This window comes from Gopherus evgoodei, chromosome 9, assembly GCF_007399415.2.
Source record: "Gopherus evgoodei ecotype Sinaloan lineage chromosome 9, rGopEvg1_v1.p, whole genome shotgun sequence".
Classification (NCBI taxonomy): domain Eukaryota; kingdom Metazoa; phylum Chordata; order Testudines; family Testudinidae; genus Gopherus; species Gopherus evgoodei.
This window is the reverse complement of record NC_044330.1, coordinates 28,434,423-28,578,601: the sequence shown is the minus strand read 5'-3', so window position 1 is coordinate 28,578,601 and position 144,179 is coordinate 28,434,423. Positions and strand designations below refer to the sequence as shown.

Genomic DNA, 144,179 nt, shown 5'->3' with positions numbered 1-144,179 from the left:
GGAAGTGTTTATTTCTACCCAGTACACTGTAAAAATTGTAAAAGAACAATCCTGGTCTGTTAAACAAATACTGTATGTATTTTAAGTTTGTGTTTACACAAAGAATACGAATTACTCCTAAAAAGTTGTCATGGACAAATTATATTGTTTCCTCTCAGATGCAGACCTTCTCAGGGTCATCCAGTAAGCTAGCTAGCTGCAACACACTTCACTTGGGGCTAAACATTGAGGTCCATGCAGAAACTTTGGCTAAGGGATGGGCCACTTTCTGAGTGGGGGCAGATCATTGAGACACTACTGGGACAGAATCTGTTCCCCACTGCAGCCCTTATGCTCCACTCTGGAAGCATATACAGCTGTCAATATGCTGCAGTGGGCTGTGGGAGAATTCCTTTGACACAAACACAGTTTAGAGCTACCATAACAAACCTCATGCCTCCCTCTTCACAAGTCCCAGTGGAGGGGTTTGCTGGGGAGAGGACTTGCAACAGGTAGGGGCATAGCTGTAGTACTGAGCACTACAGAGATTTTGGGTGCACTACAACCCTTAGGCAGCCTAGGATAGGCTGCTGCAAGTCAGAGCAGACAGGAGCTCCTCTAGCGTATGCCTAGGGCTACTTTTGCCCTTAGCAGCTCAGAATCCAAAGGGTGATGTAAAGTCACCTTTGCCCCCACCACTTGGGCTGTGCCTTCTGTGCTTTGCCTCCCAGAGGTGCATCACAGAATCTGACTCATTACACCTTTTGATTCATACCCTCTACTGGCTGCTCCTCCATTTCCAAGTGAAATTCAAAGCACTGGTCAATGTTTACAAAGCTCTGAAAGACCTTGACCAGAGTTTATGTAAAATACAGGAAATGTATATAATGTACCTCTCTCACTCTGAGTTACTAAATCAACTGCAAATTATCAGAGGGATAGCCGTGTTAGTCTGGATCTGTAAAAAGCGACAAAGAGTCCTGTGGCACCTTACAGACTAACAGAGGTATTGGAGCATAATATTCCCCCAGCAATACTTCCAAGTATTATGCTCCAGATTAGAACTCATCTCCTGATTCTCAGCCCAATGCTTCACCCACTAGACCACTTTGCCAAAGAAATATTCTCAGGAATTTTTCAGAGATTATTTGTATAATAATAAAGTTATGATGCTTCATGGTATAGTTATAATGCCACCATGACCAGAGATTCAGTAGCCATTCAGTTGCACAACTTCTGTTTAGAAAAAGTGATGTCTTATATCTCTTTTATTTTGAACATCATGTGAAACAAATAATAAATAAATCAGCCTGGTACTGGCTGCTGTCAAGCCGTACCACCATTTGAACTCCAAGTGGTTGGGGGAAATCTTTTAAAGAGAGCATATTTCATTGTTGTGCCCTTAGCTAGAAATGCTAATTTGGTTGTTTCTTTTTCCAAGACTCATTTTCACATAAAGAGTCAGTGATTGCCAGAAAACCTCCTTGTTTGAGGAACAAGCACCAGCAGAAAATGTGCTCCAACTACATTCCCGTAAGGTCTGCAAATATCAGGTACTTCAGACATGTGAGTGTGTGTCACATTTATATCCTTGCTGCAACAGCTTCTGCTGCTTTATCTTAGGGCTGATCACCCAGATTTTGTACCGATCTAACTATATCACTTTAGAAACCAATGTAGTTAAATCAGTGTAAACCCTTATTGTGTATGCAGATACACTGGAAGAAGGGTGCTTATACTGGTATAGATTATTTCAATACATTTACAGAAATAAGCTACACTGATATAAGCACCCACTTTATACTGGTATATCTACCCTAGGGGGTTGTACTACTTTGTGTAACTGGGATATAGTTATACTGGTACAACAACTGTGCGTAGACCACTTCTTAGATTTGTCTGAATAACAATTCTTTTCTTTCACTTCTTGCTAACGGTCTTTCTAACATAAGAGTTCTAAATGCCTAGTAACTTCTATTTTTTGTCAGGAGTGGGGTGTGAACACAGGAAATGCAATACTGGATCAGACCAACATTCCATCCAGTTCAATATCTAGTCTCTGACATTAGTCAGCTCTGGATGTTTGACTGAAAGGCATTAGAAAATCCTTTAATGCATCTAACTGTGTAAGAGAAATTCCTTCTGACCCTAGCTCAGAGGTGGGCAAACTATGGCCCGAGGGATCCTCCTACCCAAACCCTGAGCTCCTGCCCCAGCAGGCTAGCCCCCGGCCCTGCCCCTGCTGTTCCCCCTCCCTTGCAGCCTCAGCTCACCCCGCCATTGGCACAGCGCTCTGGCTGGTGGGGCTGCGACCTCCTGGGGCAGTGCAGCTGCAGAGACCGGCTTGTCCTGCTGCTCTTGGCAGTGCAGCTGTAGCACCACCAGCCACTTGTGCTCCAGGCAGGGGGTGGGGATTGGTGGGGCGGATAGAGGGCAAGGGAGTTCGGGGTGGTGGTCAGGTGGCGAGGGTGTGGATAGGGGTTGGGGCAGAGAGAGGGCGGGGAACAGGGGGGCTGAATGGGGGAAAGAGTCCCAGGGGGGTGGTTAGGAAGGAGGGGGGGGTTGGATGGGGCAGTGGAGGCAGTCAAGGGTTCCAGGAGTGGTCAGGGGGACAATGAGAAGGGGTGGTTGGATGGGGCAGGAGTCCTGGGGGGACTGTCAGGAATGAGAAGAGGGGTTGGATGGGGTGATGGGGAACAGTCAGGGGCAGGGGCGGTCAGGGGACAGGGAGCAGGAGAGGTGGAGGGGGAAGGGTTCCAGAAGGAGAGGAGGCTGTCAGAGAAAGGGAGGGTTGGATAGGGCAGGAGTCTTGGGGTGGGTGTCAAGGGGCGAGAAAAAGGGGGGGAATAGGGGCCGGGCCATGCCTTCCCTAACCAGCCCTCCATAGACTTTCCAAAACCCGATGTGGCCCTCAGGCCAAAAAGTTTGCCTACCCCTCCCCTAACTGATGATCAGTTGATGCACTGAAGTAAGTGGATTGATAACTTTATAATGTTATTCTTCCTGATGTAAATACTGCAGACCTTATTCATAATGGGGGCAAATTCTGATGTCTTTATTCAGAGAAATTCCCAGTGGCTTCAATGGAAGTTTTGTCTAAGTAAGGCCTTCAGGATTTGAGCCACTGACTCTAACCAATTTTTAATTTTTTCTAATTTTAATAATCTCCGTCTCTGCTTTGAAAGGCAATGTGGTGTAGTGGCTAATGTGCTATACTGATTAAGCATTTATTCACAAGTAGTCCCATTGAAGTCACTGGGGATAGCATGAATGAGAAACCAGGACTGGGTACTAAATCCTCCTTATCCTTACCTTTCTTTTGATTGTAAGCTGATGAAGTTAACATCCCGAAGAAGGGAGAATTCAGCAACTGTAGATAAATGACTATGATGTGGAGCCTCTTCTTAACATCCCGGAAAGTTGCCTGGGAATGAAGTTCTCTGAGTATACATAAATATGCATTTAATTAAAGCTGTTCTTTTATTTCCCTATAGGTGCATGCATGGTGAGAGCAAGGAGTGGCTAGGATTATTTAGCCCTTTTTCTGATTCATACCACAAGGGCACAGAAATTAAAAACATGTGTTTGATTCTAGTGGTACAAAATATGAGTATCATCTGAGATGTACAAATGAGAAGGCTGACATTATTTGCAGCAAATGAGAGGATAATTAGACACCTACCAATGCGGCAGTCACATTTCCTGTCACATGGAGAGGATGACACACCAAGAACGGATTTGGAAAAACTGTGCTGACAGTGAAAGTGGAAAAAATGTAGCATGAACCTTCCTTGATAAAAACATTCTACAGCATTCAGCAAATGGTCCAAAAACATTATTGCTTACAATAGCATTACTGCAGGTACAAATCTTGAGTCTTTTTTCAATGGAAGCTTTGCCTAAATAAGGACTGTCAGACTTGACCTACACTCCCTAACAGTATTTTCAGACTGTATTAAGCTTTTATTAGGGCTGTGAATTCAGATTCAGAAGCATGACTAAAGCCAAAAATAGCAGTATAGTATTTGAGTAAAGCTGAGTATCTTGGTATATGGTTTATTTTTTGGCAGACCTTTTTAAAAGTGTCAGGCAGCCATTGATGTGGACAAAATATGAGTTTTGGTAGAACTGAGGGTATTTTCATAATATTTTCTTTGATGTTGAAAAGATCAGTGACTAGGTTTTCAGCTGATGTAAGTCAGTGTAGCTTCATTGGCTTCAATGGAGCTATGCTGATCTGCATTTGATGAGGATATGGCTTCAAATCTCATTAAATTTACTGGGATGTAGTAAAAAAGCAAGTGGAAAAATGTAAATACAAAAAAACCCAGAACAGTAGGTATGCAAATCAAATAGCCCTCATATACACCATTGAGGACTACTAGTAATTTCCTAAAGTCTATTCTTGTAGCAATTAATTATATTGTTACACAGATGTAAATCAGCACAAACTCTCTGAAGACAGTATAGCTGCTCCAGATTATGCCCATGTAACTAAGAACAGAATTTGAGCTGTATTATATTTATGAACTTGGAACCAAACTCTTGTTTCTGGAAAAAACTATAGCAGGTGTTTTTTTTTTAAAAGGGCTGTACAATGTACTGGTACTAATCATTTAAAACAAAACAGAGAACAATCACAAAGCAGATGGAGGGAAAAATATTATTTGGTTCCTTTTTCCAGTTTAACATCAGTGAAAATTAGTATCTGAAAAACTGTTTTACCTGCCTTTAAACTCAGTGGCCTCAAGGGTGTTACTGAAGCTCTTTCCCTCAAGGATAAAAGGGAGGAGGACAAAGACAAGTTCTTTCAAGATTACTCATTTGTCAGAGCTGTGATACCTGAGCTTGTAAAACAGGATCTCTCTCACCTGTGGAAAAATGACACAAGATTTTTCAAGCTATTATCACTGTCTCCTATACCTGCCCATATGTGGTGTCAAATCCTGCTCTCCTTAATCATGGGAGTATTCCTAATGAGGCTCATAGGATTAACTGCAGGAGTAAAGCAAGCACAATTTGGCCTGCAATCAGGATCCCACCATCGAATGCTTTGTCACAGGGTTTATTTAGTTTATAAATCAATGGACTAGTGCCAGTAACTCTTGCAGAGTGGAACTAATCCAATTGGGGCTTCAGTCAATATTAATTATGGGTTGTGCTGGTGTGATTTTCATTTCAATATTTCCTTTAACAAAGACAAATCTGAAAGGTATTAAGTTTGACATTTAAAAAAAGCAAAAACAGTTATAGGGTTCTCATCTATTTGTAACTCTATATAAATTATGGAAGGAACTACTTCACACAGGGCTGTGCATTCTATGAGGTAAAGGATCATATATATCCATCCCTTTGAATTTTTCAGAAGAAATTATAAGCCACATTCCTGCAGGTTCCTATGTTGCTTAGCTAATTTTCATTGCATTCAGCTTGGCTTTGTGAATATTAGCAAAAGTAAAACCCCAGATCCAAATAATACTTTCAGTAACATCAATACAACCCCACTGACTTCTTTGGAGTTGCAGCAGCATAAGTGAGAGCAGAGTTTGGCCTAACCTTTGAAGTCCTCTGCACAAGAGGCTAAAGTCCAGATCTTCAGCTGGTGTAAAATGGTGCAGTTCCACTGAAATCAATGGTGAAACATTGATCATAGAGTTGCCAACTTTCTGACTGCAGAAAACCAAACACCCTTGCCTTGCCCTGAGGCCCCACCCCTTCTTTGAGACCCCCTCCCTCCATCGCTCACTCTCCCACACCCTTGGCTCACTCACTTATTTTCACAGGGCTGGAGCAGTGGGTTGAGCTGTGGGAGGGGGGGAGGGCTTAAACTGGGGGTATGGGCTCTAGGGTGGGGCCAGGGATGAGAGGTTTGGGATGCAGGAGGGGGCTCTGGGTTGTGGCCAAGGGATTCGGAATGTGGGAGGGGCTCTGAGCTGGGGCAGGGGGTTGTGGTGTGGGAAGGAGTGAGGGCTCTGCTGAAAAGCAAAGGTGAAGTGGAAAGGTATGATACAAGGAGAGGTCCAGAAGGAAATTAGAACAAGGAGGGAAGCATCTCCCCTTTTTTTGTAGGAGGTCATTACTCCTCCCCAACCTTCTGCAGCATTCCTTCCATGATCTCTCTGACAAACTCTCAAGAACCATTTAGCAACTCTGTGCCAAAAGTCTCCTTTTACCCATATCCTGTACAGTATGGAAGTGCCTGTACATTTTATATATGCCTTTTGACAGATGCATTAAATTTGGCCAGCATGCATTATATAACCCACATACACTGTACATGCTATATGTACTTATGTAATAAACATTACAAAATGCATTATCTAGTGGTTAGAGTAGCAGACAGGGGACCAGGAATTCCAATGTTCTAACTCTGGGTATGTTTACACTTAAAACACTGCAGTGGTGTAACACTGCACTGCTGTAATGCTTCAGTGTAGATTCTACCTAAGACAATGGGAGGGGTTCTCCTGTTGGCATAGATAACCCACCTCCCCCAGAGGTGGTAGCAAGGTTGATGGGAGAATTTTTCCATCGACCTAGCGCTAGGGTTGCCAGCTTTGGTTGAACGAATTCCTGGAGTTTTCATCACATGACATAATCTTTAATTAAAGATTAATCTTTAATTCCTAGAGACTCCAGGTTGTCCTGGCAACCCTACCTAGCGCTGGCGTACACTGAGGCTTAAGTTGGTATAGGTACATCTCTCAGTGGTATGGATTTTTCACATCCATGGGAGACACAGCTATATCAAAACAAATTCCTAGTGTAGACCAGGCCTTTGTTTTAGCCAGTGATTTGCTGTGTGACTTTGAGCAAATAATTCGAAATTTGTGTCTCTGTTTTCACACTTGTAAAATTTAAATATTCACTTACCAGCATTGCAGCCCAGCAGATATTCCAGTAGGCTCCAATAGAATCCTTCAGCTAGATATGGAGGCTAGCTATTCCACAGCTTGATGGTTCCAAATCATCTGAAAAGTTTTATTAAACAAATCAGATATTCCGGACTCTCATAAAACTTAGTCACCATTGGCAGACTGACTTCCTGTAGATGTCATAGAAGAAACGTCTCAAATGTCATTCACACTTTCACTCATGAAGGCCCTTATGATTGTAACAACTTCCCACTTAGGACCAGATTTTGGCACTTAATTACTGTCTCATCCTAGGAACAGGGCAGAGTTGTACCAGCAGGATCTCTGGAAAGCAGGATGATTTGGTAAGGCGTGATATCACCTTTAGCTCTCTAGTATGGATGGGGAGTATGTCCAGTATGCCACCCCTTAGAGGGAAATTCATGCTGTGCCTTCTGCAGCTAGGGAGGTTAGCAAGACCATGGCCCCCTCATCTTCTTGGCTAGCACCCTAGGATGAAGGCAGAACAGGGATTGTAAATGTATCTCCTATACATTGCAGCTGCAAAAGGGCCATCCACATTCTGGCTATTGATGTCCTCCAAAGAACCTTCACTCATTCCTTCAGAAAAAATCAGCTATGACCACACTTCATTCTGCATTTGTTTTGCACTGTATTGTATCCACATGTATCTTTAGACTGCAAGATCTGTGGGCTAGAGGATGCTATCTCTTGCTGGACAAAGTCTCAAAGTTCAGAACTGGATCCAAACTTTACCAGAGTTTAATGGTGTTTAGGCCTGGGGATTTGTTCAGGCCCACATTCAGTGACTTTGTTTGATCCATTTTACAGGGCTGTACAAATTTACAATGCTGCATAAATAATGGATAACAATATCATTAATCTAATCACCTCTGTCTTTAACTACTGGCACGATGTCGAAAGAAAAACTTCAGCCATGAATGAATTAGATGGCTAAACATCCTAAATAATTAAAGTGGTCAGAGCACCTTTGACCTAGACAGTGTCCGACTCAGACTCAGATGTCTTGAGATCCTCATTGCCAGACCTAGAGAAAAAAATCAACAGAAATTGTATTGCTTTTCTACAGTCGTAATAATTCAGGTAGTAAGTTCCAATGCTGAAAGAACAGGCAGTTCAGGAAATACTTCTTTTTCTTATTTCAGCCAATCTCCTCTTAGTATGATTATGTCATCTAAAAATTATGCAATATGACAATGTTGAAAACAAGCCAAAATTCCTGTCCCAGTGAGATCACAATGAAACTGCTTATGAGCTAAATTAGTCATAACGTACATTACAGATAAGTCACTTTAACAGTGTATATTAGTGCATGAGTAACTGCCAATAAAAATAAATACCCTTGTCTGAGTAGGGAACTCCACAACACTCAGACTTTTAAATAATTAAACCCAGTCTACTCATTACCTGAATAATGTAGAAGATATGTTTTTTTCAATTTGCTAATATTATATGAAAAGTGAAAAAGAAAACCAATAAAAAAAGAGAGGCCACATCTGTGCTGACCACTAATAGGTTCATACAAGGCATACATCTGCACAAAAAGTACTTTGTATCCATTTTCAGAAAAATTTATTCTGAAACTTTCTTTTTCTTTACGTTTTAACTTAATGTGATTTAAATTTTGTATTGAATTTTAAAAAGATGGAAAGAGGGGAGACAAAAAATGGAGGGGAATAAACAGCTATGAGATACAATCATCCAGAGAGAAATAATCCACATATACAGATAGCAAGTTTTCCTGATGTTTAACGCTACATGTCAAGAAAGTGAAGATAGTTTTAAAATCCCTAACTTTATCATTAACACAGTAACTGACCCACTCAAAATTTGCAGGACCTTCCAAACTAGTGTACCTTACCTTTAAATGTCTGATACATTCACTTCAACTGGAATATGGATCTAAATTTTTCCTGGCATTTCCCCAACAGTTAGCCCTCAATCATGTAGCAATCCTTACTAGATTTTAATATGAACATTTCCTGTGCTTTGTCTAATATCAGGAAGACTATTCAAATCACAACTATTTTGAGTCCACAACCTAAGTCAGTGTTCAGAATGATATTTAATCTCTGTATCATCTCCTTCCAAAAAGAAAACACAATAGAACAATGCCATAGTATGCAGTATGCAACAAGTATCCATTGTCTTAATTGAAATTCCAACATCTGTTATTACACGTTATGTTTAAGTATTTTGGCAGGGATCCAGTTTGTTCTAAACAGGATTTTCATTGATGTATTTGTCTCAATTTGAGATTAAATGAAAAATCTCTTAATATTTCCACACGTTCTAATCAAGACTTGTCAAAGAATCACATTTAAATCAAATCCCCAACAGATCCTTCACTTGACCAGCATTTTAATGAAAGAAGATAATAACCTATACTTCATGGACACAAGACACTGTAAAACAATTGTAGAGAGATATAAATGTATGGTATTGGGGGGGGGCAGCAGGAAGGGCCAAAAACTGCTTGCAATCTCTCATTTTCAGAAGAGATTTATGTGGGAATTTTGCCTGAGTAAGGACTTCACGATTGGGTCTTCTAATTGCACTGACACCTTTTAGTAGCTATTTAAATGGTTTCCAACTGTTCTATACAGTTTTAGTGAGGCTAATACAGGGTTGAGGCTTAAATTTATAAGGTTTTTATGATTATTTTGTATCTTTATCAACATATGTTGCTTCTGACTCCCTGACTGACCATGTAAAGATTGCACTTTCTTATTCAGCAGATCTGCACCCTGTGTGTGTATTCAGAATTATACCTGCTTTTTCTGACTAAGCTGGGCTTTATTTAAAAATTGCCTTTTATGTCTTTTGTCATTCTAATTCAATACAGAACTGTTAAAGCGCACAGGATTATTTTCTGACTCATTCATCACAAACAGAATTGTTAATAATAATGTGATGTATAAACCTTTATTATTGCTTATTAGAGTGGCACAAACAGTGAAAAAACATATTCACAAAGATTTGACAAATTAAAAGATAAATCTTGAATTGCTGTGTTCCCAACACATTTCTACATGCTTTTTGCAAATATTCATGTAAGATATGTTCATATAACTGTTAATGGAAAATGCATTTCACATTGTACCTGAAATTATTTCATGAAGAAACAAAACTCCTTTCAAGCAGAAGGGGAAGTGGTAGATTTCTTGCTTTTCCTATTCAATTTGTCTAAGCCTGCTGTTTCTTTGCAATAGTATAATGTGGTCTGTCACTGCAGAGGGGTAAGTTCTGAAGATGAAGCCATCCTATGTTAATTGTATCTATGTTATGACTATTCTCATGTATGGGACTCAAATGTGTATTTCTGACAGATCATTTCTCCCTCCAGTGCTACCACTCTTGGTTAATGTGTGTGTGCTGATGACCGGTGAAGACAATTTCAAATTGAATAATTCTTCATAGTGAAATTGAGGTACAAACTTACAGAAATGCTCCTCAGAGCCCTGTTTACAGAGATCCAGTCACAGCTTTCCCAACAAACAGTTCACAGAAATAACTATGCCACAACTACTGTATGTAAATGATCATGGAGGAGAGAAATCATAGAATATCAGTGTTGGAAGGGACCTCAGGAGGTCATCTAATCCAACCCTGACAGATTTTTGCCCTTGATCCCTAAATAGCCCCCTTAAGGATTGAACTCACAACCCTCAGTTTAGCAAGTCAATGTGCAAACCACTGAGCTATCCCCCCTTCCTGAAAACTAGAGACCAGAAAACTAAGACAATGCCCTCAGATTATATGTGAAATATTGTGGTATGTGGAATACTGCTTGACAATGCAGCACCAAAAAGACTATTGCTCCCTGCCCTGACCCATTTCCCTGACACAAAGGCTATTAAAAGATCTGCCTGTGGATTTCTCAACTAGGACTGTGCACATATACCCACACCACAATTACCATTTTGTCTGAGACAATGACTGTAGCGAGTGGTGGTATGTAACAGAAAATTGGAGTCCAGTAAATTCAATATAAGCACTTTATACTGGGGATAGCCCAGTGGTTTGATCATTGGCCTATTAAACCCAGGATTGTGAGCTCAGTCCTTGAGAGGACCACTTAGGGATCTGGGGCAAAATCAGTACTTGGTCCTGCTAGTGAAGGCAGGGGGGGCTGGACTCAGTGACCTTTCAGGGTCCCTTCTAGCTCTATGAGATAGGTATATCTCCATATGAAATATTGCAATCCAGTAAACAACATAGCACAATGGGGACTGGATTGTGTTCCCAAAACAACAGGCCAGAGCCCTATTACAGAGACAATTAATTAATGTGACTGAAAGGCTTTGGTGTGAATTAATCGGCAATGTCTGCTGGTGATGATGCACAAGTGGCCTTTTTACCTGTGAACTGATCAGATTGGGTCTGAAATAATTGAGAAACAATAAACCTGGACCCCCACAATGCCATTCTTGATCGAAAGCCCACTGAAGTGAATAGAAAGGCTCTCATTGACTTTAGAGGGCTTTGGATCAAGCTAGTCAAGAGTCACCTTGTAATGTACAGAATTTCACTGTAAGAATTCTGTTGTGGTATCAAAGGCATTTCTCACAAGATGAAGAGGGTTAAGATCACTAGCAGTGGCAGCAGCAGGGTTGGTATTATCATGAAAGAAGAGAAAAGACATTTCTCCCAAAAAGTGCAAATTATCTGGCCTTATAAGTGCAAGAAGTCTTGCCAACGGGCCATAGCATCATATCCTCAGAGTTGGCACCAACCCAAACTTGTGCTTCTGATGCAGCTGTTGCTCTTCACTTTCTGGCTGTCTTCACTGACATTATGATGCCATTTGGTCCAGTTGTAGCATGGGGAGATGAGATATGCCCATCTAGTGTTCTGTAACTGTGCATTGCTAATGACATTACAGTAGGGTCCTCCTTCAGGACGAAGCTGAGGGTCTAACTATGATGCTTTTGTATCTGCAGCTGTGTATATTTTCACATCTACACTACACCCGCTTTTTTGATTCTGCTCCTGCTGGTGTCTGGTGCAAAGTGATACTGTTATTCTGTATCCTATCTACTAGCCTGGTGCAGGTTTAATCAGATTCATGTCGAACACCAGGAGAGGAAGACTGAGGTACTTCTGTCTAAAATAAAATTGGTATCTCTTTGTAGGAGAGGGAGTGTTATGACTTCTCTTTACAATTGTCTTCTGCCTAATGGGGCCCCAGCTCCTCCTCTGGATGACAGCTCTGTGTATGTGACCTACAATTATTTTCAAAAGCTTGGGGACTGAAGAATAATATCTTTATGCTATAAACTAACAAAACTCATGAAGCTAGTACTTAACCATAAAGGACTTGTTTATAATTGAGAAAATCATTACCCACTTACACATTAAAATGTTGCTTGATATGCCATCACCTTTGTAAAGTATACCTACTGGCTTTTAAACATCATTTAAGAACTTCAAGACAATCCCATTAACTAAATACCCAGTTTCTCTGCTGAGTGTTAGAAGTTTGGAGGCCCATGGGTATGCTTGCGTTGAGATAGGTAATTATTCTGGAAATATCAGTAGTGGTCTTAAAAATGATGTGATATTCTTCATTTCATTCAGAACTAAATTTCAAACTGTTTCATCAGTTTGCTCTGAGAAGCAAGAAAATTTCCACTGTTTATCTCTGCATTCTTACACATATTAAATCCCTCAAACTGCTGCACCCTAGTTTAGATAAAGGTAACCTTGACCAGACAGCCCTCTGAAATCAGTAGTCCAGCTCACAATTTGCTTTATGTTATTAGCCTGGCACAGAAACCTGAACTATGCATCCACAGATTTATAGCTCGATTGGCTTAGAATACATCTATACTGGAAATTAGATTTTTAAATGTTTTTGTAAATCCTAACTTAATAGTGCTGGTGGCCCGCAAATCTTACCCATCCTTTGAAAAATGTCTTTAAGAAATCAAATACCATGGAAACCATTCTATTGTTTAAAAAATTAAGAGTACCATAAACATCTATTATAGGACTAATTCTACTATTCTTAGTCTTGTTCAATAGTCTCCCAATCCCACTGATGTATTTGATTTTATTGACTCCAGTGGGACTACTTACACAAGTACTACATGAGTAAGAGTGGAAAAATTGGGCCCTATGTGATCAGGAATCTAGGTTTATATTTTTCCAATTCTATCTAGTGCCTCTTAGTACAGAAACCCCAATAAAAGGAAATTCCCTCACTTCTGTAATATCTGAATGGTATCTTGAGAGGTATAGATATTAACTATGTCAAAAGCTCACAGGAAGGCAGGTACTAGAAGCTTTTCTGTTTATAGGCATCAGACTGGAACAAAAATATACACCAAATTCTCTATCAGATGTGCTTGTAAAAATGTACCAGATACTGCAAATAAATATTATGCCACATATTTCCCCATGAAAAAGCAAAGAGATCAATGACAGTCTGACTAACCTGTATCCTACAGGAGATAGTAGCAGTAGAATTGCCAGAAAAATACCCAGTACCTAAATATATAGCAGTTCCCACAAAACGCTGTTTATCTAGTTGTAATTCTTACATGCTTATCAAGTAAAAAGAGGAAGAAAACGTATTGTGTGTACAAGTAAAATATTAGAGAAACACATACATGGCTACCTTTGAACCTGGATATCTCACATTTGTGACCAAGTGGATTTTCTGCAAGCCACAGTTGTACAGCAAACACATCCCCACCAAATGATTAGGTCAGTTCCTTCAGAAGAACAATTAAAGGCAATTTCTAAAGAGTCTTTAAAAATTATAATTATGCCACCACTATCCTACTATCCTCTGACATTTAAAGACACAACACTTATCTTCCACATGCCATCTAAACTTGTTATTATGCTCCAAAAGTTATGCAAGGACCTAGAATCTAGGAACTCAGTTGCACAAACCATTGACTTCAATGATTTACTCAGGTATATGTAAAGGTTTGCAAGATCAGGCTCTAGGTTATTTAAAGTACCTGACTAGTTAACAGAGACTAGTCAAAATTTTCTTTTTGCTCTGATGACATCCTATATTAATTAAAAAAAAAACAAACTACACTGACCATTATTTTTACTTACAAACTCTGAGGAATGAAAGTAAACAAATCAACTTGTGGAAAATATTAATAATAACTGATAACAATTCATAGAACAGAATGAAGTTAGTACTTATGGTGCAAAGAAATGAAAAGAATAATTAGAATCAGGGAGTAACACACAGAATCAGAAATTACCTTGCAGTGAATCGGTGAGATCTTCCATCATAATACATTGCTCTCAAACTGAGGACTTTGTAAAATCTACAAAATCTACTAGAAAGAATTGATTTTCCTAGCTCATCAGTATAGCTTCAATATACTTTAAATCAATATTAACTTGGAATATTTACATGTGAAAATGAATATGTTACTGATCTCTATGAAAAATATCTGAAACTGTTCGTATTGTTCTTTTAACGCCAGTTAAACAAAATTTGATCTGGATTCCATTTGATCACAAGACCAGAATGCCAAATATGCTGTAAGCTGAGATATTTATTCATCAAAATGAAAAAACCCTTATAATTCATTAATCTTTAGCTGTGTCCTTAAAATTTTACTGCTTTCCAATTTTTTAAATAAATATTCTGATCTTAAAAGCTGTTAGATGTTCTGACAAACAGACCCAACAGAAAAGACAGATAACACTGTTTTATTTGCTGATGTTTAAATACTTTAGACTGAAACTAACTCTATTCCATGAATAACATTCAAAATTAAATTTGAAGACTCAAATAGGAACTCCACTGTGCGCATCAGTACACATAGTAGCAGAAATGTGAGATTTTGATGCAATGTGACCAAGAGACCCCATGTTGGTATAACTTAATCTGGTTAATCAGAACAGGTTCCCAAATTCCAAGACAGATTTTGACGTTTACAACCCCTGCACCCACAGAATGCTGTGCTAGAATGGCTGCGCTAGTGGAGCCATTCACCTCAGGGATAGGTATAGTACCACTGTCCCCATTCCCAAGAGGATCTGGTAGGGAAACACAGTTCTATTTCACTTCCAGACTTTAAATCTGAAGCAGAGGCTTCTTAGAGATGTGCTGAGACAATAAATCTCCTGGTCACCTGATACAGTATATACAGGTAGCTAATTAACAAAGGATCTCATCCTGCTCCCGCTGAAGTCAACTGGAATTTTGCCACTGACCTCAACTGGAGCCAGGGTACAGTATTATGGGAATTATTAGATGATGTATTCCCAAAACTTGTTGCTCCTGCAACAATGGTTCATTTTGTAATTCTAAATATAGTAGCTGCCTTACAATCTCCTCCTAAGTAAAAATCTGCCCAGCATCATTAACGTACGGCAAAATCATACTGGACTTCTGCTCAGATTTGACTTTTCATCTGTACTAATTTAGGTTCTGCCTCTAAAATTGCATATGGTTCAAGATGAAGTGGAAAACAAAACATTTATTCACATTGTCTGAATTCTGGCAGACTCTGAAGTGTACGCCCTAATGAGACAATTATGTAAATGAGAGCAGCCAAAGCAAACATAAAAAACAGATGGGCTCATACAGCCCAAAAATAATTTAAAATTACTAGACTATTACAAAACATACCACTGAAACATCAGTATTTATGAAATTGGTACACATCATGCTACTATTTGTCTTAATCATTTATATAGTACCCTAGATGCGTACAATGCTTTCCAACAGAGTGTGCTGAACAGAGAAAAAAATCCTGCCCCAGAGAGCTTACAGTCAAACAGCTGGAACAGAAGCAACACAAAATAATATGTGATAAGTATAAAAAAAAACAAGCATACAGAAGAGCATATTAAACTAAAGACTTGTTCACTTACCTGTACAAATGTTCCATGATAGAGGTTGACATGCCTTGTTTGAGAAAAACATGGCTCCCATTGAAATTTAATGAGTTTTGCTACTGACTTTAGTTGAGTCAGAATCAGAACAGTAGATGAGACTTCATAACTTTTACTCTTTCCCATTTGCACTTTAAGTATACATTTCCGTATGCATGAATGTTTCCATCTGTTGTTTTCAGTTGTTGAGCATAATTCTTTTCACACTGTTTGGGAGTTTCTTATTTAATGCCTATTTCTACAAAGAAAACAAGAATACCATAAAGACAATTAGAACAAATTTTCAGGGTCATGAAAAGGGAAAGTGTCACACTTAAGTCACATGAGACTTTCAGCAAAACCTGAAAATCAACACACCAGCTGCTATTGGCTGGTTCTCTTTATACTAGTGTGGTCTTTATAAATGCAAAAATCCCAACTAGCCATTCAAGTACGTAATTCCATTTTTTAAAATTGCTTTGTTCTGCTTTGCCCCCACCTCTAAGCAATCTTTAGCCTGGAATTCATTTTCTTCTCCTATATATTCTAGTCCATTATTTTGCTGTTTAAAATTCAAGCTGACTCGTACAATATGATATTTAGACCATCACAGCATCTCACCTTGTGTGAACTTTTACTCAAACTCTGAATTACAGGCTCTACAACAAATATCTGTTGTATTGTCAATCAAGGAAAATACAACAGGAAATTGGCAAGAATTTTCACATTTCTTGCACCCTTAGTTTAATAAACTGGAAGATGTATATTTGTCCATTGGAAGGAGAGAGATTCTGCTATAGCTGCTTGATTTTAATTTTCAGCTCTTTGCTTAAGATCTTGATACAGAACTCATCTGTAAGAAAGGACACCCTCAAAATATCACAGTGATATAGCTAAATTCACATATATGGAAGCTGCCTTTTAGTAACTCCCAACAGTATGCTCAAATGTAATAAAGATAAGTTGCTTATCAATTTTCTGTTATTTTGCCTAACTGAAATTGCAGGTCCATTGTTCTATCCTGTTCAAACAAGTAGTAAAAGATAGTCCTTGCCCTGAAGAGTTACTGTCTGAAGAGACCAGACAAATGGTGGTAAGAATAAGAGACATATAAGGGGAAGTGATTTGTCCAAGGTCACACTGCCAATTAATAGCAGAGCTGGGCCTAGACACCGAGGTGAAATCCTACTCCCACTGAGTCTCAGTCCAGTAGCCTACAGACCATGCTGCCTTCCCACACTATTGATCTTCCTTAATTATCATCCTAAAGCCACAAAAATGAACCTTGTAGTCCTATGTATCAATCAGTCCGTTACATTTTGGGGAAAAAATGTGACAGCCTGATTCCCTTTGATATGTTGTAAAACACTCTCTTGAAAACCACTAGCTAGTCATAAATGTTACTATTAGGCATCTTAGTATTAATTAATATTAATATATTAACATATTAGTAAACAAACAATACTTTAGCACTGTATTAATTAACTGAAACGTTTACTAGTCCTCAATAGAGGGAAGCAGGCTGTTTTTATGGTATATTACTGGTGAATTGCTTCACTGTAGTCTTGCTACATTGATGGTGGCGCTTTTGCTATCTCAGCCTCCTCAGTTGTTAGATATACTTGTCTGCATGAGAGCTATGAATGAGATCTGCACATGTTAAAATACAGAAAAGTACTTTCAGTACTCAAGAGGAAGAAGAACTGGTGCAGAAAGTCACTAATAATTCACTGATACTGAAGCCTTGTAGAGGGATTCCACAAAAACATACCTGGGCATATGCAGCATAGGCAGAGGGTTCTGTACTACATCGATATGTTGGGTACACATAAGAACTCAAACATGAGTTATGTGGGATGTTCTTTTCACTGACCCTGGCAGATATTTTTGTTCAAAACAAAAAAGGAATACATATTTGCTTGACATTGAATAAAAGTACCAGTATGCTTGTGCCCAATATACTAGAACATTGTTCAGTAATAGTTCAACCTTGCAAAAATATTATCCCTGTAACACTGCCAAGGCCATTGTATGGGTTATTTGTGTATGTTTCAGCCAACCTACCCTGGGGCTGAAGCAACTTTTATACTTGACTTTTTAGAAACGTTTCTGTTTTGTTAATTAATCAGTGTGTCTCGTTCATTCTGGTTCCTCATCCTTCCCCTATTTTTCCATCCCTTATCAAGTTCCCCTCCCCCTCCCTTGGGCCACACAAAATTTCAGTCAAATAACCCATGCTGATGAACACTTATTAACTATAGCTTGCTTGAAAGTGGCTCATTACACAGTAGTTTCAAGTTACATCAAAATCCCTCTGTAAACACTGTTCATGAATGAAGTGGTTAGTGATTAACTCTTTCAATCCAGGATTTGGGATTTCCTAACACTAAATGCCAATATATTTTACACAGTGCCAGTGAGAAATGAGTTGGATGTTCTGGTATGTAAGAATGACTGGGTACAAAAGCAGGAATACATTTTTGATACTTTAAATTTCAAGTCTATATAAACCAAAAGCCTGCTCTACTCTGCAAACAAGTACTCACATATGTTAAACTATGCTCCATATCAGTGCTATAATAATGACATCAAAATTACAAGAAAGAAAAAAAGAATTTTCTAATCTGAAATAATGTATTGGGGGAAAAAAAATCTGTTCTCCCAATCTGGAAGACTACTGTGCAATAGTTAATGTTGAACAATGCTGTCCCATACGGTAACCGTGAACTCCAACTAACTTATAAATGTATAGATTCCTTTTCTCCTTCCAATCATTTCTAAGAGCCTGCCTATTCATTGGACTCATCAGCATTAATTTCCACACCACACTTTGCTAGCTATAACTGTATCCTTTTGTGCCTTTAGATTGTTAGCTTTTTGGGGCAGGGACTTTGGTTTTTTGTTTAGCATGTTATTATCTGTGAAGTAACAAGTACAAATACCATATTATGTTAATAATGATAACAATGAACAAATGTAGTTAACTGAGAAATTTTATACTGTTTTAGAATAGAGACAACTTCAAAGATACCAATTTTTGATAGATTTAAATAACTTATTTAAAGCCAGATCATGCCATCCTGACCCACGATGAATATAGAACCTTACTTTGCAAGTGGGTAGCATGGATCAGAGTTCACTTTGCACTCCTGCTTAGTACCGGTCCAAATTAGGGAAGCTAATGATCGAACCAACAGACCAAATTTGGTGATGCATCCTGGTCATGTGCCACCTGCATACACTAAGGAAAAGACACTGCAAGCAGTCTAACTGATTTCAGAGCATTTGTTATATTATCTCATTCTTGTGTTCTGGTATCCATCTGTAAATGTAATACTTATCTGTCTTGTGGATGAGGACGTAGTTCTTATGAAAGCAGCAAAGAATCCTGTGGCACCTTATAGACTAACAGACATTTTGGAGCATGAGCTTTCGTGGGTGAATACCCACTTCATCAGATGCAGCAGTAGTTCTTATGAGCACTATTACCCCATAAGATTTATTGTTAATCAGAATGGTTTTACCATAACTGGCCAGGGTTATATACGAGAAAAATGCTCAAAAGGTCGCAATCTGAATATTTTTTAAATGTGCTGCAGTGTACCAAAGTGATTTCAGGTCTGTACAACTACCTATCCTTGATCACTGACATATTGGCCACTACATGCCCCCTACCTGAAACTTCCCTCAAAGGTCACCATCGTTCATAGATATCCTGTGCCAGATAAAGTAGGGAGATCAGAAAACACACCAGTTGGCACAAGCCACACTCAAAGCCCAGCTAACAGTGACATAAGAAGCTCTGTGAGCCTATTTCACTTCTATGACTAAAAGGCTTTTACTTTGCCTTAGGATCTGCTAAATAAAGATGTGAAGAATTATTCCAAACTGTAAACTATTCCAAACAGCTCATTACCCTGACTGCCTATAAACAACCTCAAACCCTAATACCTTTCATTGAGGACAGCTCTCAAGCTAACCTGAAAAAAAAATCAACAGATTTCCTGCTGACTTCCCTGGTATCCATGTTATAAACTGCAGAGCCATATGATAAATAACGTTATCAAACATGTTTAGCCATGTGACTTTCCCTCTGCTTTCTAATCCAACACTTTTGTGACTACGTCTAATATTCAAAACAGTAGTTTCAAATAGCTGCCATTAAAAAAAAAAATCTAACTTGTCAAATAAATGTTCCCTTCTTCATCCATTCCCCATCAAATAACGAATTTCATCCTCTTCCCCAAATAACACTGAGCCAACTTGCAGGACAAGCAGTAATTAATGCTGGATCAGTGACAGCTTCAAAGTTCAGTGTCTCATGGCTCACCAGGACTTGAAGTGGGCACTTTGTCGCATTAGAAAGTCAAGAATCCATTTTGGCAGTGGTATAATGTTTTTGTTTCTATACCTCTTAGAACATGAAATATCAAGCTTTAATACTGCCACTGATGTGTCAAGAAGATGATACTGATCATTTTAGAAGATCCTGAATTATATACATTAAACATAATGTAGTCTCTTCCTGAGATTTTTGCATTTGGACCCACAATCAACTGGCTTTACAGGTAAAGCAATATGAAAAAGTAGCATCAATAAATTTTTTACACTCAAATAAATATTTTTATGCATAATATTTGGCATATACAAAATCCATGATGGAGTGCTGCAGTATAAATGTTTTTTTTATAATTTATTCTACCTAATTTACTCATCACTTTGCTACTTCTAAAGCCAACTGAAAATACATGCCAATAAAACCTTGTAGCACACTTCCATGTATTCCATCTATATAAATTTACCTTACTGCCATAAAAAGCAGTACATCCCATTCCTACAGCTTTTCTACTCATGAAGATATTCAGGAATAGTTATTCTGCTTTAAATTCACACCCTACCCTACCAGAATAACATTCATATGTAGTCAGGCCTAGTACTTAGGTTGCAAAGTTTTGAGTAATTAACGCCTTGTCTACACTGCCACTTCACAGTGTTGTAACTTTCTCGCTCAGGGGTGTGAAAAAACACCTTGTGGTGCTGCACCTGCACAGACATGTCCTTGGCAGTGCTTTAATGTTGCTAGTGAAGACCCTAAATCTTTACCTTCAGAGGGATTCCCTGAGAGCAGTTCTTTTAATCAATTAGGAGTGCTGACCACACCCAAACTCTCTTTTCTAAATGTTAAGGAACATTTTGATTCTACCAGTTCAAACCTTGTCCTTCTAATGAAGCATCACCTAAACTATTCTACTCATTTTCTGAATGATAGTAGAAAGAAGAAGAATATCACCCCATCATGTTGCTTTTGACTTATGAAGCCCCAAATGACCTGTAACCAGCCTAGGAAATTGCCTCTCTCCACATGCCACTATACCGCAATTGAGATCTGCAATGTGATCAAGCTGGTTCTCCCTCAGATGAAAATGGAAACTTTTTTTGGACTGATAACCCCTTTTCCTTGCATTACTCTCCCCAGATCAAATTTGTTGATGGGCATGTTGCAAAGCCCATTTATTGAAAGGCCCGAGACATCGTAAGTTCTGACTGACCCGAAAATGTGGTACACATGACGATTAGTCATTCTGGTCTGCTGACAGTGATTAGGTGAAATTTTTGGCTGGGTGGGGGAAAGCAGAAGTGCTGATGCCTTAATCTGTCTAGATATTGTAAAATCCTACTATATATGAGGCTTTTAAACTATGTCAAGGGCCCGCAGAGCCTGGGATGGGAGCCCTACGGTGTGTTTCTGACAGCGGGGATTTGATTTAAATCACTAGTCAGGAAGACTCGATTTAATCAGGGATATCTACATAAAAGGGCATTCTTGTTGGTTGTTATAACCTTAATACATATTCTTAACAAGTCAGAGAAAGATGTAGGCTTCATTTTTAGAAGGTACACACTATACATTTTAAAAGTAATTTATTTTGAAAACTTTTCAGATTAGCTTTACAGCTATATCAGAAAATGAATGATTGTTTGGTTATTTCGTTTACCACAGGTAACTGAAGCAGATATTTATGAAGTCATAGGGAGGTGAACTATCTCCAATTCAACAGGTTAATCAATACTATTTGGAGGATTTTCTTGTCATGCTGTATTAATAGGAGAACATCACCAGACAGACATTTAAATTGCTTTATTTAACTAAAACAACAATGTTATGTATTCTGGATGTTTTTCTTCAATGGCAAACATAGAATATTTTAAGAAAACAAGCATATCAATTTTTTAATTTAGTTAAACATTCAAGTTATTAAAATCAGGTTTGTTTTTGTTAAAAAATGTAAACTAAAATAGTTAAATAAAATATTTTAAAAAAACCCAAAAATTAAATCGACTATGTCAGACAAATCAACATGAGAAACTTAAAATATTGGCTTCTGCAGCTAACTTAGTCATTTTCAACTTCATTTTCCTGTTTGTTCATAATCTGGAAAAGAAAAACAAGCTTTCCTACTTTTTCAGGTCCCAAATGATTTCTCAGTTTGGAACGGATTAGTCCAAAGGAAGAAAATATTATTTCCACACTGGGAGAAGAAGCTACTGCTGTTAAAAGTGAGACTATCACTTCAACAGTCTCTGAATCCAAGTGCCTAAGTGACTTCCACCAGTTCACAGGTGTGACTTTCTTTAAAACATTATCAGCAAACATATATTTCTTGAATGGTTCACCTGTACCTCTGAAAGTTTATTATAGTTGGCATTATGGAGGGATGATTGATGAATGTCCATGTCATAGCCAACTCCTTTTCTTCAGCAGTTCAGGTTTGACTCTGATACCAAGTATTGAGAATATTTGCAAAAAAATGAGCTGGAGATAGTGCTTGTCCCATTTTTTTTTGAATGCTTGTAATTTAACTCTTTCATTGCATACTTCTCTTTTTAAGATCTCACTCAGTTCCTTCCAAATTTCAACAGCATCAGCAATAAAACAGCTATTTCCCTGCATTTTGTTCAAGGCTACAGACATAGGCTTCAGGATACTCAGCATGAGTTCAACATTTCTCTTAAGCACAATGTTGAGAACTTTGGCTGTGACAGTGCCATCTATTTTTTCACGATTTTGTTCACAAACTGTCATCAGATTAGGCCAGTTCTTGATATAGTCCTCAAAACAATCCACTACTGAGTTCCATTGCACATCTTGTGGGAGAGTTAGCTTGGTTCCTCCCAATTTTTTCAGAGCAGCTGCTGCAAAGTGGTTGTTATAGAAGTATTTTGCAATTTCAACATTAGCCTTTTTTCTGGAACACCGAAGTCTTTGGCTAGGAGGTACATCAAATGAGCACTGCAACCATACGTTATTAGCTTGGGACTCTCTTCACTCTCATCTAAATAATTTCTTCTCATCTTGGATACATTTGCAGCATTGTCTATGACCAAAAAATTTGAATATTTTTTCACAGTTTGTTATAGCTTTTACTGCTACTTCTTGTAAGTATTCTGCTGTGTGTGCATTTCCTGATGGATCAATTGTTTCTGTAAGGAAGACATTCCCTTCTTCTGTTGTCACACAAGCATATACAACAGGCTCATTGTGGACACTACTCCACCCATCAAGACTCAGGTTAACAATTTCACCCTCTAGACCTTTTGTACACTGTTCAATTTCTCTTTCATACACTTTATCCAGCAATTTGCCAGTGACATCTGCTCTGTTGGGTGGACTGTACCCTGGTCTTAATGATTGAACCATGTTAATGAAGTGTGGGTTCTCAATCATAGAGAAAGGAGAGTTTGTTGCATAAACAAACCAGGCAATTTTTTCATCAATTACCTCTTTTTGTAATCTGCTGGTTCTTATCACAATTTATCTCTGGCAGTTTCTGGATGATGAAGATTTTTTTTTCTTTTTGCTACAGGTAATATACTGAGGCTATGTGAAATACATGATGTGACTGAAACACTATCATTGGCAGATATCTCTGAAACTATAGAGAATGATGGTGATCTTGAAGGTGGATAGTCTTCAGAATCCTGTATGTTGAGGATGGATTCTCCTCTAAGTGAAATAAGCCAATGCAGTTATTAATTATTACCATTCTGCTCATTTAGTATTATTCATTGCATTCACTGACACTCAGTACTACTTTAAACCTGAAATTGTAAAAGGAAGATCTGCCTATTTCAGCTATTTATTTTTATCACAGCTGTATCTCAAACGATAGTACCATAGAATAACAACTATATTTTTTGCTCAAATATAAGAATTCAATAATAGTTCAAATGGAAGACAGGCAGTCCTTAAGAAAGAAGTATGAATAAAAAAGTTTACCAACCTGAAGATCCTGCATGCTCAAACATGTTCCTTTCATACCACTTCTCATGATGTAGTTTCATTCGGCCAACCAGGCCTTGCATTTCTTTGCTGCACTGTTTGCATTTTGCACGCATGCCTGTCTTATCCACAGGTAGAGGAACTTCCTTAAAATATTCCCAAACTGGGTCACTTTTATGACCTGCTGCCATTATACATTCTCCCTTCTAGTGAGAGAATAGTATGGTAGATCTCAAATCAAGGTAGGCTACACTCAGAAATACCTCAAGACTTCTGAAATGTGCTGCTCAAAGAGTTTCACTTTTGTTTCTGCTGTCTGTCCCTTCCTTCTCACATTTATCTCCAGACTTCTCCTTGTCCAGCTCTATGCCGCCCTCAACAATCTTCTATTCATTGAACCTTTTGAAACTTTGCACTTTTAGAGAAAGGTAAGGGAATGACTGTGTACACAAATTTGCAGAGGGACAATAGGGTTGAGGTCTGTTATTTCTCCCCCTATATATTATTTATTTATTTATTTTAAAACATTTTTGCTGTTAACAAGCATATTATCTCTGGGAACACAAATTCACAGTCTGAGAACTGCAAAACTAAGCATCTCTGATGGTATTTTCTAGACTGAGTCCCATTGGGTTGATGTTGGGTAGAAAGATTAACCTAAATCAGTGGATCTCAAAGCTGGTCTGCCGCATGTTCAGGGAAAGCCCCTGCTGGGCCAGGCTGGTTTGTTCACTTACTGCGTCTGCAGGTCGACCGACCGCAGCTCCCACTGGCTGCAGTTCGCCGCTCCAGGCAAATAGGGGCTGCGGGAAGCAGCACAGGCCGAGGAACATGCTGGCCGTCCTTCCCGCAGCTCCCATTGGCCTGGTGCGGGGAACCATGGCCAGTAGGAGCCACGATCAGCTGAACCTGTGGACGCAGCACTTAAACAAACCGGCCCAGCCCGGCAGGGGCTTTCCTTGAACAAGCGGCAGACCGGCTTTGAGAACCACTGACCTAAATAATTGATACAGAAATTGATGGAACCCCATAAAACTGGATCCCTAATCCATGAACTATTGGAATTTATTTATAAAACTTTTCTTAAACATTACATGAATATATTGTCTCATACTATAGAATTAGAATTTATAATCCCTATTCCATGATGAGATATTTTTGAGCTATAATGTATCTTAATTTAAAATGTCTCTTAATTAAAAAGAAAAAGAAAAGGTTCAGAGAAGGGCAACTAAAATTATTAGAGGTTTGGAACGGGTCCCATATGCGGAGATATTAAAGAGGCTAGGACTTTTCAGCTTGGAAAAGAGGAGACTAAGAGGGGATATGATAGAGGTATATAAAATCATGAGTGATGTGGAGAAAGTAGATAAAGAAAAGTTATTTGCTTGTTCCCATAATATAAAAATTAGAGGCCACCAAATGAAATTAATGGGCAGCAGGTTTAAATAAAAACAAATAAAAGGAAGTTCTTCACACCGTGCACAGTCAACTTGTGGAACTCCTTGCCTGAGGAGGCTGTGAAGGCTAGGACTATGAGAGGGTTTAAAAGAGAATTGGATAAATTCATGGAGGTTAAGTCCATTAATGGCTATTAGCCAGGATGGGTAAGGAATGGTCTCCCTAGCCTCTGTTTGTCAGAGGATGGAGATGGATGGCAGGAGAGAGATCACTTGATCATTACCTGTTAGGTTCACTCCCTCTGGGGCACCTGGCATTGGCCACTGTCAATAGACAGGATACTGGGCTGGATGGACCTTTGGTCTCACCCAGTATGGCCATTCTTATATTCTTATCTTTAGATAGGTTTTTTCCTCAAAAAGCATTTTATAAAAAAAAATCCGATTTAAATAAAAAAATCCAATTTATTTTATTTTATTTTTTTAAATAATTGATTTTTATCCACCCTGGTTTCTGACACCAAAATATAATTAAATATATAAATAAATCTGTACCACCTTTTCTACTCCAAGGCCCCAGTGCCACCGTGGCATGAGAGTGCACTTTTGGCAGCATCTCACTCCTGATTCTACAAATATAGTGAAAACACTGGTGATCAGTCACTGGACTAGGCCAGCCACTGTGAGCTGGAATTCTGTCCCAATCGGTGGCCTTCTGAAGCAATGCCATGCCTACAGAAGGAGGGAAGACGTGGCTGTGTCCAATAGTGGAGCATTTCAGTAAGTTATGCAGACCAATATTAAGCCAATTTGAGAGTGACAGACATCAGTTCAGATAACATAAGTAACTACTTAACCAGGGTGGATAAAAATAAATAATTTTAGATAAAAGATAATTAGATTGTAATTAAATATTAAGCAATAATTTAATTTAAATTATTTTACATTAAATTAATTAAATGTATTTTTTAGAGATAAACCTACTTAAAACCTACTTAAAATTGACAATCTATGTTTAGGCCTAAACTTATTATAATCTATTAAATCTTTTAAATTAAATACAACAAAACTAATATTAAATAAGTTCATGTTTGTTACCAAGTTTTAAAGAAAGGCAAACTACAGAACTGGTAGAAATGACTGGCTAAGTGCCTAGAACCAGGGTTTGGGAAAGTGCTAAACCTGCTTCTGATGCCAATAACCTTTCTTCTGCAGGTGTAGAGAGAATATTCTCTTAATTTCAGCTTATTCCACTAGTTTAATTCAATGCCTAGTTCATTCAAAGCTAAGAAACCAATTGGGAGTTGAAAAAACAGGAGAGCTTGTTTTCCTCTTCCAATCTAAGAATAAAAATTAGACATAAGAGGGTGAAATCTACTAGTTCTAAAATCTTGAAGGATATGGTGAATAGAAAGAATCAATTCAATTTATTAACTACAGATACTAATTCCTTTAATAAATCAGTTAACTTTAAATGCAAAACATGTTTTGATAAACTTTTTTTATTTATCCATCATGTTTAAGGCAGTTTTATTTAATAAAAAAAACAGCATGCTGTTTTGTACATTTTGCATTGAATTCTAATTGCATCAAAGTAGAGTTCACAAGTTAAAAAAAAAAGTCATCATCTAGAAATATGTTATTCATAGTTTTCTAACATAATAAAAAATGTAAAAATATAAGAATTAGGAAACTTAACTTACGCTACAGCAGAACCTCAGAGTTACTAACACCAGACTTATGAACTGACCAGTGAACCACACACCTCATTTGGAACTGGAAGTACGCAATCATGCAGAGACAAAAAAAAAAAAGGCAAATACGGTACAGTACCGTGTTAAATGTAAACTACTAAAAAAATAAAGGGAAAGCAGCATTTTTCTTCTGCATAGTAAGGTTTCAAAGCTACATTAAGTCAATGTTCAGCTGCCCACTTTTGAAAGAACAACCATAATGTTTTGTTCAGAGTTGTGAACAACCTCCATTCCCAAAATATTCGTAACTCTGAGGTTCTACTGTATATAATTTCTCAAATAACTGTTTTTGATTTACTGTATCCTCCTGGTTATCAAAAAGAAGTATGAGACAGCGCAGAATTGCAAATCCAGATATTGTAATTGTTACTAAATACCAAAATCAAACCTTTTTTAGAAAAAGAATTAAAAACTCCAAATGCAAAATATGATTAAAATTGATTATTTAAATCAAGGTTTCTTGCTTGCTTTTTTAAATCATGATTAAAATTGATTATGTAAATCATGTTAATTTAAATCAGTCTACCCTATACTTAAACCTTTGTAAAAAATTCAAACTGAATTTTTAACAATTTCAGAAAAGTTCAGCTAAATATTTTGTTTTCTGTGGTTTCTTTTGTACTTCTTGATTTAATCTTGAAGCAAGAGCACCAAAATAGCACAAATGCTCCAGCTGTTGGAATTATGACACCTATGCACAGATTTCACAATGCATGACAGAAAGGCGCAATGACCAGGACGCACTGCAGGGTCAAAGTGAAGGAATTGCAGAATGCCTACCACAAGGCACGGGAGGCAAACCACCACTCCGATGCTGTACCCTAGAGCTGCCAGTTTTACAAAGAGCTGGACTCGATACTTCGTGGCAACCCCACCTCCACTGCGAAGACCACTGTGAATACTTTGGTGGCTCGCGTGCTAGTCGAAAGTGGACTGAGCCAGGAGGAGGAAATCTTGGACGATGATGTGGAGTGGGAGGGCAACCCAGAGGCAGAGAATGACTCAGAGGTCAGAGATCCATGCAGCTAGGAACTCTTTTCTACCTCGGAGGTTTGCCAGTCACAACTGTCAGATCTTGGCGAAGCACAAACAGGAAGGAGGCACTGGTAAGTAGCTTTGATTCTGGGAACTGCTGAAGTGAGTTGCTGGGGGCAGGAGGGTTGCAGATTTGTCTCGCACCACATGCCTAGTCTGAGCAGCAGAACAGGCTGTTGATTGACTCCCTCTCCAGGAAACTCTTGTGGAAACACTGGGCAATCCACTGCTGCAGGTTCTTCAGTAGAGCTGCTTTGTTTCTTGCCCCATTAATGGTAACCTTCCTATGCCACTGTGAGGTCATGCTGGAGGGACGACCATTGCTGCACACCGGTAAGCCGCATAGGGGCCAGGATGGAAGATGCAGGCTTGGAGAAGACCCTTGATTCCCTGCTCACCCTCAGCAGCAAGATAGCTTCCATAATGATCACGTCCTGTGGAAAGTGTGGGGACAGGAATGATTATCAGGCCCACCCTACAGTGCTGGCTCTCTCCAAAAGCCATATGCCCAATGTACAGCAGAGTCCAGTAAGAGTGATTTACCCTGCCCCTGTGGCTACTCACCATTTTGGGGGTCTTGCAGCTCATGTGTGCTTGCCTGGGGTCAGCCAGTTAGTGTCAGGTGTGCGAGTACTGGCTGTGTTTTAAATCACTGAATCAGTGTTCACTGTGCTGCAAACAATCCTGCTTCTGCAAAATGTTGCATTTAAACTTCGCAGAGATGACCCTGGGAGCCCAGCCTCCCTCTTTGTTATCAGCACCTGAATGGCTGCGCAGAATTAGAAAGCGGCCAAGAACTAAAGAGGACTTCTTGCGTGATGTTATGATGCACTCCGCCACCGAGAAACAAATTGAAGGAGTGGCAGGACAGCAAGAAGAGGTAGCGAAAGGAGAATGAGGTACGCCAGAATGAATCCACAGAGTGGCTCTTAAAGGTTATGGAGTGCCAAGCAGATACGCCCCAAGCGATACTAGCTCTTCAAACTGAGCAGCTCCAAGCCCATCCTTTCCTGCAGCCGCTTTCGCAAAACTCTTTCCCATGCACCCCAACACACTCTTATCAACCTCCTGGCTCCAGGCTATATCCGTGGCATTTCACTCCTCCACTCTCACAGTCCAGCACTTCAGACTCCCACTACATTCAACACCCATCCCTCTGCAGTTTGGCCCTGCTGAAATACCACACCTGCTGCCTTGTACTCCAAAGGAGAAGGTTGGATATGATCCCTGGACATACACAAATCTTTAGCCATCCTGGGACCCCTCCTCCTCCTGGGACCTTCCCTTCCCCCACCCCCTCATAGCTGATGTGTTCGGTTTTTTTGACTCTCTCCTTTGGCTGTTGTCTTTTAATAAAAGAACTGTGTTTGAAAGCAATCTTTATTCTATTAATTGAAAGCAAAAAGAGCACTGCAAAGCAACATACAATTATGTTAAACCCACATATTGCATCATCTGCACCAATCACCTCCTAGCATTACAAGCACTGCACTCCCAAGCATATCTACAAATATTAGTGGCTTTCAGTTTCAAATTGCTGCCTCAAGGCATCCCTGATCCTTATGGCCCCACGCTGTGCCCCGCTGATAGCCCTGGTCTCTGACTGTTCGAACTCAGCCTCCAGGCGCTGAGCCTCTGTGGTCCAGCCCTGAGTGAAGCTTTCACCCTTCCCTTCACAAATATTATGGAGTGTATATCATGTCACTATAAGCATAGGAATATTGTCATCGGCCCGGTCCAGCTTCCTGTAGAGACAGCACCAGCAGGCTTTTAAACAGCCAAAAACACACTCAACAGTCATTCTGCACTTGCTCAGCCTATTGTTGAAGCATTCCTTGCTGCTGTCAAGTTGCCCTATGTATGGCTTCAGAAGTCACGGCATTACGGGGTAGGCAGGGTCTCCCAGGATCACAATGGGCATTTCAACTTCCCCTACGATAATCTTCTAGTCTGGAAAGAAAGTCCCTGCTTGCAGCTTCCTGAATGGTCCAGTGTTCCAAAAGATGCGTGTGTCATACATCTTTCCAGACCAGCCTGCGTTAATGTCTGTGAAACTCCCACGGTGATCCACAAGTGCCTGGAGAAACATTGGGAAATATTCCTTGCAATTAATGTACTCAGTGGCTAGGTGATCTGGTGCCAGAACTGGAATATGCATGCATCTATCACCCCTCCGCAGTTAGGGAAGCCCATTTCTGCAGAGCCATCTACAGTGTCGTGCACGTTGCCCCGAGTCATGGTCTTTCGGAGCAGGATATGATTAATGGCCCTGCACAATTCTGTCAACATAAGACCAACGGTAGACTTTCACACTCCGAACTGCTTAGCAACCCATCGGTAGCAGCATGGAGTAGTCAGCTTCCACAATGCAATCACCATGTGCGTCTCCACATGCAGGTCAGTTCTCATTCTCATGTCCTTGCACCACAGGGCTGAGGCAAGCTCATCACACAGTCCCATGAATGTAGCTTTCCTCATCAGAAAGCTCTGCAGCCAGGGCTTGTTTCCCAAGCCCAAAAGCGGCATTCCACTGTGGTCAGCACTTCCATGAATGCCACAAGCAATCTCGTGTCATAGCTACTATGTGTGGTGAGATCAATGTCAGACTCCTCTTGTCTTTGTAGTTTAAGGAATAACGCCACTGCCACTCGCGAATGGTTGGTCAAAGTGAGTAGCATACTGGTCAACAGTTCGGGATCCATTCCTGCAGCCCAAAGAGGCTGGGGGCACAGTACACAAACTGTGGCGCCAAATGCGGACGGAAGCACAGAGATTTCTGGGATTCGAAACAATGCATCATGGGTCATTGGAATAAGACCCAGGATGCCCTGCAACCCTCTATGCCTTCCCACAAGTCTTAGCAGCAGAAGAGAAAGAGGTGCTCTATGGGATAGCTGTCCAGAGTGCACCCCTCCAAATACCGCTGCAAGTGCCACAAGTGTGAACACGCTATTGTGCAGGCAGTGAACACACAACAGTGGTTTCCCTTCAGCACTCTCTAAGCGGCGCTGTAACTGCCGGCGTTGTAACTCTGCCAGAGTAGACATGCCCTCATTCTGAGCACCACTTAAGTGTCTCAGATTTCTAGCATTCAGCTGCAGCAGAGCTGCTAGTCAGTATGAAGCACTGCATGTTGTGACTTGTAGTTTCTTCAGGCTGCATTTCTGTATTAAGGATCCAGCCCCAGAAATTTACTTAATTAATTAATCTCATGAAAGACCCCCCAACTGTCAAAACTTATACACAATTTTGAAACCATAAAAACAGAGTTCGGAGTTGAGCCCTTACATCCATATTTAGGCACCCAAACATAAGTGACCTGATTTGTAAAAGTGCTGAGAACATGGAGCTTCCATGGACTTCTACAGAATTTGTGGGTACTCTGAAGTCAACACCTCAGAAAGTAATTCTGCTTATCTTCAGATGCCTAAATATGGTGCCTGTGAAGGGGGGTATATCTCTGTATCAATCATGAAGGAGTAGATGGGGGGGCAAATCAGCTTATTGAACTGGGGGTTGCTTTGGGGGCACACATCCCAATATTCAACACAAGGACCTGCCAGGAATAGTGGATGTCTCCCTAGATTGTACACAGAGCCCTGTGGGAAACAGACCATATCCCTCAACTTTACATAGGGTAATGGGGGGACAGAGTCCCACAGTGAACAGGAGGTCTTGCAGAACAATGGTGTCCCCATACTGAAGATGGGGCCCTGCGGAGAAAGGGAGCATACCCCCACACTAAATGCGGGCTCCCAGCACCATAATGAAATGGGGGGAGGGGCTGTGGGCAGGAGAAGCCGGTGTTTCCGCCACTGCCCCGTGGCGGTAAGCTGCGTATCTCCGTACTCAACCCAGCGTACCGGGGGCGGGGGCGCGTATCCCTGTACCGCTCCAGAGGCCCCGTATGGGGAGAGGGAAGGCGGTGGCGTAACTCCATACCGCTCCTTGCCGAGGCCCGGGGGGGCGAGGAGAAAGGGGGAAAAGGGGGTGTGTCGCCGAACTGCACCCGGGACCTCGTGGGGGAAAGGGGCGTATCCCCATACTTCTGCCCGGGTCCCGGAGGGGGAGGGGGAGTATCTCCGTACTGAACACTGGACCCCGCGGGGGGAGAGGGCGTAGCGCAGTACTGAACACTGGGACCCGGGGGAGGGGGACGTAGCCCCGTACTGAACACTGGGCCCCGTGGGGGGGAAGGGGGCAGACCCGTACTGAACACTGGGACCCGGGGGAGGGGGACGTAGCCCCGTACTGAACACTGGGTCCCGTGGGGGGGGAGGGGGCAGACCCGTACTGAACACTGGGCCCCGTAGGGGGGGGAAGGGGCAGACCCGTACTGAACACTGGGCCCCGTGGGGGGGAAGGGGGGACCTAGCCCCCTACTGAACACTGGGCCCCGTGGGGGGGAAGGGGGCAGACCCGTACTGAACACTGGGACCCGGGGGAGGGGGACGTAGCCCCGTACTGAACACTGGGACTCGTGGGGAGAAGGGGGCGTAGCTCCGTACTGAACACTGGGCCCCGTGAGGGGGGTGGAAGGGGTGCAGACCCGTACTGAACACTGGGCCTCCGGGGGGGGGGACAGATCCCCTGTACTGAACCCGGGCCCGTTGGGGACGGGGAAGGGACGTCATCCCCCGGAACACACAGCCCTGAACATGCAAGCGGGCGCTCACCGCTTTCACCTCAGGGCGATACCACACCCGGGCGGGCGGGGAACTCCAGCCGATGGAACATTCCAAACGGTTAACACGACGCTCTGAGGTGGAGCTTTCACCCCTACGTGGTGTGGTAGCCCAACCCAGTCTCCACCCGCGCTCTGCCTGGGAACGAATGTCCGTCAGAGCGTGAGCAGGGGGCGGGTCTAACGTGTCTATGTCAGCACGGTGTTGGACTGGGAGACGGGAGTGAGTGTCGTCGCTCTTCCCACAATGCATTGCGTACGATTTGAGCCCCATCTTGAGAGAGGGGAGTGAGCAGTTTGAATTTGAGCTTCCTCAGTGCCTGAGTGCGGAGCGCACCGAGCGGGGGCTGGGCCCAACGCTGCTCGATACCCCGCCCCGCCTGCGGGCCGGGGGTTGCTCCCTTGCCGCTCCCGTTGCTTTGCAGAGCCTCGGAGAGGGTGTCTCGGCTGTCGCCTCTGGGACTATCGGGGGTCGCTGCCAGCGGGCTTATTTCCACTAAGATGCGCCTGGTGCTGATCTCCAGGTAGAAACTACAAGAGACGGGGCGGGCGGGAGAGCCAGGGGGCCTGGCCTCACCCGGCCGCCACTGCCGCGGTTCCTCTTCGCTCGGGGACTGACTGGCTCTCGCACGAGCGGCCTGCTCGCCCGCCCAGGAGCCCCGGGGCTGCCGGACGCCGCCCCCCCCCGGCCGCGCTGCGAGGAGCAGGAAGCCTGCTGAAGAGCTTCACCTGGTACTACCGCTGCGGCCGCACTGCGAGGTGCAGGAGGCCTCTTGGCTTCAAGAGGGAAAGAGAAGGCCCGGAGCCCGGTAACCACATTCCTCTGTCCGGCGAGAGGGAAGAGGCTTGCTGAGGGGCCCGAAGCTCTGCTGAAGGGGGAGAAAGAGGAGGAGCCCAGCCGACCACCAGCCCGGTGTGGTGCCCGATGAGCTTGGGGCTCTGTGGCTGATCCAGACGCTTGAGGAGGAAGCCAGAGGATGTACAATAACGTCCGGGTCTCGGCTAATTGATCGTGACAACCTTCGCCTCTCCCTCGGACGGGCTCGGACTCTGCCTTCGCCCCGGGGTGCAGACAGCTTCACCCTTGCTGGCAGAGCTCCCTCCCCAAGGAGGCACCATGTCCAAGATGCCGGCCAAGAAGAAGAGCTGTTTCCAGATCACCAGCGTGACCACGGCCCAGGTGGCCAGCAGCATCACCGAGGACACTGAGAGCCTGGACGACCCAGACGAGTCCCGCACCGAGGATGTCTCCTCCGAGATCTTCGATGTGTCACGGGCCACGGACTACGGGCCAGAGGATGTCTGCGAAAGGAGTTCCTCCGAGGAGACTCTCAACAACGTGGGTGACGCCGAAACTCCCGGTGCTGTCTCCCCTAACCTTCTCCTGGATGGGCAGCTGGCGGCTGCGGCAGCGGGGGCTGCTGCTGCGCCTCCGCTGGCTGCAGCTAACGGGGGGGCCATGCCCAAAAGCGCCGCTGTGCCTCAAGTAACTGCTGCCCAAATCCCCTCCGCGGCGGCAGGAGGCAGCAGTGCGCAGGCTTCCGCTCCCGGGACCATGTCTCAGACGACTGCGGCAGCATGCAGTTCACGCTTCAGGGTGATCAAGCTGGACCACGGTACGGGGGAGCCCTATAGGCGTGGACGATGGACGTGTATGGAATTTTATGACCGGGACTCGGACAGTAGTGGCGTCCTGGCCAGGACTGGGGATTGCATTAGACATAGCAGCACCTTTGAGCAGGCTGCTCAGGAAAGAGACAGTGGCTTGGGTGCCACGGGGGGCTCCATGGTAATGTCGGTGGTGCCAGCATCGGCACAGGGCCCGGAGTCCCTAGCTGACAGCTCCCTTACTGCTGTGTCACAGCTGCTCCAGACGGAGAAAATGAACCAGCCCTCTTTACAGCAACCTAATTTTGTCATTGGGCAGCAACAGCAGCTGCAGCAGCCCATAGGCGGGGCCATTCCTCAGAGTACTGCTCAGCCAATGTATTCTGGGGCTACAGTAACGAGTCAGCAGACTATGGTGCTGTCGCAGCAAACCCAGTCACAGGTAAATGCACAAAGTGTACAGGGGGCACCTAATGGGAAGGGTATGCCACCTCCGAATGTAACAGTAGCCCAACCGAGCATGCCCATGTCACAGCAGCAGGTACAGCAAGCAAATGTACCAGTGACTCAACCTCAGCAATTTGCTTATCCTCAGCCCCAAATTCCACCAGTGCATCTACTGCCAACACAAGCTTCTGGCCAGACAGAATACATGCAACACATGACAGTTATGCAGAGTCAAGGAACTATTCAACAACCTACTACAAGCTCTGTTCCAAGTACTGGAGCTTCCAGCCTTTCTGTGGGCCAGGTGGCTGGCCAGAATCCTTCACCTGTTGGAGCACCGATGATGGGAGTTTCACCACAGCCTAGTGAAGCAGTGGGACAGGGATCAGGATTGATGCAGAGTGGCCAGACTCCACCTAGTCAGTCTGTCATACCGCAACCAGGAGGTGTGGTGCAGCAAAGCATTGGACATACAGGGGTTGTGCAACAGAAATCCATTACTCAGCATCAAATGGGTGGAAGTAGTCAAGTGTCTGGAATGCCTAGTGCTCCTCATGCTATAGTCTCTGGAGTTCAGAATGTGCCTGCAGTTGTGCCTGGTACAAGTGTGCCTAGTGTGTCTACCACTTCTGTTACTATGCCAAATGTCCCTGTTACTTTAGTTCAGTCACAGATGACCAGCCATACATCTGTTAGTAGGAGTACCAGTGTTGTCCAACAACATGTTGGGCTTTCTCTAATGCAAGGCACAACTACTGTAGTTACAAGTCTGCCACAATCTAACCTTGGACAGTTTCAGAGTCAGACTCAAACTTTAGTAGGCCAGATTGATGATACTAGAAGAAAATCAGAACCCCTACCTCAGCCACCACTTTCTCTCATTGCTGAAAGTAAGCCTCTTGTGAAGCCTCCCATTCCAGACACTCTAACAAATCCTCTTCACTTACCTGCAACTACTCCTATGAACAGTCTTGCCAGCTCTGTATTTGGCATATCTATTCCTGTTGATGGTGATGAAGACAGGTATGAACCATTTTATTATAACTGTTTAAAAATTCATGTATCTACTTGCTCTCCTACATGTAGTTAGCAGGTAACAAATACATACTATATGAGAAAATAGTCTTCCCTTCCACCCATCTCTTTCTGAATGAATTTCAAAGCTGTCAACTGCTAATAGGTTGCTATATTGTAGTAGTTTAAAAAAAAAAGAAAAGAAAACAGTGCTCCAGAGACCAACCAATTCGTGTTGTCTTGGTTAATTTGAAGAGAACTAGCATTAACCAAATTCCTTGATTGCAAGATCATAAAAATCAAGTTCAATAGCAGTATAAATTAGGAAAATACTTGTATGTATTAGCATAATTTAAGCTTTTTGAATTTATTTTATATAGTTGTCCAGTGAGTTGAACAAAAGTGACCCTCAGTCTACTTTTAGCATAGCCATTCTTAGGGAATCTCTGATCCTCTCAATACACATATAATTTAATTATTAATGGAGAATCATTTTGTTAGGCAATATTGACTGGAACGGTCAGATTTTATCAACTTTAGTAAAGGGTACAGTGAGCACGTACTATCAATTGATTTGTATGAGTTGCAAAGTGTTTTGGTTTTTTCCCCTTATTTTTCCTCTGATGTAGATGGACATTGAAGATTCCTTAAAGTACACATTTAAAAAAAACAACAAACATATATATCCTGTAGGTTTTGCTGGATGGGTAAAGTTCTGTGGCTTAAGTTAATCAAATATGCCTGAATTTTGAAGGAGGCTTTCAAGGAAAGGAGTGTGTTAAGGGTTGAAAATGATCTTGGTGAGGCAACCTTGTGTTGTAGAGGGAGCTAAATACATTGTTACAGTTCAGATTATTATTAACAAGTAGACAGAAATGTGTGGTGAAATGTGCCTATCATTCTTTAGGGAAAAATATTCTCATTCAAATACATGTCATGTAACAGTTCACACATCTAGAAAGAAGTATCAAGCTTTGAAATGTGTAAATTTGGCTTGTGCATAGTAGCAGTAAAAATTTGCTCTCATGTGGGCCACGGTAGAGCATAATTTCAGTAGCTCTCTTACAAGGTATAACTTTAAAACCCAGAAGAGCTTAATGCAAAACACTGATTTCCAGTTGGTTTTTTTTTAAGGGGAGGAGATTCAGTGAAATATTCTGGTATAAAATAGTTATTGAATCCTCCTCATGTGCACAATCTGATATACTGTGTAAATCACAGTATAATAGGATTGGGGGTTTGGTGACAACTAAACAAATTCTTATAGTCATTATCAAAACTATAAACTGCTGATTGTTTGTTTATAAGCACTAAAATATATTAGGTCTTTGGGAGTCTGTTACCTTAAAATATTAACTTTATTATAGGTCACTGCAGTGACTATCATAAAGCTCAAAATAGCTTCCAGACTTCCAAAAGACATCACATTTGTTGTGGATATTCCCACTCTTGCTATAGTGAAACCTTAGAGGATGCCTTTTCTGCTTCATCAGCTTCCTTGCCCTCATGTCCTAACTTCTTTGGGAATGTCGGTAGGAATGCTTGACTGTCTTCATTGCAATAGTACCATCTTGTTATCAGTACCTTTTTCAAAAGGTTTTGTTTTTAAGGGAGAAATGCATTATGTTCAGAAACTTTCTTAATTATTCCCATCTAGAAGTAAATCTGCAAATAAGAACTAGGAGGTGACAGTTATATTCTAAACAGCCTCTTTTCCTGTGTTGTTAGTTTCTATGCTGAGTACCCCAATTTGTATGTTTCTCTTAAGGTACCTATACTTCTCAGTCATGTGTTTCTGCTTGGTGTTACAAGAAAGTATAGTCAGTGTCTATGACATTGCACTAACCAAGGAAAACTATAGAACATGAGGCTAGCTTTTAGTGAGGGTAAAGTACTCGATGTACTTCATTGCGTGGGTGTTTAAAGCTCTAAGCCTTTTTGAACCTTATAAACAAAGACCCCATTCCTTCAAGCTGTTCTACACAGGTGGAAATTTTGGTGGGGCTCTGTGCAGGAGTCAGTCCATATGGGACAGTTTGTGTGATTGAGGCCTAAGAAATTAAATAACTTGCAGAATCTTGTACAGTTCACTGCAGAAAGCACCTAAAGATACAGTCAACTTAGATCACATTTGTCTTTGTGTGCAAATAACATAACTGAAAATGATTTGTTTGCTCTTTGTTTCACAGCGCTCTTTGTACAGATAATGTTACTATTTCTCCTGTGCATATGCTTTCCCTATTTGTGTGAGTCTTTCATGCAGCAACACAGAAAAGATTTTTTATTTTTAAATTAGGAAAATATTAATGGGAGGATGGGAAGGAAGAAGTTGCTGAGGGAGTGGGGAGTGGAAGTCACATAATACCTGGAATTACTTCCATTTTTGTAGTTGAGAAGATTTGAAGTTGACAGGGTGCCTTTAACTGAATACAGTTCACTCTTGTCCCAAGTAGGCCAGTTCCATGCTTCAGTGGGCTTCCATGAATGTACATTCACAAGCATTGTGTATGTTGGGGGAATATTAACAGGAGAAGACTGAATTCAGGGGACCTAAAAGAGGTAAACTATATCTTGAATGCCTTTATCCTTGCCAGTGAAGCATTCCTTGTGACTTTTAACCCCTATTTGCAGGTCACCTAGAACAGTCAGCAATCTAGACACAGATGGACCCCCCCTTTTTTTTCCTAGCAGCCTTTTTGTAACAACTCAAACTTTTTTAAATGTAAAGTTTAAATCTTGGAGGGCCAAAATCTGCCTTCAGTTAGCGATGTGTATATATAGTACAATGGACTACAGTGGAGACTGCATAGCAGAGAGAATTAGGCTTGAGGAGATACATAGTCTAACACTGGTGTCATCATTCAGTGGAGGGGGCCAAATTTCCATTTAAATCATGGTACATGGGCTAGACTATAAATTTAGGATAGCCTGCTTCCCTCACACTACAGGAAAAAGTCCAGGGGAAAATATGAATGGCCCTTGTGTATTAAACCAATGCTTAGCTATTTGTTCAGTACCTTATTGTTGCATTCATTATCACTTGGTAGGAAAACCATGTTCACTTTCAGGACTACTACTATTTTTCTTCTTCCTTTCTGTTTCTTTCCAGTTTTACTGTTTTCCTCCATGTTCTTGGTTCAGTTTTTTCCTTTTCAACAACTTAAATTCCAACCTCTTGTGGGCTCACTTGCACCCATTTTACTGCTAAAACAATAAGTAGTGGAATAGTTTGACCTTGAAATGTCATCACTGGGCTTAGAGTTGACTGTGTGATTGAAATTAAAAGGGATTTTAGAGTTTACACCATGAATCATTGTTTTAGGTTGCCTGCAGACTCAGGAAGCTAACACTGTTAGTTTACATTTGGCATGTATTTGAAGGATATTTCTTTGCAACCGTAAGGGCTAGAAAGGTCTAAAAATGAACATTTAATTTTCATATCTGATTATTATGATTTATGTAAATACATCAAATGGTTGGATGTTTGATACGTCTGATTAAATTACTGCACTTATAGTTTGACAAAAGAATGAACTCATTATATAGGTAACTTTTTAAAAAAGAATCTAATGTTGGTCTTTCAACAGTTCATACGTAGCTCTGCATATACATGGTTTCTATTTATTTTGTAAGCTGTTACATATTTAAATATAGTAACTGTTTTTAAAGTTAAAATGGGAAGGCTAGGATTCATACAGACTTCAATTTGCATAAGATGTATGCAGAGTTAGGTAGCATCTGTGCAGTCAGTATGAAACTCTTGTCTTAAGGTGTATTGTGTATATAGTTCATCAGTAACCAGATCTAAAACGTTTTCTTGTAAGGTAGCAAGCAGACTGTGGTTTGGATCTGATTTTTGGTAACCCTTACTTAAGTTGTTCTCATCTTTACAAGATTTGAATAAAACTATTGAATCTAGTCCTATTGTTGACCCAGTGAATAATGAGGAAATGATTAGGAAATGATTAGTCAGTAAATCTCAAATGACAGGAGCAAGGGATAGAAAAATGTTGGTATGCAACAAAGATTTAAAAAAAAACTTACTGTACTGATTATAGCAGATGCTTTTACAAAGAGGGGGAAATGCTTTAGACTGCAGATACTACTTATAACTTGCATAACAAACAGTTTTGGTTCCCTTCTCCAAATTAAGTCATGGACTGAATAAAATACAACAGTATTTGAGGATCAAGGATATAGTACATTTAGTCAGTAGCATAGATCTGTGTTGAAATTACCACATTTTGGGGAAATGAAGAGAAATGGTAAGTGTCAAGCTAAGAAAATTCTATCCAGTCTTTCCTGCTTAATTTTTAAAAATAATACAATTAAAGTTCTTGGTGAAATGGAGTTGCAGATCTTAATAAAATCTAATTAAATTGGAGTATTTCACTACACTTCTGAAATATACGGTCTTGTTTTTGTAGAGGTGTGCAAAGGTGGATACTCAAATATTGAAACTAATCTGTTGGATCCAAACATACATGCTAGCTTAGGACTGTGTTTTGCCACTTGAAAAAATATGTTGCCACTCTTAAAAGAATACATTACTGAGAGAGCTTGTTCAAACCACCTACATGTTTGGCAGACTTCTGGGGCAAAATATTACCAGGCATGTTGGAAAAGAAGCAGAGTACAGATCATTTTCCAGAGATAGCTGACCAATGTGAACTGCACAGGCTATATTCCAGGAACTCTAATGAATGGCTGCAATTGTGAACTGTCAGCTACAGCAGCTAGACTGTTGAAAACCTGATTGTAAGGACCTCTTCATGGAGTATATCTCTCTATTTAGTTAAATGGCTTGTTTGTATAGCATGCTAATTGTTGCCAATAAAGTATTATAATTAGTAAAACTGAGCTCTTGAAGCCTCATTCATAATTAAAGAACAAAACCTTGCATAGGCATTAACATAACTTTGATAAGGGTCTCTTTATGTATTACTGAGGGTGCATATTTTTCTTTTGGAATAGAGCATATAAAAGATTATGCAAATAGATACGAATGACAGTGCTTGAATTGTGCTGTTGTTGAATACTGTCCCTCTTTTCACTTTGTTCTTAAGTCTACTAGGACTTCTCTAACTCCTCTACAGCTGCAGAGCTTAATGTTTTCAGTCTCAAATCAGAAGATCTCACCTAAGTAGAGCTGAAGGAATATCTGCAGGTGTATGCAAAAACCAAATATGGGCAAATCCTGTTTCAAGCCATGAGTGTCTTCAAGTAGATAAGTGTTCTTTCTTCTGTCTCCATGATGAAAACATATTTTGAAAAGCACAGTTAAAATAGAACTAAAACTTGATGAACAAAAATCAGCCATACCAAATGGCATACAGACGCTAACACAGCTTTATTTTAAATTATCTGAGGTCAGCAGCAATGAATAAATTGATTTTTTTTAAAAATAAAATAAGATTTTACAGCCAATTAAAAGTAACTTTCATTAACATTTCCTTCAAAGATGAGATGCAGTCATAATTTACAAATATTTTTAAAAGGAAATTGTGGACCTGAATACTTCCTAAAATTGACTAATGTTAAGTCTTTTTTCCAGGGTATAGTGTTTGAAGTGTCCTGAGAACTCTTTAAAATTCATGTACACTTTTTGTAATGAGTCTCTTTGCTCCCTTGTTTTATGAGGGTCTCTTGAGCCATGGGGAAAGCGGACAAAGATGCTATCAAATTAATAAACAAATCCTATTTTAAACTTTTGCAGAAGTGTTTTAGCTGTAACAGACAGAAAAATAATTTTGTTGTTGATGGTATCCCTAAAAGATGCTCTTCTTATTTCTTTCTGGCTTTCCCTTCTAGATTCTTCTGATCAAATATGGTAGGTTTATCAAGCCTCTTTCATCCCAATAGGTTCTACACTACTCCATAGATAGCTACATTAGCTATTTCTTTCCTTATTCTCTCTAATGTGGCAACTGTTCCACATAATCTGTTTGCAGAAGTAATGCTAAAGTGTTTTTAGAAGAGGAAGTGAAGATATATAATTAAAAAAATGACTGACTGGAGAATGTAGGCAGGCAGGATCCAACTACCAGAATTGGAATTTAACCCAGATGCTGAGTTTCATTTTTATGAAGAGTACTGTAGAATCTTTTCTGACCACAGGTGCCATTGTACTGAAGAGAAACAATTTGATGTTCCCTACTAAATGTGTTGGGTTTTTTCAATCTTTCATTTATGTTCTGAATATATGTAAACTTTCAGTTGGTGATTCAGATAGCAATTTCCAATCTTGGCATTCACAGAACTGAATAACTAGTTTTTGCTATTTGTCAGCATATTAGAATTGTCTGTGCTTATTGTATACGTCAGCAAGCATTAGCTATAAGAAATTTTATGGATCTCTTCCAAATAAATAGAAAACATTTGCATGCACATACAAATTGCAGTAGGCATCATGCAAGCGTGTTAGTGTGAACAGTTTGTAGTCGTGTTGGATAAATCGTGATGACAGACTACTGCAGTTGGCACCCTAGCTGACAGTTATGAGGCAAGGTAACTTCTTTCAGTTATTAAGAGTGAACTGTTCTTACCCCAGAGATGGTGTTCTCAAGTTTAGCGTGATAACTGTTGAGATGCAGTATAAGGCTGTATTTTCACTCCCTGTTCTATAGAAGTTCTTTGTTGTAACGAGCACTTCCACTTCTATCAAATCTGTATGCTTTATGAGCTCAGAAATAGGATAGCTTATTGAAGGAATGGTGCGCTTTGCTGTGTACGTCAACTATGCCAACCTAACAGTAGGCCAATAAGCCTGGCTGTTTGCTCATCTTTCTGTTGCTGTCTGAAAGACAATGTTGAGAACAGCCACCAATCTAATTATTGTTTGTCAAGGGAATTCCATATTTTCCCCTAATAGATGTTGGGAAGGAATTCACCACTCAAGTCTCTGAAGTTACTGTAAACTAATTGTATCCATTCTGTCCTTGCTCCTTGGTGTGAGAACATTTTCATATTGCAAGTATAACTGAGGGGGAAATAAGAGAAATGTTAAACTGATCAATGATAGAGGATTGTACCTCCTAGTTAGCTGCCACCATATACAGTATTGGAGAGAAGCTCACATGCTTCACAGTAATGGCTGTGCATTGAAGCACAGATGCAGTCCAGCAGAAACACAAGTCCTGTCTCTCCAGCCTCAGGAAGAAGTGAGGGGAGAGGGGTGGAATGCAAAAACAGTAATCCACGATCTGATCTTTATCTGCATAAGGTACTGTGTTTTAAGCTCTGGTTGCCTCTTAGAGATGTGGACAACTTCGACAGTAGGTTGAGCACAGTGCTGCTCTTGTTACACTAGCTGTGCTACTATAAGTTGAAATTTGATTTTCTCCGAATAGTCTGTAATGTTAACCCTGTGAATGCCTCTGCAGGTAAACTCATTTTTGCTATAACTCTTGCAAAAAAAATATGCAAAGCTTACATTTTTATTCATGTGCAAAACATTTATTTGAATAAACATAAATTGTTTTCACATAGCTTTGTACAAAAGCAGTTTATACAGCATTTATCAACTACTGCATGAGTTGTTGCATGCTTCTGCACAAGCAAGATAGTAAACAAAATGGAAGCTCCAGAAATCCTGATTTTGTTGTTGTTCCCACTTTTAATGTTAACTGAGGACTAAATCAGTAGAGCAAAAAGAGGAATAACACATTAAATCTGAGTATTTTCCTGTTGCCTTAATATGAACGTCAGCAGAAAACTAACAGTCAGCTTCTTTCAGTGACAATTGTCCAGTAAATTTCCCTCATCCTGTAATTGAAAAAGGATTCCCTTTCAATAGATTAGTTATTTAAACTGCTTTCCATAACTTGCACAATGCACTTATAAATACCTTTTTAGTGCCAGCTCTTCATACCTTGTGTTGATATAAGGTTTTGACTGCGTCAGCCATAATGGCAGAGTATCATTTTAGTATAGGTCAGTGGGTTTGAAGTCCTAAATCGCATATTACTAAAACAAAAATTAAATATTCTAAGAATTGTAGTAAGCAACTTGAAAATTGGTTATTTTTTTTGTACCTCCTGTTACTGATGTAACCTTAGGCTATACTTACTATCCTCTGTTTACAAAGGAGTGGTCTTTTTCATATATTGACATGAGACAACATTGAACCACCAGATGTAGATATTTACAGCAAAATGATGTTTAAATTCTTACCCTTTCAAATTGGCAAACGGAGGTAGCTAGCCAACTGTTGGCTTAAGTAAACCATTTCAAAATGCCTGTCCCTTGGGTTTGATTCTTGGTTGGTTTTTGTTTTCCTTCGGATAGAAAATCAAGTACTTTGCACTACTTACTATCTGCAATATGTTTGACAGGATTCTAAGAGGCAGAAGTGAGAACTCAGTTAAGGATGGTTACAAATGGCAGTTGACTGAAATTTCCTCACTTTGTGAAGTGACAAGACTTCTTCAGGGTTTTCAGACACTTAATAGAATTCAACTAATAACAAATTTGCCTGGTTTTAAAAAATGTTCTTTCGACAGCCAGTTGATAGTCTGAGATCTACATCTATACGTTGTAGCCATAGGAATAAAAGGCAATGAATTTTAACTTGTCTGTTAGTAGACACTATTTCAATCCAGCTCTATCAATCTAGTGATGGTAGGAATTAGCAGAGCTATGTAACTGGGACAGTTTATCTGGTCTTGTTGACTTCCTGCATCCATTCTGTAACCAAAACAAAGCTTCAGGCTTAGATACAATTAAAACGCACATGCAAGCCAGAATATTTGTCCTACTTATCAGTATTGTATGCAGAATTTTTGGGGAGTGGAGGTGAAAGCAATAGGGATAGTTGTCTCCTTTGGCGTGTAATGCACATAAACAGGGTTGTTTCCCCTCCTGAAGGAGAACTTTTGAGATTCTGGTAAACACAGCTCTGCTGCCGTATTTGCCACAAGTGATTTTTAACTTAATATGAGACAGATGGACTTTCCAAGCTTATTCTTCCATAATTATATCCTTGAATGTCCTCCTCCATCTGGAAACGTATCTATGAAATAATAGACAAAGGCTGACATAATTATTTTTAATGGCGATTTAGCCTGTCTTGGTCTCAGAGGGTCCTTTCCCCATTTTCAGAAGCTTCTCCTTAACTCCCTCCCACATTTTCCCCCATTGGAAGTTGATAAATGTTAAGAGTTGAAATCAAGTGATCAACCCCAAAATAGATAAGGGAAATGGAAGAGCTGATGCCAGCATCTCAGAGGGCCAAACTGGAAGGCAGCGAAGCTGGCTTTGACTGAATTTCCTCATGCTGCACACATGAGCCAGATTGTTTGTTTGATTTTAATCCCCTCTTAGTGGCTATGTGATTCCCTTCTCAGGATGGAAACTTGCTTCTTCTCCAGCACCTTGCTTTGAGATCCAGGAGAAAGGTACAAGCTGCTAGTAGGGCAGTACAATTTCCATCAGAAACAGAATGAAATGCTACTAGGAGGTGATTAGAATTGTCTAGGTAGCTCAATTCTGATTGTGGGGTACAATGGGAAGAAACAGGGCCCTTGGGGAACAAGGCCATCTTCCTATTGCATTAAACACCTAGAGCGCCTAGCATCAGAGTTCATCCTGCCCCTTGCCTATTTCCTTCTCCAGTTCTCTGAATGAAGCCCCTTTTATCCAGTCAAGGTGCTTCCATTTCACCTCTTTCTAAGACAGTGGAGAGGAGCATGCAGGCAGCCACTACTGCTCCACTGCCCCTGCTAATGAGGGAGACACTTTGTCCCTAGAAAAATTGGGGTCCTAGGAGGGGTAAGTTACCTTTTTCTTAAATATCAAGCTTTATTGAATTATTTGTGGGGGAGGGTGGGTTGTGGTTTGATTGGTATCAGAACTATCTGAGATTTTTGTCAGTAAATAAGACTTATAAAACAGTTTTTTTTTTCCAGTTGAAACATCTACAAAAACAGTATGATCCTCTTGTGTGGAGAACTTTAAGAGCTCCATTCTGCTCCCAGTAAACTTAGTTGCAAAACTCCTGCTGATCGTGGCCTAGTTTGACCAATGGTCATACTAAAATGGAACACTGATATAAGAATATGAAGTTTGCAAGACTCTGAACTCATGTTGAGTGTTCCAAGGCAAGTACTCTGAGCAGGATGGGTTTAAGGTCCTGGTTTAATAGGATATGTAACTGTGTTTTGGAACTTTATTAAATCTGCATTTGTTCTTTCAGTCCTGTTCAGCTTTCTCATCTAGCCCCTCCCATTTGCCCTCTTTGCAGTCTATTCTACTGTTTAATAAGTTTGGCACTTTCTAAAAAGAGAGGAGGTTTCACATTGCAGTCAGTGAACCAAATAAATGAAGAACGAAATATTGACTTGGAAAAAGAGCTCAGATATTAGTCTAGTAAACTTATTTCTGTCATTCCAAATTTCATTGTAATCTTAGCTGACCCATGATCAAGTGTTTGTATAATATAGTTGGTGTAGGAACTAATCCAGGGGGGGCCCAGTGTGCCACCTGAACACCTTATGTAACAAGAGTGGTCTTCTCAGCCCACGGCTACTCACCTGAATAATTGCAAGCTATTCTTGTGTGTGATGTCAGCTTACTGTTTAAATAATTCATTTCTTTAAGAAGAGGGAGATGTTGGGTGAGGTAATATCTTTTATTGAACAATCTTCTGCTAGTGAGACATGCTTTTGAGCTACACAGAGCTCTTCAGCTGACCTGGGCTCTGAGACTCAGGCCTTGGCTATACTGGCGCTTTACAGCGCTGCAACTTTCTTGCTCGGGGTGTGAAAAAAACACCCCCCGAGCGCTGCAAGATACAGCGCTGTAAAGCACCAGTGTAAACAGTGCCGCAGTGCTGGGAGTGCGGCTCCCAGCGCTGCAAGCTAAACCCCATGAGGATGTGGAGTACATGCGGCGCTGGGACCACACTCACACTTCAAAGTGCTATATAGACGTACCTACCCTAAGACACTCTTACCTTCCAAACTTATTCCCTCCCTCATTTCAGCTTCAACAAGTCCCTCCTAAATCAGCTGCAGTTGTCTTAAATAAGATCAGGATGCATACCCCCAGAGTAATGTGATCTGGGGGCTCGGTATTTCTGTTTGCAGTACATCAGGACCAAAAACCTCTGGGACTTTGTATTTGCTCTTTGTTTGTTTTTTGTTTTTACTTGGGCTATGGTCTCTGGGATGTACTTCACACTGGACACCATCCCAGTATTGCATTTGGCCTCTATAGGGGAAAGGTGGATTTTTAAAAGGGGGACTTGGTATTCTCCAAGTCAAATGTCTTCCTCTTTTCCAGTACCGCACCCCTTAATCTCTCTCCTTCTCTCCCCCCCCCTTTTTATATTGCATGGCTCAACAGTCTAATACACTTGGTGATACTAGTTCAGACCTGTTCATTAAGCACACTTTTTATTACATCAGTTTGTGGGTTAGTTTTTCCTGTGGAGTAGCTCTTCCTGTCAAGTTAGTTCTCTTCTCTTGAACAGACCAAAACTAACCTACCTCAAATATAGCAGAAAGACTGGAAAGTGCTTTCCAATATATTTGCAATTTGTCTAAAATGCCTTTTAAAAAGCCCTGTTCTTTTATAGGTTATCTATTTGAAAATAGATGAAGCTTGTGAAATACATGTGTTGTGGCTACAAACCATAAGTTTCATATTTAATAATAGCAGGTTTTGATATCTGCAAATATATGCATTCAGGATTGGAAGTAGGTGACTGTTTAAAATCACTTCCTGAGGAAGAGGGTTTTTAGCACCTTTTTTTAATGCACTTGAAGCTCTTTTCTGTCTCCCCTATACAAACAAGACTGTCTCAAAACTTAAGTTATAAAAACTTAAGTTATAATAGCTATACGTGCGATGCATTGTTTGTATCTTTGAAGCAGCTATTTAAAACATTAAGCTACCATATCTTCCCAGTTTAGGGTGGTTTTGTCATAACACCTGTGTGTGTGATCCTTTTTAGGATGCATATGTTTGAATATGAGAACATGATACTTGTTGGATGAACAACTTTTCATATAGCATCTTTCAGGCAAAATTCCATAATCCTAGGGGTAATAAGTGACACCTGCTGGCCAGTAATGACCAGGAACTGTAGTATGTATGGGGCTTTTTTAAAAAAGTAAATACTCCGAGTAAATCTTCTAGGTTGCTGTAGGAATCAAATGACAGTTTTACCTTGTGTGCACAAAAGTTGATTTTGCATACAATTGTGATTTGATATCTTCCCCACTTAAGTTAAAGATATTGAATAAATACTTAATCTGTTCTCATGTGGAATCCTGTAGAGACTTTTAGTATGGTAGGAAAGGAGGAAAGGCTATATACTAGGGTAGATTAATTTTTTACAGTGTCCTCCGAATTACTTCAGAAGAGCTTTTGTGCCATATACGTTTAGGGAAAGGCTAAGTAAAATTCATCTCCATGACAACTGCATTGTAGCATCAGTAGAACATGTTTTCAATGCAGTTGCCTGTAACAACTGGTTTACAGAAGGGGTTACGTTTCAGTGCTGTTCTGCAGCCTAATATTGACTTATTGGTGAACCTGTTTTTATAGGTTCCTAGTACCTAAAGAATCTAGACCAGGGGTTGGCAACCTTTCAGAAGTGGCATGCCGAGTCTTCATTTATTCACTCTAATTTAAGGTTACACATTCCAGTAATACATTTTAATGTTTTTTAGAAGGTCTCTTCCTACAATCCATAATATATAACTAAACTATTATTGTATGTAAAGTAAATGTTTAAGAAGCTTCATTTAAAATTAAATTAAAATGCAGAGGCCCCCAGACTGGTGGCTAGGACCCAGGCAGTGTGAGTGCCACTGAAAATCAGCTCGTGTGCCGCCTTCGGCATGCGTGCCATAGGTTGCCTACCCTTGATCTAGACAGATATAATTAAATTAATGAACTCCATATGGAGGTTGTAGTTGTACCACAATCAGGGAGTGCTTCTATTGAATAGCTTATTTCAAGAAATCCATGGAAATTAGCTATACCGACACACAAACCTTTTATGCTGGGGATGAATAGAGATTAATGTCTGTCTGTGTGGTTAAAAAAATATATCTATTGATTAAATGGGTAGACAAGTCTTTGGATAGAACCCTTAAAGGGAACCTACACTGATGTTCCACCAACCCCTGCTCCCATCAGGAAGATTAAGAGTACTGTTTCAAGGAATTCTATGCCTGAGCAGAGAAGAGGTTCATTGTTAAAAGGCACCCTTCCCCGAAGATTCTAAGAGAAGCATATTGCTGATACTTTTCAACTCTATGCAAAGCTGTCATTGAATCGTGAGAAGGGAAGGTGGAGAGAACAGCTTCTAAGTATCTTCCTCAGTGCTCCATGGTCTTGACCATAGCTGTCAGGTGTTGACTAGAAGCAGCTTCCCTCTAGCGTAGGCTTTGTCTACACTTTGCAACTTATAGTGGCACAGTTGTGCCACTATAGAACAACTACTGTAAGGTACACAGTGTAGCCACTTGCTTTGTAACCAATGAACACTGTTCATACCAGGGCGTTTGGTTTTTTGTTTTTTTTTCCCAGTAAAACTTGTCAGTGGGGTGGGGGAGAGATGTTTGTGGTTTTGTTTTGTTTTTTACACATCTCTAACTGACAAAAGTGCAGTGTAGACTTTCAGACACAGCAACCTTATCCAGTGTCTTAGTAAATTTTGCTGCTAAACTGCAACAGAGCATGCTACTAAATCCCCTCTGCCTCTGGTTCCCCACTACCATAGGAGAAACTCCTTGACTTGGTTTTATGTTTAGCGTGTGATTTTTAAAAACCTCTGATTCAGTTAGGCTCCTCAGGAGCTGTAGAAACGTACTTGGATACTCTTCTTTTCTCCAGTCACTGACACTTGGGTCTCTGACTGTATATTCGCTGATAGTGAATGGAGAAGACAGGATGTCTTGTTTAATTAAAAACCTGTTTTATTGTCTAGATAGTTTGTCTTGTCCCTTCACTTTCTTAGTTAGCTTAATTGTTTGCCCCACCCTGGTTCCAATGCCAAGTTTTCCCTGCCAATCTCATCTGACGTTCTGTACAATGTTCTTAATGTCAGGCCTGCTACAGTAGTCCCCTTCTTGCTTCTTGGTGGCTTTTGCAAAACCATGCAGCCCAAAATGTCTCCATATCTAAGATGACCTTTTTTTAAAAGACACTTTTATGTCAACTTTTTTAGGGTCTCAAAATATTCTGTACCTCTGATTACTTTTTTCATCTGCTCTGCTTAGCTTAGAAAAGCTCCATTTGGAAGAATGGAAGATATCTGAGAGGCTGAAGTCTCTCTCTCTCCTGCATGTGCCTCAGAAGAGGGACTAGCTGGCTGCCAGGAGCTATTGTGATGCTGGGCACTAAAACTTGAAAGCAGGGGTAATCTTTGTCCCCACTGCTAGTGCCAAGGCAGCATGGAGGAGGAAATGGCATGATATGCTTAAATGTGCAGGAGGACTAGGGCAGGGGATGAGGGGATAGGAGCAGGGCAACAGGGACAGTCTCTGGAATAGGCAGTGGAGGGAGGATACGAAGCGACAGCTGATAGGAATGTGCTAGTGGAAGGGGCAGGCTAAGGAAGATGAAGTGGCAGGGTCTAACTGCTAGAGCAGGGGTCTCAAACATGCATGCGGCCCTCCCCCTCCCCATGTTTACCTAGAGCGGCTCCAGCACAATGGGCACCAGGGGCAGGGAAGGCTCCCTGCCTGCCTGCCCTGCCCCCGCGCTGCTCCAGGATGCAAAAAGAACATGGGGGAGGAGAGGCACAGGGATGTGTGATGTTGCCTCAGGCACCACCCCCAGCAGCTCCCATTGGCCGCAGTTCCCTGTTCCCGGCCAATGGGAGATTCTGGGAGCCGTGCCTGAAGCAACAGCAAGACACCCCTGTATCCTTGCTCCCCCACATTCCAGCCACTTCCCAGAGCGAAGCAGCACGGGGGCAGGGCAGGCAGGCAGGGAGCCTGCCTTGCCCCCGGTGTGCGTCGGGCCAGAGCCCACCCCTCAAACCGCTCCTGCAGTCAAACCCCCTGCCCTGAGCCCCTTGCCGCACCCTGCACCCAACCTGTTGCCGTGAACCCCCTGCCACACCCCATTCCCCTCCTGCACCCCAACCCACTGCCCTGAGCCCCCTGCTTCACCCCCTGCACCCTGACCTCCTTCCCTGACCCCCTGCCACACCCCTCACCCCTCCTGCACCCCACACCCCAACTCCATGCCCTGAGCCCCCTCATGCACCCCCAACTCTGAAATCTACTGGCAAAGGATGTCTTATTCCCCTTTAGTGGTTGGTCTGCACAGGATAGCACCTTACTATTGCTGTTAACTGGCAGAGCTCTGTGCTGTGGGTCATAAGGTTTTTTTTTGCAGGGGGGGGTGTCAGTCTGATTCCACATAGTGGAGCTTCTTGGTTTTTAGTTTTTTAAAAGCTTAGGAAATGGCCTCCAAAAATCTACGTGTTAAGGGTATATTAAGGCTGCCAAATCAAGCGCTCAGAAGTTAGGAAATGCCAGAATTAAGGGTTCCTATACTCCTTCCTTCATTTTGCATATGAATTATGATCTTCAGTTACATGACCACATACTTTTTTCCCCCCACAGGCCCCATGCCTCATTTAGTGCACAGGACAGGCAATACTCAGGGAATGAGTCAGGGTTGTGTCCTGAATGATACCGTTCCCTGTAAGACTCCTTCCTCGCTTGCTTAGAAGATGGAAAGTATGTAGTCAATGAGGCAGGGGACAGCAGGAGGAGAGGTTGTTTCTCATGGTCCGTTGAATGCCACTCTAGAACATTGGATTCTAGCCCTGCCTCTCCCACAGTGCTTCTATATGTTGGGCAAGTCACTTAAACCAGGCTTTTCGCAAGTAGCCACTAACTTTCTTTTTTCTTCATATTCTGGGTGCTCAGTTGAAAATCTTGGAGTCCAATTTGTAGTAGAGCTAAGCACTCAGAAATGCAGCTGAAGTCAATCATACCTGTGCACTGAATGTATACGATTCAAAATACTCTGAAAAAATCATGCCCTGGACATCTTCAACTGAGCATTCAGAATGAATAGACACTCCCAACTTTGGCCTTAATATTTATGCCTCTTCCCATCTGTTCAAAAACCCCACAACTTTACCTGATAAAGGCTCTGTAAAGATAAATTTATTAATGTTAGTGAAGTACTTGGATACTATGGTGATGAGCATGAGAGAAGCCCATAAAAATGCTGAATATATATTTAGTGCAGGTTTTTAAATGATGTGCTGTAAAATGAGGTTTGGAGTCATTGAGGATTAAAAAAATACATATATTTGTTACCCATTCAGTTATCACCATCCATTCTGCGCACTGAGTCATGAGTCTTGTGAGCGGAAGGGAGAATATATGATTTTAAAGACTATGTTGTACATATTCACAAGAAGGCTAAATTAAGGTTGCACAGGCAACCTGAATTTGAGTGCTTGTTATGTGACTTCAAAATTCTTAACATAGTTCTTTGGTATCTGATACTAATGTTAGGTTTATACACTGATACACCCCTTGCTAACTGAGGCAATTTTTCCCTTTCTGACTGTTAGTTGTGGAATCTAATTCCTTCTGTCACCCTGAAGCCTGCAATTAGAATGGTGTGGCATGCGAAGATGTGGAGATACTGTGTTTTTTGTTTGCTTTTTTAATAAAGACTGAATGTGAGAGGGTTTGTTAGATTTGCTGATGATAAAATTTAAGGAACCAGATGTGAAGTATTTAATCTTCAACTTACCCTTTTCAGCCTATGTATTGCGGCACACTTTAGCCTACAGTTCAGAGGTCCACGTAAAATCCTTGAGTAGCACTTCTATGGAGGGGATTGGGAAGTAGGGATTTTGAATGTTTTAGTGTACTTAAGCTTTTGTAAATATGCACGTCTTTGGCTATAGGTATTCAAAATTATACATATACAAAGCCACCATATTGTTGTGCTATTATCACCATAACATGGGATCTATTTCATGAATGGATTTTTATTGCACTATATATGCTCTGGCAGCAGCAACTCAGAATAGTCTCAATTATATGTTGAGAAATGAAGATTAGTTCTGAATCTGCATCTCCTTCATGGTATTTTGCACTTGACCACTGGGACAAGATAGTGTTTCTTAAAGATTGAACCATGATCATGAGGTTTAGCGAATGAAACTCAAAATTCACACCTTGGACACTTAAGCTATGCCCAGAGGGATGTATTTTAAACTTATGCTCTGTTTAGCATCCAGAACAAGAAAATAAGATGCAAGAGTATGAAAAGCTGAAAGTTTTTCATATCTGAGGCCTGGTCCACACTACAGCATTAAATCGATTTAACGCTGTACCCGTCCACACTACAAGGCACTTAAAATCGATTTTAAGGGGTCTTAAAATCGATTTCTGTACTCCTGCTCAACGAGAGGAGTAACCCTAAAATCGATATTACTATATCGATGTAGGGTTAGTGTGGATGGAAATCGAAGTTATTGGTCCCATTCTTTTACTGAGCTACCCAGAGTGCACTGCTCCAGAAATCGATGGTAGCCTGGGACCATGGACGCACACCACCGAAGTAATGTGCCCTAGTGTGGACGCATAAAATTGATTTTATTTCGATTTTACTCTGTAGTGTGGACGTGGCCTCAGTTGCTGTATCTCTTCTCTGTCCTTTCCATTTGATTCTTGAGTATCATAGGAATCCTTCAGCTGCTTCCTACCAAGCATTCCGTTTGAACAAGTTATGTGAATCAAACTTAAGTATTGAATGTATACATGCATGAACAGCTTTGCACCATGCAGTGTCTCATCATTTACATAATGTGTTCATTTTCTTCATTTAGTGCCTTTGAAATGAAGATACTTTCTGGATAGACTAGTACATCAAAGAAATCCAAAGGCAGTTCAGTCGCTCAGATGTTAATCTTAAACTTTACAGAATTGAAAACATCATTCGAGGTTTTTTCCTCTTCTCCTATGCATATCTGAAATAAACTACCTAAATTGAAAGGATTTAAATGCAGAACAATTGCTGGTAGCTCATCCGTATTAAAAGAACAATATGGATGTCTAAATCTAGTGCAAATACCTAAAATTCCTTTTGTTTTTTAAAGGATGAGATTTTGGCAATGACATTTTAAATGCCCTAATTTTTTGGTAAGTTTATAAAAATGTCCTGTTTAAACATAGGCACTTACACTGAGGAGAAAATGTAAAGATTTTATATTTGGGGAGTTAAAAACAAATGAATCAAGCCAAGTAACTGTTTCACTTTTTCAATTCAAATTAAGTCACCCTGATGGGGAAACAAACTTCATTCCTATAAATGGAGAGATGTTGTACTTGGTCCTCTTTCATATCCAGTCACTGTTGAATCCATGGTGAGAAATCGCAGTAAACTCAAATATGTTTTATGGATATGGCTTGTCAAAGATGTATTACCAGTTGATTAACAGCAGCAAACAGATTTGTTTTCTCACATTATTAATTGACTTTAAGGGTTTGTAGACATTAGATTGAAGTCCTGGTAGGAGAGAGTTGATCGATGTTAATTATATAATTTAAGGCTTGTGGTGCATTGGCCTGTGCCAGGATCTCTGCTTCACCAGGTCTGTGGAGTATAAATTGTGTTCACTTGTTGAATGTTGATGAGCAGTTCATCATTCTGTCTTGTTTGCACTTGACTTATTGAAACAATCTCTTCAAAACTTGCACAAAGCTTCATTGGATTCTTTAAAGTTTGCTTGGCAACACATTTGTACACTATAGAACATAGCACTGAATAACACCAGTGTGCTCATTGCTCTGTTTTTACACAGAGAAACGGTGAAGGTACTACTGCATCTTTTTAAAAAGAGAGCAGAAAATATACTACTGTGATATCGCTTGGTAAATATGAAATGGCACTTAACTAGTGTCATATTGATGAGGGCTTTGAAGTTAGGACTGACTAGTGTGCAGTCTGGCCACACTAAGTGCATGTGTGGCTTCTAGGGCTAAAATCACATTGGCAAAATGCCTGTTACTATTATGTCATTACACAATTTTATTAACATTAATAGTCTTATTTCAAACTTCAGTACTTCTGTACCTTTGTATTTTTTTTAATGTGACACTTTTAGGTACAAATCCCTTTTTTGCATTTGTGAGAAAGTGGCAATGTTTAGGTCCAAAATACTTCCTTTATTTAAACATATTTAAAAAAAAAAAAAAAGGTTTTGGGGCCTGAAAAGATTATCCTTTCCCATACATATTGTGTACAGACCATTAGTCCAGTTGAAGTATTTTTTTTCTAGCTTTCAATTACTTTTATTTATAACTCTTATGAGGAGATAAATATTGGTAGATTATAAATATTATCTATTTTTTATAATCTTCTAGTTTTGGATTTCAGATTTAGTCATTAAGCTAAGTAGTATGGGTATTGCAAATGTCAATGAGCAGAGTCTTACCATGAATGTTCGGAATATGCATCCTGGAAACATAAATGGACTATACCAAGAAAAGGTAAAACTATACTGTTACTACTACTTTAATGCTGAGAAAATGTAAATGGTTTCCTTTATAAATTCCTGTCTTCAGTCCTGAAGAGACAGCTGTGCAAAAAAATTTTTGTAAGGATGTCTTCACTGATTTTGTGTTGCTATTTTCTACTACAAGCTAACAATTTAAAATGAAATGTAGCAAGCATTTTATTTTGATTTGTTACTTTTGGTGTGTAGGTTTTATGTAGGTTTTAGATTTTAATACCATTGCTGAAAGTAATGGCAAGATCACATGCACAATAGCAGCTTGCCAAGCCTGAATGCAAAAAGTCCCTAACCTGTCAGAAGTTCAACTTCCAAACTTATTGGCTTGAATCTCCACTGATTTCCTTTCCTCCCCTCCCGTCACCCCTCCTCTTTAAGGGTCATATTCTTAGATCTGCTTAACATGCAAAGTGGTTGGATTCTGGCCTTAGGTTGGCAACAAAGAATTCCCATAGTGGATGGAGAACTTAGTGCTTGTGTGAAGCCAGTGGCAACAGCTCTTGTGCCCAGTGTTCTCGCTGGTGTAATGTCCCTTAAGCATGTTGTGTTGGAGACATAATTTATTACTCCCGGGGGAATTCTGCTTGTGCGCAGTGGTGCAGAATTCATGTCTGGTGCAGAATATTTTCTCTTTGCGCCCCCTGCAGAGAATACTTTCTGCCCAAGAAGTGCTGCAATTCTACCTTTCGCCCACCAGAGGCTACTGTGACACCAGAACAGCTGGCTGACAGGCAATAACAGCTAGTAGCCTGCTGTGTTCATCACAGCAGCCTGTCCAGGGAGCCAGGCTGGGAGGCAGAGTAGGGCACATGGGGCAGCTGGGGCTGTGTCAGACCGGGTTTAAAAGGGTTAGTGGGGGCGGGGGACAGACAGGCACATACTCAGGAGCTAGTGGGGTGACAGCATTTGAGCCAGGGCCATATGAGGGAGGGGGCAGATATGCCTGATTGAATGGGAAAGGCTTGGGATCAGCCATGGTCTGAATGGGGGAGGCTCATCAACTCTCTAACAGTTTCTCCCCCCCAACCCCAAATAAACTATTCCATACTTCTCCCACTGACACCCAACAAACATCCAGCTTCACTCCCAGGCTCCTTCGTGCTCCCTCAGCTCTTCCATTACCCCTGACTCCCCCAAGCCTTTGCACTGCTGCTTTGGGGTGCAGGAAATACATTTCTGTATTGTAGTTGAAATGAATTACTCAAAAGTTCTGTATTAATATGCCTAGTAAAGAATCTGTTTGTCCCCTCCCCCCAAAAAAATCCTAGGTGTGTGTGTGGGGGGAAGTGAGCGGTGTCTGTATTGTTACAGACATACTTGCTGGCACTGGCAGGTGTTTTGAAATGAATTACCAAAATGAAACTTATGTGATTATATTGTGTTTTTGAAAATATGTAGAATTTTCCAGATTTTTAAAATATTATTCACAGAATTTTTAATTTTTTGGTCCAAAATTCTCCCAGAAGTAAATTATGCTGGGGCTGGCGGGCACAGAATCAGGGATCCCTAATCAGCTCCCTGATGGTACAGCTCCCTTATATAAAGTGGAGCTCTGATGTGGGGGAAATTCAAGTCCTAAATATTTAACTTTATCAGACTTCAGTGATCTGATCTCTGTACAAAAAAATTAAACGTTTCTTGTCCTTTTAAGAAACTTAATTTGTGGAAGAAGAAATCAATTTTTCTACCTTGGTCTAGTCATAATAGGGAGCCACCTGTGGCTTTCTTAACTCTGTCTTTAATGTGAGAATTTCTTCAGTGTTGTCAGAACATTGTTTAATCTTGCCTTACAACTCCCCCCTCCCCACACACACACACACACTCTAATTAATAGGATTAATATTCTCCTGTAGCTAACCATCTTTTGGGAATATTTTGAGTCAACAAAGCTAAACATAAATTGCAGCAAGAGCTAACAAAATACAGTGAGGTGATATTCAGATGTAAAGAGACCAAAATAAAAGATTAGAAGAAACCTAGACTTTCATCACAACCTAACCTTGCATGGCAGGAGGCTATTTGACTTTTTTGTACTTGGTTGCTTGAAAACGATGAGTCATCATTGAGGCTTCCTTGGGGAAGTCTGCAAATGTTGTTTTTCCTGCTTACCATTCAAACAGGTGTTGCTAGGTGTACTGCTGGCCCCATGAGTTTTTCCTCTTTAACACAAGATTCTTTAAAAGATGTAGAGAAGGGGAACAAATGCCCCTGACGTGGATGGTGGCTTTTCTTTAAGTATTAATGGTGATAATGTCATAAGATCCTAGCTGGATTTATTGCTCTGAAACAGTTACTGTTTACGTTGTTGCTACCCTGGCTAAAACTAGCCAGGTTCCCATGTGCATCCTCACCTCCCTTTGTGCCCCACACGTGTAGTGCACGGTAGGGGGATATGTGACTTCTTCAAATTAAATGTTTCACTAAAACAGAGTTGTATATATGTCCAAAGAGGCCTGTTAGCTCCTAAAGAGTGCAAAAAATAAAAATTCAGTAAGCCTTAAAATAGACTGCAGGCCACAAATAACCCACACTTTTCTTATGCGTACAACCCTAGAGCAACATAAAACCACATTTTGGAGGTCCTTCTAAAATAGTTTATAAGCCTTTAAAGAATGTATAGACTATTACTCTTGTGGCTGAATATCTTGTTCTCCTCCTGCAGGTCCTTTCTTAAATTCTCTTTTGCCATGATATCAATTTTAAAACTTGGCAACTGGTAGGCAGCTGGTGTGCTGAGACCACTGTGTCTCATGCTGATCAATATCATGTCACTGTTACCTTGTGCTCTCCGTTTCTGCCTGTATTCCCTTGTTGTCCTGTCCTATACTTTGATTGTCCCTACCACAAAGAGCTTACAATCTTTGTTCATGGTAGTACAGCATCTAGCACAAGTGGCTCTTAGGCAATACCATAAAACAGATAAATAATTGGATGCAAATATTCCATACTTTCACTTGATGTTGTTAATGTAGTGATTAGAGCAGCAAATACCCATTTTGTCCAAAATCACTTTGATTCTAACTGGGTCTTGTTCTTAGAAACAATGTACTGGTCTGGTAATTTGAGCATTACAATGGGAGTCAGGAACTTGGTGTTAAATCTGAGCTCCGCTGTTGATTTGCAGTGTGGTCTCCCTTTTGGGGGCTAAGTCTCAACCTCTTTCTCAGCTTCCCTATCTATAAAATGAAGAGAAGAAATCTTCCCTTGGGTGACCAGATGTCCTGAGTTAATAGTGACAGTCCTGATTTTTGGGTCTTTTTTTCTTATATAGGCTGCTGTTACCCCCCCTCCCCATTTTTCACACTTGCTGTCCGGTCACCCTACTCTCCCATGACTATTGTGAGAATTGCTAGTATGGTGCTTTGAAAATGCTGATTTTCAAAGTGCTTTATGTGAACTAGCTATGACTATGTGAAAGAGGTGGGGAAATTGAAGAAAAGATTCCTGTATCTTCCTGTTGAGCAGGTTGCCCCCACATCCTGTAACAAAGGCTCCTCCTCTGGTGTAATAGAAAGGAGAGCATCTGTATACTAAATGGCAGTTGCCTATTGGGGAAGGTGGGTCTGATATATTGTAAATGATCTTAGAACAAATCAAGAGGTTTTTTTTTTTGTTTAAGCTGCGTCAGGTACTTGTATGGCTTCTTCTGTTGCACACCTCCAAAAGTTAAAGTATTTATCCTAACAACTCCTCTGAGACGAAGTACTGTTATCCCCATTTCACATATGGGAAACTGAGGCACAAAGGGCTAGATTCACAAAATGTCTTAGGGGGCCTAACTGCCACTTTAGAAGCCTAAATTCCTGATTCAGACTCTGCTTAGTCATAAAGCCACTGCTCACCTCCCACCAGCTTCTTGCTAAAACAGCTGAGGTGCCTATGCCAGAACTGAGAATCCCAAACACAGAGAGGTACCTCCCTGCAGCCCAGACTTAAGCACTTAGAATAGAACCTCAGAGTTATGAACTGACCAGTCAACCACACACCTCATTTAGAACCATAAATACGCAATCAGGAAGCAGAAGAGACTGGAGGGGGTTGAGCAAATACAGTACGGTACAGTGTTAAACATAAACTTTTTTTAAAAAAAAAGGAATGCAGAAGAAAAATGCTGTATTAAGTCAATGTTCAGTTGTAAACTTTTGAAGAAAATAACGTTTTGTTCAGAGATACGAACAGCCTCCATTCCCGAGGTGGTCATAACTCTGAGGTTCTACTGTATCTCTGAGAGCGAGAGAGATAAGGCTTAGCACACAGGCCTCAGTTTAGCATCTTCCATTGACTAGCTTAGGCAAGGACTAGTCATGTGTGCTGGCTTTTGTGAATCCCATTCTGAGGTGCTCCTTTATCACCACTTATAGTATAGGGAGTTTAGGTACCTAATTTTGGCTTTGTGAATTCCAATAATTTTCTGGGCACCTAAAAGTTCAGCATGGTGATGCTCAGCATTACCATGCCCAAGTTTCTTTGTAAATCTAAGAACATAATGGCCATATTGGGTCACAATCCCGTCTTCCAACAATGGCCAATGCCAGGGGCCCCAGAGGGAATGAACAGAATAAGTAAGTAATCCATTCCCTGTCACTCATTCACAGCCTCTGGCAAACAGAGGTTAGGGACACCATCCCTGCCCATCCTGACTAATAGCCATTGATCGACCTATACTCCATGAATTTATCTAATTCTTTTTTGAACCCTGTTATAGACTTGGCCTTCACAATATCCTCTGGCAAGGAGTTCCACAGGTTCAATGTGTTGTGTGAAGAAATACTTCCTTTTGTTTTAAACTTGCTGCCTATTAGTTTCATTTGGTGACCCCTAGTTCTTGTGTTATGAGAAGGAGTAAATAACACTATCTTATTTATTTTTTCCATACCAATCATGATTTTATAGACCTCAATCATATCCCCCCTTAGTTGTCTCTTTCCTAAGCCAAAAAGTCCCAGTCTTATTAATCTCTCCTCATATCAAAGCCATTCCATACCCTTAGTCATTTTTGTTCCTTTTTTTGAATCTTTTCCCATTCCTATGTATTTGAGATGGGGCAACCATATCTACAGGCAGTATTCAAGATGTGGGTGTACCATGGGTTTATATAGAGGCAATTCATTTTCTGTCTTGTCTTTATCCATTTTTTAGTGATTCCCAACAATTCTGTTCGCTTCTTTGCTTGCCACTGCACATTGAGTGGATGTTTTCAGAGAACTATCCGCAATGACTCCAGGATCTCTTTCTTGAGTGGTAACTACTAATTTAGACCTTCTCCTTTTATATGTGTAATTGGGATTATGTTTTCCAGTGTGCATTACTTTGCATTTATCAACATTGAATTTCATCTGCCATTTTGTTGCTCAAAGAGACTAATGGACAGATTTGCGTTCACTTATTCTCAGTGGAATTACTGAGTGCTAAAGTCTTCTTAAAATCTTCCCCTAAGTATCTTGCCCTAGGTTACACTGGAAGTCTATAGCAGAACAGGGAATTGAACCTGTGTCTCTTGAGTCCCAGGCTAATACCCTAACCACTGGATCATCCTTCCTCTTATGTTTACCAGAACATAAACAGTTGATTTTCAATGGCTCTAACTGAAACGTACTATTTCCTAGTGAGCTATCAGTACATCTTGTTTAGCTATTAAGATAATTTAAGTATGCTACTCCTCCAAAACAATAACTTTTTGTATTGGGTCTACTGTTGTTGTGGAATGTTACCCCAACAGAAACTTATCTTGATTTCTGTGATTAAATGGCACCACCGAAGTGTCATTAGTGACTAAGGACTTGTCTTCATGGGGAAACTGATAGCCATAGCTATAGTGGAATAATTATTCCACTGTGGCTATGCCAGTCAATTTTCCTGTGTATACAAGACCTTAAATTCAGGATCAGATATAGAATCTATTGTGGATCCCAAAGGAAAGTGCTAAGTAAAATGCTAGACCTATCTGTGTGAACTGTAATCAAAACAGTGATTTGACTTCAGAAGAGCTGAATAATGTAATTATTTTTTTAATTAGGATCTCTCCATGTCATGCAGTGTTGCACAGTTGCCTAAATGCACTGTGTGTTGGGGTGAGGTCAGACAGTGGTTTATCTACACTGTTTTGGTGACAGGTCTCCTCCTTCCTCTGGAGAGATGCTAGCACCTTGACACTGGTTCTAAAGGAACCATTCATTACAGTAAATCCAACAATATTCCCTACTAACCTCAGATCAGCTTTTCTGATCTCCTCTTGTGGGAGGGTTAACAAGCCCAAAGACGTGTGAACATTAGTCTCACTTTTGCAGATATTCCTTCACAAGAAGTACCAAGAAAGGGGTAAGAAAATACTTAAATCCATATGGCAGGTTTTTTTCCCCCTTTAGCTTCTGATTTGCAGTAGTCATGTAGTTCCTGAGGAAATAGACCATACAGCTAATCAATACCTCTTATGTAGGGCATGTCTTCCGTAACTTACTTTTAGAAAGTGAAGCTTGAAGTTGATTTACTTCATCAGATCACTGAGATTTGCAGCCTTATTTAAATGTGAAAGAACTTTGATACATAGCAATATGGCTGAGATTTAAATTCATGAAAGTGAAGCAATTCGTAACTTTCAAGTTGGCACAGTATGTGTACTTTATTGAACACTATGTAATCTTTTAAAACTGAACACACACCTGAATTTCTTAAACCATGAACGATTTTTATGTCCAAACTTGAAAATACTAATAGCTAACAAACTTTCCCAGAGAGTATCACTTTTTACTGAGAACAATAATCATAAAATTCAATCCAGAGGGTAACAAGTTCGGAATATTTGATACTTTTAGAAAGAGTTCATTTATAATTGATTGGTACTTTCATTATGGTGATTTCATCCACTTTGACAAGATTAAATTTAAATAAGCAGGAAGTCTGAGATGATAATGGATATCTAAACATCTTTCAGGATGCTGCTGAAGGTAGAATGCCTTTAACCATCCACTCCAATTCCATTCTCTCAACACCTGCTTTTTTGGCTTTCTTGCTTATCTTCTTTGCTTCAACTTCTTATTCATTTGAACAATATCTTTTAATTATTTAATCTCTCTAGTAAGATATGCTATTTCGTTAACTGTAAATGTGCATTTAAAGAACTCTACTACAAGTAACACTTGCTGGTCATCATTATGCTCTCAAATATGCTAATTCTGTGACTTTTCTTTCTAAATAAAAGCATAGCATGCATTAGGTATAGTACCACTTTGTCCACCAGAGGGTACCTTTTGACAATATTGTAGAAGCTTTTTGATATTTTATGCTGTATTTTAATGTATCTGTCATGCTTCCATCTAGCCCTCCATACTTTTAAAAACACAGAAAACAAATAATTGCAGCAGTGTAACTAGGATTTTTCTAAACATATCAATGATGCATTGTAATGTGGATGGGGGTTTGTGGTTACTAAGGCATTTAATTGTGAACTCCTCCCAGAGGGGGAAAAAATCTAAATAGTACTTAGGTTGGGCAGAGGTACAACTACAGCTTGTGCAGTGTTTGCGCACAAACATACAGTCTTGTCTGCCTAAGAGCTTGGAAACTTCATTTCTGTACGTCCTCCAGTCCCCAGGAAAAAAAAAATAAAAATAAAATATTTACTCTTTGCTATTTTATTTAGCAAAACACTGTAGTGCGCATGCATACCCTACAATGGAATTCATCTAGGGAAGACACCTCAAAGAACTTTCCATTATGGAAGGTAGGTGGCCTTTCTTTTTACCACATCTTCTCACACAGTGAAACACAAGCACATAATTTATGTATCATCTGTATAGCAGCTAACAACATAACTCTCTTTAGTCTTCAGCGAACATTTCTATTTCCTAGTACTATCTACTTGCCTTTTGAAGGTAATTTTGAAGTACAAGATTATTTACTGGACTCTGGTATGAAATGAGTCTTGCTAATGTTATGGTTGTTCGTGAAACACTAAAACCAACTTTTGACTCCTGTGTTCAGCGTAAAACTGACTTTTCGAGCTATACAAAGGTTATGCCAGTATGATAGCTTGTAGCGTTACATTTTTTTAGATAAACTTCAAAACAGTATATTAAACTATTCAGATGACTCTGGTTGTAGGTGCAAGCAGGGCTTGAAAAATTTGACACTCGCAATCCAGAGGACTAATCCTGCTAGCCCAGGTCCTTATTTGGAGGGGTGGGGTAGGGAATGCCCTGATATAAGAAGCCCAGTTCCTCTGCATTAGCTGCTGGAAGGTAAAAAGATACTGAAGTTGCTAGAGGATGCTGTCTGATCTGATTTGGGTAGTAAGTGCCTTGATTACAGACAACTATCTCCTCTCTTTCTATCCATATCCTCCTGGATGCTACAAAAGTGGTCAGAAGAATGGCCTTTGTTACTTTCTCTCAGCTTCCTGCTTGTATTTACTGATGCTTATCTTTTCGTATGCTGCTCTATGAGATGCCATGCACACCTGAGAGAAAATAAAGGCTGAGGCTTTAGTAGAAGCTTTGGCAGTTGGCTTTCCCTCTCCATTAGCGTGAAAGCAAGGCTGCTGAGAAGATCCTGATAAGGAACAGGGTTCATGCGTGTTTGTGCGTGCATTTTATGTGGAGTAGATTCAGGTCTAGAAACTGAGATGGAACTTTGTATAGTGAGGTGGTGCTCCTCACTGTCTTTAGTCCTTTTTTGTATTTGGTATCTGTCTTGATTACGACAGTTGAGGCATTAGGAGATTGCATGAGACCCTCAGCTTTCATTTTTCACCAATGTAAATTTCTAATGGTCATGACAGCAGACAATCCTTGACGGTGTGAAGGAAGTTCACCATTCAGTCTCAAAGCAGAAGGCTTATAAACAGAACCGCAGATGTATTTATTTATTAAACTTTTTAAGCCAGTCTCACTATATTTGTGTGGTGGGGGGTAGATGACTCATGACTTTGAGTGTTTGGAGTTGATAACATCGTAAAACTGCCAAAAAAACTTTTCTTAGAGCCTATATTCCCTAAGCCCTGGTCTACACTATGCGGTTAGGTTGAATTTAGCCACCTTAGATCTATTTAAAAATGACTGCGTCCTCACAACCAACCCCATTCCGTCGACCTAAAGGGCTCTTAAAATCGACTTCTATATGCGCCCCCAAACAAGGGGAGTAGTGCTAAAATTGACATTGCTGGATTGAATTTGGGATAGTGCAGATGCAAATTGATGGTATTGGCCTCCAGGAGCTATCCCACAGTGCTCCATTGTGACCACTCTGGACAGCACTTTGAACTCCCATGCACTAGCCAGGTACACAGGAAAAGCCCCAGGAACTTTTTTGAATTTCATTTCTTATTTGGTCAGCTTGGCGAACTCAGCAGCACAGGTGACCATGCAGTCCCCCCAGAATTGTAGAGCACGTAGAATGTTTCTATGCTTCCTCTATCATCTCCGTCCCTGAGGTTATCGCAGATTAGAAGGCAAAAAAAACACTCGCGATTATATGTTTTCCAAGCTCATGCAGTCCTCCCGCACTGATAGGGCACAGCTTAATGCATGGAGGCGTTCAGTGGTAGAGGCCAGGAAAGAATCAAGTGAGCGTGAAGAGCAGAGGCAGGATGTAATGCTGAGGCTAATGGGGGAGCAAACTGACATGATAAAACATCTTTTGGAGCTGCTTAAAAGTCAACAAGAGCACAGACCCCCGCTGCATCCACTGTATAACCGCCTACCCTCCTCTCCAAGTTCCATAGCCTCCTCACCCAGATGTCCAAGAATGTGGTGGGGGGAGGGCTCTGGGCACCCAGCCACTCGACTCCAGAGGATGGCCCAAACAGCAGAAGGCTGTCATTCAAACAGTTTGCTTAATGTAGCCACGCTAAAAATCAATGTGGCCTTGTCCTTCCCTCCTCCCCCACCCCACCCCACCCAGGCTACCTTGTCTGTTATCTCTATTAATTTTAAAAAAAGAGAGAGAATTGATGGTTTCAAAACAAGTTACTTTATTTCGAAGGGGGGAGGGTGGTTTGCTTACAGGGAATTAAAATCAATAACGGAGGCATGTTTGCATCAAGGAGAAACACACAATTGTCACACCGGAGCCTGGCCAGTCATGAAACTGGTTTTCAAAGCCTCTCTGATGTGCAGTGTGCCTTGCTGTGCTCTTCTAATTGCCCTAAGGGCTCAAAATCAGATGCCAGGCGATTTGCTTCAACCTCCCACCCTGCCATAAACGTCCCCCCCCTTACTCTCAGATATTATGGAGCACACAGCAAGCAATAATAATGGGAATGTTGGATGCGCTGAGGTCTGACCTAGTCAGCAAACAGCGCCAGCGAGCTCTTAAAAGTCCAAAGGCACATTCTAACACCATTCTGCGCTTGCTCAGCCTATAGTTGAACTGTTTCTTACTACAGTCCAGGCGTCATGAGCCATGGGAACAAGCAGTAGGCTGCGGTAGGTGAGACCGCGTGGTGCTGCCGGCTGGGAGAGCAGCCTGAGGCAGAAGCCTCTAGCTTGCATGATATTCCAGGCAGGACTGAACCTCCGTGAGACGAAAGCTAAAGAAGAGAATTACCTGGAGTCTGTGGCTTCCATTCAGTACTCTAAGAGGAGGATGGCCATGTCTGTCCAGGTGCCCCTGATTGACCTCGCTGAGGAGGATTCCGAGGAGTCTTCTCAGAGCATAAGTACGTCTGCCAGCAGCACGCAGGAGGACCAGAACCGATCCCCCAAGCTCGTCACTGGGGAGCAGGAGAGCAGAGTTGCAGGGGAAGTGTTGGTATACCGGGATGGGAAAGATTTTGGAATGGGGGGGGGGGAGAGCTTATGTCGGGGAAGATCAAGGGCTTCTCCTGATGGCTTGCAATCATAGTCTCCTACAGAGTCACGTCCAAATGTCAGGCAATCTTCGGAATGCACTGGGTGCAATGGCTTGGCGATGGGAAGTTCTCTGAGGTTTCATCAGACAAGCTGGTGGCTCTGATGGGTCTTAGGCAGCATTTCAACCACTCTACGTTTAATAAGCTGGTCTCCTATTGACAAACCATACACCATGCCCTGGAGGTTGCTAGGAGCTAGGCAGGGAAGATGTTCCCAGAACCCCCAGCCAAATGGCTAAAGACTAACTTCCACAATAACAGCAAGGAGCAGGTGGAGGAGGACCAGAACAGAGAGCAAGTGGTTTCCGAAGTCACAAACAGGAGCTTTGAACACGGTTGTTGTTCAGGAGAAAAAACCCAGCCACATTCCACTGCTGTTTATGGGGGGCCTTTGCCAGACTTGCAAAGATCGATTCCTGGAGCTGTTCTATATGTGTGACAAGGACAGGTGCCAGTCCTACTGCACCATCTGCTGCAAAGGCAAGGAGCTGCCGCTGTGCAGCAATGCCAGCTGCTGCAGGTGCTTCTGTGTCAAATGCTTGGAGGTCCTGGTAGGGCAAGGTACCTCGGGCAAGGCAAAAGAGCAAGAGCCCTGGAGCTGTTACATGTGTCAACCACAGAAGTGCTATGAGGTGTTACAATAGCGACCGGACTGGAATGTACAGCTGCAGGACGACTTCACTAGCGACAAAGGATAGGAATATGATGCACCTAAAATCTAAAAAGCCCCATGCATTTCCCAGAGTTATTGCTCTTGATAACAGAATGCCAATGATTGCATTGGCTACTCGGATCACAGCAGCCCTCACAGTAGACTTGCCCACAACAGCAGAAGTGACGGTGAGCTGAGCAGGCTCCATGCTTGCTGTGGTATGGCGTCTGCACAGATAACACAGGAAAAAAGGTGCAAAACGATTGTCTGATGTTGTTTTCACGGAGGGAGGGGCGACTGATGACATGTACCCAAAACCACCCGCGACGATGTTTTTTGCCCCATCAGGCATTGGGCGCTTAACGCAGAATTCCAATGGGCAGTGGAGACTGCAGGAACTGTGGGATAGCTACCCACAGTGCATGCTCCATAAGTCATGCTAGCCACAGTAGAGAGGATGCACTCTGCTGACTTAATGTGCTTAGTGGGGACATGCGCAATCGATTCTAAAAATCAACTTCTATAAAATCAACCTTATTTTGTAATGTAGACATATCCTAAGTTTGTCTACACTGAACTTTTGTCGGTGTAACTTTTGTTGTTCGGGGGTGTGAAAAAAACACACCCCAAATGACAAGTTTTACCAATGAAAATTGTTGGTGTAAACCTTGCTTTGTTGGCAGAAGAGCTCTCTCCTACCAACAAAGAGCAGCTACACTGCACGCCTTTTAGTGGCATGGCTGTAGCGGCACAGCTGTGTCACTAAAAGGCACGTAGTGTAGACATAGCCTAAGAATAACTTGAGTGAGGGGAGGAGTGTTGGATTATAATTCTCCCTGTAAATTGACATTAGAAAAATAAGCCAACTCCAGTTACCTTTTTTAAAAATTCCTCTTGTCTGTAATGTGATTCACTTCTGGCTTGTTGTGCTTTAACAGCATCACAGATGGCTGTTAGAATAGCTGTAACTCCTAGCCTCTAAGGGATTCTTAGCTCAATGAGGCAAGGGATAGCTCAGTGGTTTTGAGCATTGGCCTGCTAAACCCAGGATTGTGAGTTCAGTCCTTGAAGGGGCCGCTTATGGAGCTGGGGCAAAATCAGTACTTGGTCCTGCTGGTGAAGGCAAGGGGTTGGACTCAATGACCTTTCAGGGTCTCTTCCAGTTCTGTGAGGATAGGTATCTCCATACATTTGTTGTTTTTCCTCTTTTTCTAGTAACTGACTAAAAATGAGAGGGAACTAAATGTGTAGAAGTGCCTGTCTTGCTGAGGCTTTTTAGAGGCAAGAATGGAGTCCTAGCTAATTACTCGAACTGGAAGCCTTGACATTTTGAAGGGTGGCTCAACAAGGGAGGGTGGAAATATAGGGAAGGAGGTTGTGGGTTGTCAGTTGGTCGTAAAGCATTGGGGGGAGGGGGGGGCAGTCTTGATTCTGTTAAGTCCAGTGAGAATTTTCATATTGGATTCAGTAAGAGTTGGATCAAGTGTCTTTAGTTGTAAAGAATCTACCTGTCTTTCAAAATAAATCTTTTATTTACAGCTTAGAGACTTGACATATTTTTATCAGAATTCTGTTAGCCTCTAAGACAGCTTTATAACTTTTTTAAATATTGCTATGCTTTTAAATATTGCATTCGGTGCTAGAGTCCTATCTAAAATTTGTTTTCTGTAATCTTCTAACCCTGACATTCTTCTGTCCTGCACACTCCCCTCTAAAATACTCTGCTAATCGGATTTGTCACTTCTAAACACTTTAAGCAATGAAATGACATTTAACTGTGTTGCTCAAGTGAGTTCAGTGTACTTCAGGTACCTTCATTCACAGAATCTTCTAACCAGAATGTTGATGTAATTAAAAAAGAAGGCAGATCTACTCATTCTAAATGGTAGACTGCCCACAGTCCAAAATTAATATATTAAAAACTGATAGAAGTCAATATGATGACAGAAAAGGTGGTGCTCTAGTCATCTTTGTCACTTATACTCAGTTTACGTTTGGGGCATTTCTTCTCAGCCATAACATTTAACAGCTTAATCATTTTTAAATGAAAACTGAGGTTTTCATTTCAAGATTGTTGCTTCAGAGATGTGCTGCTGTACTTTACTGCACAGCATACTGGTTCAGTCATAGTCCTGGCTGTTAAGGTTAAATTCTAATTTCAAGGGTCCTAATTCTGCAAATGACTACACAGGCAGACCCTGCACTCTGATAGTTAAAGCTGTTTTTAACTGAAACAGATTAATGCTACAGGACCATTTAAACTTCAAATCCAAAATGAAAATTTCATTCTTACTGTTTAGAATTAACATTTAATATTATGTTCAAAATGCATATAATCATACCATAAACTGTTTCCTCTGCAAAACCAAAACACACACACCAAAAATAAAATAAACTGTTTACTCTCTGCTTCTACTTTCCTTCCCCCTACCCCCCCCCCAAAACCCACCTTTTTTAAAATAAATTCATTGGTTATGTATGGTTTTCTTCTCAAGAAGTTGCACTTTGGATGTATACTAGTTGATTATTTGAGATTAATGATGACACTTGAAGGGCTGTCTTTTTTTTTTTAATTGATTTTTGTGGAAGGCTAACATGTTATCTTAGCTAGTTACAGAATAGGGATATATCTGAATCGTAATGCTAGAAGAAAAAGGAAGCTAGCTTTGGTGGCCATTTTGAGGAAGGACATCTACAGTACCCTTGTAACTCGGGGAAGCTTGAAAGTTAGCAAGACACTGAAACAGTTTTGTTGTTAAATTCATATTAAAATGGATTATTTTTTAATTAGACGGTCTGAAAGCATAAATATTGTCATCTTAAAAGTCTGCAAAACTCTATTCCTAAAATACGTTGAGGCATTTTGCCATCTTGTGCTGATAGTCTGAAACCTGATTTGCTAAAACACTCTGCATTAGCACTCAGCATTGGAGAAACATGTCCTATACCAGTAAACACCTAAATAGGACTTAATTTAATGGCCGACAGTAGGATTCTAACCTTATTGGATGGCGCATCCAGAGTTTCCTGGGAGCAAATGAATACAGCTGTGGGATTCCAGAATTTTGAGTATCTTTTTTTATGCTCTCATTGATTACTGGCACACTACTGCAAAGCCATAAGAAGGCTCCTGATTATATAGCTCCTCTGCTGGCAGCTAATTAGTAAATAAATGCTGAGGACAAATACTACTATAGGGTGGTTGTGTGTGTGTGTGTGTGTCTGTCCGTCTCTCAAAACATTTCATATTGGCGTATGATGTATTACCAAATATGCAAACTTGCTACAATACATAACCTTTTTGTTTCCATAAGTGAGATTGTGGATAATGAGAAGGAAATTAAACAGTAACTGAACTAGATTAAGGTATGTAATGGCTGTTGATTTTAGGTGTCCATAGACATGGATCACGGAGGTTATGTTTTACACAGTAAAAACTTTATCTAGCATATTGGGGGTTTGCTGGTAAAGGAAAAATTCCAGTTAAATAAGAGGGGGGGAGGGAGTTTGGGCATGGGAGGGTATGTGGGGCACAGACTCTGGGAAGAGCTTTGGGTGCAGGAGGGGCAAGGGGTTGGACGTGGGAGGGGTTTAGAGGTGCCGGATCCAGGAGGCACTCGCCTCGGGCAGCTCCCTGCATGCAGCAACCTGTCCCTGCCATTCCCAGGCGGAGGTGCGACTAGGCGACTCTGCACACTGCTCCTGCCCCACCCCAAGCGCTGACTCCACAGCTCCCATTGGCCGGAAACCATGGCCAATGGGAGCTGTGAGGGCAGCACCTGCAGGTGGAGGCAGCATGCAGAGCAGCCTAGCCACGCTGCCCCCTAGGAACACCATGGACAAGCCATTACTTGCGGGGAACTGCCCGAGGTGAGCACTGTCCAGATCTGGCACTCTAAATCCCCTCCCAAGCCCTTGCCCACACCCTGTCCCTCACGCCAAACCCCTTGTGGCAATTCCTCCACCTAGAAGCAGCAGGGACATATTACTGCTTCCAGGGAGCCACACAGAGCCAGATAGGGAGCCTGCCAGCCCCGTGCCACCTGGACTATAAACTGGACTTTCTACAAAGATTAGAAATGCCAGTTTATGGATCTTTTGGGTTGGTATAGGGCCAGTTAACATAGCCATTACTGTAGTTGGTAAACTGAAGAAACTTAAATGGGGAGTGGCTATATATATTTTCAGAGCTCTAATTTTCCCAGGCAGTTAAGGAGAACTTTCACAGAGGTTGTAGTGTGTTATGGAATTCTTAAAGCCTCCTAAGAGTTAGTCTCTCAGCAAAGAGACACATATGTTAAAGGCTGATCTTTAACAACCTATTTCTTGCAAGATTTGTATGTACAAATGGGTTCAATGTTTAGTCAAGTAAGAGGAATCTAATATCCACTGAATTTTTTTTTTTTTAACAGTGCGTCTGGTGCAAGTGTTGTAGCCATTGACAACAAAATAGAACAGGCAATGGTAAGTAGAAAACAAAGATTCCTATTTCTAATAGGACAAGCAGTTAATCAATTAGATGAAATCTTTCAAGCTATGTTCATTTTTATTCAAACATGCTGTCTTCAGGATAATGCAGATTCCTAGAATAAAACTGAGTATCATTAGCCAGAATTGCTGATATAATGTCTGTTCCCCTCCCCTCAATTAGTTCTGATTCTTCCATTCCATCATATGAAGAGTGGATTTTCCTAGATTATGGAATGGCAACAGATCGGGATTAGTTTTATGTTGGATCCAAAGAGCTTCCTACCCATGGGGTTGGTACAGAGTTTTTTTAAAACATTTTGAAAGGATTTAACATAAAAACTTGGAATACATGTAAAACACTGAATATATACCACACTTTTTTTTTAATTTCTTTGGTTACTTAATATTTAATGAAACAAAATTAAAATCCAACTCTGTCACCTCCTCCCAGTCTGAGGTTTTTTTTCTGGTTCTTGTATGCTGTGCTGCAGGATCCCATCATCCACTCAGAACACCATTTTTTCAGTTATTTTCTAATCACATTGTCCCCCTTGTACATATTCCTAGAAATAAGGCCAGTTGTCTCATCACTGAACTACTTGGCTCCCCAGTACATGCCATCCTGCAAAACTAAATGCATGTGTATTTATTGTATTCATGTTCAGACTTAAGTTAAAACAATCTACAAGATGCTAGTTGCAAAAAGCTATATTCTCTGCAGTTAATGTATGCCTCTCATGAGGCCAAAACCTAGAACACAGGCTGCTACCTGTTTTTATTATAAAGTGTTTTTTTCAGCATTAAAATACATATGATGTAACTGGAAAGCCATTCAAAAAGCTCCATTTTTATATTCAGATTTCTGTAAAACTTTCGTAATTCTGTGGAGTAGAAAAGATCTTAGTTTTAATGCATATGGAAGTGCCTATGCCTACTCCATTGTGCAGTAGAAGCCAGTTAGCATGCAGTGGTTTAGGGCCTTTCAGATTGGAAACATTTTGCAGCAACTTCCTGAGGTGCTAGATTATTTGCTCTTAAATATTAACTTGTTCATGTGACTTTTTTTTATTAAGTGATAAATATTTGTCTAGTGTTACTGGAGACCAGATTTACTATAATGGAATAAGTGAAATCATACTAACATTTTAAGACCGAGCAGGATGGAGTTGTATTATAAACTCTGCTGTTTTCAGTTTGTGTAACTACTGACTTACTGTTCACAGGATCTGGTGAAAAGCCATTTGATGTACGCAGTCAGAGAAGAAGTGGAAGTCCTGAAGGAACAAATAAAAGAATTAATCGAAAGAAACTCTTTACTTGAACGAGAAAATGCACTGTTAAAATCTCTCTCAAACAACGATCAGTTATCCCAGCTCTCAACTCAGCAGGCCAATCCTAGTAGCACTTCACAACTGCAAACAGTGATAGCACAGCCTCCTCAGCCAACGCAACCTCCACAGCAGCCGAATGTTTCCTCAGCGTAAAGCTTTTCTTTCCTCATTAAGAAAAAACTGAAAGCAATCTGTCCTTGTGTGCCACTGGTGTTCTTTCCACTTTATATGAAAGCAAGTAGCCATGCTTCAGTTGTGTGTTTTGGCCTTTTCAGTATTAGACAATCATTCTACAAGAGCTTTCCCTCACTTTGAGATGTCATACAGCGCAGTTGGTGTCCAGTTATGTCATCAGTGCACAAGGGAAATGGTAGAAGGAGTTAATGCAAAGCATATGCATTTATTTGGTGCGCATGAGTGGGGTTTTTAAGAGCTTTGATGGCTCTCCAAGGTTTCCATTACCCATGGATTACTTTGAGCCTTGCTATCTCATGTAAGAAGTAACAATTCATCTTAAGAGCCACTGTTCTTTCAGTATAAGTAACATTTGCCTATAATAGTTTCATTTATTTGTTTTATTTATTACAGGGCTGCTATTTTCATAATGTACATGAACAATGTCACAGAACTTTTTTTTTAATTTTTTTAATAAATGTAAGTATCAGTAAAAATTGATAGACGGGATTGCGTTTAATAGATAAAATGTTTAGGCAATAATTGAACAAAAGAATCCTGGCATATTTCTAACACTAATGGCAATTTACTTTTGGTATTTATTGACGGTAGTCAAGACCCAGCTTGAATGTACATTTTTGTATAGAGTGTAAGTATGAAGACCATAGTGCATCTGTACAGGTAGTCACCAGTTATTGTGATATAATAAATAATTGATGGGCTATTTTGATGAAGAAAACTTTGCTCATTTCTGTTTCTACTTTCTAATAGAGAGAAATTGCCATGATTCCTCTGCTTTTTGACATTTCGTATGATTTTTTTTTTTCTTGGGGTGGGAATAAAAAGCTGTGAAATTGTTCAACCTACTTTGTAACCAAAGAAGCAAAGCTGTGTAATTGAGATTTTTTTATTTTATAATGCACATTCTTTATGTATTTTTATTTAGTGTTTTTCTCATTCACAATTTTCTTTGCTGTCTAGCATGATCTGCATGACCTATAGTCTTTGAACCACTTTCGTACCTCATGTTTTTATCCAGCACTCTTATTGTAATATGTAATAGTCTGTGAACAATGTCAAATAAAAGAACGAACAGCTGGTGTTGGTGGAGCTGCGCTAGTGTACTATGCACTAGTTTAAAAAAAAATGAAGTGAGCCATCTTTTGTTCATTTAAAATGGTGTTTTGAATTTCGTATGAGAACGTTTTGTTACATTGCAGATTTTAATGTATTTAATAAATGCAACATGCAGATTAAGTGCAGTGTATATTGAGTATTTAAATTAAAAAAATGTACATTTCATAAATAGTTTCAAGAGAGACCATCATTTGTGTATATGAACACACAGTATCAGAAATTGATGTATAAATATATATTTTAACACATTTTCTGAAATTAAACTACAGTTTTGTTGAACTATTTGACTCTAGATGTGTTCAAAATGTAATCTTAGATTGAATAATGTTTTTCTTAACATAATTGAAGTTATGCCTTGTTAGTGATCAATACTAGTAGTAGACTTAGATGCTATTCTTACTATTTAAATTAAAATAGTAACTTAATATTTGCCCTAAAACTTGATTAACACAGTTACAGTTAACAGTGTGTTGTATCCTTCCAGAAGGTTGAGTGCACCTATAATTAATACACATTTAAATAAGGAAATAGTTATGGTACATGCCAGCCCTGCCTCACAATCTTAATTCGGCCCTCTTTGAGTGATGCCTCCTTCTGACATCCTAGCACTCTGTCCTTTCAGATGGTGTGGTTTTTTTGAGAGAGAGAGAGGGGTAAGGGGCAGCTGTATCTGAGGAACACCTTGACCAAAATGACCCCAGCTTGTATCATTAACTCTACCCCAGCCCATATGTGGCACAGCAATGTTACAATTAGGTGGTAGTGCCGCCATGATTGAAGTTACACCAGGATTTCCATTTTATCAGGGATAAGAGTGTTCTTAATTATATTTTCAGTGCTTGATTCTCTTCTGTAAAAGTTTCGGGGAGGAATACACTGAGGTTTGCATCTTTTTAAAAGGACCATCTGACTAATAATTTTCTATTGTGTGACACTTCATTTGGACTCCCTTTTCGTAGAAGCTTTAGCACTCTGAGAGGTGAAACTAAGTGTACATGGGATGAATTGTAGAAAGTGGTTTTTCATGACAAACAAGTTACTGTATACTAGCACAATATACACCTCTACCTCGATATAACGCTGTCCTTGGGAGTCAAAAAATCTTACCATGTTATAGGTGAAACTGTGTTAAATCGAACTTGATTTGATCTGCCAGAGCGTTCAGCCACACCCCCCCAGAACACTGCTTTACCACGTTATATCCGAATTTGTGTTATATCAGGTGGCATTATAACAGGATAGAGGTGTATAGTCAATGTGGGCCTTAAGCCAGTCCTCAGAATAGGGCTCTCTGTGATGAGTGTATTTTGTTGCTCAGCAACCCTTTTTGATCATGCTGCTAGTGAGAGTTGCAGCAGTTGGCCTTTCTTTTATTGTGCTCATTAAGGAAAAAGGTGACCATGCCATGTGATTAAAACTAAACACATTGCATGCTGCTTACTTGGAGTCTTTCATATTCCCTCTGTTTAATACACTTTCCTTGACAGTACTTCATTAAAATAAAATCTGAATATGCATGTGAATTTTAGAGCACTTTGAAATGTAAACTGTTAAACCAGAAGCTTCCTTGAGGACAAAACTTTCAGGAGCCCCTGAGAATGCCCACATAGAGCAACTAATATGCATAACATACATTTCTTCAGTTGCCAAGGGCAGGGAGGGACTCCTAATTCACAGTACTTAGGTGCAATTCAGATTCAATAACCACTTGTTTTAAGCCACCCACTTGGGCTGCCTGAAAATTTTCTGGCTAGAAAGAGACCTGGTCCTTCTGCGCATGTGCCCATGCCTTTCTCTTTGGCTTAACAAGGTGGGTGAGGTAATACCTTTAACCAACAGAAGTCGGCTCAATAAGAGACATGCTTTTGAAACACACACAAAAGGCTTATGCTGTATGGTAGATCCACCTTGAATAACATTTTTAATGGTTCCCCAAATTGCTGTAGGTGCCAGACACTGGCTGAGACCACTCCCAAGTGGGAGATATGTTTGACTTGGCTCCTCATAGTTTGAGCCCCAGGTGTGTGCATAAAATAGCCATAAAATGTTATGAAACTTTTCTGTTTGAATATGGGAGCCCCCTCCAAGTGTCCTTACATTTTGAGCACTACCCCACCTTGATCCCCTTGAGATACAGCAATTTTCAACACAATTCAAGTGAACTCATGGTTTTTAGGGCACTTACACTCTTTCACACTAGTAAATTCATTTCTTAACCTTATATATATTGGTGCTACTGTAATGCTGACAGATTCTGGTCATCATTGGCCAGGATCAAACCTCAGACTTCTGGAGCTTAATGCACGAGCTGCTGCTGCATGAGCTAAAAGACACATCTGTCTTAACCAAAGCGGTAACAGGCTCATCAATCTCTTGCTGGCCTAGCCACCACTATAGGGGACAAAGTGCTACACCAAACAGGCCTGGGTTACGCTACCACCATACACAAACATTGATTTATTTTTTTATTACTTTTACCCAGAGTAGCAACTTTGTTCACTTTCTAATCCAAACTGAGATTCTGTGGCCTGCATCGTGCAGGAGGTCAGACTAGATGATCATAATGGTCCCTTCTGACCTTAAAGTCTATGAGTCTATAATGTGATGACAATCTTCTCTGTGAAGTGTAATTATATTCTGATAGGGTAAGGGAACACTTCCTGTCCATATATTCAATCTTTCCATTTCCATTTGAGTGACTGGATTGAGCTTTTTAAAGTTTATTGAATGGATGCCCTTACTACTTCTACATATTGATTTGTATATGAAAGCAATTCTGAGAAGGGAGAATAAGTCAGGTCCTGCAGCCTTCAGGGGATGGGGGTTTTTTTCTGGAGATTTTTTTTTTTAATGCTCTCAATGTTGGATTTGGCCTCTTCACCAACATCAGCACTTCCTTGTGCTAGCAGGAACCCAGGAAGTTAGTGAAACAGGAAGACACAGTAGTCATAATTTTCCAAATTTCTGCTGCTTCCTTGAGGAGGCATTAAGCTATGTGGTCACAAACATGGTCCTCTGCTGGTGCTGAAAACAGTCATGGGGGATAGAAGGAAACACAATGAGGGAAAGAATAGGCATGAAACTCTCCCAAGGATGATACCTCACAGGTGATTTTTGAAGATGATTTGATTGGGGGCCTTTTTAAAATAAAATGAGTTCTACTGGTGGATTAACTGATTTTGTCACTGTCAGGTTGTATCTGGGGCTGTTATTCTTTATGTATTCACTATCAGCCAGCTCCCCACTGTTCTAAAGCCTCTTTGATTTATATGCAAAAGCACCAGTTAAGTCAATCAACTACTGCAGACTGTATCACATTATAGTGTAAAACAAAACAAAACCCCTAGAACATCAGGAGTCTGGCTGGCACTGTAAATATGCACAGGACATGTCGCACTGCCAGCTGCTCCCTGCTAGTGGCTAGGTCAGCCAATTTGTTTTTTGACACTGTGTTCAAGAAAAGGGCCAACGCATGGCAGAAAGCATAAGGCTGAACTTTGAGATGAGACTAGAAAAGCATGGGAATTGTAAATGGAACCTTTATGTTCTGGTCATTTTTTTTTTTTTTTGGTCAGCTGAAGTCTTCCAATTATTCTTTTATACAAATAAAATTCTTCCATACCAGTGTGTTTTTTCCAAGAAAAAAAGACTGCTTAAAAGAGAAATATCTTGACTATACAGATATATATGCTTTGGGGTTGGATTTAAATTATATGAGAAAATAAATTGCAAAATATATTGATGGTGAGTATTGAATCTCAGTGCTATACAAAATGTTTGGACATTGGTGAATAAGGAAAAAAAGATCCTCAAGTAGCTGTCCTTGTCTTTTGTTCTGGTCAATGTGCTGAAGAACACTTCTAGTACAACTAAAAATTTTCAAAAACTTCCATGGTCTGAAATTGTGCTAATCCTTGAGTCTAGCAAAAAACAAGCAAACGGTTCTCTGAATTTTACTTTGAGCAGGTTTTATTTGCATGTGTCAAATATTTCATCTAAATAGCAAGACATCTGGATCACCAAGTAGGTACAAGCCATGGAGATTGTAAAATCCCAGTGTACATTGCTCCAACTTGGCCCAAGCAAAGCTACCTCGATCAAAATGAAATATTGTGTGTTGAGGGCAGTAGTCTTCAAAATACAGATTTGGATGAAAGTGAACTTGCTTTAGCTCAATCTGGTGTAGTGGGTGGTTGGCAGATGCTGGCTACTGTGTTGACTGAGAGGGTGTACTCACCCTTTTCCAGTGAAGCTAGCAGTTCATGGATGTCACAGGGTGTAGCTGCCCTATATCCTCTTCTGGCCAAGTGTGGTGCTTCCTGCCTCCATTTGGGTGGTCCCTGTCTTTGAAAACATGCCTTCCAGGTCCCTTGCTCTGGTGAGCTCTCCTGGGACCTTATTTCTGGAGTTTCCTGTCTCTATGAACCACCCTGCTGTGCCAGGCTCATTAGCTAATCAGAAGCTAACTAGCCAGCAAGGGATTTAATTACTTCCAAACGGGTCTGAGTTGGCTTGTTCTCCCTTAAAGGAGCACAGCACAGATAGTCTGCTGCCTGACTCCCCTGAAAGGGCCAGCCCCCAGGACAATGTGTTTTGGGGGATTCCTGATTGGTCTTGGAGAATCAGTTGGGTCAGTAGCCAAAAGTGCCTATTTCCATTGGTTCTTGGCATAATAGTGACCATATCTCTGGGATCCAGAACTCCCTGCAGTTATTTCTGTATCTGAGGCCTCCAGGTTGGATTACTCTAATACATTCAACACTTGAAGACAGCTTGGAAGATTCAGCTGCTGTGGGTAGAGATGGCCCCATCTTAGTAGATTTAGTCACAGAGCAGGCCCTCTTAGAGGGCCAGAGAGGCCCAGGCCACTTCCAGCTCTTGAGGCCCGTAGCCATAATAAAAATTAAAAAATGACAACACATGAAAACAAAACGAGGCACTAAAATGTAACAATTCTCTACCTTTCAACACACACTTGATCCAGCACCAGCCACTAGTAGTGGTTTGTTTTATAATCAGCTGATCTGAGAGGACACATTCATCACAGTCTAACCCCTTGTGCCATCAGGACCGATATATTTTTATTAATGTTTATGAACATTTTTAACTCTTTAATATGACAAAATCTATATCAGTTAACAAAAAAAATTATGTCTTTTACCAAATCACATCTCTTATTTGCTTAAATTTGCAGCTCTAAGCTGAGAGTGTGTGTGTCATATTTTGGTCCAATAGGGATATGCATAAAAACAAGTTGTGAAACTTATCAAATGCCAACAAGTGTCTAAATTTGAGGCCCCCTTTGAGCTTGAGGCCCAGGCCAAATGGCCCTCCTGCCCCATCGATTGGCCCTGTCAGGGAGCACGTTACACTAGTGGCTCCATAGAATATGTGACTTTCATTTGTTTCAGGGTGCAATGTAAGGCATTCATACAGGGTCGCTCGGGGGGGGGGCAAGAGGGGCAATTTGCCCCGGGCTCCACAGGGGCCCCCACGAGAGTTTTTCGGGGGCCCTGGAGCAGGGTCCTTCACTTGCTCCAAGGGGCCCGGATTTTCTTCCACTCCCGGTCTTTGCTGGCAGGGGGGACCTTCAGCTCCGGGGGAAAGGACCTCCCGCCAGTGAATTACCGCCGAAGCGGGATCTGCCACTGAAGTGCAACCCGGTCTTCGGCGGTAATTCAGCGGTGGGGGGCCCTTCCGTTCCGGGACTCGCCGCCGAAGTGCCCCGAAGGCCCGCGGCAGAGGTCCCCCGCCACCGAATTACCGCCGAAGAGCGGGCTGCACTTCGGCGGTGGGTCCCGCTTCGGCGGTAATTCGCCAGCGGAGGGCCCCCTCCACAGGTCTTCGGGGCACTTCGGCGGTGGGTCCCGGAACGGAAGGGCCCCCTGCCGCCGAACAGGGCCGGCTCTAGACATTTCACCACGCGGGCGGCGCCCTGCCACTTGCCGGTCCTGCGGCTCCAGTGGACTTCCCGCAGGCATGCCTGTGGATGCTCCACCGGAGCTGCGGGACCAGCGGACCCTCCGCAGGCACGCCTGCGGGAGGTCCACCGGAGCCGCCTGCCGCCGACGGCCCCAGGCCCCCGGAATCCTCTGGGCGGCCCTGCATTCATACTGATCTTTGAAGTCCTGTGTGATTTGGGTCCTAGCTACCTGAGCTCTCTTTAAGTCAGTACTGTGTGAGTGCAGGTCCACTGATACGCTCTAGCTCATAGTCCTAAGATTTGAATGTCTGGGCATCTTGAATGGAAGGCTTTGGACTGTAGAACTCATTTCCCACTAGTCCAACTAAGCCCAAATTTGTCAGCCGCCCAGGGATAGTGCAGAGCTCATCTATTTTTGTTCGTTAGTTTTGTTTTTGTTTAGGAGTATAGGGCAATGTATTTGTACTCTGACCCACTGTATGAGGAGTCTACTTTGTAGTTAATATTTTTTATACTAATTTTGTACTAAACAAATTAAAATGGTAAGGTGTGGATCTTTTCTGAAAATTTGTTATAAAAATGGCATTATGGAAGCCTATATTTATTGTATTTCAGTAGCTTTGAGTAGTTTTCTAATAAAACATAGGGCGTTTTGTATTTTGTCCCGTAATTGCCAGCCCTGCAATTGGGATCTGAAAGTCAAATAGGGAACTGTCTGGTTCAGGCATCATCACCTGTAAGAAAGATTCTATATGCCAAAGTCAATGGAGCTGCACAGGTGTCACTGAGGGCAGCATTTGGCCCTGCAGTTGGAACTTTGTTAACAATTTTGTTGATGATGCAAGAGCTGGATTAGCTTCTGTTTCTCTATCTCAGCTATATTGATTCTGCTGGGCTAACAGGAGTAGAAAGCTGTGAAAACTTGTTAGTCATTAAAGCCATCAGACCTGACCTTGAAAACACACACAGGAAGCAGATCTGTTCAATAAGAAAGCACCATTTTTGCACAGTTGCTTCTCTGTTTAGAACTGTTATTTAAAATAATGTTAATTTAGTCAGCTTCTCAGTTGTGTTTTTTATGCAGGAGGATTGGGGGGATTCCTTATCCTTGGATAACAAGAAGGCTTTGAAGAGTTTTCTGGTCTGTAATTCCTCCTTTTGGCCATCAGCCCAGCCATTTTTGTTGGCAGACCCATGAGTTTAGCCTGAGTGTTTCAAAGTGATTACTCAGAAAATAATGTTCCAGCTAACGTCCTCGAAGCAAGAGAGACTAGATGGTTCAGGCAAATGCTACTAGGAAAGGGAACCTTACAACACTGGGTCATCTGGCCTAGGTTAGGAGTGACTAAATGCTGTTACTAGTAGTTAGCATTTCATTGACGAATACGAACTTACTCTGGTGGATTTAGTCCAACATTAGAAAACTGACAATAACTGGCAAGCTTCTTGGCGGTGTCAGCTGAAAAACATAGATTTAATGGTCTGGACACGAGACTATCCTAATCAGTTATAGGGTTGCCAACTTTCTAATCACACAAAACCAAACACCCCTGCCCCGCCCCTTCTCTGAGGCCCTACCCCTGCTCACTCCATCCCCTCTCCCTCCCTCACTTTCACTGAGGCAAATGGTTGGGATGTGGGAGGGGGCTGTGGGGGGATAAGGACTCTGGCTGGGCATGAGGGCTCCGGGGTAGGGCAGGGGATGAGGGGGGTGGGGTTTGAGAGAGGGCTCTGGGCTGGGGCTAAGGGGTTCAGAGTGCATGAGGGTGTGTGGGCGCCAGCTGAGGGTGTGGGCTCAGGGGTGCGGCTGAGAATGAGGGGTATGTGGTGCAGGATGGAGCTCTAGGCTGGGGCAGAGGGTTGAGGTGCAGGGGGGACATGACGGCCCCAGCTGGGGGTGCGGGCTCTGGGATGGGGCCGGGGATTAAGGGTTTGGAGTGAAGGAGAGGAGTTCAGAGTGCAGGAGGGGGTGTGGGCTCCAACTGGGGGTATTGGCTCTGGGGTGGGGCTGGGGATGAGGGATTTTGGGTGAAGGAGGGGCCTCCAGGCTGGGGGTTGGAGAGCAGGCTCTGGCTGGGGGTGTAGGCGCTGGGGTGGAGCTGGGGATGAGGGATTTTGGGTGAAGGAGGGGCCTCCAGGCTGGGGGCTAGGGTGTGGGGGGGGCTGGGAGTGAGGGTTTGGGGTGAAAGAGGGGGCTTAGGGCTGGGGCAGGGTGTTATGGGGGTGTGGGCTCTGTGAGGGCTCTGTAAGGGAGTTTGGGTGCAAGAGGGGACTCCGGGCAGGGCAAGGGGTTGGGATGCGGGAGGGGGTTTGGGGTCCCAGCAGTGCTTACTGCGGCTCCTGGGAGGTGGCTGCCAGGTCCCTGCAGCCCCTAGGTGCATGGGCAGCGAGGGAGGCTCCGCATGCTGCTCTCATGGCTGCAGGTGCCGCCCCCACAGCTCCCATTGGTCGCAGTTCTCGGCCAATGGGAGCTGTGGAACCAGCACCAGGGGCGGGTGCAGTGCACCTACAGGCCACATGGATCTGGCAGCTGCTTCCGGGAGCCGTGTGGAGCTAGGGCAGGCAGGGAGCCTGCCTTAGCGCCAGGCCCCTGCTGCGCCACCAACCGCACTTTTAATGGCCCAGTCGGCAGTGCTGACTGGAGCCGCCAGGGTCCCTTTTCGACCGCGTGTTCCAGTTGAAAACCAGATGTGTGGCAAGCCTAATCAGTGAGTGCTTTGATTTAATTATCCACAAGATTCCTCTGCTTCTTGGATACTATTCATAAATGTGAGCATCTTTATGTGTATTACACCCTAACTTTTCACAACCAGGAAATGTATATTTTTGTGGTTTGTCTCATCTCACACACACACATTTGTGGGTAATGCAGAAACTGAGGTATCTGGTGCCCATTTCAAATAAGGTGTTCCGTGATTGTTATTTTCAAAGAGGATATATTATTGAAGCACTGAAACAGAAAGAATACATCAGATAACACAGAGCAAAGTTAGACATGCACAAATGCATACATGCACATACAGAACTAAATTTTGTGAAGTCACCTGATATATGTCTGAAAATCTGTTTATACACACACACACACACACACACACAGGCACCTAAATAGCCATGTGCATGTCACAATGACATATTAGGTATTTGTTCACATCTGCCTAGCAAACACAAATGTGTGCAGGAAATTTTATTAGTCATAGACTGATAGATCTGAAGACCAGAAGAGCCCATTGTGAACATCTAGTCTGATCTCCTGCATAATACAGGCTATAGGACTTCCCTGTATTAATTTCTGCTTCAAGTTCTATAGTTGGGCTTAAACTAGAGAATAGCTTGTAGAAAAACATCCAAACTTGATTTTAAAATGTCTAGTGATGGAGAATCCACCACAACTCTTGGTAGATTGTTCTAATATCCTTTTTTCACCTAATTTCTAGTCTCAAATTGTCCAACTTCATCTTCTGGATCTTGTTATATCTTTGCCTGTTATATTGAAAATCCCTGTATTATCAAATTTTGGTTCTCCATTGAGGTACTTATAATCTGTGATCAAGTCACCCCTTAAGCTTCTTTTTGATAACTAAATTGTTTGACTGGTTCCAGAGAGGTAGCCATGTTAGTCTGTATCAGCAAAAAGAACGAGTACTTGTGGCACCTTAGAGACTAACAGAGCCATCTCCAATTTTTAACATTCTTCTTGAAGGTGAACAGGAATTAATGGTTCCGACACTTTTGGGAGAAATTTAATCATATATCCCAGAGGTAGTTACCCTATCTTCACCATCTCTGCCTGTTGGCCATCCAGATACAGCTTGAAGAGGATCAGGAGCCTTAACATCTTGCATCCCTTGGGTCCCAGGTGAGTGGCCCTCCTGATCAATAAGTCTATTGTGAATCCCGCTACACAGCCAGGCACACTCCTGCTTCTAGTGCCCCCAACGCAAACAGGGCCGAGAAGTTCTAGATTGTTCCATCTAAAGGAGCAGAGTTTCTATTCTCTCACCTACCACCCAACTCTCTGGTGGATCAAGCAGCCACTGAATTACTCCAGTCTTCAGTACCCCAAAACTACACCCTCAGACCTGGGTGCCTTCCTCCTATGGAAGAAGGTCTTCCTCCGCGTCTGTTTACTGATGCCACATGATCCTGCCCTTCAGTTTTTTGAAGGTTACTTTGCCACCACTGGAGGGCTTTAACAACAGACAAATAGGAACTGAAAATTATTCCTTATATCTATCTGATTAAGTTTCTGTCAATCCCTACTCACAAACCCACTTCTCACTTCCTTTTCAGGGGCCAATCTCACAGGGAAATTCTGCATCAAAAAGTGGATTTCCTTCACCACAGAGCCATAGAAAGAGTTCCACAATGGCACCTTCAGGCACCCCAACCAGAGACCACTGCAACTCAAAGCCTGGTGTTTTGATGGGCATCAGGAGTAGAGCATTTATGTTCCAGGGTAGTTCAATCTATTCTCAACCAAAGTAGGAAGAATTCTACTAAGATATGCTATTCAGCCAAGTAGAAGTGTTTCTCCTCTTGGGCATGGCACCGCCAGAGTTCTAGAATATCTAGTTACCCTTAAAACATCTGGTCTCTCTGTTAGTTCCCTATAGATTCACTTAGCAGCAATCAGCATTTTTCATCTCCCTATTGACAACCACACTACCTTCATTCATCCCACAACTGAATTCCCACCCAAAATTCATCCCAAAAGTAATTTCAGAGTTTCACCTGAGTCAAACCATTCACTTACCAATATTTTTCCAAAACCACATGCTTCTGATGAGGAGAGAAGTCTTCATTCTCTAGACGTCCGAAAAGCTCTGGACCTTTATCTGCAAAGAACAAAAGCAATTAGCAAGACACCTAGACTTTTTGCTACCATAGCAGAGAAATCAAGCTGCATCTGAGCAGAGACTTTCTAAATGGGTCTCTGTCTGCATTATCCTTTGTTATCAAATAGCTCACATCCTTTCCACAGAGGGGATGAAGGCCCATTCCACCAGAGCGCAAGCAACCTCTGCTGCATCACTGTGAGACATACCTCTACTGGAGATATGTAGGGCAGCTGCCTGGAGCTCCTTATACACCTTCACAAGATATTACACTTTGGTCCAGTCTTCTACTACTTAAACACCTGTGGAACAGCAGTATTACACACAGCCATCACTTCTGCATCCTTCCACCAACCTCTTGTTTGACTACTGCTTGCTAGTCTCCCATGTATGGAATACACATAAGGACCATCACTCAAAGAAGAAATGGAAGTTACTTACCTGTAGCTGGAAGTTCTCTGAGATGTGTGGTCTCTATCTGTATTCTACAACCTACCCTCTGTCTCCTCTGCTGCTGATCATAACTGGATTTGTGGCAGGAGAAGTAACTGGGGAGGTGCTGGTCTGAGCCGCCCTTTATACCTTCGGTTCAGACCATGAGAACAACTGCAGATGTGCAGACAAATGGACACTGCTTACTAAAAATGTCCAGACTCAGGCACATAGTGCCAGTACCGGATTTACGGCACCATGGCACCAGGACCACGGTCCAAAGGGGCCTCAGACAGGTTTGCTCTTCTCTGCCCCCCACCCACCTCTCTCATCTGCAGGGGCAGTGGGCAGAAACTTGGTCCTGCTGGCTCCTGCTGCAGCAGAGCAGGCTCTGCCAGCAGCCAAGCTCCCCTCTCCCCTGCCTCTTCCCCTGAGCATGCATGTTCCTGCCCCTCCCACTCCCAGGCTTCCCCAGCTGCTGAACAGCTGTTCGTCCACAGGAGGGAGGGGGAGGAGAGGAGCTGCAGTAGCTGCAGTGCTCTCCCTGCTTGGGGGAGGAGGTGGAGAAGAGGTGGGGCAGGACCTTGGGGAAGGGAGTGGAATCAGGGCATGCTGCCTCCAGTCCCATGCTGTGAGCTGCTCAGGGCAGGGGGCTGGGAGCACCCCCAAAACCCCAGCCCACACCCCCAGCCCCTGCCCTGACTCCTGCACCCCACCACACTCCAGCCCCCTACACTCCCCCACATCTCCCCATGACCCCAGCCCTGACTCCTGCACCCCCCCCACATCCAGCCCTGACTCCTGCAGCCCCCCACATCCCCACCCCCACCCCTCGCACCAAACAGGAGCTCCTGCACGCCCCCCATTCCCAACTGCACCCCTCGCACCAAACAGGAGCTACCCCAGGTAAGCGCTCCCCACCCCAACCTCCTGTCCCAACCCTCGACTCCCTCCCTCACTCTAGCTCCCAGCCAGACAACCCTGCATCCCAACCCCCAGCCTGCTCCTGAAATTCTAACTCCCTCCCAGACTCTGCACCCTCAGCCCTGTGCTCAGCGCACCCCAACCCTCAACTCAGTGTAGAGAGATGAAGAGAATGGGCTAGAACCAGGGAGAAGGTAGGTACCCACTCTATGTGGGCAGGGGCGAGGGGGATCCTGTTTACCCCCTCCCCAGCCCTGCTGAGCTTGCAGTTTATCCCTGGTTCCTCCCTTGCTTCAGGGACCAACCCTAGCTCCCGCTGTGCTTTTGCCTCCGGCTCCTGCCTTGCTCCAGTCAGCAGGGACTAATCCTCCTCTCATTTCTCACTGTGCTCATCTTGCCCCTAGCCCCTGCTTCGCTCCAGCTGGGGAACCAATCCTCCCCCACCCTCCCACCATGCCCTGCTACCAGGGTGGATAAAAATCGATGATGTTTAAAAATAATCAAAAAATCAGATTTTTTTATTTAAATCAGATTTTTGAGGAAAAACCCTATCTAAAGACAGCTTCAATTAAGATACATTATATCTCATCATGGAATAGGGATTATAAATTCTAATTCTATAGTATGAGACAATATATTCATGTAATGTTTAAGAAAAGTTTTGTAAATGAGTTCTAATAATTCATAAATTAGGGACCTAATCTTATGGGGTTCCACAGGCTTCTGTATAGATGATTTAGGTCAGGGGTAGGCAACCTATGGCATATGTGCCAAAGGTGGCACACAAGCTGATTTTCAGTAGCACTCACACTGCCTGGGTCCTGGCCACTGGTCTGGGGGACTCTGCATTTTAATTTAATTTTAAATGAAGTTTCTTAAACATTTTTAAAACCTTATTTACTTTACATACAACAATAGTTTAGTTATATATTATAGACCTATAGAAAGAGACCTTCTAAAAATATTAAAATGTATTAAATTAGAGTGAATAAATGAAAACTTGGCACACCACTTCTGAAAGGTTGCTGACCCCTGATTTAGGTTAATCTTTCTGTCTACCCAATGGGACTCAGTGCTCAGTCTAGAGGATACCATCAGAGATGCTTAGTTTTGCAGTTCTCAAACTGTGGATTTGTGTTTCCAGAGGTAACATACTTGTTAACAGCAAAAATGTTTTGAAATAAATAAATAAATAATATATAGAGGTGAGAAATAACAGACATCAACTCTATTGTCTCTCTGCAAATTTGTGTACACCGTCAATCCCTCCCCTCTCTTTAAAAGTGCAAAGTTTCAAAAAGTTCAATGAATAGAAGATTGTTGGGGATGGAATTGATATGGACAAGGTGAAGAAGTCTGGAGATAAATGTGAGATGCGAGGGACATGTACTTTTTTGTTAAAATATGTTTGCTGTCAAAGAAAAAAATCCAGAATACTTAATGTTGTTGTTTTAGTTAAATTAAACAGTTTAAATGTCTGGTGATGTTCTCCTCCTAATACAGCCTGGCAAGAAAATCCTCCAAACGTTAATGACCAACCTGTTGAATTGGAGATAGTTCACCTCCCAATGACTTCATAAATATCTGCTTCAGTTACCTTTGGTAAATGAAATAACTGAACAATCATTCATTTTCTGATATTGCTGTAAAACTTATCTGAAACGTTTTCAAAATAAATCACTGTTTAAAAATATATGGTGTGTACCTTCTAAAAATGAAACCTACATCTATCTCTGACTTGTGAAGAATATGTATTAAGGTTATAACAACTAACAAAAATGTAGAAATCAATGTAGAAATCAATGATTAAATCGAGTCTTCCTGACTAGTGATTTAAATCAAATCCACCCTGCCCGCTATGCTCTTGCCCCTGGCCCCTTCTTTCCCCAGGGGGGCCCACAAATACATTTGGTGCCGTGCCCACAAGTTAATCCAGCCCTGCATTGTGCACGTGTACCCACATGTGGAACACAGATAGAGATCATACATCTTGAAGCACCTCCAGTTACAGGTAAGTAACCTCCATTTCCCTAGAAACTAGAAAATTTGATGAGCATTCTAGTAACTGTAGTACTTAAGTAGAACATTTAAAGCATTAACTACTTCCAAAGTTGGTCAGTATTATTATCCCCAGTGTATAGCTGTAAGGACTTTGCTATGCCATTTTCCTGGTCTGGGGATGCTCAGATATCACAGTGAAGAGAACCAGTACAGAACCCCTAGGTCAGATATATGTAAACTGAAAGATTAAGAATAAATGATGCAAAGTTGGATGTATAAAACTGGGTATCATGAGGCCCTGGTCCATGACTAGGTCTCCTAGGTGTGATGATAATATACATAAATAATAAGAATAAATCCATTTTGAGGGATCTAGATAAAATGGCCTGCTTTTCAGAGAAACTGCTGTGACTAGTACCTCTGGATTAAGGGCTATATAATTTTAGATACTCCTGATTTTAAAAATTGTCTGTGTGACTCAACAATGGGACTAGAGGAAGTCCACATCTGAACTGAGTTAGTCAGTCCCTTTCTGAATACCTTTCCTTTCTCACAGAGATATACTATTTAGTGAAGACTTTTACTAGTAGGGTGAGGAAGTGACTTGTTAGTAATTTGTCTCCACCTACTGGCAGAAATCTTAAAACTGAATGCATCAGATAAGCCTACGACATTTAAGGAACTGCATGTTCACAACTAGGACGAAATTAGAATCATAGAATATCAGTGTTGGAAGGGACCTCAGGAGGTCATCTAGTCCAACCCCCTGCTCAAAGCAGGACCGATCCCCAATCAGACTTTTGCCCCAGATCCCTAAATGGGACCCCTCAAGTACTGAGCTCACAACCCTGGGTTTAGCAGGCCAATGCTCAAACCACTTCACAACTTAGAATTTACATTGCACCCCCCTTGCTTTGACCCTAGCCATCTCTCTTTGTAACTATCCCCACTTGCTCTCATTTACACCTTTCTGTCATCTTCTGTTCATCTGACCTTTCTGTTTCTTTCTGCTCCCTTCTCTGGTTCAGACACTGTAACTTGTTTTATCTGCGCATGCGCTCATCAATTAAATCCACCTTTGAACGTGCCCATCAGTCTGTTGTTTTGTCCACCAGGATCTTCAAGGAAAGTTGGTTGCTGCTGTTGCTGCTGCTTTGGACACCGCTAATGAATTGTGCATTCTGCAGCAGGTGGCAGCCTTTCCCACAGCTGCCTACAGTGCGAAAGAGAAGCTGGAGGTTTCCCACTTGGCTCACTTCCCTCTCCTCTCCCAACCCAAGTTTGTTGCTATCTTCTCAGGGAAAAAATTGACTTAAAAAGATTTTTTTTAATTCAGTAAAATTCATTTCTCCCTCCTTTAAATGAACATGGACAATGGTTGAACGCAAGAACTCTCATCTTTTCAGAGACTTCACTACACCTGCGCTAGGCCACATAATATTTCTGCAAGCAGCACTGCTGTCAGCACAATCTTTTCTTCAAGGGCTGCTTTCTGTGGAAAACTAAATGTGGGTGCTTAACCCTGAGATTTCCTGGGGGGAGGGGGAGTAAATGTCCCCTCCCCTGTAACCCGCCGGGGGAACTTCTTAGTGGAAATAGGGAAATCTGAGAGTAAATAACAACTGGTTGGGATGAAACTAAGAGAAAGTGAGACAGAAATAAGAGTGGGGAGAGAATTTAGTATTTGCTAATGGAGGGAATTAAGTTTTCCTGTGCATATGATTATTCCATTTAGTATGTAGAATTTGAGTCAGTAAAATTACGTAGACGAGTGCTTTACCTTAAGGATACTCAGCCTTTAACAGCTGTGGAGCCGTTTTGCCAATGGAGTTGCAGAGTCACAACATTATCATGTCCTGAAGCTGGGTTGTGATAGTTGTATCCTGATGTTTGGCAATGCAAGTCAGCATGGTTACATGTTTAAGGACAGTCAGATTCTGAATTTGATGGTACTTGTCCAGCCCTTTATTACTCTCCAAGAACTCGTTGGCCTAATGCACAAGCTGCTGTCCTGACTTCTTTCTTTCATCCCCTTTTATTGAGGCTTCCATCAAGAGCAGCTCTGACTAACCTACTGAACGGGCTGAGTTACAGCTCTTGGCCTTGGGCCGTGTCACAAGTTATTTTAAGGGCATGGCTACACTTGCAGATGAACAGCGCTGTGAGTTAAACCAGCCCTCGGAGACCGCAGCAGGGAAAGCGCTGCAGTGTGTTCACACTGTCAGCTGCAAGCGCACTGGCGTGGCCACATTTGTGGCAGTTGCAGAGGCATTGGGAGCAGTGTATTATGGGCAGCTATCCCACAGAGCACCTATTCCCATTCTGGCACTGTGGCTTGTGGAAAGGGGGTTGGGGGCGTGGGGCATTCGGGAGCCTGTCCCAATGCCCTGTGATGCATTGCTTTGCATCCCAGCAATCCCTATGCTTCCATCCACATTTGGTGCCATCTTTCAATGTTTTTTGTACTGCACGCTCTGTCTTCCCTTTTGGTCTGAGGGAATGGATCCCAAAATGCTGAGGAATATGCTGATGGGTCTCGCCAGCACGTCACAAATTGCAGTTGAGTTACTCCTTAAGCTACAAACTTACAATGAGGAGTCCAATGATGATGTCGACTCGCATAATGCATATGACACGAGATTGCTTGTGGCATTCACGGACATGCTCACCACAGTGGAACGCTGCTTTTGGGATCGGGAAACAAGCACTGAGTGGTGGGATCACATCATCATGTAAGTCTGGGATGACAAGCAGTGGCTGCAGAACTTTCGGATGAGAAAAGCCACTTTCATGGAACTGTGTGCTGAGCTTGCCCCTACCCTGCAGCACAAGGACATGAGATTGAGAGCTTCCCTGCTGGTGGAGAAATGGGTGGCTATTGCAGTCTGGAAGTTGGCAACTCCAGACAGCTAACAATCAGTTGCTAACCAGTTTGGAGGGGAAACTCGACCACTGGAATCATGTTTGATGCAAGTTTGCAGGGCTATTAATCGCATCCTGCTCAGAAGAACTGTGAATACTTTCCTAATCTTGTTTTTCCACCTAAGCAATTGGTGTAATTATCACAGGGAAGTTATCTGATCATGACTGGATTTACAAGTGATTTTCACAATCTGGAATGGAAGGCATGATAGTGCATGAGACAACTTCTTTATTATTAATACATAGCTCTTACAGACCACTTTTCATCAGAAGATCTCAAAGTGGTGATTCAAACTAGGGGAAAGATTTGGGAAACCCTGATTTAAAAAAAAAAAAAAAAAAAAGCTAAAATCTAAGGCAAGAGACTTTCATGTTGGCATTCCTTTCTCCTGCTGGTGGTCATAGTGATTGTTGTATTCATGTAAATACCTTACTCATTATATTTTGGCTTTTAAATTTTTTTTAAAAAGGTAATATAGGAAAAAAGCAATTAATATTTGTTTCATCATACATGATTTTCTCTCTGGATGTTCTTGGATAATCTTGCTGCTCTTGCTCTGCCATCAAAAGCTGAGTGTGTGAGTTGTAGATAATATTGCACAGAGATGCCAATCAGGGCTAATTTGTCATAGAAAGATGACTACCCAAATTGCTGAAGACTTCTTCTGTGTGATTAACTGATCTGCCCACTGGATGCCACTGTTGATACTGTACAATTGTTAAAGTGATCTAAATTATTTTCCCATAGGGCTGGAGTCAGGAACTGCAGGACCTAGAAAAGGCTACTCCTGCCCACTTCTTGTCAGTTCTTAAGAGAGACCAGAGGAGGCATTTGTTACAGGAGTGGGCGGGTGAGTTTCTGTGGCCTGCATTGTGCACGTCAAACTAAATGACCATAATGGTCCCTTCTGACCTTAAGGCTATGAATCTATATATACTCTACTTTGGAAAACTGCTTTATTTCCCCCTTGTCCATGCCTGTCAAGGCCCCTCCTGTGTATCTCTCTCTCCCCTTACATGAGTGTAAGTCCTCTTTCTCCTATGAATTGAGATCCAACTCCTCCTCCCAGCACAACCCACAGGTACTATCCCATACCATATCCTCCATGTGACTGTATAGCAGTACTCCCTGCTGGTTAGAACAGGGAACTGAGCCAGAAGAACAGGGTTTTATTGCTTACTTTGATTGCTATGTCATCTTGAGCAAGTCACCACCTTTCTCAGTCAAAGTTTCCCAAACTATAAAATGAGGATAACTCTCTCACTCACCAAACAACAAAGGTTAGTTGGATCCAGGACAACATTCAGAGTTGTTCCCCTCTGACAAGAGGCCTGTTCATATAAATTATCAGGAGCCTTGGTGCATGTCAGTGGTTTTCTTCCAGCGATACAAAGATTTCTGAATTTTTATCTGTGTGATATCACAGCCTATTAGGACATTAAATATAGTAAATTACAGCACAATAAATTGCTGAGCCAGACAATCAAATTATGGAAGTCTTGTTCTTTTTAAAAGCAGCTGGATGTGGTATTTACCCTAACTCAGTTGTGCTGCATTTCAGGAAAGCCCTACAAGACACAAAGAGGAAAATAGACAGCTACAAGGCAGAAGAGAAACTGCAAGCTACATGCAACTACAATTGTTTTATTTAAGAATGATGCAATACTTATTTCTTTTTGCATTATATGCATTCAGATTTTGAATTGAGTATTGTTTTACCAAAGATAAGTCCACCAAAACAACAAAAAATGTGAGATTCTGTTCATCAAAGCATGTGGCTTTACTGCAATTTAACTTTGTTTAAAAGCTATTAGCAAATACAATAGTGCAGATTAACAAAGATCTTCTGTAAAGTATGGAATACTATAATCAAGTGAACAAAGAAGTTAGACTACTTTTGCATATTATTAGCTCTGCAAATTGTGTATGCAAACTATACTTTGCTAATTTATTTTGACAACTGTTTCATTTTTCGTATAATAAACTCTTAGTAATAGGAGACCTCACTACAGCACACTCGATTAAATCTTTATTATGAGTTTTTAATGCCAATTACCAAGTGTGAAGATATGTAAAATGCAATTAGCAAGGGGGAAACTCTTGCTGGTAAATACTTTCCCATATGGCTTTGACCAGTTATGCTTTCAGAACAAAAGTATCTCTGCCTGCTTAGGATTGACATGTGTGTGTGGTTTGTACAATTAAAAAAACCTATTGACAGGAAAGGGAAAGTCATCTTTGTATTTTATAAAGATGGGTTGCTGGCTGAGTGTAGACTGGATTCTTGAAAAATAGTAAAGTTATGGTCAGATGACATAAGAATCTGAATTTAACAGACAAATGAAAAGAAATCATCATTAAGGATAAAATGTTATCCTGATTGTGCCTAGGCAAAACAAATTCCTGTAGGAATCAATCTTGCAGTCTTTAATGAGGCAAATCTTCCATTTAAGTGAGAGGGGCGGGTGTTTCTGACCATCCTGTGTTAAAAGCCCTGTGTAATAACTGAGCAGGATGCAGTATTCTCCCTGTCTCAATTTCATTGCTTGGCGGAGGAAGGGCTTTTAAAATAACTTAACCACAGCTCTGTGGTTCAACTTCCTTTTCTTAATGGAAGCACTTAACAGGTTTAGATGATGTTTTTTGTTTAAGGAAGATGTTATGTAGTTCTGAAGTAGCACAGAAAACAGTACTTTATAGCTCATGACACAGGGCTTATGGTAAGTGCATTCTTTTTATTACTGAACTTAACAGCAGAATAGTCACATTTATGCTGCTTATCATACTGAGCTTTTCCTCAGTCAGAAGTGTACTGGGTTGGTCAATGCACAGTTTCATTCTTATGAAACAACTTCATTTTTTTAACTAAGGTAACTTGTTTGTACCATATTTAATCGTTAGAAAGTAGGCAAGATTAAAAGTTAAGCGTGGCATGTCTGTGGCTTTAAAAGTTTAGCACGGTAGAAGCCCAGATAAGCAATACCTGGACAGCAACAAATTACACCCTTAAACGACAAATACATTATTTGAAAATGCTCATGTGCTTTGGCTTCATAGATACATTATGGGTTAATTAAATCTGGCTACAATCTTTTTTTTAAATGCAAAATTATTGATAGATACCATCATGCAAATAGGGGAGACTCCCTCTGTGAGAGGGAGCTCCTCTCAATCGCATTCAGCTATATCAATATGGTAAAGAGGAAGTTTCCCTAAACCCCAAGATAAGTGCTGAAATCCATCCTCAGCGCTCCATCCCCTTGGCTATTCCAATTCAGTGTTCTGGGTACATGAGACAGTTACAGTAAGGAACTCAGAAGATTTGAAAGTAACTTTTTAGATACCCACACATTTTATTCTCGGCAAAAGCAGATTTACCTGACTCCTCCTCTTTCCACTCCTGCAACAAGCTCGTTCTAGTTTGTTTTGGTCCATTGGTCACATAGTCCCCAGAGCGCATGTGGTTTTTAACAGCATTTTCTAATACCTCTTCCTTTTTCTGCTGGGGAATTTCTATTGCTCCAACCTCTCTCCCTGGAATAACTAGTTTATTTTATTAAGGAGTTTGGCCAAGCTATGTTCCTTGTTCTACTAAGGCACAGTCATTCTGTGTTAATGACTTCTTTGATTGTGTAGCTGCTTCCAGACAATGTGTAATACCTAACCTGGTCTGTCAGCCAATAGCTGATTTGATAAATATTGAGGGTTAGTTATACATAATTCATAAAAATCAGAATTTGTAAATTCTACAAAGGTTTTCCCTAAGAATCTAACTGAAATAATTCTATTCATTTAATCACTTCAGGAGGTTTCATAGTTTCCAAGGCATTATGGAAATACTCACTGACAGTCTATTGCAGCAGCAGATTCTGTATCATAGGGAAAATATTGGTAGTGTGATGCTCAATGTTGAATTAAAATGTATCCTTGGCACTGGTCCAGTAGGTATGGTGATATCCTGGTTTAGGGACACACGTATAGGTAATGTATTGACTGCAATTTAATTCTATTTCATACAGCAGTCAAGCTGAAGTTAATTCAGGAAACTGGCTTGTGATGCAAAATAAGATCAAATCCTGCCTCACTCACTAATGATCCCACTGATATCCTCAAGACCACTCATAAGGCAAAGAGGACTTTGTCATGTTATATTAACTGCTTTAGAGATGAAGGAAAACAATCTGTTTACTTGACTTGCATTAACAGAATAGTACATGGTTAAAAAAAATCATGTAAAGTATTTAACTGTGCTACCTTAGATTACACCAGGGGTAGGCAACCTATGGCACGGGTGCCAAAGGCAGCATGCGAGCTGATTTTCAGTGGCACTCACACTGCTTGGGTCCTGGCCACTGGTCTGGGTGGCTCTGCATTTTATTTAATTTTAAATGAAGCTTCTTAAATATTTAAAAAACCTTATTTACCTTACATAAAGCAATAGTTTAGTTATGTATTACAGACTTATAGAAAGAGACCTTCTAAGAATGCTAATGTATTACTGGCATGTGAAACCTTAAATTAGAGTGAATGAATGAAGACTCAGCACAGCACTTCTGAAAGGTTGCCGACCCCTGGATTACACTAACAATATACTATATCATAAGATTTGATAAACTTTGTATTTTTAGATAACACTGAGACTTCCCTACATCATCTGTTTGCAAAGAAAACTAAATCCAAGTTTGAAAGCGGTGCTTGGGTTTTAAGTAGAATCAAGCCTGACTCTCTGATACTTAGCTAATGCAGTCAATGGGTATTTGCCAATAAATATTACCTACCACTAACAAAATGGTTAAGATTTGGAGACTAATTTTTCAAGGTTCTATAACAAGAGACAGCTTAAGTCCCATTTTTTACATATTTGGATAAAAAAACATGGTGTAAAGATGAAATTAACAGCTGTTGGCCATATACATATAACCAAATAGGGCCCCTAGGACTAGGTCTTTATCTGACAAATCTGCATAGTAGTACCATTGATTTCAGTAGAGCTATGCCACTTCGCACCAGCTAAGGAGCTGGCCTTATACATAATGTTAGTGGCTCTCTTAATGAATTTAGTTTCTAATGATCAGACCTGTTTCTCATTTAAGCATAAGGTTTACTACTTAGTGAGATGGAAACTGAATTAAGTTGGCTTGTTCATGCCCCTACCAATGCAAAATTTGGCCCTAGACATAGACTACAATTCCTAGTGCTTTATTAAATCTAACCTTGGTTAGTTTTAAGAGTGCATTTTATTAATTCTGAGGGTACGTCTATACTACCGCCAGATCGGCAGGTAGTGTTCGATGTATCGGGGATCAATTTATCAGGTCTCATCTAGATGTGATAAACTGATCCCTAAATCGACACCTGTACTCCTCCTCAGGAGGAGTAAACGGAGTCAACGGGGGAGCCGCAGCGGTTGACTCGCTGCTGTGAGGACGGTCAGGTAAGTTGAACTAAAATATTTCAACTTCAGCTACGTGAATAGCATAGCTGAAGTTGCATATCTTAGTTCGACCCCCTTTCCTCCGCAGTGTAGCTCAGGCCATGTCTACATCTAAAATTTTGCAGCGCTGGTTGTTACAGCTGTATTAGTACAGCTGTATAGGGCCAGCGCTGCAGAGTGGCCACACTTACAGCAACCAGCGCTGCAAGTGGTGTTAGATGTGGCCACACTGCAGCGCTGTTGGGCGGCTTCAAGGGGGGTTCCGGGACCGAGAGAGCAAACCGGGAAAGGAAACCAGCTTCGCCGCGGTTTGCTCTCTCGGTCCCGGAGCCAGCCAGCAAACCGCGGGGAAGGAGACCTGCTTGCTCGGGGTTCCGGGACCGAGAGAGCAAACCGGGAACGCCGCGGTTTGCTCTCTCGGTCCCGGAGCCAGCCAGCAAACCGCGGGGAAGGAGACCTGCTTGCTCGGGGTTCCGGGACCGAGAGAGCAAACCGGGAACGCCGCGGTTTGCTCTCTCGGTCCCGGAGCCAGCCAGCAAACCGCGGGGAAGGAGACCTGCTTGCTCGGGGTTCCGGGACCGAGAGAGCAAACCGGGAACGCCGCGGTTTGCTCTCTCGGTCCCGGAGCCAGCCAGCAAACCGCGGGGAAGGAGACCTGCTTGCTCGGGGTTCCGGGACCGAGAGAGCAAACCGGGAACGCCGCGGTTTGCTCTCTCGGTCCCGGAGCCAGCCAGCAAACCGCGGGGAAGGAGACCTGCTTGCTCGGGGTTCCGGGACCGAGAGAGCAAACCGGGAAAGGAAACCAGCTTCGCCGCGGTTTGCTCTCTCGGTCCCGGAGCCAGCCAGCAAACCGCGGGGAAGGAGACCTGCTTGCTCGGGGTTCCGGGACCGAGAGAGCAAACCGGGAAAGGAAACCAGCTTCGCCGCGGTTTGCTCTCTCGGTCCCGGAACCCCGAGCAAGCAGGTCTCCTTCCCCGCGGTTTGCTGGCTGGCTCCGGGACCGAGAGAGCAAACCGCGGCGAAGCTGGTTTCCTTTCCCGGTTTGCTCTCTCGGTCCCGGAACCCCGAGCAAGCAGGTCTCCTTCCCCGCGGTTTGCTGGCTGGCTCCGGGACCGAGAGAGCAAACCGCGGCGTTCCCGGTTTGCTCTCTCGGTCCCGGAACCCCGAGCAAGCAGGTCTCCTTCCCCGCGGTTTGCTGGCTGGCTCCGGGACCGAGATAGCAAACCGCGGCGTTCCCGGTTTGCTCTCTCGGTCCCGGAACCCCGAGCAAGCAGGTCTCCTTCCCCGCGGTTTGCTGGCTGGCTCCGGGACCGAGAGAGCAAACCGGGAAAGGAAACCAGCTTGATTACCAGAGGCTTCCTCCTTCCACGGAGGTCAAGAAAAGCGCTGGTGAGTGTCTACATTGCATTACCAGCGCTGGATCACCAGCGCTGGATCCTCTACACCCGAGACAAAACGGGAGTACGGCCAGCGCTGCAAACAGGGAGTTGCAGCGCTGGTGATGCCCTGCAGATGTGGACACTCTCAAAGTTGCAGCGCTGTAACTCCCTCACCAGCGCTGCAACTTTCTGATGTAGACAAGCCCTCAGGCCTAAGTTTCATAGCAATGGCCTTTCTGGGTTAATGACCAAATCGTTGCTGTACATGCCTTGTATAACAACTTCACATTAATAACTGTATAGCCAAAACTAGGTATTAGTAGGGAATGAATCTGACTATAGTTTCAATCCATTTGATTAAAGAAAAACTAGAATACTTGGCCTTATAGAAACTAGAAACTACCATTTTCTTAGTGTAATAATGTGTTAAGTACATTTGTGATAGTCAAAGCTAGAAACTCACTTCTCTCTCATTCAAGCTATGTGGCTCTCACTACAACCACACAAGGCTCAGTAACATCAGGATTATTATCCACGTCTGACTAAAAATAAGCAATTACTCCATTTTTTCTCTAAGCTCTGTCATGGTGATTGTTATACCATGCTGGAGGCCGCCAACTCAGCTGCTAAACAGAAGAGTATAAAAAAAATTATTCACACTAGACTGAAATAAACTTAACATCTCATTTAATCAAGCTTGCATAAATCGCTGTTCAACATAAAATGCAGCAAAATTGATATTTAAATTCATTCTGAGTGATACTGTAGAAAGGTACTGCCTATCTTGTTTTTACTAGTGCTATGTTAATCATCTGTACACCCATTTAAAAGTTCACTTAGTCAAAGCTCTTAGTAGCTTTGACTAAGTGAACAACAACTAACAAAAAAAATTAGGAGCTAATTTTCCCACTAAACCAGAAGATTTAGTTTGGAATGGTCAGCACCTACAAGTTTAAAAGGGAGACAATTCACATTTTAAAAGTAATTTATTTAAAATAGTATCGCAATTGTACACAAACTTTTTCATTTACAAATAATACCAATTTCCAAGGACAGAGAAATTAACTTGTCTGGCTAAACTATGGGGCAGATCCTCAGCTGTATAAACTGTCACATGCCCACTAATTTCACATGGCCTTATGCAGGTGAGGATCTGCCACTACGTGGTTAGCAACACATCCCTATAAAAGAAGCATAGCTTATTTTTCTAGTTAATTCTTAATGCAATCAAATTAGAGTAATACCCCCTTCCCCTACCCAAAAAACATGCTGGAAAAGCAGACCTTTATTTTACCAAAGGAAGTGCACAATGGAAGACTGACTCCACCTTTAAGTTAGACTTAGCTATTACAACAGGTAGTTTGACAGCCTACACTTTTGAGAGACTTCTGCAATAAACTTGGTGTGATACATTACATCACCAAGATAATTTCAGTCTTATACACAAGGAAGTCAAATCAGATTTGTGGGGTTATTTGAATGCAGCTGGGATGTTTGATGGGGAAATATTTAAGTGCTAGAGACAAAGGCAGGTTTGGACCCAGTAGTTTGGTTCACATGAAAACATGTTACTTCTCTTTGGAGGTATTGTGTGTGCATTTAAATGGCATGTGTATGATGGTTGAGTACATGCATAAAAAATATAACCATATAGTATCATTAACTGAAAGTGGTTCAAGAAGTATTTACAGCCAAGTTATACACTGCTGCCAACAAAAGTTTAACACTGAGAGTCTTAATAGCAGCATTTATCATAGCTGCGATGTCTTAACTTGTTAGCACTAAAGTATTTCCGAAGCAGTTGTTGCCTTGTCATGTTTGGTCAGCCTGATCAAGTAAAACCTACTGATTTTACATTAACAAATACTTTTGTAATGAGGATAGTCTTGCAAGGGGCATGGAATAAGGTGTTTCACCATTATAAGTATTGAGTGTCAATGCATTGCCACATGCTATAGCAAAACTAGGCTACAGCTACACATGATGTTCCATTTAAATAAGCAATGTAATGCAGCGACGCCCACTCAGCATCACCCGGGGTGCTTTAAATTCATAGTACAGCCACTAAAAGAATCTCTGCTTCTCAATTTTAAATAAAACCACTTCCATTTATACATAGGATTAACAGATCTCAAGACTGGTGTTTACAGAGATGGGGTAGTTCCTACGTATCTACACTGCATACAGCTTAACATATCTACACAAAAAAACAAATTTATTCTTCACTAAATAAGTAGGTCCACGATTGCAGATCAACAATAGAATTTTATTGCTTTATACATGGGGTGCTTTTCAAGGCACTGTGGTACTCACTAGAAAACTTGGAATGACTTGTGAAGGAACCTGGAATGACATATGGCCAACATGGAAAGTCGTTCTGGAGCAGGACAGTATCATGAATTAAGTTTTGAGACCAGGGTATCAAACATTAGGAATGACAGTTCATTGTAATTCACAGGAAGATGAAAACAACTTGTTTAAGGTCAGTTCCTTCACATGCCCATCCTGATACTCTGAATAATTTGGAAGATAGCTGCAAAAGAAAAGATGAATACAAGTGATGCTTACTAGACAGGTCAAACAAATCATAGCTAATACTTGGAAGAATCATATACAATCACACACATTCATGAAGGCACACAAGTTTTTTTCTTAAAATGACCAATTCTGAAAAAACAGCTAGAGATCCCTTTAAAGGGTACATCCTTTGTATTCTTAATGGCTTAAAAGTTAAGGCCTCTCCATTGACATTTATATGGATCTTTTCAGCAAAGGAGACTGATCAAAGAAGAAACAAAATGTTGTCTAATGCACAATGTGAAAAGAGAAGTTAAAAAGTTAATCATCATAGATATATTACTAGGCACCAACAGCAGGAACTAAAGATTGGTTACTCTGCTTTACCCTGTAAGTCAGGGTTCTCAAACTAGGGGGCGGGATCCCTTCAGGGGTTGTGAGGTTATTACATGGGGGGTCACGAGCTGTCAGCCTCCACCCCAACCCCCTCCAGCATTTGTAATGGTGTTAAAAATATATTAAAAGAGTGTTTTAATTGATAAGGGAGGGGGTCGCACTCAGAGGCTTGCTATGTGAAAGGAGTCACAAGTACAAAAGTTTGAGAACCACTGCTGTAAGTATAGTGCTAAAGCAATAAAGGATAGAAGTGTAAAAACCCTATTTTAAATGATTTGTAACTTGATAGTGGGGTCCTTTAGAGTCTGTTATATAATACAAATTGCATGGCTGAATGCCATACCTTAAGCAAGGTTAAAGTTGATAAGCTCAAAACAGGTGGACTACCAACAAGATATTTCCAATCACAGTGTACAGGTACTCACTAAAGTTAATATGATTAGCAGATACACATCTAACTTGCTGATGCTAGGTTGTTTTAAATATTTTTATAGCTTTCTCATTTATATTGTCAAGTCATTTCTGGATGACCACTGTGTTGGTTAAGATCACTAAATACAAAGAAAGCCGGTAAGTCTACGTGTGGCTTTTTGCATCTTTCAAGAGTAGTCATTTAAATTAGTTTCCTCTTTAACTCCTGCCAGTGGGTGGCTGAGGAGTGACACCACCTGGGACAGCCATCTCACCTGCACACTAATCAGTATCTCCTTCCAGTCCTGCCCCAAGAAAGGTCAGGCACCTACTGGGCTTTCTCCAGCTACCAGAGGAGGAACAGGCACAGCCACAGGACTGGGAGGGCTTGTTCCAAGAGGATTCTGGCCCTGCTGCTCACAGCCAGGGAAAGGCCTGGCCTCCCTCTGGAGTATGGAGGGGGACACAACATGAGGTGGCCCCTATGCAACGCTTACCTGAGCCACAAACCACAAAGATGAACAGCGCCAACAACCAGGGCCCCACGGATGCCTTCTCCTCGGGGGCGTTTCTCTGCAGGGAGAACAGCAGCATCAGGGCCAACTCCCCTCCAGCCAAGCCAACCCCCTGGCTCTGAGGGCTCGCACTGACCCACATGCTCCGTCCCCACAGCTCCCCACGCCCTGCCAGGTCCCAGAGGGAATAAAGCGGTTCGCCTACAGGGTCCTACTACCCGCTCCCCCGCTCCGGGGGCGCTCTCAGCCCCCGTGTGCCCGGGCACGGCCAGGGTCCCCCGCCCGTACCGAGGTCTTGGCGACGTTGCCCCGCTGGGTGATGTTCTTGCTGTGCTTCTCGTTCGCCATCCGGATCCGCTGCTTCGCCACCATCTTCCCCGCGCGCCGCCGCGGCCCCGGCCCGCTCCTCCCCGCTGCTCTGTGGACTTCAGCGAAACGACGGTCCCGGCCTCGCCGCTCAACCGCCGAGTCTGTGCCGGGCTGGGGGGTCTCAGGCACTCAGCGCCGCCCGCTTCTCCCAGACCGCTGCCAGCGTAAGCACTGAGCTTACGCCCCGCCCAGCGGAAACACGCATCGCGCGAAGGAGGGGGGCGGTAGCCACCCGGAAGGGAAAACGTCTCCGCTCTCACAGATCCTCCAACCCGCTCGCTCTACCCTACTACTTCCGGGTCAACGGCAAGGAGGGGGCAATCTGAGGCAGGAAGTCGCGCTTTCTCGAAGCGCATGACCACAGAGGCCCACGTAGCCAAGGAGGCGGTTCCCGCAATCGGAGATCTGGGCGACGTGTGTATTCTGGAGTCTTTGCTGGTGACCTTTGACCCGGAAAGAGAAGCTCTGCGTCCGACCCAACATGGCGCCTTCCACGCCACTTTTGGCAGGTGGGTTCTGTGCCAATTGCTAAGGTCAGCGCCATGGGGGCAGGTGTCGCTCGAAGGAGCAGCGTCTGTTCCGTGCCCCTTGCGGGGAACTTCTCGGTCATGCTGCGCTGCTAAACCCTGCCCCGCCGCCTTGTTCCCACCCTGTAGTGCCACCCTCCCCCTCCCTAGCCGGGGCACCGTCTCCCTGCCGCTCTGGCACCTGCCTCCCGGTTCCTTCTCTCCCCCGGGCCTCACTTCGCTGGTTGTCATTGCCCCCTCCCCGACCTCGTGTCCCCTGCGCCCCCGCCCGCTTCCCGAGCGCTGGCTGCGATGGCCAGTCTGTGTTTGGTGCCGTTGAGTCTCTGCCTTGTGCCCTGTGGAGTGTTACGCTCCATTTCAGCCTGGCACAGGGAGGGGGCAGTGTCAGCGCAAGTGAGATCCCACCGCGCGGTCGCGTGGCAAGGCAGCGCCTTGGGTTCAGCGTGACACGTGCCGTTCGCACGTGGTGCTGCGTCTGAGCAGCTTTGCTGTTTGAGAGGCTGTGATACTGTTAACTTGGTGCCGGTACATCAGTATTCAGCATTATATAGATCTGGAGTTTGCCCGTGTTACTTTGTTACATCTGGGATTGCTTTTGATACTATTTACCTTGAGTGTATTGTGAATGTGGCTGTAATTATTAGTAGGAGTGTAGGGAGTTCTGGAATCATAGACTTTAAGGTCAGAAGGGGCCATTATGATCTAGTCACACCTCCTGCACAGCACAGGCCACAGAATCTCACCCAACCACTCCTGTGTCAAACGTGTGTCTGAGCCATTGAAGTCCTCAAATCATGGTTTAAAGACTTCAAGGTGCAGAGACTCTTCTAGCAAGTGACCCGTACCCCATGCTGAAGAGGAAGGCGAAAACCCCCCAGGGCTTCTGCCAATCTGCCCTGGAGGAAAATTTCTTCCCAACCTCAGATATGGCGATCAGCTAAACCCTGAGCATGTGGGAAAGACTCACCAGAAATAGCTAAATTCCTTGCAATTCTTTTTGATAGGATACAGAGTGTAATACTGGATGATTCATTATCTGTCCCCAGGCCTTCATGTGTGCCAGAGCATTCCAGTGTATTGCCCTCATTTTCATTATATATGTGAGGCTGCTAGGGGAAATAGTGAGGAGATATGTGTTGTGGTGTCTCCAGTATTTGGATGACAGCCAGCTCTGTATCTGCATTTCATTCTCTGCTAAAACTGAGATTATGCTGGTGGAGTGGAGTACTCTGCTGGGGAAATTGATGATCATGATAGTTGTTCCTTCAGCTGGAGGAGCTTGATAAGTGCTTGTTAACCAGGTTTGTAACCTTGGGGTTCTGTGGGACTCACTGCTGCTGCTTTTTGCCCTGCAAGCTGCAATGTCTAGGACAGCATTTCATAATGAATTTTTAGCGAGAACATTTTGACCTTTACTTCTGAATGTAGACCTGCCCAGTGATCCATTTATTGTTTCCTCAGAACTGAACGGCTGTACTATTTTGTACATCAGGCGATGCCTTAAAATTATTTGTGAACACTGGCAGGTGCAGAATATCGTACTCTGCTAGTTCAAGAATGTTTTTCAGCAGATCCCCACGTTAAATATTAGTGTTATAAAAAGCATGTTTAAGAAGAAAGCAGCATGGTCTAGTGCTGGGGTGGCCAACCTGAGCCTGAGGAGGAGCCAGAATTTACCAGTGTACATTGCCAAAGAGCCATAGTAATATGTTAGCAGCCTCCCCATCAGCTCCCCGACCCTGCCTGCCAGCAGCCCCAGCGATCAGCACCTCCCTCTCCCATGCCATGCCTCCCACCTGCCACAATCAGCTGTTTCACAGTGTGCAGGAGGCTCTGGGGGGAAGGGGGAGGAGCAAGGGCATTGCAGGCTCTGGGGAAGGGACAGGACCCTTGGGGGAAGGGGTGGAATGGGGTCAGGACGTGGGGCAGAGCCAGGGGTTGAGCAGTGAGCAACCCCCGGCAGATTGGAAAGTTGGCGCCTTTAGCTCCAGCCCTGGAGTCAGCACCTATGCAAGGAGCCACATATTAACTTCTGAAGAGTCGCATGTGGGTCTGGAGCCACAGGTTGGCCACCCCGGGTCTAGTGATTAGAATACTGTGTAGGGGAGTCAGGAGACCTAGTTTCTATTCCCATTTCTGATACTGACTCTTTGTGACCATAGCTAAGCCACATAACTTCCTTATGCCTCAGTTTTTCTATTTGTAAATGGAAATATTTCCCTAATTCATTGAGATGCAATGAGTCTACATTTATTGTTTGAAAAGTGTTTTGAAATCGTTAAATAAAAGGTGCCTCATGTAAATACTGTCTTTACTGAATTTTGTGGTATGCTCAGACTCCATTCAATACCATATCTTCTGTCTTTCTCTTTCCCACCTCTCCAGGCTACCTGGAAAGGAGGGAATGCGTTTTTCCTTCTGTTCCTCACCTCTGGAAGTGAGGAGTCTCTTCTTGCTCCTGGGTGCTTGGATATAATGAGGATTTCAACTGTTCAAATTTTTCTTCCCCCTTGTCAGCTTTGTCTCTTGCATTGTTCACGACTGCCTGGTCTCTACACTGTCAGGTTGCACAGGGAGCGCTCCTATCACAGGTGCTTCACTCTTTCTGAGAGTAAGGCCAGGGAAGTGGATTGTGCAAGTTGATAATGTACATTGGTGCATAGTAGTGCCTGTGGGGCTCGTGAATCACTTTTTGAATATCTACTCCTGAGGGTATTCTGCACCAAAAAATTAAAAATTCTGTGCACAATATTTTAAAATTCTGCAAATGTTGTCAAATAAAAGTGGAGGCTTCAGAATGGCATTGAGGAGCACAGGCCACTGGCTGCACAGAGGTAGGAGATCATTATGTGGCTCCCCTTCTGACTTCATTATTATTGACAATTCTACAAAATCCATCTAGTGAAGGACTAATAACATTATGTATCAGGGGTCCTTTTGTTCCTATCAACTTCCCCTTTAGAACAGGGTCAGGTTTGACTTTTTATGTTCAAATTTGATGAGAAAACCTGACATAGACAAATTATTTTTTATTCTCAACTTTTGAGAGATATTACCGTGTATATTTTTTTCAGATCCATCTGCGTATGGACCTCCCATTGAAATCACTGAGGTTTGATGGATGGAGAACTAATTGGACCTCTTATCAGATAACCTATAGTCAATTTTGTTTTGATACTTACTAAAAAGCAACACAAAGATTGTCATTTTTGTTCATTCAGTTGTAGCCAACTCATGTGAATATACTAAGGCAAGATAGTTAGGAGTGCTGGTAGCATAGGGTCTGAGGAGAGAATCCAAATAGCCAGATAATCCTGCTGTAAGAGTGCCAATGCCTGAGATGATGGGGCATACAGGATTTCCAGGTTTATGGATCTTGGGTAGCAGATAGAATACCCTGGTCGGGCTTCTAGGGGTGTGTCTACGTAGATTTGTTCCCGTGCTATGTATGTGCTGCTGTGAGGATATCAGAATTTCAGGTTTGTTGCTGAAATCACAAAACAAATGTAAAGTTGCCACACTTACCAAAACCCCCTACTATCTTCTTTAATATCCTATGAAAACACATAATATTTAACTAATGCTTATGCATTGACATTTGTTTTGTGACTTTAGTAACAAATTTGGAATGATTTTGGAAAGTCAGCTAATCTGAATTTTTTTTTCCATTCACTACCAAGTCCTTCCTAATGGGTAGTTTGGGGTGTCTATCCTACTTTACTAACAGGCTATAATAGCTGAAACAAGGCAGCACGTTGCAGAATTCATATTCCATTTTCTACCAATGTTTATTTCATATTTGCTTTGTTTAGAGTTTAGTTTTCAAACTCAGATTTCACAGTGGACCAAATCTTGTCTCATGTCAGCCTGACTTTTTTGCTGACACGATCTTTATTCAGCTAATGCCTTTCATGTATTTTGTCTTTTAATCCTCTCTTTGTGGAATATTTGGACAGCATTTTCAATACCATTGTAAAGGTATGTTATTGTGATACTCCTGTGTTAATTGAGAGTCATGAACCCAGTGTTAAGTGCTTCCTGGAAGATTGGTGGGAGTTGAGTGCACTCAGCCCCTTGAAGGGTCAGGCTTCATGTAGGAACATTTTCCTTCTCTTGTAGAGAAGAATAGTTTCCAGTTAATTTTTGTTCTGTTTCTTGTACAGAAGAAGATTTTTGGCATGTGTGATCTTTTCATTAATAAGCAAAGAGATTTTGTTGTCAAGCTTTGTTATATAATCAAAAGAAAACCATTTGACATAGAATAGTTTTACAGTATTAAGTTTCCAATATAAACCTCATTTTGGCTACTCCTCTAAGATCCATAAACAAAGGAATATCAGCCTCAACATTGATAAGTTAGCTAGCTCCAGACCTTTTTGCAATTTAAAGTGAACAATAGTTAAACTTTTTCTTTTCTAGTGCGAGGATCTGAAGGATTCTACATGGTGACTGGACCACCTAGTTTTACTGAGAATACAACATTGCAAAGGTACTTTTGTTCTGAACGTTCCATCTTTTGCAGAAAATAAAACAGTTTTTCTAAATATTTAATATACATCATTTGGGAAAAAAAATCATACAGTGAGTGCCAATATCTGATGATGATTTAATTTTAATCTAAGCTAATAACTTAGAAAATTGGTGTATTTGAGGGCTTTACATTTGTATACACACCAATAATATTTGTATTTGGTAGTTGACTATAACCCCACCAGAGCATGTAAGTATAATTACACAGACAGATTCTGTTATCTCTATTATAACATAAATACTCCCCAATAATTTCTATGAGCAGCATGGAAACTGGTTGTAACACTGCTTTTCATCTTGTTTTATGAGAGACTTCTTTTGTGTGATATATTTGACTGTTCATGTGTATTTGTTATGTTTTTTAGGGACTTCGGGAAAAACTGCAAAGTTTTTGCTTTCAGTAAGGATGGTACTCTCTTTGCATGGTGCAATGGAGAAAAGTCAGTGCTGCTTTTATTATGAATGATTTCCTTTAATTGATGTTATGAGATCTGGGTATATATATAGAGAGAGAGTAGAATGTGCATAAATGGTATTAATGAAAACACAATCAAGGCACTTTTGGTACTCCAGTTGCAGTGGTAGGTTTTGTTTTAAATTAGTGTATTATTTATTATTGATTTCATATATGTATAGGGGAACCCATCACCATGGAATCTAGATGCCCTTTTCTTAAGGAGTGATATTGTTTCTGTTCACATTGCCCAGTTAAAAAAATACCCAATTCCCAGTTCTGGGACTCATCCCAGGATCTTCAGCATAATAGGGTTGCAACATGATTTCTAGGCTAAATTCTTTAAAAACAAGAGAAGGAAATGATTGTATATGGTCTTATTATTTTGAAAATATTCTGGGTGCTCAGAATGCTTGGAACTACTTGATTGTCCACCAAATGTGGACTTTTCAGTACAATACGAGGTAGTTTAAAAAAGAAGTTGGCACTTTAGGCCAGATGCTGTTAGGTACTTAATTCCCTAAGTTCCAGTGAAATCAATGGAAAATGAGGATTCTGAGCTCCTTACAGGATCAAGCCCCCTTATTTATAGACTACACGGATTCAGGCCCTCCTGTGAAGAATCATGCCTCAGAAACATTCCTTTCTGCAATAATGGCCCATTAATAGTGATTGGAAAGAGGAGATAAGAACCTGTTTTGAGGTTTAAGATTCTTAATGCTCTGTTTACTCATTACCTGGCTAGTGGAGAATACAAAATGTCTGTTAATGCTAATGAATATTTTGTTCTCGGCTCAATTTTGTACCTCAGAATTTTGAGGTTTTTCACCACTGTGCCAGCTGGAAAGGTCCCGTCACTGGGAGGGGGGGCAGTTAATGTAGCCATTGGGGAGAAAAGTCCTACTCCAGTCACTGGAGTCTAGCATTGGGTTGGATAGCGTGTGATTCTATTTGTATATTGTTCTTTGGATTCCACATGGTGCAGGTCACCATCAACCTTTAGTTTCCACAAACGTACAATGTCAAAGCTGTTATCTCACCTTGTAGTTATTTTTTTACTGTGATATACATGTTCGCTGGACAAAAAAATTAAATGCAGTGTCTTACAGATTTGATTCTGTTCTTCCTAGCTATTGTCTATCTGTAACTCAACTTTAACGTTACAGAAACATAGGTAAGAGGTTTTTTGTGGCAGTTTTTTTTCAACTGGAATGTAAATTTTTGCAGACCAAGTTTGTAACATGTTTTTGACCTGAGATTTTTATTTACTAATTTACTTTTTTGTATGATTGGATATGTGGTCTTAAAATGTGTTTTAATCAACATTTAACAAAAGAAAAAACCTTCCTGCATTTAGTTACATCAGCCAAATGTGGAAGATATGTAGAACAGGCAAACATATGTGAAATGACATTGGCTATTGATTAACCAGGCTAATCAAGCTTTGTTGAAATGACCTCTCTTGGTTCCAGAATAAATATTGTGAATGTTGCCAGCACTGAATTACTGCACTCTTTTGATCTCCCAAAGGCAGTTTGCCTTGAATTCTCGCCAAAGAATAATGTCCTGGCAACGTGGCAGGCCTACACAAGTGAGTATTTTACCATCTGTGAAAATACATGAGAGAATTATGCACCAACTCAATTCAACATAAAGACTTGCCATTACTTGATTTGCTTTGATTTATATAACAATTTGCCAAAGACGACATGGGGGGGGGGGGAGAAATAGTTTCCTCTGTGTACAGGTGCATGGTCAAGTGCATAATAGAGGAAAGATGCCTTCTGAAGCATCAGGTATGGGCCATTGGACTAGTGGTCTGATCTACTGAGCAAGTGCTGTGTTTTAAAAAAAATTACTGCATACTACATGGAGAATATGTTTTGTCTTAGTTTATGTGCAAAGTGCATCAGGTGGCACGTGACTAGGTTTCATCGCTGAATTTGGTCCGCTGGTTGGGTCATTAGGTTTCCCAGCCAGGTACTGACTGGGAGTAAGACGTGAGCACTGATCCATGTCTCCCAGAATATGTGTGGACATACTAGAATACAGTTCAAACCAGCTTATAACCATGCAGATAAGATGCTTTATGGAAAGAATTCATCATAAAGCGAAAGAGAAACTGAGACTTGAACATGGGAGTTTAAAGAGTGGCTGGGTGAGGTTCTAGGTGGCAGAACAAATCAGAGTGGGTTCCAACTGTGGAAAGTCACAGGGAGGGAACAGTAAGGCCAAGGTTAAAAGACTGTTGTGAATATCCAAGTCAGTAGGTGTATTTTAGATAATGAGTGAAATGAGTCCGTGGAGAGTTTGCAGTTTATGGCTATGAAAGCAAAGGTGATGGATGATGGGGGTGGATGTGGTCATGTGGGAACAAATCTCAGAGCATTTGGAACATTTACTTTCAGTTGTTTGCCCACATGGTAGATTTTCCGAGCTCTTGACTTAATTTGTAAAACCTTTTTTTATAAAAAACACCCCCAGCCTTTTCGAGGGTTAGTGACTCTATTCCTGTGCCCTTGTCTCATAGTGTAGGGAGGAGAAACCAGGAACTTCAGAGTTCTAGTCAGTTTGGGCTTTCCTGTTGACTTCCTGTATTGCCTTAGGGAAGTTGCTTAAACCTGACACTACTCTGAAAATGGACTCTTTAAAATGGCATTGTGAGGGTTCATGTTTGTTGACCCATAAGGATTTCCATATCAGACATACTGGGGGTGGGGGTGGGGAAACTAACCCCCAAAACTAGTCTGGAAAATTGAACTCTGAGTGTCACGCTGGGTGCATGCTTTTTTGTGCATAAAGGTTGTGCAGTCCAAATTAGTCCATTAATTACACTTATTCACCCAAATAGTCTTCAAATTATGCCCAAAGTGTCACCTATGCACCTTTTCTGCCAATGTGGTTAATTGACTGGAACCCAGTTATCTGTTCTGTTGATGCGTGAGCTGCAATGGGCTCCCCTTCATTTTTTCTCAGCTATATTGGCTCTGTAGGGCTAACAGGAGTGAAAAGTTACTTTAGTTACTCAAGTCCGTGGATGGAAGTCTGAGTGCACACAGGGAGCTGATCTGATTAGTAAGTAGAGGCTATTTAGTCTGTAGAGTAGTACTGTATTTTAATAGTAGCATCTCGCTACCTCCTGGGTATGAAAATTAATTTGGTTAGTGTTTGAGTTGCACTGTTAACAGGTAGAGTGCAATTCAAATGCAAAGTAGTATTATTAATGGTCAGATCATTTACTACTATGGTAAGAATTTTAGATATAAAAAAAAATCTTCATATTCTTTTACAATTGATGAGCTACCTTCTGTGGGGAAACCTGCTAGAGGGTATGGTCGGGGAGACTGTTAATGTTGCTCATGGCATCCTAGGAAGCTAAAGGAACCACAGAATGAAGCCGTGGAAAAATGGTTTAGGGACTGGAAATTAGGAGGAAGAATCAGGAACCGTTGCTGATTAACAGAAAGTCATCTCTGCAGTAAATACTTTTGAATGTTGCATATGGCTAATACAATAAAAATTTAATTCATTCAGCAAATCTAACTCCTGGTTTGCTGATAAATGGAACGGAAGTGACATAGTCACTTGAACATCTTAGCAAATAACAAAACATGAACTTGGATAATTAACTACAAGGCACTGATCCAGAATATCACAGCATTGAGGAATGCTGGATGCTTCACCTAGTGCAAGGTAAATCCAGTAAACTGGAGGAGCATAACTCCCATATTTAAAGAAAAAGTAGATATGTGGTTGCACAAAATAAGCAGCTGGTCCAATGAAGGAATAGGTGAAAGCCTTATACTGTCAGAATTTGCCAAATTTAGGACTTGATCTTGCAAAGTGCTTGCACATTCATAAGGGTGGTTCAGCCCTTTGCAGGATTATGAAAGGCCATTGTTGGGGTGGAATAGGATGGTGAGTGAAACAGACCTAAACTTATTCCTGGGGCTACCACTGCAAACCTATGTTTTTATTACAGCTGCAAAAGATGGCACAGCAGGCATGCCCAACCTACAACTTCATGATGTAAAAACTGGGAAGTGTTTAAAGTCTTTCATCCAGAAAAAAATGCAGAATTGGTAAATAATATTTTCAAGTATTAATTATCTGCAGACAAATATAGTTTTCAAAACCTAATTTTGAAAGTATGATTTTAATATTGTGTTTGGTTCTCAAAATACTGTCTGTTACAAACTGAGAGTATCTATACTAGTATCTTTGTACAAATGTGTAGTCAGTTTGTAACATAGTAAATCCACTACCATTTTGTACAACTGGGGGAAATAGTACCATTAGTAACTGGTTGTATGATATTTTTATCACTAATCTCATATAAACTTGTAATATTGTTGAAACTCTTTGTAAGCATTGGTCTAAACATAAGTTATGAAATGTAGTTTTAAAATATTGAGATAGTAAATGTTGCCTACTTCAATTTTTGTGTGTGTGTGTGTGTATGTATTTTTTTTTAAATCTTAGGTGTCCTTGCTGGGCGGATGACGAAAGTGTATCTGCTAGGATTGTAAATAATGAAGTGCATTTCTTTGAAAACAACAACTTTGGTATGCAAACATTTCTAAGATTTGGCTTCATTGCATTCTAGATGTCTCTTTTGCCTATCTTCACTCTTTCCGCATTTTTTTTTGATTTTTTCATGTCATTGGCTTTATCTGAAATCTTGCTTAAATCCTCTTTTATTTTGGTACCCAGAATAAATAAAGTCTTATGAAGTCCTAGCATATTTTCAGCACATTGACATTTTTTGTTTTCTGCTTCTCAACTGCCCCTCTGTAATGTGAGATAGTTCCCCATTTTAGATACAGAGGGCCAATTCTGCATTGCTCTATGCCCAGTGGAGTTCAAAAGATGTGTGTCAGTATAGAATTTGACCCATGATTTCTTCTGTGGGTTGTACTGAGCTTCTCTCTTTTGGTTTCCAAAAAGCCACAAGAAGATTGACGCTTGTGGCAACACCATTACTATGAAGCCAGGATATTTTCCAGAGTAGTTCAGCATTAACCAAAGGTATTTGAGAAGTAAAGAGAACAAGCTGAGGCAGAGGGAAGGAACCCAGAAGAGTCTGGAGATACAGGATGTTGAAAATGGAAGAGAACAAAAGGAACTCCAGGGAAAGAGACGAAAAGACAACAGCGAAAGTAGAACGGAGGAATTCAGAGAAAAAGGAAAAACGTAGATGACACAAAAGTTGTCTGGGGGCTGATGGTGTAACCTGCTGCCTTACAGGAGACATGGCTTTAGGATTCGGGGGCAGTTTCTTCCAGAAACTAGTGGAACTTGGAAATATAGAGACATGGGATGTCTCTGGCTCCATGCTTGTTGGAGGAGGAAAGTCCCTCCCCTGTAATTTGGTGACTGGTTTACAGAGTAACATTAGTGTTGTTCTGGGAGGAGGCTTTTCACCATTCTTCCCACGTAGAAGAAACCTTCCATAATGCTTATCAAAGGGGGGGTGTTCAGGGGTTATGCTGGGAAAAGTCTGTATTCTCATCAGGTGGGATTTCCTACATTGTGCTCTTGTTCTTTCCCATTTCTGATCTGTTGTAAATGGAGAGATGAGACTGCTATGAGAGCAGACACCCTTTAAGCTTTTTATTTAACATTGATTATTATTAGTTTGTGTAAATCCTGCTGAGTTTACTTAGCAATGGCGGTTCATCAACTGAATCTTGAAGTTTGTTTGAGAGGGCTAGAAAACCTACATTAATTAAGCCCCAGTTGTCAAGAGAGAATTTCATGATAGCATGGCCACTTCTCCTGCTGTGCTGCCTATTGGCCACCCCCTAAGGAGAGTGCCAGGTGTTCCTTTCTCTCTCTCCCATACTCCTTCCTCCCTTTCCCTCCCCCCCCCCCCCCCACACACAGAGGTTTTATGGTATTGGCAATGCACTCACCTCACAAATCAGTCAGGGTCGTTCAAAGGGATGTTAGGTGCCACCTCACCTCTCCCAAAAGCTATAGTAGCAGGAACAAGGCAATGGCTTCAAGACTTAGCTTGGGCAGAAGCTCTCCATAATCCCTAGTGAGATAGCTAAGGAACTCCTCTATCATTTGGTAGAGAAATATGAGGTGTGTCTACTAAGGTGTTGGGGTCATTTGTCACTTCTGCCACTAAGCTCATTCTGATAGCTGCTCAAATGAGGCTGTTTTCCCTCTGTATTGCGCGGGAACTGGCACCGAGTGCAGGATTAACTTCCAAAGAAAACTCCTGTGTGTAGGGGGAGTGATCAGTTCACAGCAGGCCTTTCAGAGAGCCTGCTGTGGGGAGCAATCACCTGAGTCCTATCCACAAAGATCCAAGAAGGGGAGCCTGTACAGAGGGGAGCAGGATGTGTGGGAGTGGCCACACTTTCTCTGAAGACAGCGTAGTTAAGGTGGGGGGCTCTGGTTGTAGAACACGAAGTATGTTCATGCAGGTTCAAAGACTTTCTTGCTGTGTGAATTTCCCCTCCAAGGTTAGTAGAATGTTTTAAACCCAAGGCTGATTCAAGTGGGTTCAAAGTTTGATGGAGACATTTCACCCCCTATAATTGTCATACCTGTGATCATAAAGAGAAGTAAATCTAGCCAAAATTTCAAGTCTGAGAGAATACATAATCAAAGGTGGCTATCATGCAGCTTTTGCCAAGTAAAGAATCTTTTTATGGTTAAGTACATTGTTCCCTGGGGTATGCTCATAAAATAGTATAATATAAAAAATACGTTAAGTAGTGTGAGTTAACAGTGTTTTGTCATTAACCTGACCGTAATTGTGATTTTGCAGATACTATTGCAAATAAACTTCATTTGCAAAAAGTTAATGATTTTGTGTTATCACCAGGACCACAGCCAAGCAAGGTACCTATAATGTTTATTCACAATTTATATATTTTGGTTTTCTTTAATTCCTTTAGAAATCATTGTATTTCTTTGTCTTTTGTGCTACTAAGAACAATGCATCACTAATTTAATATAATTGTGTTGATTTAGGTTTCTGTGTATGTTCCTGGAAGCAAGGGTGCACCCTCGTTTGTAAGGTTGTACCAATACCCTAACTTTGGTGGCCCTCAGTCTGCATTGGCCAATAAAAGTTTCTTTAAAGCTGACAAGGCGACAATGCTCTGGAATAACAAAGGTACAGCAGCTATTTAATTTAATCTCTTGTATTTTATTCACTAACCTCAAGGTTTGGTTATTTTGCTTATTGTTGTTTTTGTATTCGTCAAATGCAAAGACAAAAAATTTGTGTTAATGCAACATTAATGTTATAATTTTAAACAATAAAGTTCTCATAACTTGCCCACATTGCCCTTCATGATCTCGTCCCCATCTATATCTGCTCTCATTTCCTCCTAATCATCTTGCTCCCTCAACTCCTTGCATAATTTTCTCTTTCCTGAACCCTATAATTTCTTCTTCCATTCTCATCTTTGCATGCTCTTTCATACTGTCCTGTATATATATGTAGGACTAGAAAATCTGTTATAGTTAAACTCCAGCCTCCAAAGGAAATCCCACCACACCGTGTCCTAATTCTTGTTGATGCAGAACATACTTTCTCCTTTTTTCATGTCCTTTAAAAGCCATTTCATCCAGAAATCCTGCTTCATCATCCTTCCTGTATGTCGTGTATTCTTTAGACTGTAATCTCTTTGAGACAAGGAACATGACTTACTTTCTATTGTAAAATGCCACAGACATTTGCATTGCTACATTAAATGTGTGGTAATCACCATTCCACATACTCTTTATGACCTAATTTTGCCCTGACTATGTCCACACAACTCCCATTGAGGTCAGTTGGAATCATCTGTGAATATCTGAGAGTAGAAGCTGGCCCATTGTATTCAGTTGTACATTTAACATCATAAATAATAATCTGAAATATTCCATATTTGTGTAATGTGAGCAAGTTCAAGTTACTACAAGAATCTGAACATGCATTTCATGACTTTTGAAGGTATACCTGGAAGCAAATGTTTGTTTATAATTTCCATAAATTTTATAAAGTGGGATTAAAACACTACTTTCAGTACTCTCTCATTTGTGTAGTCAAAAATCTAGAGAACAGACTGAAACAACACAGACACACATTTACATAACTAATGAAACTTTATTAATACATACTTCTAGTCCCATGAACACAGATACTGCCTAATATGGGGAAAATTCATTTTATACATATGTATTGTATGTGCCTTCGTGTGTAATGTATACAATTCCACCGTGTTTAGACACGTACATTTTGCAGTTTCCCAAATCTAATTACATAAAAACACGCCACATTTGAGATGAGCTGTATAGTCCACTTTGTGCTTTACCACTCATGAATAATAATGATGGTCATTTCAAAGTCATGTTAAAACTTTTATACTAACCACCGATTATTACATATACATGTGAACAGAAGGCAATGTCTATATTATATACATATATGTTTGCTTATATGCTATTTGTGTGTGCGTAAGTGAAATAGATACACATACAAAAGCTATTAATATGCAAAATTGTTTTGTTTTATTGGTAAACTGGCCTTGATGCTAGTTTACAGTTAGTCTTGGTCAGGTGGAAAGCTTAATATAGTTATGTTAGTGTTATGCATGTATAAAAATTCTCTTTACACCACTTAAAAAAAAGCCTTACCTCTGAATAATTCAGAATGAGTGAATGAGTTTTGCTCACATTTGCTGCATCCTCTTTAAATGGAAAAAAGATTATCTTTGGCTTAAAAATTAAGAAAGGAAAATTTTAATTGAAAAGGAGAAGATGATAGAAAGTTCTGAGCATGTGATAAGGCATCTATATAATCTTAATTATAGATTTCACAACTGGCCAAACTTAAAATTCTTTCTCTGTGTATATAGTTGTTTCTGTTAGTGGAGTCTAAAATGTAGAGTCTCAGGATTACTAGATGATTTGCATGTTTAAAGGAATCTTATTATGTTTTCTACCCTAATAGCTACGGCTGTGCTAGTAATAGCTAGTACAGAAGTTGATAAAACAGGAGCTTCCTATTATGGAGAACAAACCCTGCACTACATTGCAACAAATGGAGAAAGTGCTGTTGTACAACTACGTAAGTGGCTTTTGGACATTTACATAGTGTTATGTCATATGTTAATGGGAATTGTTTTTAATGTATGCTAAATATCTTACAGTTTTGGTGAAAACAGTGAACTACTGTTTGACATTCAAATATGTTTCTGCACTAAACAGATATTAAGTTAGTTAATTTTGTTACCTCCCACGGTAGAGTTTCTATGACAGCTCCAATTTCTGTTTAATAACTCCTTGACTCTTGAAAAACGTCTAAATTGCATCATGCTTGGTGGCATATGCTTTGCTATCCTAAAGTTCAATCAAAGCATGAAAGCATCCCACATGAGGAAGCCCCGCCTCTTTTTGAGGACAATTCATAATAAGCATAAGACTGTTACACTGCCCTGCTCCCCACAAAGGCACACATACAAACTAATCATATCCCCTATATACAGTGAAAAGACACATTGAAAAACAAAAGGTTTACTATTTTGGAGGAAAAATCACTAAAACTTCTGGATGAGACAGTATTGCCAGCCCCAAAAGTTCAAAAACCATGAGTCAGGCTCACCAAAAATTATGAGATCATCTAAAAATTATAGATTTGGTGTTCTTTTTATTTGCCTTCTGCTTTTTGAGCCTTTAGAGTGCACATGGGTCTCATTTTGAAACTTTCTCCATAGCCATGGGGGCTAGAAACTTACTTTTTTTTTTAAGAATGAAGGCTGAAATCATCACATATCCACTTGACCCCAGGAGCTGGGGCTTTAAGGAAAACAATAATTATCATGAGACTCATGACAAGATCATGAGAGTTGACACCACTGGGAGATTTAAAACTGACACTTTTTTTGTACAAATAGGGGTGTTTAATCCCAGTGCCCTGGTTCAATACTAAAACCACTAATCTGTTTACCTAAAATTTCCTCTGCAATGGTGTTCTTCTTTCTTTCTTTAACTGTAATTAGTCTTGTTTTGCACTGTTAAAGACTGTTGTGTGTCAAGAGTGTTGGGAGCCTGAAGGCCTGTCTACACTACAAACTTAAGTTGAACTATGTTAGGTCAACTTACAGCAACCGCAGTAATTACTGCAGTGGTTCATGTCTACACTACCTTCCTTCTGCCAGTGGTGTACGTCCTCACCAGGAGCACTTCCACCAACTTAAGAGAGCCAGTATGGGGGGCTGAGAGCTTAGGCTCTCAGGTCCATGCATAGCTCCCCACTGCGAATCCAGTTGCCCCCCTCCCCTGGGCTCTTGGCTCCCTGCCGGGAGCCTAGCTGCCGTTCCCAGGGGGGAGCTCTGCACCGAGAAGGAGCCCCTAACCTGGAGTGACAGCAGGGTTAATCAGCAGGGAACCTACCAGCCTTTCTTGTCAATTTCACCATTCCAGTTAGGGCTTGTGCCTGTGTCTCTTAATACCCTCTTTGCCAACTGATATTTACATTTCAGATGCCTTAATATGCCCCCTTATTTCAAATATTTTTTTTTTAAATGAAACTTTGTAGTTAATCCTTAATGTGGGTATTCTCTTTGGAGGGAAAAATGAAGTATGACTCGCTTTGTTTATAAAATTGGTTACTGCAACTGCAATAACTATTTCCAGTGTGTGTGCCAGAAAAAAAAATAGCTACAGGAATCAGTGGTTGAAGCTCTTTAGATATATTGAGTCAACATTTTATTTTAAGAGTCATTACTTTAAGCACTAGAAATGCAGTTGATATTTTACAAGACATAAGTAAAGATGTCTATATATACCACATGGCAGTGATAACCATATGATAAATTTTACAACTATGTAATGAATCACATTTTTCATTCATCACTGAGCACCTCACTTGCACTCTGACCACTAATCCATCTCACCATAACTTAGTCTATTGTTCCAAATGCCTGAGCAGCTTCAGACAGTCCCCATTTTTAAATAAATATGCCACAAAAAATGTTTTCTGTTCTTCCCTTGTGATTATCAGGGTCCAGAGACCCACAGGGGAGAAGAAGGGGTCTGAACCCCAAAGAATAAACAATTAAATCAACTGATAGCATATGGTATTACTGTATTGTAAAAGTATCGAGTAAGGTCTTTTATGAAAGCTGGTGATACACTGGTGATTAATATCACTGTGAAATAGATGTATTAACACTATATGAGGAATTAGGGATACTCACTGATATTGTGGTTTAAAATGTGTCTCCTCTTGCTAAGGCAAAAGAGTAACGCAGTTGCTCACAGTTTTGGGTGCCCACTTAACTCCATTAAAATAATATGTCACTGGTAAGAGGTTCAGGTTGAGCAATACTCATTCCTAGTCCAATGACAAATTAAAGTCCAGTATTTCACAACTATGTAGGCTTAGAAACAGGAGCTTTGTACAATTGTGAAAGAGGATATTTGTAGGTTTCCAGTGGGCCATTCCTGCTAGTTTTGGAAGGTTCTGAGCTATCATACTTGAATACTGAGACAAAAACGGGATTTTTCCACACAAAAAACTATTCTTACTATAGAAGTGGTGATGCTAACCAGAGAAGGAGAGGTAACTCAGAGTTGGTGGGGGGGTTATGTGGTGCAATCTCTAAATAAAACTGAGCATAAGACATTGGTTTGCAATATTAATTTCTACCAAAACCAAAACAAGTTACCAAAAGTTAGTTTTTCTGGAGTTGCGAATGATTGGATTTCAGGAAAGCTTTGTAATCATGTTTTTCTTTTGTTTTTGTTTTTTATCCAGACAAATGTAAATGATATGATTTCATAATCTTACTTTTTTTTCTTTAGCAAAAAATGGTCCCATTTATGATGTAGTATGGAATCCCAATTCCACAGAGTTTTGTGCTGTGTATGGTTTTATGCCTGCAAAGGCAACTGTTTTCAATCTGAAATGTGACCCTGTGTTTGATTTTGGAACTGGCCCTCGTAATGCTGCCTACTACAGCTCTCCTGGACATATTTTAGTACTAGCAGGATTTGGAAATCTCAGAGGACAGATGGAAGTATGGGATGTAAAAAACTACAAACTTATTTCCAAGCCACTGGCATCAGATTCCACATATTTTGCTTGGTGCCCTGATGGGGAACATTTTGTAACTGCTACGTGTGCTCCAAGGCTACGAGTTGGTAATGGGTACAAGATCTGGCATTATACTGGCTCTGTTCTACACAAATGTGAAGTCCCATCGAATGCAGAAATATGGCAAGTTTCCTGGCAGCCATTTTTGGATGGAACATTTCCAGCAAAAGCAATAACTTACCAGGCAGTTGTAAGTGGACTGCCAAGTGCTGAGGTGAAGGTTGCCAAAGCTTATAGACCACCAGCTCTTAGAAACAAGCCTATAACCAGTTCCAAGCTGGTAAGTAAACTTCATCTCAATTATGTTGGCCCATCATTTCATCTGTACTTGAAATTTGATTGCAAAATACTTTATTGGTTGGGGAATGATGACCCTAATCTTGGAGTTTTTGTTTGTTTGTTTTCTGTATTTTAAGAAATAAACATTTGCCTTTTAACAGGCTTGTTTCACTGATTGCCCCTCTGCTCCCTGTTTGCAGGAATGTGTGCTAGGAATGCTGTAATTTTATGGGGCAAATCCTCTTCCCTGCACAAAACTGCCCCTTACACCAGCAGTACAAACAGTTGCAAATGCTGCCTCCTCTTGTTGCCGTTGAACAACAAAGAGAGCCTGAGTGGGTGGGTAAACTGTCACTTCAGTTGTGGTGTGTTCAGCTGGTTTTCATGAACCAACATGCTAAAGTCAGACATAACACAGATTTGGCCAGGCTTGAGCCAGTGCTGAAGTAGTTGAGTGGTTGTTTGCCCTCCTTCAGTACACTTTGGGCATTTGTGACCCAGTGATACTATTGGCAAGTCCACTGCAGCTTAACTAATATCCTTATGTGGATCTACTCATTTATTTAGCCTTGCTTTATTTTCTTTTTCAGTTTTCAGAAGTAGATTTGTGTGTGAAGATAGTAACTGTAATTAACGATTACCCCAGCCTTGATCCGTGTTTTTGTTTTTATTTTATTTATTTTAGAGGTTTTGATTTTGAGGCTTCTTTCTTCCAAGGAGTGATAGACTCATCACAGGTTATCAGCAGTTAGTTATTACTAGGGGCTGACTTCACAGGTGCTATATAAGCAGAGTTAGCAGGAAAGATTCATTCTGTAACAGAATTCAGGGAACTACATTCTGCTAGCTTGTATGGAGGGGAAATCAGAGTTGTGGGTGGAAAACATATTTAAACCTATTTGACCATTTAATGTGTATGACCTGCTAAAACTAGTTTAGTTTTTAAGAAAATAACAGAGTATATTAATGGTTTGGTTTTGGGTTTTCTTAAGATGAACTGCAAGGGAAAAAAAAGCTTCCTATCTTGGCTTCTTTAAGATGTCAAAAGAAAATCAAATTCGGTCTGTCCTGTTTTTGCTTGAAGGATTAAAGAAATGATGTGGGAGTTTTCTTAGCCCTTATACTGGAGGGGCAGGACTGTAAAATTGTTAACGAAGTGCTTTGCTTCCAACTATCCATCAGGCATTTGAGTTAAATAGGTGTAAACAAAAAGCAACATTTTAAACAGTCTGACTAAAAATCACCTTCACACTCAATTGTTCAGGTTTTATATTCCTAGTATTTGCTTTAATACTTTTCCAGCCATCTATAGATGCCTCTAGGAGAAACAGGGCAGAGAAGTCCTAAAAGGCTAGTGTGAAAAACAAAGGAAACTCTCTTTTTAGGAGCGACACATTTTTTAGGCTGCCTTCAACCATTAAAAGAAGCAGAAAGGGCATAAACCCATTTTTTTGTCCTTTGCAGGTCACCTTTTAAACTGTGGTACTTTTAATACATAGAAAAGTTTTTTATAGAATGTTTATTCTTTTGTGGGATATTTTGAAGTATGGCACATATATTTCAGAAATGTCAATCTTATGTATCTCTTAGCATGAGGAGGAGCCACCTCAGAACATGAAACCACAACCGGGAAATAGTGATAAGCCATTATCTAAGATGGCACTTAAAAATCAAAGGAAGCACGAAGCAAAGAAAGCTGCTAAACAGGTACTGCTAGTGTCAGCCCTCTTAGGGGTAACTTTACATTAGCTTTTACAAATGTGTTGACTAGTCCTGCAGTAACAGACTTTGGCAAATAAGCTTGTATTTTTGCAGCTTACTTGTTCTATGGCTAGATGGCAGATTTCAGCTTTTGATGTTATCTCTAAAACTTCCACAATTACTAAAACCTCCTTCTAAAGTGTATAATACTTTTTGCTTAGTAAATTAGACCTGGTTTCGGTTTTTCTGGTTGTGGGGAGGATGGACCACTAGCTATTATAAGAAATATTTGTGGATGTATATTTGTTGTTTCATTCCTACCAATTTCATTATACTAAGCATGTTTCTTGTCTCTCTCTGTGGGAAGAATGAAAACACAATATATCAGAACTCTAGTATTATAGCTGACGTCTTCTGGTAGGAGCTCTGTCTCAAATAACATAACATATATAACTGAAAACTGTTCACAAACAAGAGTGCGCACCAGAGGACTAATGAAAGGGAGAAATATTCAACAGCTTTTCTAGGTTTCCATGCTATAAAACAACCGAGCTGTTGTTTAAATGGTTTGCAGAAACAGTAGATGAAGTGTATTAACTTACAGGAGGCCAAAACTGATGGGAGCCAGGAATCAACACCATCTCCAGCATTACAGGATGTACCACACAGCATTCTGTCTTCTGTGACATCAGGAGACCCTGAGGTAGACAAAAAAATAAAGAATTTGAAAAAGGTGAGAGATTTTTCTAATGAAGAATAGTTTCCTCTTGTGGAAAGCCATGAAGGGCTAGTCTGATTGCGGAGATGACTAATAGCAGTGAGGTGTAGCACGTACATTGAGCATACACCTCAGGCAGCTTCTCTCCTCTGCTTTCTCATAGTGTAAAGTAGCACAACAGTAACCACTTAAAAATGGGGCTGTCAGTATAGTGTCTAAGAATGTAAAAAAAATTGGGACTTGTTCAGAACAGCAGTAGTTTTTCCACCTTCCATTCTCAAGAACTGCTGGGTATTGGACAAAGGCTCTCCTCAAAAGGGCAGATGGTATAGCTGGTCAATATTTGTGAAGGAACTAAGTGAGCTTTCTAACCTTGCTTTGCAAATCCTAGTCTCATTTAGGATCTGGGAAGGCTGTTCTGACTTAAGGCTGGGGGAAGAGAGGGTTGGTGGTGTTTATATCTCAGGATTGCCAAAAAGGTATAAAGCTTGCCCTTGATGGAGCAGTGTTGGACATGTATGTGTGTTGATCCTATCAACTGTGTGCAGAGAGAGAGTCACTAGAGGACAAAGGAGGTCAGTCTCTTTCGTCTCAGTCCCCAAACCTACAAAGGGACCCAAGTGTACTGCTTGTGTAGCTCTGTCAGGCTTCAGACTTCTTTGATTTTAAATCCTTTCAAACAAGGGTAGAGTTGCATTTGGCCAGTACTGGAAAAGTTTTCCTATTTCTGCATTGCATAGCAGGCCATCTTTTCTTTGGTTCATAATACAGACAGATTTTCTTCTCCAAGTCAAGTTAGCTTCCTCTTTCCATATTCATCTCTTTGATTAAAGACTCAGCCATGCTGAGGAAAGATGTATGGAGAAGGGGGATATTTACATCGGAGGAGTTCCCTTTCTGAATCTTAGATGTAGCTTCCCCATACGAGAAATTATTCTACTGTGAAATTGTTATTGTTACTACTTTAGGGTCAGATTTTTATGCATAAAATAATCTTCCAAACTCTTCAGTACTAGATGGATGTTTCCTTACTCAGGTCTGTTCATGAAGAAAGTAAGAGAGGTTGTTAGGTTATCTTGGATTCTGTTGATGTGACATTCTGATTTTTAGGTACACCTCTACCCTGATACAACACGACCCGATACAAGGCGGGTTCGCATACAAGGCGGTAAAGCTCTGACATGCTGCTCTGAGCAGCATGTTAAGGGTGCTGGGCCAGGCCGGGGACAAGGGGTTTGATAAGGGGCAGAGAGTTTCAGGGGCGGTCAGGGCCCCCCCTCAGGGTCTGGGGGCAGGAACTGTGGGAGGGCACTTTTGGGGGCCCCGCAGTCCCAGAGTGGTGTGGGGGGCCAGGAGCAGCCTGCTCTACTTCCCTCACCCTGGCCTCAGCATGTCGCTTGGGGAAGAGGGTTTGGGGGAAGGGATCGCCTCTCCCTCCCCCCCCCACCAGCAGCGGCAGAACTGGAGCAGCCCAGTTCCCAGCCCCAGCACTCCACTTCCCACCACAGGTGAGTATGGGGGGCATCCTTTCCCTAACCTCTCTGCACTCATCTGCGGTGGGAAGTGTTGCGACGCGACCCCAGCCCTTTCCACTTTCCTTGCCCTGGTCCCAGCCGTGTCACTGGGAAAAGGTCCTGCACTCACATACCCAGTGGGAAGTGGAGCACCACGGCTAGGAGGTGGTAGAATGGAGCAGGCTGGGGCTGGGCTGCTCCGTTTCCTGCCGCTGCCGATGAGTGCCTGTCAGGGGGTGGGGGGGAGAAAGGGGTCGGAGCAGTCAGGGGATGGGGGGTTGGGTGGGGGGTGAGGTCCTGGGAGTGATTAGGCACAGGGGTCTCTGGAGGGGGTGGTCAGGGAACAAGGAACGGGGGGGGGGGGCAAAGCAAGTTTGATATAATGCGGTGAGATTTTTTTGTCTCCCGAGGACCGCGTTATATCGGGGTAGAGGTGTATATAAATGAAAAGTAGATGTATTTCTATTGCTAAGTCTCCCCATCAGAGTTTCTCCTTCTCTGTTAAGCTGATCAACTGTAAACTCAGAAAACTGAAAATTTCTGTTCCTCTCTTGGCTCTCCTATTCTTCTGTTTTTCACAGAAACTGAAAGCAATTGAGCAACTGAAAGATCAAGCAGCTACTGGAAAACAGCTAGAGAAAAACCAGGTATTACTAACTGGCATATGTTTTTATTCAGGATCATACTTCTTTTCAGTGCACTTAAAGGCATGTCTATATGTACCACGCTGCAGCTGTACCATGCAGCATGTCTGGTGAAGATGCTCTATGCCAATGATGTAATAAAACCACCTGCATGAACAACAGAAGCTATTTCAGCAGGAGAAGCTAATCCAGAGTATATTTCAAATATAATTCTGGTTAAGTGCCTAAGTATGGCTCCCCTGTCTCTCTCCCATGTCAAAATCAAATGAAGTGAAATAACTTACATTAAAAAAGGTAAAGCCTCTCTTCTCAAATTCACCTCTAAAGAGGGAGGGCCACTAGTGCTGAGGAACTACTAGGGAGTATGGCCAACAGAACACACACAGGAGCAAGGGAATCGGTCACCATTGGTAGCTATATGTCCCTCCCCATCAGAGCATATTTGTTGCCACTTGTTCTCTGCAGCCATCTGTGCCATTACCCACACTCCACTTGATTAGGTTAATTCTTGAAGAACACTAACTTGTGCTGCTTTTGCTATCATAAGTTACACACATTTTGGATGGCAGCATGCTGTCTGTGGCTACTTCTCAACTCTGTTGCTCCTTCAGCTGGCCAGACCCTTTTTTCACATAATTCCCCCTTTAGCAGATACAAGAAGCTGCTTTTGTATCCTTTCTCCCCAGGTGGACTAGCAGGGAGCATAGAAAGCTTTACAAATATAGAGGAGAGTCTTGTGGTCAAGTGATACTTGGGACAAATTGAGTTCTACCTCTAACTCTGCCCCAAACTTCCTGATCCTGAACAAGTATCTTAACCTGTCTCTCTCAGTTTCCTCATCTCTAAAATGAAGATTACACTGTGTGAGGCTAAATTGAAGGGACACCTTCAACTTAAAAATTGTGTCTATTTGAAACCTTTTCCATGGTATAGTCACAAGTAACAACAGACTCTGCTAAGATTACCATAGCAGAGAGATGACGGAAAATAGTTTTCTCTATTTTTTTAAATTTTGCATTTCATAGCACCCAGTGAAATTGACTCATCTCAATCTCCTTTGTGTAGTTTGTCAATTTTCCTTGTTGCTTATATGGGTCTTTAACATGGTGCTAAGGAGAGGAAAAACGAGGAGAAAAAATAGGACAATCTGATTATAAAGGCAAAAAAATTGGCAGAGAGACTTTGAGGCAAGTGTAGTGCTTAAACCTACTTTAGCTTGTTTTTGGAAAATCACTAGATTTCAGGTTGACAGTGGCACTTTCACACTTGTAAAACACATTGATTGTATGTCTGATATAAGGAGCTATACAAGTGGAAAGAATTATTATTGTATTGTAAGGTGTGTGGAGAATGTATGTAATGGACTGATCCAAAATAGCAATAATATGAAGTCTTCAATTAAAAAATTAGTATTTTTATACACTATCAATTTGCATGCATAATTTAAACATTAAAACAGAATGTGGTACTAGATCAGCCTCTGTATTTTGAGTCTTTATAATGCCTGCTGCTGTTAAATTACTGCACTCTTAATCTTTGCTATTAGTTACATATTAACAATGATGTACATTATTTATTGCATTAAATATTGCTGTTTTACCTCCTGTGTAATAAGCAAAATGTATGATCTTGTGTTGTTGTTTTTTCCTAGTTGGAGAAAATTCAGAAAGAGGCTGCTCTTCTAAAGGAACTAGAAGATTTGGAACTGGGCTTTTAAAACTTTACTGAAAAGGAATTGGATTGTTACACACAATCTGTGCAAAATGAGGTGCGTTTTAACCTGAACAGAACAAAGAATATCCTTCAGCTGCAATTGGCTGAGGAAGGACAAGTTTACATATTTGCTGCACATCTACATTTGTTAACCCTTTTTTCTGAAATCTGTGCATGTACAAAATTGTAATCAAACAATGTATATTCAGTCATTCCTGCTTCCATTCAAAACCAGAAACACATTCGCTCACAGTTCTAAAAGGATATTGCTTAAAAATCAAAACAAGGGTTTTTTGGGGGTTTTTTTTTGGTTTTGTGTGTGTTTGTCTTTTTGGTTGGTTTACCAATTTGATAGCTTTACATGTGACCCTTACGCGATAATAGGATTGCAGACAATAATAAAGAGCATTTAACATTAAAGAATTGTTGGTTTTGTGTTACCAAGTCAGAACTTGTAAAATGTACCAACCATTTCCAAGTTACCGCAAACCATCAACTTGAAATCTAGTAAATTTCTAAAAATAAGTTTAAAGTATTTTCAGTTGCTACACCTGCCCCTGTCTTTCCTCATACCAATTTATTGTGGTTTTGCAATCACATTTTCCTCTTCTTTTTCAAAAAAAATCCTTTCCCCTTTTGTGGATTTTTGTATGTGACCCACACAAACAAAAAGGAAAACAGATTATACGAGGAAACCACCGAAACTGACTCTACACCCCGGTGCTATCAAATGCACAAAGTAAACTGAGAAAAAGAAAATTTTGACAGTCTCTCCGTTTATAGTAATATTAGGCCCAATTCTGCAATCTGATTCATATGGGTGACCCTTAAACCAATGCAGAGTCTCAGTTAAGTCAATGGAGCTCTGCATAGAGGTAGGAGATTGCCCATATGGATGAGACTAAAAGATGGGGGTCATGGATGTTACTTGAATAGTAGGATTATTTTTAAAAATCAGATACAAGTATATTTTTAAATGATTATGTCCCATTAAATTAAATAGATCGATGTTTAGGTGGTATAACATTTTCTTTAAAAAGTAATCTTTCCTTACATTTTGTTTCTGCTGCACAATTCACAATCACATTTTATTTATTTACATTGTGTAAATGTTTTCTCTTTGTTTTTGTAACAAATAGCAGTCCACAGTTTTATACTGAAACAGTTTTGAAGAAAATAAGAATTTAAAATTTTTTAAAATTTTATGTTTAGAAGAATAAATCAAAGAATTTAATTTTGCATCTATCTGGTGTCTCCCTCAGTTAATCTGATTTAAAAATGTATTTGTAGTTTTTTTAACATACATTTAGACATATAATTGCTTTGTAATGTTAGTGTCAGTACATTACCACATTTGTTAAAGGAAAAACATATAAGACTGATACCAAAAAAAGGAAAGGAAAAGAAAAGAAATCTTTTATTTTAAACTGAATTCAGCATGTTTGATTTTTTGACTTGGTTGTAAACAAATGATCTTGACTTTTCAGAATACTGTATTTTCAGACCAAATGATCTTGACTTTTCAGAATACTGTATTTTAAGCAGTAGTTTTCAACCTCTGATCCGTGGATCCATGGGGGTCTTCAGATTATGTCTATTTCCAAAGGGGTCTGTACCTCCATTCAAAATTCGTTAGGGGTCTGCAAATGAAAAGAGGTTGAAAACCACTGTTTAAGAGGACTTCACAGTTCCTCAATGCAGCAACAATCAATGGAAGTGCATTTGTTTCCCTCTAGTGGAAGAATCGCATTACTGTTTAGACAGATATGAAACTTTCACTCTGGTGGCAGTGCTGAACATAAGAATTTGGAATCAAAGTGAATCATAAACACTGGAAATTAAAAAGACCTATTTAAACCATCCATTCCATCTCCTTTCCAGTGTCTGATTGTTTTCTACAGTACATTTCCTGGTTTGACCAATTTGGTTATAAATATCCAAAGTGATGGGGCTTCTACCATGTTCTCTTGACTATTCCACATCCTAACAAGTCTGTCAGGAAGTATTTCCTGTTATGTGGCTTAAATTTCCCCTTTTTAAAATTACACCTCCATTTACTGCGCTGCATAATTCCTCTCTATCTTTGTGGTTAACACTCTTAAACACAAAAATGGTATATGTATCACACAGACAGTTAATTATTTCCTAACCAAGCTGCCCATATTTAGCTCTGTCAATCTTTTCTACTAAGTCAAACCTTCTAGCTTCTCCTTTTTCCCAAATGCATAAAACAACTTAAGCAAAAAACAAATTTTAATCCACAAGAAAATCTTTGTTACAGTTAAGGAGGCTAAGAGCAATTCAAACCAAAAGAGATTATTACGAACACTAAAAATGAAGTTGGTGTGTGCATGTATTAACTAGGTATTAAAGAAACAGTTCACTGGCAAGCTAGTCAGTTTCCAAAAAGAGTTATAAGTACTGTCAGCTACTACACTTACCCTGCCAATTTTTTTTGGTTCTCTTGAACCTTTTCCCTTTTTTTATAAGGGTTTCTAATACTCACACAAGCAACAAGAAAAACTGGCCATGCACAAAGTGCTGTCAAACCCAGAAAGCAGAGTGGAAAAATAGAATAGTTTCTTACCTTGAACTTACAGTATCCTTAAGTGCTACTTCTCATGGTAATAAGTTTAAAATAAACAAGGTAAGCATGTGATTTTTAACCCTTTAAGGCTGCTGCCAGAATTAGGTAACCTGACATGATTCCCATTATTTTAGTGCTTAGAGGTTTTCAATGATGTCTGGTTTTGAATTGTGCCTAGCAACCTCAACTATCAATTATCTTTTTGTAGGGAAAAATATCATTATGGCTGGCTGGCTATTGAATTTCGATTAGTAATCCTTTCTGAAGATTGCCTCACACTGATCTCCTGAGAAAATGTGTAGTTATGGAGACAGTGCTTTCCTAGGGCAGCTGCTATAGCCCTTTGAAACTGAGAGCTGTAGTCACAGAGTACATGAGACTAGGAGCAAGCATCTGACCCGCAGGAACCCAGATATAAGGCTTCCTGTCTCTTTTGTTGAAATAGCAGAGATGAGAGACCCAAGGCTCAGGAAGAACTGCTGCTAACTCTCATTTTATTGCCAGTCTTATGATGTTTGGTGTTTTACTTAAAGCTCCTAGGAACAAGTGATTATGCGAGACTGTCAGCTTTTATTTTTTTAAAAAGTTTCTAGCCCTCATGATAGCAGAGAAAAGCTGAAAAATTTGACTCGAGTGTACCTTAAAGGGTCAAAACTAGGGCTGTCAATTAAGTGCAGTTAATTCATGCGATTAACTCAAAAAAATGAATTGTGATTAATCGCACTTATAACAATAGAATACCAATTGAAATGTATGAAATATTTTTGGATATTTTTCTACATTTTCAATATTGATATCAATTACAACACAGAATACAGAGTGCATAGTGCTCACTTTATAGTATTTTTTATTACAAATACATGCACTGTAAAAATGATAAAAGAAATACTATTTTTCAGCTCACCTCATACAAGTACTGAAGTGCAATCTCTTTATCATGAAAGTGTAACTTACAAATGCAGACTGGTTTTTTTATTTGGTTGCATAACTGCACTCAAAAACAAAACAGTATAAAACTTTAGAGCCTACAAGTCCACTCAGTCTTACTTCTTATTCTACCAATCGCTAAGACAAACAAGTTTGTTTACATTGATAGATGCTGCTGCCTGCTTCTCATTTACAGTGTCACCTGAAAGTGAGAACAGGCAGTCGCATGACACTTTTGTGGCCGGCGTTGTGAGGTATTTGCATGCCAGATATGCTGAACATTCATATACCCCTTCCAGGCTTCAACCACCATTCCAGAGGACATGCTTCCATGCTGATGATGTTAATTAAAAAAAAAAAAGTGTCAATTAAATTTGTGACTACTCCTTGGGAGGAGAATTGTATGTCTCCTGCTCTGTTTTACTCACATTCTGCATATATTTCATGTTATAGCAGTCTCGGATCATGACCTAGCACATGTTCATTTTAAGAACACTTTCACAGCAGATTTGACAAAACGCAAAGAAGGCACCGATATGAGATTTCTAAAAATAGCTACAGCACTTGACCCAAGGTTTAAGAATCTGAAGTGCCATCCAAAATCTGAGAGGGACGAGATGTGGAGCATGCTTTCTGAAGTCTTAAAAGAGCAACACTATAGAACCCAAACCACCAAAAAAGAAACTCAACCTACTAGTGGCATCTGACTCAGATGATGAAAATGAACATGCATCAGTCTGCTCTGCTTTGGATTGTTATCAAAAAGAACACATTGTCAACATGGAAGCCTCTGGAATGGTGCATGAAGCATGAAGGGACATATGAATCTTTAGCGCATCTGGCATATATTTTGCAACGCCAGCTAACAGTTCCATGTGATTACACCTGTTCTCACTTTCAGGTGATATTGTAAACAAGAAGCAGGCAGCATTATCTCTGCAAATTGTAACCAACCTTGTTTGAGTGATTGGCCATCCAAGACTTAGGACTTAGTGGTCTTGTAGGCCCTAACATTTTACATTGTTTTATTTTTGAAGCAGTTTTTTACATAATTCTACATTTTTAAGTTCAACTTTCATGATAGAGATTGCACTACAGTACTTGTATGAGGTGAATTGAAAAATATTTTTTTTGTTTTTAAAATACAAATATTTGTAATAAATATAAAGTGAGCACTGCACACCTTGTATTCTGTATTGTAATTTAAATTAATATATTTGAAAATGTAGTAAACATCCAAAAATATTTAAAATAAATGGTATTCTATTGTATAACAGCGCAATTAATTGTGATTAATTTTTTTAATCTCTTGACAGCCCTAGTCAAAGCCCAAAGGCAAATAAAAAGAACAGTTACTTATTTTTTTTTTAATCTCATGTCTTTTATGGTACCTGACTCATGATTTTGGAAATACTGGAGAAGCCTTAATGTGTGTCTCTGTATTGAGGAAGGGCTACCTAGGAGGGGAAAGAGGTTCCCTCTCTTCAGGTTGTAGAAAGCAGGAAAGGTCTCTGCTTTTAAATGTATTAATTACTTTGAATCTTTTGTATCATCTGTTTATTAATATACCTGCTCTGAGATAAGGGACATGGAACTGACCTTGAGCACGTAGGTTTTATTTGGAAAGCACTGATTGGTGAATCTGCCTGCTGCTTTAAGGTATATCTGCACTGCAAGGAAAAGCCCGTGGTGCCAAGTCTCAGAGCCTGGGTCATTGGACATAGGCTTGGGCTATGGGGTGAAAAATAGCAAGGCAGACACCCTCCCTGCTTGCTGGTTTCAGAGCCCCGGCTCCAGACTGAGCCCAAATGTCTACACTGCTAATTTTAGCCCCACAGTCTGAGTCAATTGACCCAGGCTCTGAGACTCAGCACCGTGGGTTTTTCTTTGCAGAGTAGACATACCCTTACAGACCTGGAGTATATGCAGACCATCACCAAGGTTAATCTCTGCATTGGAAAAGCCCTCAAGCCTGTGGTGGTATCATTATTTTTCTAAGGCTGTATTCATTTGGAGAGTTCATTGTCCAGTTCACAGTTAGGGAGTGCATTCCCCACTTCACTAGTTAAAACAGCATAAGGAGGCAAGAAACATGTTGGATTTAGTACAGGGAACACTGGAAATCTAACGGGATGAAGCATTTCAAATGTGGAAAGATGAGCTGAAATGATTCAGGGGAAAAAAAGCAATAATTAGCACAACGTGCTGAATGCCCCAAATAAAAAGGGGAAGAGGGCATTTATTTTATCGTTTTGAAAAAAATCTAAATATTGATACAGGTAAAGAAAGGGTCAGAATAATTTCAAAGTGCCCACTTTCTGTAGAGTACATTTCCAGCTCATAGCCAGATAGTAAACAGAAAATGAGGAGGGCGGCAAGGAAAATTAAACAGATACATTACTTAGCTTTAAAATAATGCATTAAATATTGTGACAGAGCTCCTCGGCCTCGGTGGGTTCCGCGTTTCTTCTTAGCAGCAAGCCAAGGTATTCTGCTCTCCCTTGGAATTTCCCCACGTCCCTGGGCTTACTGTCCACACCTTGCCTGAGCAGGGTTCCTCCCAGCCTCCTTGATGGGAAGGGAGACCCTTAGTCTCTGGTAGCCCCAACAGGCATGGTGGCGACAGGCCAGACATCCAGTTCAGTCTCTCGCCTGGTGGGGTCTCTTCCCTCAGACCTTAGGGCCCAGAAGAACTGCTTACCCTGTTGGGCAGGGTTTCCCTTGCCCTTCGCCGCTGTACCTGTGGGGTTTCTCTCCTGGTGCTTGTCAGTATCTGCACTGCCCAGCTCTCCAGTAGTGCACCTTCCTCCCACAGCTCCTACCATGCCCCTATCTGGCTAGAGGGGAGGCTCTTAACAGGTTCTGGCAGGCCCCTTGATTGGCCCCAAGTGTCCTAATTAACCTGGAGTAACAACTGTTCGGTTACCAGGGGAAAAGGGAGCTGCTTATCCTGAGGTTAATATACCTGCCTTCCACCACTCCCCTGTAGTCATCTGGTCTGACCCCATCACATATCCCTCCCCCATGCTCAACACCATGGGGTTGGGTAGGTTGGATCGCTAGACAATGTACTCATGACAGGCCATCCACATTGCTGTGGTGGCTTCAGGCCCTATGTTGTATGCGGAAGTGGAACGGTTGGAGCAGGACCGCCCAGAGGGGTGGGCAAAAGGGGCAATTTCAGGGCCCCTGGAGTGGGGTCCTTCACTCACTCGAGGGCCCCAGAAAACTCTTGCGGGGCCGGGCCCCAGAGCTGCTTCTGCTCCTGGTCTTCGCTGGCGGGGGAGTCCTTCTGCTCCGGGGCAGAAGGACCCCCCCGCCATCACATTACCGCCGAAGCGGGACCTGCCGCCGAAGTGCAACCTGGTCTTCGGCGTTAATTCGGCGGCGGGGGGCCCTTCCGTTCAGGGACCCGCCGCCGAAGTGCCCCGAAGACCCGTGGCGGGGCCCCCCGCCACCGAATAACCACCAAAGAGCGGGCTGCACTTCGGCGGCGGGTCCTGCTTCGTCGGTAATTCGCCAACGGGGGGTCCCCGTCGCCGGTTTTCGGGGCACTTCAGCAGCGGGTCCCAGAACGGAAGGGCCCCCCACCACCGAACAGGGCCGGCTCTAGACATTTCGCCGCGCGGGGGGCCCCCTGCCGCTTGCCGGTCCCACGGCTCTGGTGGACCTCCCGCAGGCATGGCTGCGGAGGGTCCGCTGGTCCCGCGGCTCCAGTGGAGGTCCACCGGAGCCGCCTGCCGCCGATGGTCCCAGGCCCCCGGAATCCTCTGGGCGGCCCTGGGTTGGAGGGACAAGAACCATCTGGTCACCCTGGCATTATTCTCTTTGTTCCGTTACATCCACTGGAGGAGGGAAATGGTTGATCACAAGGACACATCTCCAGCCTAGCAGGTAATATCATAGAGTTTCCATGGCCCACTTGATGGCAAGGCATTCCTTCTCTACTACTGTGCATTTCTGTTCCCTTGGAAGGAGTTTTCTGCTAAGGTGAAGGACTGAGTGTTCGTCTTCTCCAACCATCTGTGACAGGACAGCACCCAACCCCAGTTCAGATGTGTCTATCTATAAAATGAATTCTTTAGTCAACTCTGGGGCTATGAGCACGGAGTTACTGCAGAGGGCTGTCCGCATGTCTGTGAATGCCTCCTCCGCTGTGTCAGTTCATCTTACCATATCAGGGCCCGAGGCCTTTACTAGGTCCTTCAGGGGACTTGCCCTGGTGGTGAAGTGGGGGATAAATTACTGATAGTATCCCATTACATCTAGGAATGCTCAGACTTGTTTTTTTCAGTTCGGCTAGGGCCAATTTTGGATTGCCTCTAGTTTACTTAGTTGGGGCTTTGCTACGCCTCTCCCTACTACGTATCTGAGGTATTTAGCCTCCGCTATGGCACACATGCTAGGATTGGCTGTGAGGCCAGCCCACCTTAGGGTATTCAGCACCGCTTCTACCTTCTCCAGGTGGGTCTCACCTCCAGGTGGGGTATGGATAACCACATCATCCAGGTATGTGGCAGCATAACTGGCATTGGGGCGCAACTGTCCATGAGGTGTTGGAGGGTGGATGGGGCCCCATACAACCCAAAGGGGAGAAAAGTATACTGAAATAACCCTCTTGTGTGGAAAAAGCAGTCTTTGGTTAGGGGAATCTGCCAATACCCTTTCCTCAAATCCAGGATGTTCAGGAACAAGGCATTGCCCAGTCAGTCAACTAACTTGTCTGTGTGGGGTATAGAGTATGTGTCAAATTGGGATATCTTGTTCAGTTGGCGGAAGTCATTGCAGAACCTTGTAGTGCTGTCAGGTTTGGGCACCAGTACGATCGGCTGTACCACTGACTGTGGGATTCCTCAGTGACCCGTAATTCCAACATTCTCTTCACTTCGGCCTTGATTTCCTCCCCCTTGGCTGCTGGGACCCAGTAGGGCCTTATCATCACCTTGGCCCCGGAGTTCGTGAGGATGTGGTGATGTGCCCTGGTCATCCAGCCAAGTCTCATCGAGAATGCATCCTGGTTCCAATCAATCATCTTGGATGCCTCGATCTTTTGATCTGGCATCAAGTCGGGGGATATCCTCACCTGCTCAGGCAGGTTGCTTTCCCGGGGCAGGGCCTCTTGGGTGACTACCCATGCCTCGCCTTCAGGAGGTTGATGTGGTAGACCTGTTCTTGTTTCCGGCATCCTGGCTGTTGCACTTTGTAGTTTACATCTTCCACTTTATAGGGTCCCTGTCACTGGGCCAAGAACTTGCTGTCTGTGATGGGTACCAATACCATCACCTGGTCTCCTGGTTGGAACCATCAAACCTTTGCTTGGCAGTTGTAGTGGGCTTGTTGGGCCTCCTGCACTTTCTCCAAATGTTCCCACATGATGGAGTGACTTAGACTATCCAGTCTCTCATCTGTAGCACATGCTCAATTATGTCTCTCCCCATGTTGGGTTCTTCCTCCCAGATCTCCCTAGCTATGTCTAATATGCCGCAGGGATGGCACCCGTATAATATTTCTAAGGGGGAAAACCCAGTGGAGGCCTGAGAAACCTCCTGGATGGCAAACATGAGGTAAGGCAGTAGTGTATCCCAGTCTTTCCCGTCCCAAATTGCCACTTTCCTTATCATGGCCTTGAGGGTCCTGTTGAACCTTTCCACAAGACCATTGGTTTGCGTGTGGTAGACAGAAATTCACAGGGCCTGTACATGGAGTAGAGCGCATAAATCTTTCATCAGTTTTGACATGAAAGGGGGTCCTGTGGTTGCTCAGTATCTCCTCTGGTAGCCCTATCCAGGCAAAGATTTCCACAAGCTCCTTGGCTATTGACTTGGAGGCCGTGTTTTGCAGGGGGATGGCTTCTGGGTACCGGGTGGCCTAGTCCAGGATGACAAGCACATGCTGGTGACCTCAGGCCGTCTTCTCCAGGGAGCTCACCAGGTCAGCAGCTATCTGCACAAAACGGGACCTCTGTGATTGGCAGAGGCACTAACTGTGCCCTCAAGTGAGGACGGGGACTGTGAACCTGATACTTGGGGAAGGAGGTGCAATACCGCCGGACTTCTTCATGTACTCTTGGCTAGAAGAACCATCATAGGATCCATGCCAGGTGTCCTCCAAAAAGGTGACTGTGGATGAGGCTTAACACTGCCCTCTGATGCTTTTATGGCACCAGGAACTGTTGTACTTCCTGTCCCTGCATCTGTATAACCTGATACACGAGATCCTTCTTGATCATGAAGTAAGGTCCTGGTGCCTGGGCTTTTCTGTCTACAGACACCCCATCTATTTCAGCCACCTCCTTCCTGACGTTATCATATCTCGGGCCTTCTGCCTGAAATTCTCTCTCTCGGGACTAGCCTGTGCAAGTTCCAGGGGGCCTGTCTCTGCCCTCTCTGCCACTTTGGTGGTGGTGTGATTGGGACCAGCCTCGGGTCCCTCTTCCGCTGGGGTGGACTCTGTATCTGCCACCCATGTCTGCCTGCCTACGAAGGCGGCCTTCTGGCCCTGGGTCAGGATCCAGGTTCCCAAGGCCTTAGCTGGCCCTCCTTTCCTGCTTGGTCTTCCTAACCCTCCCGGGAATGGGGAACAGATCCAGAGATATCTCAGAGAAAGTCATGAGAGGTTGGCATTCTGCTGTGGACTACTCACTAACTTCAGTATCCTCTCCTTCCTCCCACCCCTCTGGTAGAAGCAAGCTTCCAAATCCTGGGAAATTCCTCCCTATGAGTACAGGGTATGGGAGTTTAGGGACCACTCCTGCTGTTATCCCAGTAATGTTCCCCTGTACCTCAATCTTCATTGGGATGGTGGGGTAATTAATTAACTGCCCCATGGATGAACGTTACCCCCAGTGTATTTGGCTTCACTAGCTTCCCCGAGTTGAGTATGATAGCACTCCCAGAGTCCACAAGTGCCATGGTCTCTACCCTATTCAGTCTCACTGGCCTTGTATATTTATGTGGAGTCACTGCAACCCCCACAAGGTGGATTAGGGTGCACAGGTCTGCCCAGTTCCCCAGATTACACTGCATGGGCTCTTCGGTGTTGGAACACAGGGACGCTATGTGCTCCCATTCCCCTCATGCATAACACCTATATGTGGTCCTAGGAACCCCTTTTGTTCTTTGGGCTAAGGGGTCATGCCCCGCAGTCCTCTGCCCAGGTTGCTCCATCCCTTCATGGCTCCTGGCTGGTCCTTGGCTCCTCTCTGCTTCCCCCTCAACTTTCCTGGGTGCTAGGCTGTCTGAACTCCCAGGATTGGGGCTGGTCGTTTGATTCGGAGTGAATCTTCCCTGGGTGGTCAGGATAGTTCCTTGGCCATCATTCATCTTTCCACCAGTGCGACCTCCTCATTGTAGGAGGAGGGGCCATTCTGGCCTATCCATGTGTGAAGGTCTGGTGGCAGTCCCCTCATGTACCAGTCTATGACCAGAATCTCCTCTGGACTACGGGCCTCAGGTCGCAGCCACTTCCATGCACAGTGGATACGTCAAATAGTTGGGAGCACAGAGGCTTGTTCTGTTGGTATCTCCACTTGTGATACCTCTGGGCCTGCACTGCTGCCGTCATCCCTAATCGGGCCAGGATCTCCGCTTTTAACTAGGGGTAATTGGTTGCGGCTTCTGCAGGAATATCATGGTAAGCCTTCTGGGTCTTCCCACACGAAAAGAGGGCAAGGATGCTGGCCCACTGGCCTTGGGGCCAGGCGTTGCGCAATGCGATCCTTTCAAAGGTAAGGAGCTATGCCTCCACATTGTCTTCCACAGCCATCTTTGGTAGATAACTGGTGGCCCTCAGCGCTTGTGTCCTGTCGGGCCCACAGGCTAGGGTGGTCAGAGCTTTTATCTGGTCCATCACCTCTCGCAGGAAGGCTTGGTCCTGGGTCACCTGACTCATAAGTAATTGGTTTGTCTCATGCTACAACTGCAGTGATTCCTGCTGGGCTGTCACTTGCGCCCTGGTGGCCTTCTGCTGGGCCACTGTGGCCTGTACTAGTGCCCTCACCACATCATCCATTGTGGTGAGGACAAGAAAAATCCCGGTCTGTCTTTTTCTTTCTTTTTTTTTAGCTTAGTCCACTGCACTGTCACAATCCCACCCCAACACCATTTGTTACAGAGCTCCTTCTCGGCCTCGGTGGGTTTTGCGCTTCCTCTTAGCAGCGAGCCAGGGTATTCCTCTCTTCCTCAGAATTTCCCCATGTCCCTGGGCTTACTGTCCACACCTTGTCTGTGCAGGGTTCCTCCCAGCCTCCTTAATGGTAAGGGAGACTCTTAGTCTCTGGTAGCTCCTACAGGCATGGTGGCAACAGGCCAGACATCCAGTTCAGTCTCTCGCCTGGTGGGTCTCTTCCCTCAGACCTTAGGGCCCAGAAGGACTGTTTACCCTGTTGGGCAGGGTTTCCCTTGCCCTTCGCCTCTGTACCTGTGGGGTTTCCCTCCTGGTGCTTGTCAGTATCTGCACTGCCCAGCTCTCCAGTAGTGCACCTTCCTCCCACAGCTCCTACCATGCCCCTATCTGGCTAGAGGGGAGGCTCTTAACAGGTTCTGGCAGGCTCCTTGATTGGCCCCAACTGTCCTAATTAACCTCAAGTAACCCCTATTCAACTGAGCACTATACTCTTTATAACAGCCCTTAACAGCCATATTTGAAGACTGTTATCAGCTCCCCCTTCAATGTTCTTTTCTCTACACTCAGTATGCCCATTTTTTTCAACCTTTCCCCATAGGCCATGTTTTTAAACCTTTTCTCATTTTTGTTGCTCTCCTCTGGATGTCTCCAACTTGCCCACTTGTTTCCTAAAGTGTGGTGCCCAGAATGGGGCACACTACTCCAGATGAGACCTTACTGGTGCTGAGTAGCATTGTATAAATTACCTCCCAAGTCTTAAATATGACACTTCTGTTAGTATGCCTAAAAATTATACTAACCTTTTTTGCAACTGGATCACATTGTCGACTCATATTCAGTTGTGATCCTCTACACTAGAACCCCTTTTCAGAAGGACTACTATGTAGCCAGTAATTCCCCATTGCATAGTTGTGGATTTGACTGTTCCTTCCTAAGTGTAGGAGTTTGAACTTGTCTTTATTGAATTTCATCTTGTAATTTCAGACCAGTTCTCCAATTTATCAAGGTCATTTTGAATGCTGATCCTGTACTCCGAAGTGCCAGCAACCTCTCCCAGCTTGGTCATCTACAAATGTTATAAGCATACTCTCCACTTCCGTATTGAAGTCATTAATGAAAATATTGAATAGTACCTGATACAGGACAGACCCTTGCTGGACCCCACTTGATATGTGCCTTCAGTTTGAAAGAGAATCATTGATAACTACTCAGTGTTCAGTTTTTCAGCTAGTTGCGCACTTATCTTATAGTAATTTATTCTAGACCATATTTCCCTAGTTTGCTTATGAGAATGTCATGTAGGACTGTGTCAGAAGGCTTACTAAAATTAAGATATATCATGTGCACCTCTTACCCCCATCCACTAGGCCAGTAACCCCTTCAAAAAAGGAAATTAGGTTGGTTTGGCATGATTTGTTCTTGACAAATCCATATTGGTTATTACTTATAAACCTATTATTCTCTAGGTAGTTACAAATTGATTTATTTAATAATTTGTTCCAGTATCTTTCCAGATATCAAAGTTAGGCTGACTGGGCTATAATTCCTTGGGTCTTCTTCGTTCCCCTTTCCATCATACTTGTCACACATCAATGTACCTTAAATATGCCTAAATTATTTTAACTGCCTGTGGTTAGAGCAAGGGCCTATGAGTCAAGGCTTCTGGGTTCTGCAATGAGTAAAGTAATTTCTGGAAGGTATATAAATCTGTTTGTAAAGTTGGTAGAGCACTTTGGGATCTCTGAATGATAGGCACTAAATAAGAACCCAATCCTGTGGAGACTTATGCACATGCTTAACTTTATGCACATGAGTATTCCTATGAACAGATTGAGTTAAATAGGACTATTCACATACATAAGTCTTTACATGATAAGGTGCTGAGTGTTCTTTAACATCAGAGATGTAAATATGAATTCAACATCTCAGCCTTAACTTTGTCTTTTCCGTTTTTTATAAGGTGGTACCATATGGATTTATTTATGTACCATGAAATCCAAATAGGAGCCAAATCCTGTCACTGGAGCAATGTGGATTGGCCCCCCTGTCTGTATGGAGTTCCTTTTCCCATGCAGAGCTCTACTGAAATCATTTCAGCTCTGCAAGTATTCAAAGATCTGCCTGTGTGCATGCAGCTACAGTATCTGGCCCAAATCTGTAGAAGTAGATGGGAAGTAGGAGTGGGTAGCAAACCATTTGGAAGGGGATGTAGTAACAGAGCCTTCTGTCACTTTTCATCTTATTAACCAAACAGACGATGGCTAATTCCTACTCTATTTTTCGTGAGTGTATTATGCTAATTTTCCAGTTACTCCCCACACACGATTTATTGAGAGTAATGTAATCTGCCGATGGGGGCAAAACTGACAGATTCCAGGCTTGGCAAAATTAAATTATGCTTGTATTTGACAATAAAAAAAATAACTAAGGGCCTGTGCATCACAGAAAATGTCTGTGGCCTTCTGAACTGCACAAAGCCTACCAGGCAATGACCGACTGCTCCACAGCAGGCCAGACTCTTCAGGGAAAAGACTGATTTGCTTCAGAAGCTCAAAAGGAAAACCATGAGCGTAAGGCAGGGAGGTTCCATAGTGTGAGGTACTGGACAATGTGAGAGAGCTCCCTCTGGTGATGTTTCTGTATATATTCCCATGTTAACCCCCCAGTTAATTGTGAGCTACAGTTGCTAGACTTCATATCCAAACAATAATAAAAAGCAAATCAACAATAAGAACCCCCTTCTTCCACTCATCAGTTCCTCTTTTCAACTACAACTACCTCCTTCTCAGTACTAGGGTTGTCAACTTCCTAACTGCACAAACCTGAACACCCCTGCCCTGCCCCTTTCATGAGCCCCTGCCCCTGCTCACTCCATCACTCGCTCTTCCTCACCCTCACTCATTTTCACTGGGCTGGTTCAGAAGGTTGGGGCATGGGAGGGGGTGCAGACTCTGGCTAGGGGGGTGGGCTCTGGGGTGGGGCTCGGGATGAGGGGCTTGGGGTGCAGGAGAGGGCTCCAGACTGGGACAGAGGATCAGGGTGCAGGGGAATATAGGCTCTGGGCTGAGAGTGTGGGTTCTGGGTGGGGCCAGAAATGAGGAGCTCTGAATGTGGGAGAGGGCTCTGGGCTGGGGCAGGGGGGGAGTTGAGGGCCCCGCTAGGGCTGCTGTAGGGGGGTGTTTCCTTGTCATCTCATATTAGCCCTTATGTGCCATCTTGGATTTCCTGTAACAACCACTTGGAATCCATGTTTGGTACCCTTCTAACCCCTCCCGCTGTTTGGTTTGGCACTCTTTTTCCTCAGAGATTGGAAACTGTCAGGTCCCTGACTGGTAATCTGCCCAGCAACTGGGCAGTATATAGGTCTAGGTTGTCAGGCAGGCAGGGCTGCCCATCTTGGAGGTAGTATGTGCTGCTGTTATAGGAAATAGCTAATGCTGCTGTCTGCATCATAGGTAGGCCATAGCACAGGGGTAGGAAAACTATGGCCGGCGGGACCATCCTGCCTGGCTCCCAACCTCCTGGCCCAGGAGGCTCACCCCCAGTTCCTCCCCTGCTGTTCCTCCTCTCCCGCAGCCTCAGCTCGCTCACTCCCTCCGCTGCTGGCCCAATGCTGTGGGTGGTGGGGCTGTGAGCTCCTGGGGCAGCGCAGCTGCAGAGCCGGGGCCTGACCCAGTGCTCGGTGCTGTGCGATGGCGTGGCCTGGCTGCAGCTGGGTGGCGTGGCTGTAGTGTTGCCAGCCACCGGAGCTCCAGGCAGTGCAGTAAGGGGCAGTCAGGAAGGAGGGAGGGTTGGATGGGGCGGCAGGGGGCAGTCAGGGGCAGGGGTTCCAGGGGCAGTCAGGGGACAAGGGGAAGGAGTGGCTGTATGGGGCAGGGGTCCAGGGGGGCTGTTAGATATGAGGGGAGAGGTTGGATGGGGTGGCAGGGGTCCCAGAGGGGCCATCAGGGAACAGGGGGTTGGATGGGGCAGGAGTCCCGGGAGGGCAGATAGGAGGTGGGGGCCAGGCCACAACCCCCTCCCCTAGCCGGCCCTCCATACAATTTACAAAATCCAATGCGGCCCTCAGGCCAAAAAGCTTGCCCGCCCGTGCCATAGCACCACACAGGGCCGTCCTTAGCCATAGGCAGAATAGGCAGCCGCCTAGGGCACTAAAAGGTCTGGGGGCACCTCTCTGCAGGGAGTCCAGACAGAGGGAAAGCAGTGGAGAATGTAAGAGCAGGGCTGCTGGGTCCTAGAGAGAGCCGAATGCAGCACAGTCTGAGGGAGGGGACTGGCTGCTGGGAAGTCTCTGGGAAGGGGTAGGGGAAGGAACTCACCTGCAGGGGTGGCAGCTTATATGGGCTCAAGGTGCTCAAGCACCAGGAATATTCAAGGCTGGGGGCTGTGATCCACCAATATTTGGAGCTGAGTTTCTCCTCTGCCCCCACCTCGGAACTTCCCTGGCTGAAAGAAAACAGCCAGTGCCTCTCTCCTTTGTTTGGGCTGCTTTTGCCTAAGGCTATAGAGATCATTGGGAGGCAGCCTCTTGGAGCACTGGGGGAGGGTAAGGGGAAGAGAGGAGGGGGAAAGAGGCACACACATGCTTGGGAGCTCTCCCCCCCCCCCCCCGGCACTCAGTGGCAGCAGCAGGGATGGAGAGGCCACACATGATGGCAACCCCCCCGCCCTGGTACCCATCATAGGGGAGGCGAGTGGGCTTTCTGGACCTGAGAGAGTCACTAGGAGCATGTGCAGTGACTGTGGTGCAGAGTGAGTGTGCTGCGGGTGGGGGGCAGGAGAGAGAGGAGGGGTCCCTTCCCTGGAGCTTGCTTCTGCCAGTAAGGAGGGGGGAGAGTCCTCTCTGGCCCCAGCCCTGGGCAGCCTGTCTGCATCCCAAGTTCCTTATCTCGAGCCCTGCCCCACCCCAGAGCCTGCGCCCCCAGCACCCCAACCCTGAGCACTCTGCTGCAGTGTGAACCCCTCATCCCTAGGCCCATCCCAAAGCCCTCACTTGAGGGGAAAAACATGCAACCTAAATTTGGTGGTCAGTTTGGAGTATCATTGTGTTTAGCACAATACTTGATTATTTTACACCCTTTAAAGTATACAGGTTTTACAAAGTGGGAATGTTCTTATTGTTTTCTTTGAATACTGTGTGGGTGCCTCAGTTTCCCCTATGCATTTCTCAAGGATCTAGATGGTGGGATAAGGATGTGTGATTGTTGTAGAGCCCTAGAGTGCCAGTGTGATGCCGTTTGCACAGAGAATGGCGGAAACCCTGTCTCCGGGCAACTGATGGCCTGGGTCGCTCTCCTGCAAGGTGCCAACTGAAGGTGTTGGAGAACAAAGAGATCAGGTGGCCTCCTAATGCCTGGAAAAGAGACAAAGGCCAGAGGAGAGAGTGTCAGTGCCTGTTTGGACTTCCGGGAAGTGCATGGTGTGGAAGAGGATGCTGGGATGCTTTGGAACTACTCCATACAAAGCCAGTCAGGACTCTGGGGGAGCCTCCTCTCTCTGAGGCCTGGTCCACACTACAGCGTTAAATCGCTTTAAACAGCATTAAATCGATTTAACGCTGTACCCGTCCACACTACAAGGCACTTTAAATCGATTTTAAGGGCTCTTAAAATCGATTTCTGTACTCCTCCCCAACGAGAGGAGTAACCCTAAAATCGATATTACGATATCGATTTAGGGTTAGTGTGGAAGGAAATCGAAGTTATTGGTCTCATTCTTTTACTGAGCTACCCAGAGTGCACCGCTCCGGAAATCGATGGTAGCCTAGGACCATGGACGCACACCACCGAATTAATGTGCCCTAGTGTGGACGCGTAAAATCGATTTTATAAAACCAGTTTTATAAAACCGGTTTTAATAATTTCAATTTTATGCTGTAGTGTAGACGTGGCCTGAACATACTGTCTCCAGAGCAAGATGCTTACACCTTCCTGGGTCTGACCTCAGAGCATTCAGCATGCCCTTCCACACTGTGCGCTTTCCGCAGCAAATCTGTCCAGGCAGTTCCTGGGGCAACCAGAGGTCCCTGCATCCCAACTCTGCAGTCAGACGTGACTGTCAGCCAGCCAGTAAAACAGAAGGTTCATTAGATGACAGGATCACGGTCTAAAACAAAGCTTGTAGGTACAGAAAACAGGACCCCTCAGTCAGGTTCATCTTGGAGGGTGGGGAGCCTAGACCCAAGTTCTGGGCCTCTCCCCATTTCCCCAGCAAGCTCCA

General features: G+C 42.1%; 3 protein-coding genes and 1 pseudogene across 5 annotated transcripts; 3 read left to right on the top strand and 1 right to left on the bottom strand.

Moving 5' to 3' along the window:
- The first annotated feature begins 33,579 nt into the window (after window positions 1-33,579).
- Window positions 33,580-74,356, top strand: TSC22D2 (TSC22 domain family member 2). Its single transcript, XM_030575426.1, has 3 exons — window positions 33,580-35,966; window positions 71,378-71,429; window positions 72,659-74,356. The coding sequence occupies exons 1-3, from the start codon at window positions 34,006-34,008 to the stop codon at window positions 72,917-72,919; spliced, it is 2,274 nt and encodes a 757-aa protein (XP_030431286.1). The 5' UTR covers window positions 33,580-34,005; the 3' UTR covers window positions 72,920-74,356.
- Window positions 65,565-67,035, top strand: LOC115657497 (annotated as a pseudogene).
- Window positions 74,357-98,895: 24,539 nt separating the features above from the next.
- SERP1 (stress associated endoplasmic reticulum protein 1) lies at window positions 98,896-102,341 on the bottom strand. Its single transcript, XM_030574682.1, has 3 exons — window positions 102,056-102,341; window positions 101,750-101,825; window positions 98,896-100,461 (listed from the first exon to the last, which is right to left on the bottom strand). Exons 1-3 carry the CDS (start codon window positions 102,137-102,139, stop codon window positions 100,421-100,423), a joined length of 201 nt encoding a protein of 66 aa, XP_030430542.1. The 5' UTR covers window positions 102,140-102,341; the 3' UTR covers window positions 98,896-100,420.
- A 135-nt stretch (window positions 102,342-102,476) lies between these two features.
- Window positions 102,477-143,615, top strand: EIF2A (eukaryotic translation initiation factor 2A). Of its 3 annotated transcripts, XR_004001919.1 has the most exons (15): window positions 102,477-102,645; window positions 107,083-107,152; window positions 107,559-107,633; window positions 109,120-109,238; window positions 111,630-111,729; window positions 112,130-112,212; window positions 114,432-114,505; window positions 114,638-114,782; window positions 116,607-116,723; window positions 119,462-120,033; window positions 121,623-121,739; window positions 122,338-122,466; window positions 124,547-124,612; window positions 126,261-126,685; window positions 143,604-143,615. XR_004001919.1 is itself a non-coding variant. In XM_030574680.1 (14 exons), exons 1-14 carry the CDS (start codon window positions 102,618-102,620, stop codon window positions 126,324-126,326), a joined length of 1,761 nt encoding a protein of 586 aa, XP_030430540.1. In that variant the 5' UTR covers window positions 102,477-102,617; the 3' UTR covers window positions 126,327-128,184. The 3 variants fall into 3 exon arrangements, 2 of the variants coding, with proteins under 2 accessions (XP_030430540.1, XP_030430541.1); XM_030574680.1 differs by lacking the exon at window positions 143,604-143,615 and having other exon boundaries at window positions 126,261-128,184; XM_030574681.1 differs by lacking the exons at window positions 102,477-102,645; window positions 107,083-107,152; window positions 107,559-107,633; window positions 143,604-143,615 and adding an exon at window positions 107,649-107,774 and having other exon boundaries at window positions 126,261-128,184.
- Window positions 143,616-144,179: the final 564 nt, after the last annotated feature.

What these genes read in the sequence shown, in the direction of transcription:
- SERP1 (XM_030574682.1), bottom strand. Translation starts at nt 102,139, where the DNA reads ATGGTGGCGAAGCAGCGGATCCGGATGGCGAACGAGAAGCACAGCAAG. An exon ending in GCAACGTCGCCAAGACCTCG is followed by an intron (nt 101,826 to 102,055) that starts GTACGGGCGGGG and finishes TTCTCCCTGCAG; the next exon opens with AGAAACGCCCCCGAGGAGAA. An exon ending in CTTTGTGGTTTGTGGCTCAG is followed by an intron (nt 100,462 to 101,749) that starts GTAAGCGTTGCA and finishes TTTCTTTTGCAG; the next exon opens with CTATCTTCCAAATTATTCAG.
- EIF2A (XM_030574680.1), top strand. Translation starts at nt 102,618, where the DNA reads ATGGCGCCTTCCACGCCACTTTTGGCAG. An exon ending in GAGAATACAACATTGCAAAG is followed by an intron (nt 107,153 to 107,558) that starts GTACTTTTGTTC and finishes TATGTTTTTTAG; the next exon opens with GGACTTCGGGAAAAACTGCA. An exon ending in CAAAGAAAGCTGCTAAACAG is followed by an intron (nt 121,740 to 122,337) that starts GTACTGCTAGTG and finishes ATTAACTTACAG; the next exon opens with GAGGCCAAAACTGATGGGAG.
- TSC22D2 (XM_030575426.1), top strand. Translation starts at nt 34,006, where the DNA reads ATGTCCAAGATGCCGGCCAAGAAGAAGAGCTGTTTCCAGATCACCAGC. An exon ending in GTTGATGGTGATGAAGACAG is followed by an intron (nt 35,967 to 71,377) that starts GTATGAACCATT and finishes TTTTTTTAACAG; the next exon opens with TGCGTCTGGTGCAAGTGTTG. An exon ending in ACAAAATAGAACAGGCAATG is followed by an intron (nt 71,430 to 72,658) that starts GTAAGTAGAAAA and finishes TACTGTTCACAG; the next exon opens with GATCTGGTGAAAAGCCATTT.